This window comes from Perissodus microlepis, chromosome 10 (assembly GCF_051167445.1).
Source record: "Perissodus microlepis isolate ML-2025 ecotype Zambia chromosome 10, ASM5116744v1, whole genome shotgun sequence".
NCBI lineage: Eukaryota > Metazoa > Chordata > Actinopteri > Cichliformes > Cichlidae > Perissodus > Perissodus microlepis.
Window position 1 is genome coordinate 20,581,134 of NC_140470.1, and position 120,199 is coordinate 20,701,332.

Below are 120,199 nucleotides of genomic sequence, written 5' to 3' on the forward strand. Positions count from 1 at the left end.
TGGGCTCATTATCATGACAAACTGTTTTTCAGTTGCAGTCTAAAGTTATGTTTTGTTTCCGAATTGTAGGTGTTGCTTTGCTTTCAGTGTGTCAACATTAGCACACCAGACCAATTTAAAGTGGCACCATAATGAAAAACTAGATTTGGGACTTGTTTTGCAATTTATGTGTGTAAAACAAAGTTTTATTTGTTTTTAAACCATACTATTTTCACTTCTCCATTGTCTTCAGTATATGTGATTATACAAGAGGTTGTGAAAAAGTTTCAGGAACAAGAACATAAAAATAAAAAACCTTACACAAGAGCTTAACTTGGCTAATCCCCCAGTGAAAAGTTTCTTTTCAGGCATGCACAGATGGATTCAAAAGCAGGTGCTACTTTTGGTTTAGTCCCCTGGAAGTGTCACTTCAACCACTTGCACTGTGCCTTTGCAAATTTAACATGGGCCTCAAACTTGCACAGACCGCAAATATCTTTCAAATATGTGAAGGATCATCGATGCGAGTTGTGTCTCCAGCTATGACCATGCAGTTTTCAACAGTTCAAGGGGTTCTGCACCGTGAATTGGTCCCTCTGGGTGAGACTGCCAATGTCTAGTTCTAGTGTAACATGCTGAGGCGTCTGAGAGGAAACATTAAGTGGAAATGAACTGAACTGTGGTGTGTATCAGCTTGTGCCAGCACAGACTGCATTGAAAACAAAGAAGTTTTTAGTCATGTCCTCCCAGTGTTTGCTCACTACCTGGAACATTCACTGGATTTTGCTTCCTTGAAGCTTTGTCCAGTTGAAGTTCAAGTTGAAGGATCATCACTTTGTCATATGGGAAAAGATCCATCTTCACTGCAAAGACACAAGTGAAAGGGGATATATCACTGGAAATCGCACCAGTGTATGAAAATGATCTTGACTGGGAATCCAAATTTAAATCAGGTGATGTTTTTCATTTTTATTCGGCCATTCACAGAATTTTTGTTCACCCCTTCCAGATATTGATTTTTTCTAAAGCTTTGAATCCAATGTCCTTCTGCCTGCAGAGTTTAGAGGATGACACTTTTGTGAAGCAGAACTGGGGTTATGTACTGTAAACCGGCTTTTACGATTATTCACATCACTCTCTCGGTAAATGCTAACTGTCTATCCTGTGAGGGACAAGGCTAATCTGAACCTATCGGTCACACTAGCAAGAAATAATTTATGACATTGTTAACATAATATAAGGTCACTTCAGGTTAAATTAGCTCGGAACGGTAATTCCAGGTATTGCCGGTGGGCAATTATTGAATATGCATTGAAATGATTATAATTTGCGTTTTATGGGATTTGCACTGTATGTTACTACATTATATAGAACTCTTTGTATTGACCACTGGTAGAAATGGGGCACTGCTGTTCCTGCAGTTTGATTCTGACAGCTGGTCCTAGTGGCTGTAATAGACATATACCTTATCACACACACACACACACACACAGAGAGAGCGAGAGAGAGAGAGAGAGAGAGAGAGTAAATTGCACACATTATTAATCTAAAATTTTTAATTCCACCAAATAAACCATCTTATAGTGATGGGACATCAAACCCCTGGAGGCCTGACTGAGAGACTAAAAAAGGAATCATTACATAAAGAATATGAATGAGGGTGTTTGTTTGTTTATTTATTTATTTGTAGTTTTTGGTCTTCTTCTTGTTATTGTTCTGCATAGTTGTTTTGTATTTTTGCCTTGGCAACACTGAAGCAGGAAAACAATATTATCCAACAGACAACTTTAGCTTGTTGTTCTTCTGTTTTCTCTTTGTGTTAACCATTTTTTTCTTTGCAGCTTGATCTTAATCACACACTGAAGTCAACTGATCTTCTCTGTTCTGCTTTAACTGTCACGGTTCTGGGTCATGTTGACCCAGCTTTCTGTTTTTCATGCTTTGGTGTTTTTCTAGATTATGATTTATGATTTGATTAATCAGTGATACTGTTTTGATTATGATTATTATTTAGTAGGCTTTGGTCAGTGTCAAGTCTGTCTCTCTCTGTCTAGTCCGTGTCTTAGTAAAGTGTGTTTTGTTTCCTGTTTTACTTTGAAGGTTCTTGTTCCTGTCTGATGTCAGTGTTCCGGCTTTGCTCTCCCTGTCTCGTTAGGTCTTATTCCTCCCAGCTGTGTCCCCCTTCTGTCTCTAATTCCTTGATGACTCCCTCAGTGTATTTAAGCCCAGTGTGTCTTTGTGTCAGTGTCGCGTCATTAACGTCTGTTCACCCTCACTTGCTGTGTGTTCATGATTTCCAGTCCTCCTGCATCTCAGTTTAGAGTTTTGTTTGCTTTTGTGAGTTTTATTTTATGTTGAAGTTTTGTTCCAGCAATAAAGCTGCATTTTCAGTTGAAACCTCGTTTCCTAAGAGTCCTGCATTTTGGGTCCACCACTCCTGTCTGCCTGCCACACAGCCGACCATGACATTAACAACATTTTTGTTGTCACAAAAACCAAACTTTTCCACTCAAGGAACTCTTTAATCTTCACCTTCATTCAAAGACATCCATTCATTTTCTTTACCATTTTCATTACCTCTTAGTCAGCTTAGGTTTATTATTATGAAATCAAAGTTTGTGCCAAAAAAGCCATAAGCCTACAGTAGAAGCCTACAGTTATGAGTCTGAAAGCATGGCCTACCAAATTCAAGTACCTCTGCTTATTCGTTCTTACACTCTAATGTGTTTTTAAGTTCGTTTCCAAGTCAATAGAACATTTTTAATTATTATGACTTTTTTGGCGATAAGACTGCATTTAATTTTCAGTTTTCTGTTTCCCATTCTCTCTGTGCTTCTTATCCAATGTATCCACTTTCTCCACTCGTACACAAGCAAATAATCACTACACTGAAACCTACATACCAAAATCCCATGCTGTCATGCTGATCCACCCCCCACCGTTGCCCTGTTTCATTTTCTCTGTGCGGCAAAGACAGCAGAATAAACATTTATGCATTTTATGTGGATAGAACTGGGGGCAAAAGAATCCTCATCTCAGGGAAAATGAAAGTGAAATACTGTGAAATACCAATAAAGGCCAAGATTAATCTATTTTCCCTCTAAATAAGTTCTATTGCCTTTTTTGGCCATTTTAATTTTCAAAAGCAAGTTTTTACAATATATACTCCACATTTTTTATCCTTATGTCTCTAAGTGTGCATGCTTTGACTTTATCAGAGACAACCTAAGGTGAACCAAGTCCCTGGTGCACTTCCAACCACTCGTTAAAGCATGCACTGCTTTCTGAGTTTAAATATGTATGTTTTTTAGCACTGTATATAAGCACTTTGTGTTGATATATTTTCATGTGAATAATATGTATATTATGTATCTATGTAATGCATTTTCTGAAAAATAGGTTGGCTAAAATAGACTACATTAATGAAACTATGCACTATCCAAACATTTTGTCCCCTTTTTCGCCTTGACCTACTTCTTGCTTCTTAGTACCTAGCATAATTAAGGAGGTTATCCACCAAGAGGTAAAAGGTGACACATGACAAATTGAGCATACATACTTTTGCTTTAAATAGTTTCAAATGGAATACTGATAACATTACTGAATTCGCTTGGCGGGGACTTTCTGGATGGTTCGTGTTTCTCTCATCTGTTGTCTATGATATGGACCTGTACCATGTTGAAGTGCCTGGCAAATAGCCACCCAGTTTCTTGCATTTTCATTAGGCCTGGCTGACTGGGCACCAGCAGGACATCAGTGTGGTAATATCATTTGAGGTTGTCTGAAATTGGTTTCTTAGATTTGTTCTTGAACTGGGAATGAAGCAGATGAAGTCGAGAATGACACTGATGTGGCTTTGGAGCTTGGGGTTTTAGGAGAAGCTATTTCTTGTATAGATGAATGAAATGTACAGTTATAACATGCAAGTTAATTATTCTGAAGGATCCAGTATTTTCAGAGATGCTGTAAACATCAGTGTAAAACACAGACATAAGAACACAGGCACAGCAGAGAGAAGAAATGACATTTTCTCTCTTTCTTCCTTCTTTGGTATCATAAAGTCATTATGAACCTCTCTAGGCAGCCCCCTTCTTAACTTTTTCATATTTTTGCAAAACAGCAGGCTTCTATGTCTACAGACTGCAAACATTAATGAGCAAAATGTATTTGCACAAGAAAATCTGTTATAAAAATATTGATAGTATAGAGGAAATCTGACTAAAATGAAAAATATTTCCTCTTTTGCCGCTTCCATTTCTTTAAAGTAACACTCCTCACGCATCAATTTTAAGTTAGAACAGTCGATTGCAGGAGCAGTTTGAAGGACAGGGCTAAAATAAAATAGATCTAACCGTATTTCCAACTAGAGCAAGAGGCATGTGCCCTATTATAGTTAGGTCATTAGTGGCTCAAAGTAGAAATGACTGCAGGAGGGGGAGGAAAAATATCTGTCACAAATGCCATGCATAAATTCTTTGTGAATAAGTAAGAATAATTTAATGTGATTTCCTTAGACAGATGTTGTGCAGGAACAAAAACCATCTTGATTTGCCATTTCAAAAGGCCACTTTGACACCCAAGACAGAAAGGGCAGAAGCAACTTTCCACTCTGTCATCTTCCTTTGCATACTTCAGTGAAGAACTAGCTTCTCACACTTCCAAGCGTTATGAGCAGATGTCACACTTGAAGTTATATGTTAGACAAGAATATTAAGAGAGACCGAAAAGGTGAAGGAAGGTCAAAAAGGAGATAAGATAAAGGGGCATAATTAACATTTCAAAAGAAAGAAGCTATACTTTTCTGTGTGCGCATGAAGGCTGTATTTCCTGATGTGCAGACATTTACATGTACAGTTGTAGAATTGTTGATGTTTGTACCCGGGATGAGGTAAATATTTACAGCCTCTAATAGACGTTAGTTTCCAATTAGCTGATGTAAAATCTTCCCACTCCTGTTGCTTTGTGGGTGTATTCCAAAATCTTATCGAATTAAACCTGATGCAAATTTGCAGTAAAACGTATTTATTTTTCCTCTCATGCTGACACATCTGCAGTTGCTCAGTCTCCTCTGTAGATTTGTTGACGCTCAGCCAAACTGGGTGAACATTTACAAAAAGATAACCTAAGGCCATTGAGTGCTCTCCAATGACAACCAATGACAAGTCTGATCACCAGCCTGCTGTACTTGCATCTGAACAATTTCACTTTTTATGGAGCTATATGTCTAGGATCATAAGATGTGTGCAATATTATCTTTGTTGTAACATCACAAATTCCCCATTTGCTGGAAAACACAAAGTATGATGCACAGAATGCATTAGATGGGTGATGGACCATTTTCAGAGACTACATTGCTTTGGACTATTACTTTTGGACCCCATTTAGGGGTATTGGTCTTTTCAAAGAAGATATTTTGACATGTCTTACTGCAGTATAAACAATCATTTTTATGTTTGAATCCCATTTAGCTGCTTCAGTTACTGAGGAGTGAGCATGTGCAAGCTTGGTGTCTGTTAGAAATTCCTTCGAAACTTGCATACAAAAGAATGATTGTAAAAGGAGCATCAGCTGTCACAAAAATGAAATTCAAATTTGCTCCATCCCTAACTCATCAAGTCAATTGTTCCACTATATCTCCTCTAACACATCCACCAAACTCCTTGTGGAAAGGAGCCCTTTGTTAGATATTGTGCGAATGCATACATACATAAGCATACGTAGAGTTCCACAAGGTCATAACTCTAAATATGTTTTCCCCTCTGTCAAAGTTTGAAAAATGTGATTCTGTTTTTATTTTTGCTATTTCAGTCAGTTAGTCGATTTGACATTTGTTTCCATATTTGTGATACTTAATAGTATCATTACTGGACTCAAATGTTTCCAGTTTATTGGATATATTTCTTCATACAAAGACGTTTTGTTTTGGTTTTTGTTTTCCTTTTAAAAGAGACAGAAATGATCCGTGTGGTAAGGAATGAGAACGATGTCCTGCAAATTGTACTTCTTTTCTTTGGAGTAGATGTATTGGTGTATCTGTTAAAAGAAAAGAATGAAAGAGTCAAGATAGATAGCGTTAATCAGAGTGACTGTAGGGAAGGGTAAGAAATCTTACAGGAGGATAGAGATAGAGTCAGTCTAAGGACATCTAAGCAGGGCTATAATTTCCCAGAGGGACCCTGTAAGAATCTTGTGGTCCCTGGTACCACATTTTAGCTGAAGAGAATTCAATCTGACCAAATGAAACCAAATTAAAATCCCATGGTCAAAGATGAGCCAATTTAAGCTCAACCAGTACCCACTTGTCTCAGATAACTACTGACAGGTCGGACTTGTGTGAACCATACTGTTCAAAAGTTTGGGCTCACCTACAAAATTTCACAGTTCTCCAGAAAACTCTTGGAATACTTTTATTCATCAAATGAGTTGGAATAGAGTCAGTACACTGACAAGGCAAGAAATATTAATTTTGTCCTTCAAACTGTCAATTTGCAGCAATCACAGTCTAAGGGGCCTTTGTCATTCTAGCTGTCAGTTTAATCTGGAGGTGTTTCACCTCCTGCTTCCCAAACCTCCCACATATTAGACTGGTCAGATTGGTTTGTCTCTGTGCAAGATGATTGCTTTTTTCGCTGCATTGTTCTTGTGTATTTGAAGCTTTGCTCTGGATCACTGTCCTCTTGAAAGAGAAAATTATCTCAAAATAACCAGCATCTCTGATTACATTGTAAATGGAGTGACAGGCACCCTTGTTTAAGATCCTATTTTTCCTTTACAAAGCTGACATTTTAGCATCACAAAAGCACCTGCACACCATTTCTCCCATCTTGTTTGATTGATGGTTTCTAAAAATCCTTCTAGCACCTTGGAGATTGAGATTATTTGGAGCAAAATAAGAGCACATGACTAATTATTTGAAAAGTATATGTTTTTCTGTGTGTTTTGTGTCCTGTGTTGCATTCTTCTTCTTTTTACTTTTATGTGCCGCTCAAATATGGGCTCCTTTCTCCAAGTTTGCCTGGATGGCCAGGATCCAGGAAAACCCCTTCACTGATAATTAGTGGGAGGTTTTACAGGTAACATTTAAAATATGCTGCCACTTAAGAGCCTCTGAGACACTTATATGTTTTGGACTCTGTCTGTTGTGGTTTGAGTCAGATTGGGTGGTTTATGATTCCATTAAAATTTAATTTGCACCATTTTGGATCAATTTCACACTCCTCAGTAAACTGGAGAGACTGTCTAAGAGGCAGACACAGAACATATGAATTACCCCCAAAATATCCCTACCTCTTACTGTGATCCGTCATAAATTCATGATTTTTAACCATATGTGGTATATGTGTCAAAGCACCACTTTATTTCATCGGTGGAGTGAAGTTAAATGCATTTGTATCTATCCTATAATTGGCATCTGGATTTAAAATGATTTACCTTCACCTTGTGGAAAAACTTTAAGCTAACAACTCTTCTTTTTTTTCTTATCACTTTTACTCTATAGAAATCTCAGCACTCTCACAACCTGCTGGACTGGAACACTTTTTATTTCGATTTGTACCACCATGGGTACATGCACATGCGGGAACTGCACTCATCTCCTCTAAATCTAAGAGCTCTCATGGTTCAGTAGGCTTAAAGCTTTTAAAAGCAACTCTGATTATGGAGATGTGCTTGTATTTAAATATATTAAAAACACTGTAGATCTCTCAAAAATTGCTACTTTAAAAATGTAATAAAGTACTTTGAAGAAAAAACAATGGTGGCCCAAAAGCCAGAGAGCAGTCTGGGTAGTGAAGTCAAATGTGAAGGTCTAGATAAGGATGTATTCGGTTGAACATTTTCAGCATAATCAAGGAGGAAAAACATACTGGGCATTACATAGAATTTACATCAAAATGAAGATGATCACAGAGGTGAGGAAGCAAGAGGCCAAATTGTTGCTGTCTGTGAAGGAACTGCTCCTCTTTGCCAACAAAATGGGAGAGCGTGTCTTGTAAAGAGCTCCACTTTCTGGTTTTATGCTGTACTAATTCAAGACATTAACATCCACTGCCTAAATACACAACTGGCTTTCTCTACTTTTTTTATGCAAGCTAATTGTTCACACACGCAAATACACCGCATAATTACTAGCACACATCTGCTGGCCACGTTTCTGTAGCAGCGTTAGTCTTAATTAAAGAACACTGTACACTTGCTGAACTGACTAAACCGACAGACTGTGAGTGTCAGTATTCGGGCCTTAGCAGATGGTTTGCCGTGTAGCAGGAGACCATCTGATATTTTTCATCTTTCACATTCTTATATCGATTTTCACTCGCTATCCAAGGGCATTTAGCCTCCTTATGAGAGAAAATTCTTGGCACAGCATTTCGTTTGAGTCCTTGCTTATAATGTTTGTGAGATGTATGAAATGCAGCAGGAGGGAAGGGAACACTGTGATGACGATATCACTTTCCGTGATTCTATTTGACTCGAAACTGCAAACAAAGGCATCAGAGCGTGGCATTTTTGATACCTTGAGTACTCTGTGCTACTGGAAATAGCAACTTTGCAATGATAGCCACAGAGTGCAACCTGTCTATATTAGCAAAGTGGAGTGGTCTGTGCACTCAAAGTAATGGCAACCTTGACCCTAAAAACATCGGATGCAAAATCTCTGCACACCTGAAAAAGTGACAGGTGTGGCAGTGACACAAAAACTAAAGTAATACTGGCATTTTACTATAATGTATGAAATGTCTCTTTGTTAGTCTGTGAATTCCCCCTATCAGCTGAGCAACCACAACTGACACATACATACAGTAGCTACATCTTAAGCCCCTGAAGGCTCTTAACAACATCATATATTTGGATGTCAGTCACATAATAACAGGCTAAAAGGAAATGTTTTCAGCATTTAGGATCCTATAACACGATATAAAAGAATCATTCTATTTAATGACAATAACATCTTATTAATATCCACAAAAGTTGAAATATGCATGCTAATACACATGCTTCTTTTCTTACTTTTCTCAGTCTAATTGAGTTAGCTAACAGAACAAACAGGCAAAATGATACTGTGGCATGGGCATATACTACCATTCAAATTATAAGGCTTCAGTCCAGTTGAACTTTATCAAGTATTTAGGAATGTGGCCCATATACCTAATTTATTGAATGTTCTGCAGAAAACACAACTATGTATGGTTCTGTTTCATTGTTTATTATCTTCCTAGGTCTAAATATGTATGGAATATTCTCACAACTGCAGTGATGTGACTGTGACGTCTGCTCCAGAGTGTTCAATATAATTCCCAGTTAGGTTAAAATTGACTCAGACCTTTTTAGGCTGATAAAACAGATGTCATGCAACAACAGCAGCATCTCCTTGGGTCCTGGGCAGTTAACTGGATTAGCACCAGATTTGATACATTCATGCATCTGTGGTTTCGAGTAAAATGTCTTAACAATTATTGGAGACATTTCCTTGACATATGACGTAGACATTTGTGTGTACCGCAGCAAAATAAATAAACTGTAAACGTGATAAATGTAATTCGTGTTCCTATTGAATATGCAGCCTTTATTGAAAAACAATACTTTGCCCAAGTATTTCATCACAGAGCTACAGGCATGACTAAATGACACCCTCAGTTATAATCAGTCAATCATCATGGACTATTAAGACACCATGAGGAGAACATCATTAGCAGACTCATAGGGAAACCACTGAGTCACACTTAACATGTTTGTTTTTCAAGACATTGTTAGATACATCCATGAGACTGAATTTTATTTGCTAAACATATTCCTTTCTGTTCATTTTATGGTATTCGGAGAATATTTTTTATGGCTAAATATGGAGCCAAGAGGGCGAATGTCTATATATTGTTTTATATTGTGTCGAAACTGTTTCTGATGACTGATATCAATACTACTAAAATATGACAATTCGTCCAGAGAAGGACAAGATCGCCTTCATTAAATTTCATAGTAATCCATCCTATGAGCTTGGATGTGTTTGGTAAGTTTCAAGTTTACCAACTGACACCCACAGAGTAACGCTACATGCATAAGGAAATTGTAGCAATCAAGAGTTATGTGAAAAGATCAAATTTAAAGAGAGCATTGGTAAACATTTTAAGCATGTTAAATATGGATATATCTCTGATTGTCTGAAAGTAAGCTACAGAAAGACTTGTTGGCATTGCTGACTAGAAATTTTATAGACAGTATATACAGTATTAGGTTGCAGCCATGTACCTTATTCATAGCAATGTAATTAGTCTGAACTACATCACTGTCCCCAAAGGTATTTTTCTTTTTCTTTTTTGTATAAGAGAAAGAAGCCATGCCCTGAGAATCACTGGTGCAGCTGAAAGCTACTTAAGAGATAATGATCTTTCATTATCATTTTATTAGAGCATTTACAAACTTACAGATATGCATTAAATATTTTTTTTCAGTGACGTTTTACTGAAGTATATTTTAAATGTGACCACTTCAACTTATATAAATCACAGCGACTAAAATGTGATTTGTTTGATCTTGCTTAATTGCCCAATCCATTTTTAAAATATGTTGTAAGATACTCTGTTATAGTAGGGTATTGAAATTACGATGCAAAGCACCTTGAGGGAGTTGTTGTAATTTGGTGCTATTTAAGAAAACTGTATTGAACTGAATTTAATATTTCCAGGAAAGAACACAATCCTTGCAAAAGACAATTAGATCCAGGTCATCCAGTCCAGTTTGCTACCATATCAACTTAGAAGTTATTTTTTATTTATTATTTCATTAACCTCCTAGGACCTAGCGTCCACATATGTGGACATCACATTTTGGGTTATTTAGACCAAAATACAGAATTTTGCTCAACAAGGGCCTGATATCCACTTATGAGGACATTATACTGCTACTGTTCTATCACAATTTTAAATGAATATCCTCATATGTGGCTCTTATTTTTCTTAAAAGCAAAAATAAGGCAAAAAAAAAAAATCTGGTAATTCTTTGTTTTTACATTTATCGGGCCCCAGTGTGACCAAATATCAAAGAGAAATTAAAAATGCATGCCGTGGAAGAGTTTGGGTCTCAGGAGGTTAAGTGGTTGGCAACTTCACAAGAAATAACTAAATAAATACAAAAATAAAACTTCACTAGGCATACCCCTGTAGTGAGAGCTTAGGAATATTCATGGGCAGTGCATATGTCCAAGTAGGTTAAACATGGTATGTGTTCACCACATATTACCATACTAAAAATTCATATATTAAAATACTTACATTTGCATTAACCTCATTGGGAAGCTCATACAAATAAATTTATTATGCTTACAAGTTATTTCAGTCTACTCCTTGTGCTCGTCACTGGCATGCAAAAGATTGTTATTGCTATTATAAATTCGTGTTTCATATACATACAAACAAAGTAACAGGAAACCCAGAGGGTGATGAACGATTGCTGAAATATATATTTTTTAATATCAAACAGCATAAAAAATAAAGGTTAACTGCAACTACTAATGATGCATTGTGCTGATAAATGGGGCAAAAAGTAAATGAGACAAACAACATTAAGATGAATGATAATGGATCCAGGAGCACTATGTTTTATGTTTAGAAGTTTGCAAATGCCAATACGACCAATTAATTTGACATTATTAACAACAACAATGTAACTCATCAAAACACTTCCACTTGATCTTCTAAACAAAATAGATAACTTTTCAATTCTGAGCCATTCCAGCAGCATCAGCAGCAGCAGCACATACACAGCCCTTGAAGTATCAGTTAAACTATTTGAGCTTCTTTAATGATGCAGCAATGGAAGGAAATGTAATTAAACTGGATCTTTACTGTTGGATAATCTGACACAGTTCACGAAATTAGGGAGTGAATCAGGCACAGCAAGAGCACCATTGCCCATCCAATCACCCCTGCCCAGACTCCCTACAGACTCATCAATCAGAATTAATCAACTCCACTTAAATATGACCCCCTGTTGTCTTCATGCATGGCAGCTCTACAAAGCCTGAAACAAAAGATGATGATTCATCATTATGAGGAACATGATAATTCTTAAAATTAATGTATTTATTTTGACATCTGTTGGGCTTAGCTACAAAAATGATAGATTATCTATAGTTTGGGAATGACCAGGCTAAAGGGAAGCAAGTCACAAGTAATTGAAGGTGGGTTTTTAGTATGCAGAGACAAAAATATCCTCTTTAATGAGGAGGATATGCTTCTCATTAACAAACCAGGACAAAGCAAAAACTCAGTTAGACAACGAGTCAACCAGAAGTTTATAAACTTATATTAATCAATAAGAAAGAAAAGGTACGCTGAAGTTACATGTTTAGTGGCAGAAACATGATATTTTAGTTTTATAGGGTAGCAAAAAAAATGTTTGAAACAGAGGATAAGAAACCATTATTGACCACTGATAAAGAGACAAATTTGCTAAGAGATTTTGTGCTTTTCTAAGTGTCAGGTGAAAAAATGTGCAAAAGTTTGTGGGATACATGAACCACATGATATAACTCCAAATTAAAGAAAGTATACATTATAGGTGCTTTGTCAATACATTCGACAATGACATAAAAATATTTTCTTCTCTAACTCCTCTATAGGAAGTATGTAAGTACGGTTTACTTATAAAGTGCTTTACAATACAGAAATAGGTATAAAATAATTAAAGCATAAAGAGATAAATCTAAATGAAAGCATGCCTGCACAGGTTGGTCTTAAGTTCCTTTTTAAAGAATCAACAGTGTCCAATGCAAACAATGTCCACAATTTGGGACCCACAACCTTGAAAGCACAGTCACCTTTTGTCTTTAACTTGGACTGAGGTAAAGTCAACAAGCACTGATCAACAGACCTCAGATGTGTGGTTGTAGTAGTTCACTGATATATGGAGGCATCTAAAAGTGATCACCAAAATTTTGGGGAGCCAGCGTAAGGAAAACAAAGTTGGTGTCACGTGGAACATTTAAGAGGACTGGTGGTGAGTAGCCTCGCAGCAGCATTCTGAACCATTTGTAAGCTATCCGAGGATGATTGGATCTACTTGAATGAAGTATTTGGGTTAAAAGAAAAATCATGAAACTTATGATCTACCTGGACCATTGTTGTCAAGGTAATGGAAAGACTGCAGCCAGCCATTAAAAAAACCCGACTCTGACTGTTGCTTGGAGACAGGCCATGAAAATCCAACTTTTTGTTAACACATCCATCTGAAATTGCCCTTTGGTTCATAGGGAACGTTTCACCCCTGAAAGGGTTTTTGAGTTGAACTCAAACATACGGTACAGTGAAATAACAATGCTTTGCTGAACCAGGAGAAAGCTTCACTAATAGAAGTACTGTATCTCCTTAGAGGAGACTCCTGTAACATTTTGCTGACATTAGATATTCTTGGGGGAAACGGTAGATGTTTGACGTTTGTCAAATCTTTTTCTTCTCATCTCGACCCACAAAAGTTTTAGCTTGCTGCGATCCTCAGGCCTGCTCTTTGTTCTCTGCCTGTTCTCCTCATAAACACTAACACAGAAGAACTAAAGCTTATTAAATAAATCAGACAAATGCACAAATATCAAATAGTGGTTTTGTAAAATATATCCTCATATTGGCATTGTATTGTCTCTACAGCTTAAAATGAGAAGTGGAACATTTGCTAATCAATACTCCCCAACAGCATTTTTTTTTGCTTTTAATGTAGAAAACAGCAATCTAAAATATCATCCCTCACACATCTTCATGTACTTTTATGTTGCTTATGTTTTAAGAAATACCTCAATGATTTTTTCTTTCACTCTGGTAATTTGGTATATTTGTTTAGCCAGTCTCTTAGCCAGGCTACTTTAAAGAAGCCATAGGAGGAAACTGAGATCCTGTTACCATTCCTGGATCCGCACCAACTGCTGAGGTTATGACAGGCAAATCTCTTTTTTCTCTACGTTTTTCACAAATGAAATAATTAGACTTACAATATGGATGACTAGATTTCATTTTTGTTTCCTAGTTGCTGTTTAGAGCTTCTGTACAGCCTCCATATAACAACTAATGAATTTAAACTTCTGATTAATATGCTACACAAGACAGACTGACTTTTGATTTAGTAGCATAAAATAAAAGCTGCAGAGTTTTTGCCATGAATGAACAATGCTTGTGTGGATCACATAGTGGGAGAGTCGCTACGCAACATTCAAAAAGTCAACATCATGTAAGGTTTAAAACACACAACAGTAGGCAGAAAAGACAAAAAACGCTCGAAACAGTTCTCTTGTGTGTAATTTCTTTTTCTGGTCTGCGTCCTTAAACACTTTCTCCTCTTTATCACTAACAGTTACCTGGTGGTAACACCTCCAAAATTGGCCATTCAACTTCAACCTCACATACACAGACAGAAACAGAAATAAAGAAAAACAGAGAAATGGTCATAGAGAGAAAAATAAAAATGCTGTATAAAAGAGACAAGTCCAAAAGGACAGGGGCTGATACATGTAACAAACATGATTTTAGTCACTGGGATATTTCCTTTATCTACCCTTTTTAAGAGTCATGTCTTCTACTGATTAGCGTTCAACATTTTTTGGAGAGGAGGTATTGTTTTTTGCATAGTCTCAGGAGACAGTACCCTAACTTAACTTAGCAAGAAAGCTCAGCAAGAACATTCTCTCAGACTTTATGTCAAATGTAAAAATTATACCATTTATAGTTGAAACATAGCCATGGTTGATAATATTTACCCTAATTCAATATTTAATACTTATCCATCCTCTAGCTTGTTTACCACAAATCCATATTATCAGTTGTAAAGATACCACTTGGTCTCTCACAGTGGATAATGATGTCACTGATGACTTTTTGTTTCAGACGTCTGGCACAGCTATTGTCAACGGATTAGAGCAGGCCGTGGGTGCCATTCTTTGTGTTGGCACAGTTGGCTTTCCATTAAGTCTGCACTGCCAACATCTTTGCAGCTGGCTGTTGAGCTACTAACTCTATCCCACAATAAAGTTGATAGAGGACTGATGTATTGGCTCATGTTACAGGTCCAAGCAATAGAACAGGAAAATCCAAAGAATCTTAAGATCTACATGAAAGAGTCTATAGAGGGGTTTACAGGAGTTAGGAGTTCATTCTATTTGCGTCAATATCAGTATAAAAACATAAAATCACATAAAATAATCCCATATATCATTTATATTGGCAAAAACTGAATTTGTAAAATTCTAATAAGCTTGAAAATCAATATTCAATATATCCCCCACACTTATTAGTGTTGCTATTCTTAGTGAGGATTTATTTGAGTTTCTTTCTAGTTTTCCGTTTCTTCTGTAATTCCTGATTTATAAGTCTGTTCTTGTATTCTGTGTCAATATGTCATATGTTTCTTGCCTGAGTGTTTAATGTTGTCAAGTTTGTGTGTCATGTCTACGTCTCTCAATGTTTCCTGTTTTATTTTGAAGAGTGTCTCCTTCCGTGTCTGCAATTGGGTCCACTATTCTCACTCCCACGCAGCTTTCTAGCAATTTCTTTAAGAAGTGCTCAGAAATAGTTTTCCAGACTTTTTGAGGGATGTCCCATGTGTGGATGTTTTATACAGGATATATATAGCATCCATTCCATAGGATAAAAAAAACATCGACATCCAAGCTTTGGGGAGGCCAATACATGAAATTCCACTAATTTTGTCAGAGCTTCTACTGTGTTTGACAGAGGGCTGCAGACACTAACTGTTCGAGCTCTCTTCTAACCTTCTCTGTACATCTTAATGACAATTTTAACCACATTAATCACTTCATAAAAGCTTTTGCTACTGATTTGCATTCCAGTTCTTGAGTAATTCAGCAGCCTTAGCTCCCACTTCCCTTCAATAAGAACAAGTTCTTAACAGCCACCCTTCCACTGAGACCACTTGTGATAAGCTTCAGTGAACACTAAACGAATCAACTAAAGGGCCACATGGGGATTTTGCAAATTGCTTTCATACTATCTGCCTAGTTAGCAAGACGACCTAATATGGTGCTTTACTAAACAAAGCTAAAAGTGTTGCTCTCATATTAAATTAGTTTAGTGAAGCTGATAGTTTAAGTACTCTTGAATTCATAGTAAAATTCACTGATAAATTTTCATTAAGGTTTTCAGTTTCATTTGCATCTAAAAGACAATTAGGCTGTTGTGAGCATGTTATTAATTTATTAAGAGCAGGTCTATTAATATAGTTAACAACTGCCACTAGAAATTATGATGGCATCTCTGTTCATTTTCACACAGAGGAAACAAAGGAACCATGGCTTTGGGAAAGCTGCCTTACCAATATACAGTGCTGAAAGCTCACAAATATAGGTCATTCCCTCTGCAGAAAATATAGGTCTCTGAGATAATAAATCATCAAGCAAAAAAAAAAAGGTGCTCTGACAGCAATGGTGAGAACATATTTGTCTGTGCATCTAAGCGCAAAATGTACAGGATGTCCTAGGTTACCTTGTTTTTTGTGTGGCCACATTCAGTGTTCCTTCTGAAAACTTACAATCTCCTGGGAGTCTTTGTAAAAAATAGTGTGAATAACATTTATTAAAGCCACCTACTGAGGGCTGTGGTAGAGGAAAAAATGAATACAAATCATAATTAAAGTACTCTTAGACAGTACCTAGAACTCTCACTCGGACCCCTGAGTTTAGGATAGAGTTTAATATGTGTACAAAGGTAACACACTCTTCAGTCTATTTTATTTATTCGGGTAAGAGTTACGTTCCTCATCTTGGAAAACACTGTGATAAGAGCACATAAATATATATATATATGTGTGTGTATGTGTGTATGTGTGTATATATACATGTATATATACATATACATATATATACATATACATACATATACATACATATACATATACATACATATATACATACATATACATATATATATACATATATATATACATATACATATATATACATATATATGCATATATATACATATATACATATATATATATTCATTATTATTAATGGGTGTTTTTTGCGAGGACTGTAGTACTTAGACATGCATAGACATGCATGATAATATATGATTTTATTCTATTTATCACCATAATATCATTGTATATAGCCGTATAATGTGTTCATGAATGGTGTTACAAATATTAACACAATATAATAGTGTCCATAAACACCAAACAAATTAATATAATGAATATATTACATGAATAATTACATTTAAATACATTTTTGTTGTTCTTATTCACAAGCTACATATTCATTGTATGAGACTTTGTAATCAGTTACAGGCGCTATTAAAATCATTGTTTGATTAACACTAATTTACTATTACATAACATTGAATATTTACCATTGCACTAAAAAATTAGCAAAGTGTATTTACAAATAACAACTTAATGTACACGTGATGTACGTGTAATATTGGTGATATTTATAATATAGCGACTTATTTTGATAGGTTTTGCCTAAATTTGTGGTCAGATATATACTGTAACTGAATTTTCTCAGTGCATTTGGAGAAAATGGCATTTTTAACCCTCTTACTTGGTTTAGTCACCCATACATCTTTTTAGACAGAAAATATATTTTGTGATTGTCTTGGTTTTTATGATTGATTGAATTTTATAGATCTGGAAAGAAGTGTGTCTATAATAAATAGACACACTTCAGGAAATGACAGATATAAAAAATGGATTTACCCCTTTAGGAGGGTTGAACAGACCATCTGGAGTAGAGGGAGTTTTCCCTACTGGCCACTAGACCCCGTGGGTCAGTATTTAGTCTTACAAATCAATATAACAAGATTAGAAAGAAACATAATTTCATCAGCTTACCCTGTTATTGCGTGACCTGAGGTAGCATTGATGAGTTCACCCATAAACCGAATATTAAGATATTTCTTCTTTAGCAGTTTATAATCACAAGGACCTAAAGTTTCATTTGTGTACTATATGCCAATTGTAAATACTAGAATTAATGTCAAAATACAAACTCTCAAACAGGTTCACACAAAACACACATTCAGACTTACAACATAACTTTAAGATTAACTAAGCAATGGAGGAGAATGCAGAGGAGCCGGGCTAGCAGCAAGAGAACTAAAGCTATGCCGTGGTAGCTGGGAACCTAAGGGCAAGGGAAAGAGAAGCCAGGCAGAAAGGGATCCAGGAAGCAAGGAGCTGAGCTGAGCCAATAAAGGGATCAGATGATGCAGGAGTTTGGGGAGCAAAGCAGAGATACCTGTGGGAATGTGCAAGCAGGCTTTGTTCAGGCTGCCTCTGAGATAATGTATAGCAATCCAAGTAGTCTAATCGTTAGCTCCAAGAAAGATGGAATTTGTATGTTCAGCAAAGTGAAAAAGGTAGTGAGAGTGATTTCATAGCATTTTTATTAGGTCATAATCAATGCTGACCCATCCTTCCATCCATTCTCTTCCATTTATCCAGTTTAGGGTCGAGGGGGTGCTGGAGCCTATTCCAGCTGTCTTAGGGCAATAGGCAGGGTACACCCTGGACAGGTCGCCAGTCTTTCACAGAGCTAACACATAGAGACAGACAACCATTTGCACTCACATCCATACCTATGGGCAATTTAGAATTACCAATTAACTGGTGATTCTAACTAACTGCATGTCTGTGGACTGTGGGAGGAAGCTGGAGTACCTGGAGAGAACTCACAGAAACACAGGGAGAACATGCAAGCTCCACACAGAACTCACTTTTCACACTGTCAGCACACTATAGTCCATGGTTAATTAATTCAACAAATGAGCTAAGCAACGATAACAAAGATGTGTGGTATTTATACCAGATCACTGATCAGCCACATATGGTAGTGGTAGTCTTTTGGTGGTAGCTGTTCTTCACAAACCCAGTCATTAAGCCACGCCAATGGATAAAGTAAAGTAGTGTGCAAGTCTCGAGTCACTGCTCACTTCTTTGTAGTTTGCTAGGAAAACGGGAACTAATTAGAGCAATTTACTGAAATATCTGCAAACATAAATGTAAATATAGTATAAAAGGCAAAATTAGAATTTATACAAGTCTAAGCTTGAAAGTCAATATTTGGTAGAACCATCTTTGTTCAACAACAAAGCCTGATTTCTTTTATAAGCCTCAGTCACATTAGAGTCAAAATAAGACAACCTCCACACCATGACGGATAAAAATGTGATTGGAGATTGTTTACATTGCGTTTTGTGTTACCTGGAATTATCTGCAAATAGTTGCACCCAGAAGTTCTTTGAGCAACACCTCCAATCTCTGGATTACAATTTTTGGTCATAAATTGATTGCAACAGTTTTCTGTTTGGAGGTAACCTGTCTCAGTCTAACACAGACTGACTGCAAGTGTAGAGTGGTTTCCAGCATGCTGCAAAGTCAGACTGTGCTAATGAGGGCAACTTCTTTGCGCTATCAAAAAATAAAGTAACACAAACATGCATTACTACAGTTTGTGGCAGACAATTTACTGTAAATTGTATTAAATTAAACACTAAAATTGCCTTGTTTTGAGCCCAATTTGTGTTCAATGGTTTCTGCCAGAGTTTATTTTTTTGAATGAAGTGTCTAATTGGCACTGGTGCATGCCTCGAATCTTTGAGTGCACTATGCTGTCTCCTCTGCACTCAGTCGTTATGCTGAGTGTGCTCTGTAATAGTACTGGCATTATATTGAAACAAAGCAGAAATGAACTTAGCTGAGCTTCAAAGGATGGAGAAGAATCACAATCCAAGATGCATCTTGGTTTTCTTTTTACAGTGAGCAGAGTAGGTTCCAGTATTTCAGGACTTTAGTCACATTTCTACACAGAGATTAGTGCACAATGAAAACACCTCTGCATGTCTTTTCTCGGCAGTTGCAAAAACAGAGCAACTTTTGTGTTTTGTTCATTTTTTTTTCTTTCCATAATAGGCGCCATTATAACATATGCCTGTCAAAATGCACCAATTAATGGAACTGTGTTTAGTATTAATTATAAGTGTTAAAATATGTTAAAGTCAAATTAAGAGATGCAATATTCACAGTCTCATGCTTTCCTCTTTAGATAGTGCAAGTAAAGTAGCAATGCAAACGGTTTAACTTGCCACTATTAAGTCCCCTGCCCACTTAGTGCAATTTGACTAGCTCTGTCACTTTCCTTAAATATTTAATAAGAAATCATTTCAAGATGCATCTCCACAAAATGCTGTTAAAGAAATAATTAATAAGTATTGCACTACAAATCTGCTTTGACAATGATTTTCTGCCCTTTTTTTGTAAATCCTCATACTGGGAACACTGGATCCTACTGGATCCTACTTCTATTTACTGAGATCAACAGGAGTGTTTCAGAGTTTGAGAGTTATTAAATATGTGAAAATAATTTGGTTTTACAAGGTGTTTTATAGCATCATAGACCAAATTTGCAAGTTATAACTGTGAATGATGCAGTGAGTAACATTCAGGTTAGGATTGATCTTTTCACTAAGGAGTGAGGTTGCTCCTCTCCATAAACCCATCACAGCAGCCAGACTGACAGTTGCAAAGCCAACACACCCCCACCCCATGCATATAACATTTCGTCAGAGAAATGTAGCAAGGCTTTCCTAACTGCAAAATTTGAGACAGCTGCCCTGATGCATCACTCCAGTTCAGTTTCACGCACTTCAGAAAAACCCAGAGCAATGTGTATATTTAGTTACAACAGCTTCATGAACACAGGTCAAGATCTGATTTCAGGTTTATATGGAAGGACATCCTGTCTCTTTAGAAATAAAGAAATGATGAGTGCCTCAGGACGACTCCACAGCACTGTATATGTAAAGGTGTTCATTGTGTTTTTTCTACCTCTTGTGTGTGCTTCATCCTTCCAAGTACAGTTCTAATAAAATGGTGATTTCATTGGTAGCAATCCACTGCCCATCAAAAACTAAATCATCTTGCTCTGCCTATCTCCCCAGTTCACAATCAGACTGACTGACTGGGACTTGTATTCATGACAGCTGGCTATACTGTATATCCCTGCAAGGAGAGTTAAGATATGTAAAGCCACATCAGTTAGCTCAGAGTGAGACAGACTTCATCTTTAATTCAACTAGAAGGCACTTCATCACAGATGAATATGAGATCTTGAGATTCTTACAGAGCACTCGGCAGGAGGCCGTCTAGCAGCCCTGAGCCCTCTGGTAAAGGATGTAATGTAAGCAGTGGCAGTGAGTGCCACTACAGTGAGCAAAATGACAAATAATGCCAGTTTATCATTGAAAGGACGCGAATTTCAAAATCCCCAACTGTGAAGTGGAAAAAAACACTGATATCTTGTTAGCTAGATTGTGAGATGCATCAGCTAAGATGAAAAAAGTAGAGTCTGTTCCAGCTGGCAAACTTGGCAGTTGGATAAGACTAGGAACTGTAAAAAGTTGCCTCTCATCAAAATTGTGAAACCTGCAGAAACAGATTGTAAAAGCAACACTGATATTTTTTCAGTGATTCTTGTAGATTCTAATTCTTATGAAGTGAATAGCGAAACAGTTCATTTTGGCATTCTCAGAAATTCAAGTCCACCTTCTTTTAGTATTTGTCTTCACAAACTCCTGACGGCCTGCAGGAGATATCGAGTGAAATGGACAACTACACACCAGTCGTGCCTGTCTGCAGTTTGGTGTTTCACAGATAACATGCAGTGGAGTTTTTAAAGCTTTATCACTGAAAACAGCAGCTTGCTTCAAACATGAACAACACTGATGAGAGCAGTGAGAGTAAACTAGAAAGGGTAAGATAGGACCGTGAAATACAAACGCCAAGCTGGATGAATGAAGATGAATGCAGTTGATAAGAATTGTGCTGGCTGGTGATTCTCCAAGGGAGCCCTTTCACATTGCTGTAGCCATTTGTGTGATTATGTTTGTTCATATAAAAATATTCACAGCAATACATTTAGATGGTAAAATTTAATGTTTAAAAGTGATTTTACCTGTTTAGCCAAGAACCCAAAACAAAAGTTTTGGCTGAAAATAAAGTAAAAGCTATTGAATTACAATAACAGATAGTTCTTGCTGCACAAGTTCTACAGATTTAGTTTTTTGATACTCATATTTTTTGGGAAGTCTGAAATGATTGTGTGCCTCTCCTTACTTCTCAGGTACACAGCGGCAGGCATCAGTCATGCTGACTATTGCAAAACTGTTAGCAGAGAGAAACTGGACAGAAACTGATATCAACAAAATGACAGTGCAAAGTCAAAGCTGCTGAAAAATTGTGTTGATCAGGCCCAAGAGTTATCACTATTTACTCACACATACTTTACTAGATATGCCTGAGAAATGTAATGCAATCCAAGACAATAGTTTATTTATATACTTAGTGATTAAGATTACAGTCTGAACTTGGGGTGAATTTGATTTCTTTGGGATGATTAACAACAGTTAAAAAAAAAGCTGTGAACGTTTTCCACTTGTGAATAATTTCTCACTGTGGATTGACTTGAAATTGCTTGGAAATGTCAATACAACCTTTCTCAAAATGACAGGGTGATGACGATGTCTTTGCTCAATGGAATTCTATTAAATCACACCTTAATGCTCAAAAAAATGTCTGCTTTTATAGGGGTGCCCACACAGGTGGACCTGATAAGGTCCAGAGTATTTTATTATGTTTTGGCAAAAACCTTAGAGTAGAAAGAGGGTGTGCTGTCTTTTTCATCATGACTGTACATTAACATAGATGAGAAAGAAAAACTGTAATCTATGACAAAACTGTTGTGTTGGACTGCATTAGATTCCACTGGTGTAACAAAATGACCAGTTGATGTAACTTTAAAACAGTATACAACACAAAACATAGCTTCATACACTTGCTCTTAGACCCAACAAAATAAAGGGTTTATTGGAGTTAAGAGTGCAAATAGCTTGAAAGACCTTATTAGCATAAGACAATATGATAATGACAAGAAGAAAAAGTGCATGAGCTCGCATGCATAGAAGACTCAAACTGAGGGTACAACCTAGAGGAACATATAAGAAATTTTTCATGAATAAAACATCGTTTCTTAACACTAGAACAAAACAATGCTGCAGAGGTTACTGAGGGAACTTACCTCTCTAAGGTTTCCATGGCTCCCAAAGTTTGTTTTCTTTTGAAGGAACTGATGGTATATTCTCAGTAATAATGGAAAAAGTCACTCTGATAAATTTTTATGCTTGTTATATATATAGAGAGAGAGAGATTTATTCAAATGCTTAGAAATTTCCACACTGCGATGACCCTAAGTCTTTATGTTGCATCAATGGTTCTGCAATGCAACACCAATGCTGCTCACCAGCCCCAGGCTAACATTTTGTTTGGGCAACATGACAAGATGCATGGCTTGATCCATTTCTTGATGAGATAAAGCACTTCACAGCTAAAGGAGGGTGAGTCATAAAGCAGATGTAAAGGAAAGTCAAGGGGAAGGTGTGCTGTATGAATGCAAAGAGAAGAAGAGAGTTAAAAGGGGAATAAAGTAGAATCAAGGTTCAGTTGGTTTTAAAGCATGAAACATGGGCAGGAAGAGACACATTACAATGTAGGATATAAATGTGATGGCTTGTTTGATGATGATGATGGATGATTGTGTCTAAAACGTTTTAATCACATTAAAGGGGATGCTATTTCACAGTTTTTTTTTTTAACCTGAGGGTTGCATTGTTTGTTTACCATGACAATTTCCTTTTACTTCTTTCATTACAGCTTTTCTGACAGACTTTGCCTTTATTACAAATGCTGTTAAAGATGCTCAAAAATGAGCAAAAGAACAGTTTTGCAAGCTGGGCACGAATCCATCTCAATCCAATGAGAGATAACGTGTTTCTTTTCTGTTTTTTCCGTTTAAATTTGTATTTCTAAATTTGAAGCACACATTTAAAAATCAACAGGCAACCTACAAACAAGAAACATAACAACAAAAAAGAAAAAGAAAACCACAGAAAAATTCAATGAAGAAGACAAGCTGAAGGTTCTGTATGAGACACTACACAACAAAAGACTTCAAATCAGCTATCACAGCCAAACATTGACTGATAGGTCGCCTCAAGCAGTGACAGATGGGGTCATTCTGTCAGCTGTGATGATCAATAATATTGAAAGAAAGGTCATAGTGATTCCTTAAAGTAAGGTCAGTGTCACTCTTTGATCCTCTGAGAATTTATTTTTGAATGTGACAACATTTACAGCATTGAAATGAAGCAATGAAACCGCCACGCTTCTGTTTTTTTTGTTGATCAAGGGAGTAGAAGAGTCAAGCAGATACTATATAGGTGATCACATTCCCCAGCTTCTTAGTGCTGAAACAGAGGCACTTGAGTAATGACGGAAGTAACCGTCAAAAAAGCCTCTGAAATTTCAAGCAGAGACCCGGGTAAAGATAGAGTTCAAGGACAACTAACATGAATAAAACAAAACCCAAGTCCCATGGGCAGGTAGTGTACCATAAGGTTGGCACAAATATTATCCATCTTTAGCATACTCAGAAACATCAGACCAGAAAGACCATTAAAGGTTTCTTGGAGATAACATGCAAGAAAAACACCTCAAGGTCCACCATCTGGAGGAAATGCCATCTGCCTACAGATGTGAAGTGTTTAAAGTTCAGGTTGCCTACAACATTTAGTAGATAACATCATTTCCTGGAGAAACCTGTTTGATGCTCTAGTAATGTGTGTGTTTGGCACAGAGAGATAACACCGGTGATGTTGCTGGGTAAGAGTGAATTTATTAACCACCATCTGTTAAAATACAGACCAAAAATACTACAGCAAATCTCTGTTGTGTATTTTATTCGCAACAGAATTTATGGACTTGATGGCAGCAACAGATCTCAGGAAAATTGGTCAGGGTCAATGGAAATCTGGAAATGTAAGTGGTGCTAAAGAGAAAGCTGTAGAAACAGCAACTAATGGGTTAATTAGTCATTAACATAAAGCATCTAAAAATGAGCATCTTAGACATGCAGAAGCATCTACAAAATGTGTGAACAATGTTCTGTGAAAAGAATGTTTTGTGAGAACTTTGAATATATCATTATCAACAGTATATAATATCACTGAAAGATTTGAAAAATCTGGAGAAATCTCTGTGCGCAAGGGACAAGTGTGGAAATTTATACTGGATGCCTTTGATTTTTGGACAGTGAATTCAAAGCTGATATAATTCTGACATGGGAATCACTGCACGAGTTCAGGAAATATCATTGTATCTGAACACAGTTTGCTATGCCATGCACACATAAAAAGCTATCGTGCCAAGAAGAAACTATATGTGAACATGATCCACAAACACTGCAGTCTTATCTCTGCCAAAGCTTATTTAAAATAGACTGTGACAAAGTGTAAAACGTTTCTGTGTTGAGATGGATCGTGTTCGCTAGACTAAAGAAAAGAGGGAACATTTAGCTTGTTAACAGCCCTTAGTTCAAAAGTTGCATTTATGGTGCAATATGGTGGTGGATTAGTGCCGATGGAATTGCAGACTGGCATATATGAAAAAGCCACATCAGTGCTGAAAGGTATATGCAGGATTTAGAGCAAAATATTCCCCCATCCAGACATCATCTTTTGCAGGGATGTTCTTGCATATTTATCAAAACAATACTAAACCACATACTGCAACTATTACAGCAGCACGGCTTCATAAGTAGAAAAGTCCAGGTGCTCAACTGACCTGCCTTCAGTCCAGACCTTTGACCGACTGAAAACATTTGGAGCCATCAAATTCTAAATTACCATATTTTTACTTAAAATGGTACATTTACTCACTTTAAACATTTCATATATTTTCTACCTTCTATTGCGAATAAAATGTGTGTTTATGAGATTTGCAAATCAGTGCATTCATTGCATTGGTATTACCTTTTTGCACATCATCCCAACAGATTTAACTCATCAAATTACTCTGACTCTTATGATATAGTATGAGAAATTACCCACAAAGCCTGTTATACCAATTTTCTACATATGCTATAAAACTGTCAAAGAGCAACCAAACACTTTTATGTGAAAATTACAGTTAATGAGTTAAAGCTAAAAGTTAAACTTTTAATTATGACAGCAACTTTCTATTTCATAAACATCAACTACAGACCAAAATCAAACTGGATTGACCCTGATTACCTCCATAGATGCATGCAGTGCACTGTATGTGTGCACCTTTAGACACCAAAAGCAGTCCAGCAATGAATATTGGAGAAATTCTGAAATAACTCCAGAAGTGCATCAAAATTATATGAGCATGAGAGTGCCAAGGGGAAACAGGTAAATTGAATGGCATGTTTCTAATCCTCTGGGTGCCCTCCCTTGACAAAAGGTGTTACTTTTGCAAATAAAATGATTTCACTATTAATGCGAGGTGATTCATTTTGCAAATTGAAACTCAGAAGTAATCATTTGAAGCAGGGAACAGGGTAATTCACTCGTGAAGGCATGTTAAATATTTCAATTTTGACATTTTGATACATCTTTAATGGAAATAACATAACATCCAATATGACAGATTGATTATTTTAGACTTTCGTTTAACCTCTACCAAATTTACCAGCAAATCTGGATGGAAATGCTCTTTCTTTTAAGTTGTGAACCTGAATGAGCATTGCTGCAGTTACATAACCATCCTGTAGCGTTGTGCATGCATGCACCCGCTCATTGCATTTTGCTGCCTGCAGTCAATCATTAACCTTAACTGTATTTCCACTGTGACCCCACCACGCCTCTCACTCCCTCTCAGAATAGGTTAAATATCAATACAAAGGCTGATATGGGAGTTGCCAATGTGTCAGAAGTGGTGAAATTTAAAGCTAAGGTTCACCTTTTTATATTCTCTCTCTTCCTTTTTAAAATATCTTACAAATGTGTTATATCCAATCATTTCTGTGTGCAATGCAGCATAAGCTGATGGGTTTAGCTCTCAGAAATGTACCACTCTGCTGCAGCCTCTCACTGGGCACACTTCAGAAGGAAAATGGTTAAGCCTTCAAATGCTATGTTAAATCTTCTTTTCAAGTATAATAAAGCATGTCTCTATATGTTCTATCAAATCAAGCGAGTACAAAGCTTGTTTTGCATTTCAGTTTTCTACCAAATTTGTATCTCTTTATCTTTATCTCCACCTGAGGTTGTGCAAAGGCAAGGCACTTAAACAATGCATTACAACCACATTTAAAGAATATTTGGTGCTTCTTCTTTTCAGAAGGAGATTTAGCTTGGTGATTAGACGTTAAGCCATTTATCTATGCACTTATATTTAATATCTTCAAAGGTTTTCACGTTTTCTGCAAATAAACCGAATTTCTTTTTTAAATCTACACACAAAAACTCACAATGACAAAGCAAAAGCAGGAAATGTTTTATAAAGTGATTACAAATTTCTTTAACGTCAGAAGGTCTGAGAAATGCTGAATAAAAAAAAGTAAAACAAGCCATGAAAACAGATTTAGATAGAACTTTAGAAAGAGTTTCAAAACAAGTCATCATCAGCAGAGCATGGTAGCGTCTAATAATCTCAAATGGCAAAATGTCTCAACCACCAACTGTCTGTTTAGATCTGTCTACCCACACTAAGAGTAATCGGGTCCTCAGTCAAAAAGGTAACAAAAAAGAAAATGAATGAGATCCACAGTTTGTTGGTAGTATGGACAGAACTGACTAAGCCATCCTGGAGGCTGCTTTCATTGCCCAGACAAAAGCCATTCCTCACTGAGTATGTCTTCATAACACCAGGAGAAGCAAAACCCTTTTAAAAAAAATACAAAATAATGATCATTTTCAGTTGTGATGGTAACTGACAGGAGGGTTTGGGGCAGTTCCTTTTAATCTCACCTGTGTTTTCCATCCCAACTCGCTCTCTCACAGCAGCGTCTTATCTTCAATAACTGTTTCTTCCTGATTGCCTCTTGCTGCATCCACTCCCACATTAGCTCTAATTTACTTACTAACCTGATTCTGTCCAGGAGTTTCTTTTTAGTGTTGGATCTCTCGTATTAATGGAAAGCAATTTACTTTTTCCATGCTACTCTGTTATTGGTCCAAAAAAAAAAAATGCTCCACCAGAGGATATCTAATCAATTAACAACCTGAACAGAATGTGCATGTCTATGATAGGCTCCTAATGTCATGATCAATTCTCCAAAAAATATGAATCAGAAAATCAGAAGTAATAAATTGGAAAAGAAATTTTGAAGCTATCAATTTTAACTCTAAGTGACATCACATGTGGGCAAAATTACATTGAGTTTTTTTCCCCTTCCTACTGATTTAGTTTCCCTTTTCCTAACTGTTAAGGGAACCGTTAAATGATTGATTCGGTTCATCGTTGCAGCCATCTGGGCTGAATCTACATCGGGATTACGTTAGAGTGAGGTCGCCCAGCATGCTACTTAACTCTACTCACCTGGATCTAGGTGCTGCATCATCCTCGGTTGGGCTTACAGGTTTCTAGTAACACATTATGCAGTAGCTGTCGTAGTTTTTTTTTTTAAGAAATCTTGCATACGTCTCACTTAATTTGTTTACTGAACACGGAGATAAGTGCCTAACTATAAATCAATCCATCCATTATCTATAAGTAAGGAATAATATGTTGTGGTTTAGTTTTGTGTTACTGATGGCTTTTAAGTCCCCAGCAGTTTAGACTTCTTCTTCTCCTTAAGAAGTAATGATAACAACTGTTAATTACAAATGTATAATCTTTTGCTTTATATTTGCTCCTAAGGCTAAAAGCTGACAAACCAAGTTACAGCCAAGCGAGCTGAAATTAAACTATTGATTATCAAACCTATTCTCCACAGGCACAAAGATAAACAGGGTAGGCCCTCACAGGAGGCCACACTTTGATTAGTTTTAAAAACTAAACAAAATCATTAAAGCATTTTACTCTGTTACAAGTGTATTTTAACTATCAGCAAAGATGCAATAAAAAAAATGTGTATTTTTCATCTCATTGTAGTCGGCTCAGCAGTATGTTACCGTATATCTGCGCCTGCAAGGGTTTCCACCCACATTGAAGTTAACAAATGAGGCAGGGGTGAGAGTGGAGGAAGAGGACATGTCAACTGTCAAGTGGCTGTCAGGTTATGTAAAGGCAGGGCGAAGGCAGGAGCAGCGAGGACACCACGCTCAGGGAGCTGGAAAAAAATATGCGTCACAATCAATCTGCATTGATCCTCTGCAGTGGCATGATCTTCCGATATCCACCGAGTGTCAGAGGTACATGACCACTCACACCCGTGCATCTCTTCAAAGTCAAAAAATTAGAAAAAAAAGGAGAGAGAAGTCACTGAACACCTATGAAAAAAAAACATGTTTATTTTACAAGAAGGGCACGTTTTCTGTACAAACTGTAAACTAAATACTGTAATTATTCAGAGGGTTATAATCTTTGACATCACTTTCATGAATGAACACCAGAACCATGTAAATAAATAAATATATAAATAGCCAGTGACTGTTGCATCCTACTGTAAATTATATTCCCACACTGGAAAAAACGTACAGCATGTAAGCTTGCTACACACATTAAGGATTTTTTTTTTTTCAAGATAAAAAGCACTTGTGTTCATCACGACTACATTTTGAACATCATTGTACAATACTCAATCCCTGCAAGCCCCTATCCAAAATACTGCCACTGAATTATTTTTTTTTTACATGAAGCTCTGTCACTGAATCAAGGCTGAGGTAGGGACTCCATCATTACTCTAGACAGTTAAATAAGCTGAGACATCATTGTTGAAATGGCTCCACATTCCCAGGGCTGGGGAGTGTTGTTCAGCCCTGCGTCTGTTGCATCGCTTGGCCAGTCATTGGAGGAGATGGAGGAGGAGCGGGACGAGGATGAGGGATTGTGTACTGTCAGATTTGCTTAAGTTGTCATACATCATGTAACTACACTGATTGAGAGACCGTGTACTGTCACTAAAGCTCCCCAAAGCAACTTGTAAGGCAGCCTAGAGGAAATGCTCCAGATCAAACAAAACATTTTGCTTGTGGGACTCTTGCCTGACATCGCCCTTCTCCAAAATCAAAGCAGTGGCAGCTGAAAAGATGAGTCACTGAGTTTACAAGGTGAAGGCTCAGGGGGCGGTTTACATGGAGCCATCATCTGAACTCTCAGCTGGAGGTATGTTTTCTATAAATGTCTACATACAGCATATACAAAAACATCTGGTAGAATGTGCGAATCCAATCATGTGGCATGAAATGGCAGATTAATCCCAGTCCCATTCAAGAGTACCCGTACCCACCCTGAATTTCAGCTTATAAAACACTGTTTAGATCACAGCTTACGTTACAGTACAACCACATTCAGCCAGAAATAAGAATTTTGGCAAAAAAATAAAATATTAATAATAATAATAACAATAATAATAATAATAATAATAATAAAGTCAGCAGGTGGGAGTTTAATTCAGCGCTTTGACTTAGATTAGAGGCAGGAAACAGTACGCGCACTCTATTTAATAATAAATTCAATCAGTGTTAACATGAGGGGGGGACTCACGAAGTTGACAGAGCCAGCCGAGAGACAAGAGAAAGAGATGGAGAAAAAAGAGGTGAGTGTGTAAAGGGGAAGGGGTGGGAGGGGCAATCTTCCCCAAGGCAGTTTACTTCCATGTCCAATCCTGACAGATTATATGCACTTCATGTTTTATTGCATGTTTGAGTTGGCTTCTGTTTGACTAAGGGAGTGAATTTAGAGGAGCTGCTGCAAAGTGCTAAGCTGATATGGCTAATAATCTACAAAAGGCAAGGGCTGAGTATAATTGGGGCGAGTTACAGCACATTGTGGCACTTGAAATAGCTTGAGCACTTGTAAAATTGAGTTAATTCATTCCGAAAGATACCTAATCTAAACTGCACTTAATGAAAAGAAAAATCTCATTTTTTTAATAGATGGAGCAACACGTGGGAGGTAACAGGGAAGCAGAGAGGACAATGGGTTGCTTTTGTGTCACAAGCCAAGCCACATATTGAACTAAAAGCTTTCCCCCTTTGTTGCCATCTAGATACTATTGGATTTTCCAGAGCAGGAAAATCAAATGCTTCGTTCAAGACCTACTGCTTTCTATTGGATCGGTTCTCCCCTTCCCTGATGTGCGACAGTTTCATGCCTTCATGGACACAAACTGCATGCGATGGACACTCAAAGTGCAAAGTGCCTGAAAGCGTGCTGCTGAGCACTATTTCCCAAGGAATGCAGAGCAGAAAAAGACTATATCTATATTTGCCTCTGACAGTCATGTTTGCCTAAATACTAGATTTATTTTAAATACTACATGAAACTGAAATATGTTTCTAGTGTATAGGCAGTGATCCCTATAAATAGATATCTGCATAACTTCCTAAACTCAGCTTATTCCTTTATGCCCTCTGTAGTGGACACACAAATCTCAAAAAAAGTTCCCTTCAGTTCTCAGGAAGATATGAATCTGCAGATATCTATTTATGGTAGACCCTAACAGATATCTATACAGAAAAGGCTACGTGAACCTTTCTGGTTTCTTGTTTGTCGTCCTGCTCTGTAGCACTGTTGACCAAACACGTGTGAACAGCTTGCAGTTGCATGTAGGTGGACACTCCACACGAAGAGCTGTCATCTTTTGATGATTTAGTTTTATATTAGCTTCTTAAAATGAAACTGTATTGGCAAATGTAAGGCCACTAAAAAAAAAAATCACCTTTTGTCTCCTAGGTTAAGGTAGCAGACTAGTCGATTGGTTCTGTGTCAGTCAAGCCAATGAATAGGCTTTAATCCTTCTCTCCCTATAGTTTCCCTATAGTTTCAGTTGTATGCTTGAAATACATAATTTCTTACTTTTTGTTTGCTTAGTTTTGCTACTACACTCTTAAGTGATCGTTGGCATTGGCATGCACTGGTATAATCAATACTATCTTTTAATGTAGCTAAGGCTAACTAAGATATTAGCAAAGTTCAGACTGATTTAGTGCTAAATTGGACCTTATGGAGTCAGTCTAACTGGTGCAAAAAGCAGAGCTGTTCAAAAACATGACAACAGGAAATGGATGGCAGCACATCAGAAGCACTCACTAATGAAAACTGTCTTATAAGATTTTGGCCTACTTCCACAGTCCTGCATAAATTATAATTAATGTTTAGTTTTCAAATTTAGCTGCGTTCAGACTTGACTCTGCACAGAGAGATACTGTCAAGCTGCAGAACGAGCAGTTTACAAAATCATATATCTGCAAGCAGTAAAAGTCACTAAAGTAAAAGTCAGTAAAAGTCACTTGCATTACGGCTGAGTCGACTTAGTGGCTGCTGCTTTACCCTCTCTGTCCAAGTGCAGTTTTTAGTTTTACACATTTACAATCTTTTTTTAATTATGGGCTGACGGCATTTGCCAAAAATAGCATCACAAGCACCACTTTAAATGGATGGTGGTGGCGGGGGGAGGGGGTTAAAATGGAGGGCTGCCAAAGACAATGGTGCAGACAAAATGAAATTAAAAACAAGATTTGGTGCAGGTGTGAAGGACTAAACTAACAGGGAGAAGAGTGGAGGAAGGAGAGAGGCGCTTGGCATTACTCAAGAAATAAGGGCAGCGTGAAAGGGGGAAGGGGATGAGAGGAAACTCCGAAGAGGTTTCACTGAAGAATGGCTGACGGGAGACAAAGCCAATGAAAACAGGGAGTAAGGAGTAGAAATGGAAGAAACTTCAGGTCAGTCCCAGCTGGCTGAAGAAAGATCAGCATACAAAAAAACCCCGAAAAGGCAGGAACTTTCTCCATTTCCTCATCTCTTTCTCTCTCAAGTACACCTCATTTGGACAACAGTGGGTGGTGCGGAGGTGGGAGGATGGGTTAAGAATAAAATTTTTGACAATTTGGCTTACGGCATCAAACTCTGTTGTTGGTTTTAGTTGTAATCAGAACAGTGTTACTTTGGTATCAGTATTTTTTTATTCTTACTTCAAATAAACTGCCACTGGAATTTAGCGATTTTGCTTTCGCTGTCATTAGAAATGTGCTAAAGAAAAAAAACTGCAATAGCTGACTAACAATACTGTAGCAAAACCAATTTACCCACTTTGTTTGCTTTTTCATGAAACACATACAAAGCACCTACCTACAAGATATTTTACTAATACTATATTTTCTCCCACTGTATATACTGTGTTTGAATCCCTCCAGAATAGTGTCATCACTGTACAGTATACACATGCAGATGTATACATTTTTGCAAAAACTAAAAAAAATGTATACATGTGCCCATAGGTAGTATTCTGCTGTTAATATTCACATTATCAACATTTATCATCAAATGTGTCAATGTCATCAATAAATGCTGAATATATTTTGCAGATAGTTATATCCAGGATAAAGTGCCTGTACTTTAAAACATTCTGTAGGTTTTCCATGTAGGGTTTTTTTGACAGTCTTAAGGACTTGTATAACACACTCACTGGTTTCTTGTTCCTATAGACATGTGTCTCTGCCGTTTGTTTTTGCTGTCCTCCTGTGTAATCATTTCTTGCCTTTGTGCATACGTGCATGCCTCACTGAATTTCAATGCACCTTTGCCTTTTCTCAACATGTCACGGCTTTGTGCTGTCCGTTCTGTGTTATGGGGTTGATCTTTTCCAGGGTGACTTCAGCATCGCTGTCTAAATTCCCAGAGATGGCCGGTGAGTGTTTCTCAAGGGTGTTGTTTGCCACGCCCACCTCGACCTCCCCTCCACTTCCGTCTTTCTTCTGTAATTCCTCCTCCTGACACAGGATGCTGTGAGGAATCACATAGTTTGCTGAGCTGTTGCCCTCCTTTGGGATGTGGCTCTTGGGCTCATACTGACAGTTGGGGTTCGAGGTAGGAGCACCCATATTGTTGTTAATACTGACGATCTCAATGGCGTTGCTCCCCGGGCACAGCCGATGGCAACCCAGGAGGATGGAGAAGGCCTTGCGGAAGTCGGCATTGAAGGCATAGATGATTGGGTTGAGCGAAGAGTTTGCCCAGCCAAACCACACAAACACATCAAAGGTGGTGGAGCTGATGCAGGGGAATTCAGTGGATCCATCTGGCATGTGTGTTTCACAGAATGGAACCATGCAGTTTAGGATGAAGAAGGGCAACCAGCAGCACACAAACACACCCATAATGACAGAGAGCGTCTTTAAGACTTTGGTTTCTCTTTTGAATGACATTTTAAATGAGCTCTCACTGTCCATGTTTGAACTGTTTCCCATGCTGCTGTGTCGGTTTTTGGCACTCTCTGCTGCTCGCTCCAAAGCAGATATTCTCCTTATCTGTGTCTGGGCGATGCGGTAGATCCGGGTGTAGGTGACGATCATAATTGCCACGGGGATGTAGAAGCTGATAAGGGAGGAGGAGATGGCGTAGGTCCTGTTAAGACTGAAGTCACAGTTGTCAGGGGGCAAATCATCAGGGTAGGTTCCATTTAGCTCGACATAGCTGGTGGTCTGAGCTTTGTGCCAGTTAAGCTGAACAGGAATGAAGGAGATGAGGACAGACAAGGTCCATGCCACACTGATCATCAGACAGGCTACTTTAGGGGTCATCTTGCGTTCATAGCGGAATGGGCTTGAAATGGCCCAGTAACGATCGACACTAATCACACACAAGTTCAAGATGGAGGCAGTGGAGCACATTATGTCAAATGCCACCCACACGTTGCAGAATGCACCAAATGGCCAAAACCCCACAATCTCTGTCGCTGCCTTCCATGGCATTACCAAAATAGCTACCAGGAGGTCAGAGATGGCCAGCGAGATGACAAAGAAATTGGTGACCTTCGACCTCAGGTGTCGGAACTTGGTGACGGCAGCGCACACCAGGGTGTTGCCTAGCAGCGTGGTGAAGATGAGCAGGGAGAGAAAGCATCCTGTCAGGACACGTTTCGAGGAGTCTCTCTCTGGCGTAAGCTGCTTTCCATCTCGAACCGTTGAGAAATTCTGATCCATTGTTTATGTTACAGTTTTAATAAAGAGAGAGAGGGGATGGGTGAGGGGGATGTCAGCAGTCACCCCATCACATCCCCAGCCTGCAGCAGCTGTGCTCCTCCAAGGACGACTCTCAGACGGAGAGCGTAGCTGGTGGAGAGGTAAATTGTCTTGGCACCAGCTCTCTCACTGACTGGGTCATCAATAGGTTCCTTGTCACAACCACCATTCTTGCACAAGGGATGCTATAAATATTTCAAAATTCTCTCCTCAGGAATGTTTCCCTTAAAAATCTCTGGTTCATAAATTCCTGCAGCAGCAGCACAGAAGGCAGACATTCTAGTTTGCAGAGGAAGAAGAATATTCCAGCAATTTACAATTGTTTTCTTTTTTTCAATCGCAAATTGAGTCCTAAAAAATGAGTAAAGCAGCAATAAAAATGAGTTTTAAAGACAAGTTCTTGGTCCTTTTTCTCCTGGCATTGTATGCCTCAGCTGTCAAGCCCTCAGCGAAAAGTTTCACAACATACTGTTGCTAAGCTTTTGAGTAAACAGAGGCTCAGCCAATCATTAGCCTTATATACCACCTCATCAATAACTTCTATTGATGGTTTTCGCACCGCGTTTATCTGATTTGTTTAATGATCTGCGAGGCGTGTCCCTGTGATTGTCCCAGTATCGACGCTGATCCAACCGACTACTGGGTAATGTCCTCTGTGTTATTCTTTTTAATTTCTCTTTAAACGTTCCTCTCTCCTAGTAAATGGCACTGTCCCCAGCTAAACATAACACCTGAGTGTTGAGGAAAAATAATAAATAAATAAAATAAAAATGCATTCAAAAGTCTTAACGATGCGTTTTGAAAGAAGAAAGATACAGATTAAACCAGAAAACCAGAAAAAAACGCATCACTCTCGCAGCGCTTTATATTCTGACACGATGCTTCAATTCAAACGCGTTTAGTTTCCTTTTGGCTGAATTTTGTGGCAATTTACCAAAAGCCTTTCATCCTTTAAAATGCAGAGTTTTCATCCGGACATCAGCCCAAATCCCTGGATTTGAAATAAAGGCTCACTTCATTTATTTATTTTATTAAAATTATTATTATTATTATCGATTTTTGTAGACAGCGTTTGCTTCGCTCTTTGGATGTGGATAGCTCCGGGCAAGTTTTAAGCGTCTTGGGTTAGCTTTGAAAACAACTGAATCCAAAACGAACCAATCAAATCATCCGTTAATTTTTAACTAATAAAAAAAAAGTTCCGTTCCGAATCCACATTTCTTCGGTATACATCCAACTTGTATCTTGGTAGTGAAGGAGAAGGAGCTCACCCTCTCTGCGCGCTCCTCTATGCCAAGAAAGTCACGCTCTCCCTTTTTGCGGCGTTTCCTTGGGTGTTTAAATCAGTCTTTATGCTTTTCTTTTTGGGGGCCATCCTTTGTGATGCAACATTCAGATACACTGCGACGTGTCTTCGGTGTGACTGGCAAGCGGAGAGAGATAGGAATGACTCTGGTCTCTCCAAGAGCGTGTTCCTACGCGCTCCTCTCTCTCCGCTCAGCTGCTGCTGCTGCCTGCTGCTGCGCACCACGGTCCCTGCCACAACTGCTCCATCTATTCAAGCAGGATCAGAAGGGTAAAGCTGCACAAATTCACCCTATACTGCACACCGTTTGCTTCTGAAAGTGTTTAACCCAATAATTTACGGCAACCTTTATGACTGGGAATTTATAAGTGCCCGACACATGCAAGGCTCATTCTGAAAAAAGTGAGAGAAGGAGTGCGGGTATTCTCTGCTCTCCAAATTACGCGGATTTCTGTCTTTGAAATTACGCATTTGAATTTTGGTGACTCTTGTCTTACAGTTTTTATAAGTACCTGAATTACTATTTTACACTAGGCTACCATTAACCGTGGCACTTTCAGCTTCTTCTTCGTCTGTTTTATCGCTTGCACTTCACCTACACAGACCTATAAAAAGCCATCACTACCATAAAGTCGCGAAAAGACAAGATGAGCTATAAACGAATCTACCGCGATATCCTGGGATGAACTTGTAGCCAGCAGACACACAGAGGCACAATGAGGCCATCTACAGGATACAAGACTGCAGGAGGCTATGTGAGAGTGGGAGCCGACAGACTGAGCCGCAGCGTTGCATTAACGTCACCTCAGTAAACATGACTGACCAACTTTGAATTAAATTAGGTTCCCAGGAGCCGTGCTGCAGCATGAAGAGCCATAAATTAAGAGAGGTACAGTGTTGATCTGTGTGTGTGTGTGTGTGTGTGTGTGTGTGTGTGTACTTGTGTTTACTATGGGGACACAATCTGTTTATACTGTCAGCTGTTGTGAACCCCCCCCTCCCCGCCCCACCCCCCATTTGGGGACAAAAAGCAAGTTCCCATAAAGTAAAACATTAAACCGAAAAGGTTTAGATTAAGTTTTAAGTTCAAGAAATAAATATAAGCCAAAGTAATGTCCTCTGAAGTGATGTTTGTGTGTGAGTCAGTGACTGAGAGAGAGCGAGATAGAGATGTGTACTACTCAAGCTATGCTATCATGCCACTGGCTGCCTGACAGGCTTGGCCAATTTGAATATTAACTATTTAGCAAGATGAAATCCTCAATGGACGCTCTCTCACTGTGTGTGTGTGTGTGTGTGTGTGTGTGTGTGCGTGTGTATGTCTATGTGCAAGTATGACTGTGCACATCTGTGTGGGGGTTTGCAGATGTGCATGTGTGTGTATGCGTGTGTGAAGTGAGTGAGTAATGCATGTAGACAAGCCAAGTGTAAGAGGCCTAGCAGACACAACGCCCACATTTCCCCGTAGCACAGAGCCAGGGTGTGCGTGCAGCCGAAAAAGTTCAAACCAAGACCATGTCACACACAAACAGAAACAGAAACACACACATACAGTCTCACTCATTCACTCACACAAGACCAACCATGCAATGGAATTTACGTCTGCTCCAAAAAGCAAATAGAATAGAATAGCATAGAATAGAATATGGTTTTCAAAATTAAATTCCAGTGGTCAATTTTTCTCACACGCAAACAGGAAATGTAAATAATATGGTGCTGTTTAAATGAATATGATGATTCACTTTATGGCTTGTTTGTAATCTCTGCACATACAACAGCACACAGTTCAGTTGTTATCGTCAAAAATCAATTTAAAATCAGTCTTGCTTTTCAAAGTCAGCAGCAAAAGTCCCATGAGGTCAACCGTTTCAAAAGATATGAGTACTATAAGTACTGTGTTTTCTAATGAACTAGCGTTGCAAAACTTTGCATGACTTTAAATGACACCACAGTGAAAATTTGCCATTGTGCTGGCCCTCAGTTATTCCTAGAGGCAATGATTTGGAGGAGATGATCTAAAAACTGTCCAAAAAGCTTCTCATCATGACTCCACGGTCCATGCTAATATCTGTTGGGGGCTTTCCAAGCCCCATTTAAAAACATTACCACAATGCATGGATTCACCCATTCAAACCAGGAAATATCAAGCAATTCAAGTTGTCAGGAGGAGTAGGGGCAAAAGCGATGAGGGAAAACTCAAAGACTAAATTTTTAACGCTCATTGCAAAACATTTGACTACTGAATAAGATTCACAAAGCAGTATCTTACACATGCGTTAACATCTGTATGCGTTGCTGTCATGAAAAACTAGCATCAGGACGTACATGATGCCAAGCTGCATAATAAAATTAGCCTTTGGACGCTAAACAGGAAGTTCCTATAGCTTCATTAAAATATAGCTTTTTTTTACATGACTACTTATATAAGAGACTGTCTGGTGCCTGGTTTCCTTTCTCTAAAATAGAGAAACTAGTAATTACTGTGCATAGCCTTTAAATGCTATAATCATCTGTCAAGTGTGTGCAAAAGCTCTGTTCTTCATTGCAATCTATTCAGCCTTCTACACAAAACAAAGTCTTTTTGAATCTGGGAAAAAGCTGTCAGTTGATACTGATTGCATGTTTCATTTAGTTTTGAATAGTTTAGCATTTAAAATTATTAGGGGCATCCGGTACCCATCTGTAACTTAGAGTCCAGCAAGCAAAAGTACAAAAACAGGTAACATGCATCTCTCAAAAATGTGGTCTTAAAAAGAGCAACAACATTTATTCCTCTTGGCCCAGCCAAACCACCGACGTTTGCTGTCGGAAACGATTGCATTTTAAAAGCACATTGTTTTCCTTTGTGGTTCGAGAAATTCACTTTAAACACTGATAATGAAATATGAGTAATGAAAAAAAGAAAATGATGACACTTGCGTCAAGTTGATGCTTGCATTATGACACAGTTTTTCAAGCCTGTCAACAGCATTAGATGATTCTCTGTGAAATGTCCAACTGCAAATAGAATTTAAAAACAAGACCTGTCAGGCATTTCTGATTCATGCTTTTCCCATTCTTAACCGACATACAAGGCATGGAGGAGCTTGTATGCGTTTCTGTGTGTTTTCATATGTGTAAGGTGACAGGAGACAGAAAGTGAGATAAATGAATATAACACTATAAGACTGACCCTGTCTTTGTCACACACATTTTCACTCTTTCTTCCTCTCTGCCCTGCTCTAAATCCTCCGTGTCGGTGTGACATCCATCAGGTCCCACAATGTGCTTGTGAAGCCTTTAACTTCCCAGACGCCCAGCTTGAGCAAAATGTTGTGCACTAATCCCACCACTGAGATTTACCATCTTACACGCATATAAAAGCTGGTGTTACACTCGACTATAACTGCATAATTATCCTCACTGTGGAAATCTGAGGTCTGTCTAATCTGTCTAATCAACCTATACTGTTTTTGCATCTGTGCATTATAAGTTTATGACATCTTTTCACGCATCAGGAAACTGAAAAGATCTCTAAATGACCTCACTGAGCCATTAGGCCCTTAATTACTGCTTTAAATGATTTCCCTCAGAGCTAAAAGGGTACTTATTTACACCAAATATGATAATGAGGACAGAGGTGAAAGCAAAAAGATGGTATTCTTGCATGATCAAAAAAAACCCAGAAATTATTATTAGCTGATAGGCTTCAAAAGTCTAATTTATAAAATGTAAATTTAAAAACAAAATTCACATTTAAAACATTTATATGCCACATCTTATTTACAATTGTATTTACTTTGGTGGAACAACTTCAGTGGATACCATTATAATCAGGCAATTCTTACTATCAAATGTATAATGCAACCTGTTGAGATTTTCTGTCCCTTTCTTCTTCTCAGTCTCTTTTGTCTCTTCCTTTATACCCCAGGATAAAAGAATCACTGCATCAGGACCATCTGTCTGCACTTTCATTTGCTAGAGTAGGTTTATAAAGAAGGGGAAGCATCAGTCATGCAAAAGGTTAATCTCTAAGCATTCTGCAAACACATTTAGATTACTATTTTGATATAATGCAATGCTAAGCCCTTTACTCTAACATTAAGCGTCACAACTTAATGCCTCACTCCAATTTTTTACCTTATCCCCAAAACCAAGTGTTACGCTTATTGTCTCTGACTCAATCTCATGAAGCCTTTATGGCTGTGTCATGGTACCGGGTCTATGACTCAGTGTTTCTATGTTTCTTATGTTCTTATTTGGTATTGTTTAGTTCCTTGTTCTTCCTAGTTTATTCATTTGTATTTCTAGTTCTGAGTTTCTTGTTCATGTAGGTTATTCCATTTGTTCCTGCCTGCGTAGTCAGTCATGTCTGTCATGTATGTTAAGTTCTATCTCCATGTTTAGTCATCTGTTTCCCAGTCATGTCTCTCGTGCCCTCTGTTCCCTCTATTCACTCAGTCCGTGTCTCAGTGTGTTTCTTGTGTTTCCTGTTTTATTTTGATAGTCCCTTGTCCTGTGTTCACTGTGTTCAGTTTTGCTTCCTCCCTGTTTCATTGTGTCTGATTAGGTGCAGCTGTTTTCCCTTGTGTTTCCCATCCTGTCATTAGTCGTTAGTCGTCTGTCTTCCTCTGTCTGTGGTCATGTTGTCCCACATTGCTGTGTATGTTTCTCTGTGGTCCTCGTTTAGCTCACAGCTCCTAGTTCTTGTTCCTAGTTTAGTTCACCCCTTTGTGTTTTGAGTTCTGCATTTGGGTCCTACCAATGCCTGCCACGCAGCTACATCATGTGAATCTGACAAAGGATTTCAGAAAATGCTGATCTACTGAGATTTTCCAGTACACTTATCTCTTGGGTTTACAGAGAATGGTCTGAAAAAGGACAAAGTATCTAGTGAGTGGCAGTTCTCTGGGTGTGTGCTGGAGTTTGATTAGTGGTTAGAGTAACAGGTTTCACATGTTAGCACATTTAAAGTGAGAGAATTAATTCAATTTAAATTCAAAAATGGAGTAAAAAATGCAAAAACAACTTCACTTTCATTACATTTTGCTTGTTGCACTTAAATTTGTTTGTTGCACTCTGTCAACCAGTGATATGACTTTTACAGAAAGGTAAGCACATCTCAGAAACACAGGGTTATCTCTTGATTTAAAGAAAGTTTATTATATCACATGTTTACCAAGGTAGTTAGCAGGAGGAAACTCATCTGGTACAAAGATAAATAACTGAAGCTCCTTTACTTGCCATTGCTAGCTGTGTTTGTTTACGATAAGCAGATCATAACTGATCTCAGGGCAGTGAAAGCTAGAACAATGGCAGCTTTTCTTGCATATCTCCCTTCGTCTCCCATCAATTTATCCACAATGTTTATCCACAATGTGCAAGCGCAAAACACCAGAAAAAAGATTACTGGCCTCTGCACCTGCCCAGCTCAATTATTGTTAAAGGGAGCAGACACGACCATGACATGCAGACATCTACAGTTTCGTATGTACATGAAACAAGTGGAGCTTTCACACACATTCATGTGATGAAAAAAAAAAAATCAAGCAAGCAGGCAGACAGGTGACTGTAGACTTTCCTTACTGAACTTATAGTAAGCTTCATTAGTGAAACAATTCAGCAGGAGAAAGACCCAAACATAGAAAACATACAAAAATTCAAGTCTGAAATCCAAATTTTTCATCCAAAAACAGGTAACGGTCATACATCGTGCAGCAGTCAGTAAGACAACTACTCCAGAAGAGGAGCAGTTAAAAGTCTAATAAACAGTTGAGAAGTTCGTACACAAGAAAACAAGAAAAACTAGGAACTCTAGAAAACTAGAAGAAATAATAGCTAGAAATCTTGAGTAAGGAATCAAAATGTTCCTGCAAACGAAAGAACAACTGCAGGTATAATGACTAATTACTGGTTGAACACAGGTGGCAAAGAAAGTGGGGGAAACAGAACAAAGACTGAGGAATAAGACAGAAATTTCAGGAAAAAAAATACGTGACTAACACAAACTGAGTAAACGCAGTAAAAACTAAAGTAAGTAGACCAAAAAATGATCTCCTGCCTCCTTTAACCGATCACTTTTCTTTGACTTCAATGAGAAATGTCAGGAGGTCACCGAAAGGCGTGACGGAGAATTTATAAGGATTTTACTCATGAACGCTCATTTTGCTATGAACTGTGAGACAAAATTAGCCCACCTCCTTTCATAATGGAAAGTTCATTGCTTAAGGAAGCAATAAAAGAAGCACTGAACCATCTTAGTATTTAGAGGGTTTACATAGTAATTAGAATGTCTGTCACACGAATACTTCCAGGTCACTTCACTCAGAAGTCTTTCTAAGTGAAATTGACTATTTGACTGCATCCTAACACAAGGATGGAAAACTGACAGCAATATGCAATGAATAAGAAGCTAAGCAGGACATATCTAAACAGTAAACTCCACATAATGACAGTCTCTCTTTTGGCAGCTTGTGAAATGTCAAACAGTATCAACAGAAGCCTCACTTCTTGATGCATTCTCAATCATCCAGGTAAGTAAATCTCCAAAAAGTTGCTTCTCTTTATCTGAATGTAGCGTTTTCACTACATCCAGTGAGACGCAGTGAGACCACACTTGTGACAACAGGTCTCACCAAAAATCTCAGCTGCACAACTTTTTGACACACTTGTGGTTACGGTAACTAGTAACACTGAAAATCTTACTAGTTAACTCCAACAGTCAAAACACTGAACTTAAACTCTAATTAACTAGTAAAGAACAAAATGCAGGGATGTTCTGGGTTAGGCAGTAAATTGTTGTAGTATCACTAGTAAAGGAGGGAAGCATGAACTAGTCTGAAATAAGGAATTACACTGAAGATGATGTTGTTGAATGAAGCATCTCAAGATACAATTTTGATTATTAATATTAACATATGTATATGCATAAGTATTAACATATGTATATGAAGTCAGTAGGGCTGCCACGATTAGTCGACTAGTCACGATTATGTCGACTATTAAAATCGTCGACGACTGATTTAATAGTCGACGCTTCGTTTGAAGCTTTGTAAGATCCCAAAAGACGCAGGAATAAGTAATAGGATTTAAGGGTGTAATAACGGACTGAAACAGAAGATGGCAGCACTGCATGTACAAGGATGCCAGCTGCTGTTAAACCCCGAAGAAGAAGAAGCTGTGTCCCAGAATTCATAGCACGGCCCAGCACAGTTGTCAACAATGGCGGCAGCTAGTTAGTTTTAATATTACTCTTATTATTCTTTCTGGGTCACAAAATAAACGTTTAACATATTTTCAGGCGAGAATATAACTGTGTAAACCTGAAATATCTGCTCAGTTTATCAAGACACCACATATTTTCAAAAGCGCTCCGACGTTTTCGGAGACGTCTGTTACCCACCAGCTCGATAGCTAGCTGGGGGCAAGGCTCACTAGAGCCCGTGAGAACACCGGACACCCGGCTAATCGTTTTCAAACCCACCGGCGTCTTTCGCTACTCAGGTTAAACATGATATATAAGTCACTTAGATAACTTCAAAATGTTATTGTTTGGCTTTTTTTAGTATTTTATTTGTTCCTGAGTAAATCGGTTTGGCTGAGATTAAAGTTATAGTTTTTACACAGCTGAATAAATGTCAAGCAGACAACTGATCAGAAGTGTGAGATGCTCGAGAATATACTCCGGTGTCCCGTTATATTTTAGATAGCAAGGAGTTTATTAAACTTCACCGAAACAATCTGCAAATTTCATTAAAATTTAATAAACTATCATTTTGTATTTATTTTTAGTTAGCACATACCTTAAACACTTAAAGCTGTAAGCTAAGGATAGTTATATGAGAGCAGATGCGTGCTGGTGCAATAAGCTGTACGTTTTACGTCCAATGGATTTGATTAGTCGACTAATCACAAAAATAATCGGTGACTAGTCGACTATCAAAATAATCGTTTGTGGCAGCCCTAGAAGTCAGTGCTTCTCAGCTAGGGCAGCTAGGGAGCAGTGTTGGTCAAGTTACTTGAAAAAAGTAATCAGTAACTAATTACTGATTACTTCCCCAAAAAAGTAATCCAGTTACTTTACTGATTACTTATTTTCAAAAGTAATTAATTACTTAGTTACTTAGTTACTTTTTAAAAACACGATTTACAACCTGAATAGGTGATGAAGCGATAGGTCTTTCAGCCCAATTCTACTTTTTCTGCATAATCCATCATACAAAATGTAATCAAATGGAAAAGTCTCTTTTTTTTAAACTTGTTTTATCAGTTTTAATCTTTTAACTTTATGCATCAAGCAAAAATTAAATTATATGCAACATTCTCTGACTTGAAGAAATTAGTTTAACATTTAAACCTATTTTCTGCACATTCCAGCACATAAAATAAAATATTTTTTGTGTTTACACTCAGTCTTTCAAATAGATGCAAGTAAAACACAGCAGAAAATAAATCAAATCAAAGACTAGCGGTCCTGTTGCTCTATTTTCACCTGTTAAGCAGGAGTGGTGTAGGCGGAGGTGTGCTCTGGTGCAGGTGTGCTGCAGCAGTCAGTTGAAGAATCCGCGAGTTTCTCTGTGAATTTCCCATTATGTCGTTGCGCACTCGGTGCTTGTTTAGGGGGTTTTTTTTTCGCTGTAAAAAGAAGTTTTCTTCCCACGCACAATGGACGCTAATGTTTTTGTCACTTTTTATGGAATCAAACTCAAAGTAAGGTCAGTACTTCCACACTTTAAACGCTCCATGCTCATACTCTCTCCTGCACTCGATATATTATCCATTGTTAATCTGTGCACAGCTGTTGTCCCGAACGTCGCACTTGCTTACGTCATTGTCATGAGACATTCTCGTAAAAAAATCACGGTTTTAGTAACGCAGTAACGCAGCGTTCCTATGGGAAAGTAACGGTAATCTAATTACCGTTTTTGCAATAGTAATCCCTTACTTTACTCGTTACTTGAAAAAAGTAATCAGACTACGGTAACGCGTTACAAGTAACGCGTTACTGCCCATCTCTGCTAGGGAGGAGGAATGTAATCAGCAGAGATGAATGGAAACAGAAAAGCCAACACTGGGCAGGATATTTGATGGAAAATGCAAAATTTGAAATGGTACTGAGTGAAAATAATGTTTCCAGAGATGATCAAGCTTACAATAATGGTTTATTACAGCAGCAAAATTGATGATTTGTTCCATTAGTAGTCCATTAGGATATCAGATAGCGCATTTGCAGGGTTACTGTGCACATCTGCATATTGTTTTCACACAGGTCAAACACATAGTGATATGCTGAGGTAGACTTATACAGAAGAACAAGGTGGACAAAAACATACAGACACATACCAGTCACACATGTGCAAGCATGTTAAAAAAAACATCTTTTCACGAATTGCACGATTTTGCACTAATTTATCCTGCACGTGTTTTAAAAGTACTATACATGCTTTCCAAAAAGTTACAAATTTAGACAAGTCAGCCAAGAAGGATTCAGTGACATAAATATAGACAAGCATGAATAAACATTGTTATTATACAGTGTTTAATAAGGTAAGATTAACATTACCGAGAATTAAGGAAGCAAAATGTAGAAAATACTTCCATTTAGCAATTTGAATGATGTTATATGAATTAGTTACTGCTGTGACTTGACAATTTCACAGGGGTATTGTTGTTTCTTATTTATTTTGAATTGTCTCAAAAAAAAGGGAGGGAAGCCAACTGGGCTTCGAGGATCGAAACATCCATGGGGAAAAAAACAACAATTTAGATGTTTTCATCCACTGCCATGAAAGCGCTGTTGTCACTCTGATACCGGCTGTCACAGGATGCTGTGGAGTCCTTAATAAACCTTCAGAAGAACTGTCAACACCTGAATGCTCGGTGAAATTGATTTTTGCAGCAAAGTCAAAGTATCTGTGAAATGTCAGATGCAATCATGTCCATGAATCATATTAGATGTTAGCATCACAAATTGATATATTCAAACTTTCCAATAATTAGTGTGTTAATTTCATTAGTACAGTTTCTTTAAATTGAAAAAAAAAATGTCAGGCTTTACACAAAAGAGAAATGCCACCATATAGTGATAAATACACAGACGAGGAAAAACAGAAAATAAACAGTTATTGGGGTAAATTAATGTAAATGAATGTGTGTAGTACCCCATGCTTAGTGATAGTCTCCAGTAGGAAAACATATACTAAAACAAATTTCATTAATATGTCTTATATTGTTTTATTATACTTAATCTAGACAACTACAATTGACCGTTACATTTTAGTATTAAATGAAAGGTAATGGTTAATATCTTTGACAATATATAGTCAACAAACACATAATATGATAAACATGAACTACAAAAATGATTTGCCATTGTAACGATTCATCATAGACTTGTCTCTCTATTTCTTTTTTCCCCTTATCAAACACCATTATTATTATATTTCTAAATACAGCAGATGGTACATCAGTAACACCTGAAATATTTAACTCAATTCATTGTCAATTAAACACAAAACCTCAGAGTATTAATATCATATTTTAATGGCAAGTAAACCATCAGTATGTACATCCATATATTGCTTTCTGTGACCTTCTCCTCCTTGTCCCCATATAAAGTGCATTAACCACACTGCCATATGTCAGTTGACTATTTTCTTCACTCCCATTGGTATTTATTTCAGTTGCCTCCGTCAAATTTGTAACCCGCTACCTCATTTGCATTCATAGTCTCTCATGAGTGCTTCATGTGGTTTTAATGAGATAAGGTTACATTTTATGCCATATACTTCCTCCTCAAGCTTGTATCTTGTATCTGAACAGAAACCACATTTCCTATAGAAAGTTGCAGTTGTGAGAAATGTGGAAAGGGGAAAGAGATACACTAGCCACATTATTAGGCATATAAGTTCAACTTCTTGTTAACACAAATATCTAAACAGTCACATGGCAGCAGCTCAATGCATGTAGACATTGTCAAGGCAATCTGCTGAATGCAAACCAAGCATCAGCATGGGGAAGGGTACAGGTAGTACCAACAAAGCTTTATGCGTCCAGGCTGACCTGAGTATCGTAGCAGACCATAGCCATTCTTTTTTGATCACAGTGTACTCATCTTCCACTACCTTGGGTCCACAATCACTGTTGGGATGTACAGCCAACAACCCTGTAGGAACTGTGTGAAACTGTGATGCTCTCCCAAAAGGTTGATTCTGTTCATCTGGATGAAGCATTTTTCAGTGGGAGAAATGTTTCGTCACTCATCCAAGTGACTTCTTCAGTCTCAGGTGACTGCAGGTTTTCCCAACCTTATAAACAGTACGTTGCACAATGACTGAAACTAGCACCATTGAATGAATAATGGACTGGGAGGTCAATATGGACCAAAATGGAAATGTTCAAGAAATGTTTCTAGCAGCTTGTTGAATCTATGTCTCAAATTATTAAGGCTTTTCTAAAGGGCAAATGAGGGTCCAACACAGCACTAGCAAGCTGTACCTAATGAAGTGGCCGGTGATTGTAGAGAGGAATGGAAGAAAGCAGAACTGTCCATGTAGCAAGTGTCCAGGGCAACCAGGAATTGAGCTAGGGACTATTTCCTTGAAGAGATTTGTGCTTATATAGTATGTGCACCACAACTCAGCTTTAAGTTTGATCAGGTTTCTTTTTTTTTTTACCTCTATTCACGCTCCTTCTTCCTAAAGTCACTGTCAGTTGAGATCGTCACATCTATCACAAGTACTTTCCCTGCATCTTGTCAGCCACCAAGACTGTCTGGTTAGTCTGTCTGGAGCTTGAAGTCCCAAAGGACTTTAAGTCTGCTATTCTTACCCACTTTTGGTGGTGTGTTTCATTGGGATTTGGGGACTTCCAACCCGCAGATGTTCCTTTTCACTGTCCCAGCTACTTTGTAGCTGTAGACAGCAAACACCTGTCAGTGTTTGCTGTCCCAGTACACAGCCTGGAACTCATGTCCTGTCTACTCCTGTCTCCATGTACTGAGGGCCTGTTTTTGTTCTGCCATGATCAGAACCTAAGAGCTGTTCATCAAGCAGCCTTTTTTATCCACGGGCAGTTTAAAATAATAATAATAATAAAATAATTTAATAAGAAGAAAAGCAGAGACAGCTCACTACAGATAAACTAAGAGACATGAGCACACAAAGCATTGCTTTGTTCTGCACTAGTAATGAGCAATTTTAAAACAACAAAATCATCAGTAATATTTACAACACCTGAGTGTTTCCTATGATAAAAAATCACAAATGGACACTAATACGTATAAAAAACAGTGTACTGTTAAAATACAGTACACTTTTATTCTTGTTTCTACAAATACTCAATTTTGTAATAGGATATAATGATCTTCTTTTATCGTTCTACCAAGTACTTGGCTTTTTCTAAGCTCCTTGGCTATAACAAGAAAAGAATGAAGTTGATCCTTTCATCCAAGATGCTTTATCAACTTCCCCTTTATCATCAGATGAGCAAGTGCTTCTTTACTGATTATTGAAGCCTCTTCTATCCTGTCCAGCTTGCCATTTAATATCAGACTTTATAAATCAAAAGCAAACCTTCTGAGAAAAGATTTGAATTGATAATTTTGTCAGTTTATATAGATTTTTGTGTCATATTTCGTTTTACAAACTAAATATGTTATGTTGCTTGGTGAGTCTGGATTTTGGGCATCTCAATAACTGCCTCAAGACAGACCTTCTGACAATGTCAAGTGTCTCCCAGATATGAACCGTTGCCTAAACGTATTTCATAACACTAAGTTTCTAAAACAATGATAGGTTCATACAGCATAAAATGACTGATGCCAAATGTTATGTGGCTAACTGCTTTGATAAAGGGCCATATTCAAAACCCTTCTGTATGAGCACAGAATTGCTTGGATAGACCTTTTACATGAAAGTGTCTCTGTGGGATAAACGCAGCTGCAGCTATGATAAATAACAGTTCTGTCTGATACAGGTGTGCCAGTGTGCAAGCACTGAATAGTCAATTGTATTGTGAAGCAAATGTCGATAATTAGCCCACCTAAATGAAGCATGCAGGTTTATCAGATGCAGCTGCTCATTATATGTCCTTAAGTGTATTTTTAGGTTTTGCTTCATTGTTTTAATGTACAAAGTAATTTCTAGGGAATGGAAAAAAAGATATCTGACTGGACATGAGCCTGCAGACATACAGGAAGGACACTCGGTGACCTCATTACTGTTACTCACCCACACCCATTTTCATTATTCCCATCCTCTTTACTAATTTCACTTGTTTATAGCCACCAATCTTTCTCCGTTCTCATAATTACTTGGTTCAAAATCGATGCACTCCTCTTGCCCTAATGATTAGAACGTCACCAGGAGTGGTAACACACCCAAGGGCCTAAAAGCAAGCATGCAGATAAGCAGTTGCTTAGTAAGAAGCGTGTAATTGCTATGCAGACCAAAACAAATGGTCCAGCAAGGCCTATTTATTCTTCAGTTATGGATTTGACTTATTGGGATGCAAAGGACATCTCTGAAATACAGAGATGAAATTAAAGTGTGCAAATATGTTGAGTGGGTAGAAACTGATAGCATGTATTGCATCAGTAAACAGCACAAGCCACTTACAGTTTATCGTAGAAACCTACAGAAGTGCTGTAAAAGAACTTTAAATGAACTCTTCACAAACACCTTTGAATTTTCTCCTTTTCATTTCTTATTGGACTCGATCCTTTTCTTCTGGTATTGCACTCTGTCTCTTCTGAGATGATTTTTTTTGCTTAAATAGTTCACTCTTCATTCCCAGTTTGTTTTTCTTTTTAATGAACATAATTTTTAAAGGTTTTTGCTGTTTCCATCAATTGGATATTGTGTATTTGTTCCTAAGCTTGGCTTTAAACAAATAAACAAATATTAGACAAGTAGAGAAAAAAAATCAATATAGATTCACATTATTTCAAGTCTGCCTTAAAAAATGCTTTGATCCCCATATAGACATTGATTATAACATTATGGTGCTGCAGCTGGGTTACAGGAGTGATGCAGGACCCCTTTTTCTTTGACAATGTAGTGTTCAGGTTTGCAAAAACAGAAATCCCTGAAGTAAAATACGATGAGCAATTAATTTGTCTACCATTTATTCATTTGCATTTGAAAAGCAGAACTGGGCCATGAGAATGACAAAGACATATAGAGTTAAAATGCGACACTATGGTGAAGAATGCTCTTTATGTTTTCACTTTCCCCAATTTTGTCAGCTGAAGCACTTTCAGAAGTGCTTCAGCTGACAAAATCCCACAAATAAGTGTAGCTGTCACCCACACCAAGTGCAGAGCTATAAAGTTGTGTAGAGCCTGCACAATAACCACAAGCAAGCGACTGTAAGTAGTGGCCCTGATAACTATGCTGACTAATTTGTGTGTATCACTACACAGTGCCACTCTCTGTCTATGTGTCTTCACATACAGCACTTTGCTGCCCTTTCTTTGGAGCTTTGGACTCAACATTCAGGTGTTGCTATTTGGAGCCGGTATAAAAGTTAAGAAGCTATGAAAAACAGTTCAAAAATCACCCTTGAACTCTGTCTGTTTTTGTTAGAAAAGGTATGTTCAGCTGGGGACAGCCTAGCCGTTTCCTCTTTTTACCTTACATAATATTTAATCCTGTCATCAGTCATGTCCTTTCCTGCCTTTTTGACCCAAACTGAGTGGATAAATGTGTAGCCATCCATGAAGACAAAGGGCAGAGTCTTTACTGAAGAACAACAAAAAAGAAAAAAAAAGAAGGAAAACGTCAGACTACGTCAAGGGAGTATTTCTGTTTGTGTTAGCCAAAATTAGCAAAGTGAAGTTCAAAAAGTGTACTGTGAATGGAGAGATGAAAGACAAAACCCTTTAATGTTATCCTTAAAATGTTATGAGGCCTTACCAATAGAAAAGGTCAAAGAGATCGATTGATTGTTACTTTTTAATGCAAAAACATAAATATTTTTGCTCTTTTTCTATTTTTATTTCTTCCCCTTACCTGAAACCCATCAAGTGATTTTTATAGACAGACTCCTCCAGTGAAACTAAAAGTCGTTTTGACAAATCCTGACTGTGTGGGAGGTGCTGTGATGGATATGCACAAACACCGGGATTTTGAAATCATAAATAAGAAAAAAAAAAGTGTTTGCATGCCAGGGCTCATGTTATAAATCCCTCAGCATGTCATGAGAAGTAAAACAGTCAAAAATGTCACTCTGACACTGTCACAGTCTGACAAAGAGACTGAAATGTACTGTAGATATCAAGCTGGGAGACGATTAACTGTGTATTTGAAAATGTAACACATGGACCACAGAGGTACGATTTAAATGAGGTGATTTTTTTCCCCCCTTGGTTTTGAAAGGGGTTTCTGTCTACACTGTAAGTTAAAAATACATGTAGAAAGAAACAGTAGAAAAAGTGAGGCTGAGGGTGGCAAGAAGAGGACAAGTCACTATTCACTGGATGCTGGTAAGATGATGGGAAAATGTTGCTTTTTCAGAATGTGTTCCTATTTTCGTCTCAGAACACTCTTAAGGCCACTGACCAAAATGGTCCATCCTCAGAGCACTCAGTAAGGTCGAAACAAGTGTAAAGATCACAGAGGAAGATTCTTTTTGAAAATGTCTAATGTATATATTACTTAATGTTAATGTATATTTTCTCCTTTTTTTTTTGACACTTGACGCCTCACCGATTCTAGGAGCTTTTCTGCTTTTTGTCTTTCTCTATTTCAAGAAGCTTTCCAGTGAGTGGGCAGCACCAAGTCCCCGAGGATTTAATGAAATTTCTTTTTTTGTGAGACAATTTTTAAAATGTCAAAAACAGACAGTTCAGGGAAAGGCAGGTCTGTCAGTCTGGCTTGTGAAATGGCGACTGATGTTGACCGTCATATCAAAATGTTTTATTTATTGATTTTATTTATTTATTTATTGAGCAGAAAAATGTAGCTGCTGCTTTTATTATATCAGTTCATTTACTTTCTTCCTCTCTACAACCTCTTCTCCAAGTGTTTTTTTTGTGCTTTTCCATCATATCTCAGTAAGTTAGGGTGCTATAATAGGATATAGGATTAGGTAAGATAAGGCTTTTCACACCATATATATATATATATATATATATATATATATATATATATAGATAGATAGATAGATAGATAGATAGATAGATAGATAGATAGATAGATAGACCTCCAGTGGTTCAGTGCAAGGCACAAGGTCACGGCATTTTATGTCAGGACAGGATGAAAATAGAAAGAAGGCCAGGAGCTGGACAGATTGAGGCACAATGAGTCAGTCTGATAACACAGACGGACTGAATCAGTGGGCTGAAAGCAGAAGGCAGTTCGTGGAAGTAAGTGTGTGTCTGTGTGTGTGTGTGTCTGCTGCAGTTTTTCAGAGGGGAGGGAAATGAGAGGACATCAGAGAGATGATGTTCTTGGGTTTTAGGGGTTAGCTGCAGGTGGGGAACACCAGTCCTGCAGGTCCCTGCGGATGTCTTCAAACTGTTCTTCAACCCCAAACACATGCTGAAAATAACTCCTCTCCCTTTATTCCAATTAGATTCATTCTCTCCCTCTTTTTCTGAAGCCATCTGTTTTCTGTCCAGTTTTACTTCCCGACTACAATATGGAAAAATGTGTCTTTTAGCTTTTACATTACATTACAGCTGATTTTAATTTGTGATGTTAAATGTAGAAATGTTAGCATGTTAGAAATAAACACCATCGGCATCCTAACTGATCAAACTGGCTGGGATACTAGTGACCAACCTACTCACTGCAAATTTATCTTACGTTTGTCTTATGTTTTATCTTGTCACAGGAATACTGAAAGAAATGGTTGCCAAGCTGTGACGAGGGGAGAAGGAGAAGAGAGAACCTTGGGCAGCACTTAAATTTCCGCAACTTAACACTGCCCTCCTGTGGTATATCTAGTGAAGAAGAACAGATCGAGCTTAGTCACAGGGAATAGTAAGTATTACACTGAATCGGTCCAGGATTTTTCAATAATATAATATAATTATATTATATTTTTTTCTAAAAATTTATATATTGTTATTGATTACATGCAAAAACTTGTTTTAATTAAAATTTTTAACACTATGTACTACAAAGCGACAACCAACAAATTAAGTAGCTACTTACATCATATTTTAAGGCATGTTTACTTAAACATGTTGCTGAATATACAAGCACAGGATAATCAGTTATAACCACAAAATGACAAATATCACATCTAAGCTTTTTTTTAATTGTTTGCTTGATTTTTTTTTAATTATTTTTAAGAGTGAACATTGTTCCGTCCCTTGATAACATCACCACAATGGGGCCAGGAGAAACGCTGCTCGCAACATATTGTGACAAAACGTATACATTCACATGACTGGAGCTACTCATTCTGAATCTGAGGGCGACGTGTGGGAATGGGGTTACAGCTGCAGAAAAGTTTCCATGCAGGTGTAAAATGTATTCAACATTCAAACAGATACTAGATGGTAGATAACACAAACACTGAAAGTGACACAGAAAAGGCTGGCATTTTGTCATTTTGTCATTTTGTTTAAATAATTGGGGTCAACCATCCAAAAGCAACAGACCGTGCACAAGAGAGGTGAAGAAGAGAGTGCAGGGTGGAGTGTGTGGAGATTAGTGTCAGGGGTGATTTCTGACAGAAGGACAACAGCAAGAGTGAAAGGAATGTTTTACAAGATAGCAGTGAGGCCCGCTGTGATATATGGTTTGAAGATGGTAACACCTACAAAAAAAAGAAGGCAGAGCTGCTAATATGCTAAGATTTTTAATGGGAGTGACCAAAATGGACATGAGTACATCAGAGGGAAAGCTCAGGTTGAGCTGTTTGGAGACAAAGTTAGAGAGGCAAGGCTGAGATGGTCTGGACATGTGCACTGGAGTGAAAGCAGATGTAATGGAAAACATGTAGCAGCCAGGTTTATGGATGTAAATGTGAAGGAGGGTTAGTTTGAAAGTGGAGGATGCTAAAGAAAAGGTGAGATGGAGGCAGATGGTCTGCTGTGGCGATCCCTAAAGCGAGCAGCTGAAAGAAGAAGAGAAAGTTATGTCCTGTGTGGAGAAAGGATGAACTCATTCAGTGTATAGCAATGTTTTTATATTCCGAGTAATCAAATAAAACTAGTTAACTGAAAACAAACACGGTTTGGAAAAGTAACTAAAACTACACTGCGCAGATATAAAACAAACGTTTAAAAAAGAGTTTTCAGCCTTGTTCTAGGTCGTGGATATTGAACTCATTTTACATGATGGGCCACATGCAGCCCATTTTAATCTTAAGAGGACCAGAAAAGTGAAACTTTCCTTTCTGTCACTGTATAGAAATTTCATTGCATATTTAATCTTAGAGATATCTTAGTTAAAGAAAAGCAAGTGCAACTGCTACAGCAGCTTGTTTTTCTACACAATGAAGAAATGTTGACGTACAAAATGAAAGAAATCTGTCAGCAAAACCCGTTGGGCTTAAATTAAGAAATAAATATGTACAATTACATTTTTCTTTTTACTGTGGACACATTGAAAAAAAGTCTATATTATATAGTGAAAAAATTGATTTTCTGTAATGTAATTTTTGATCTATTACTTAATTACTTTAGTGTAGTATGGCTGTGGGAGAGAGAGTCTTTTCTTTGGCCGATTCTGGCCCTTGGGCCTTATGTTTGACACCCCTGTTCCAGATATTACATCCATTCCAGATATTAGAATCTAACAAATACCCCCATGTTGTGATAAAACGAGTAAAAAAAGTTATTACTTAAATGATAATTAAAAACTACAAAAAAATACAATGAAATTAAACATTTGCACAATAAAAAAATAACTGCAACAGGGAAACTACTTTAAAAAAGGGTGAAACGTTTGCAAAAGAAACAAACATATTCTAACTAATGAAACTAATAACTAACTTTAAGAACTTTGGTCCATACTGTAACTTGCAGAATAAAACACAAACACGGGCTACAGATGGACAGATCTATGGTAAGCTTGCTGCTCTATGTTCATATGCTATATTGACGTTCCTCCTCCCGGAAGTCAGCCTCTGCCTCCCACGCTGCCTCCTTCCCAAGCAGAGCGAAAACCGTAGTTACACGTCCGAGTTGCACGGGGGTAAAAATTGTCTGTTGTGAGTTGAATTCACGTCGTATCTGTGGCTGCACACTACTGTTGCGAGTGAAATTAAGCCCTGTGTCACGCTGCTGTGGGTCAGTGTGGCGCTAGCTGCTAAAAACACTGCGACGTAGCATGAAAGCTAGCCTCCTGAGTTAACCAACACTTAGTAAGTACTTTGTTCTACCAGTTTTCCAGATATACCCAATATACTGAACGTCGGGTACATGTTACTAAGATAGCTACTTTATTTAAATGTATCCTAAAATAATATTTATTGCAGTTTATTGAACGCTGAAGCACCTTTGAAATAATTAATCACCGCTAACTCTGTAGTTAAGCTTTATTATAGTCTATTGTTGAAGAAATTAATTAGCATAACAGGTAGAGATTCCAGTTTTCAGCTCAGGTCTTTTTAAGTCATCAAATATTATAGCGGAAGGTTTGTTTTGCTGAAAGACTTGTCAGTGTAGATTAGTGGTTACACAGCACAAACTGATAACAGTTGAAAACAACAAACGCTGCAGCGAGCACGTAATCTGATGTTAGTTATTCTTTTGATAAGACCTGTTTGTTAATGTGGCTACTGCCAATAAGAAACCAATAATCTGTCACTCCTACTATATTTCGTTGACTCACAGGGAAGAGAATCCCTGTGTGTCTTATTTTCATCACCTCTCCTTCTTTTCTTTTTCAGAAAGCAAAAATGTCAAAGATCGACAAGATGAGCATCCTGGGGGTGAGGAGCTTTGGGATTGAGGATAAAGACAAACAAGTCATCTCTTTCTTCACTCCTCTGACTGTTCTGGTTGGACCCAATGGAGCGGGGAAAACAGTACGAAAGCATTTCTGACAAAAGCAATACTTGACTTATTGAAACATGACAGTGAACACAAGGGTCGACATAGCACTTTTTGTATTTTCCAAAGGCTTACAGGAAAAGTTGAAGAATAATATTCCAGAATGATAAATGCTGCTGTCATGTATTCATTTCTTTTTGATGCTTTCAGACTATTATTGAATGCCTAAAGTATGCAACATCTGGAGAACTTCCCCCTGGATCTAAAGGAGGTGCATTTGTTCATGATCCAAAGGTTTGTTTGTGTTGAACTAAAAGTACATTTCTCTATTTCTGATTGTAGTGGTACGCTTAAGACTCATAATGTGTGGCATGCATCTGAAATTACTTTTTGCAACAGATTTGTTTGTGTATTTGTAATATTTTGTATGTTTTAAATGCAAATTTAATACTAGAAAACATAAGACAGGGATGAAGTGTGTGAAAAAGCCTGATTTAAGTCACTTGTGAAAATGACAATAAAACTCCTAACTGCTTGGTGTTAAATATCTTTATCAGGTTTAGTTTGTCTTCATACCTTAAGAATTGCTATGATTTCTCAAATTTAGCATTTTCTGAACATGTTAAAATTCAGTCTTAGCCTTTACATCTTCTTCAGGTCCTTGTTGGATGATTTTTACACCTTTATTCACGTATAGCGATGTTCATATGATTCCAGGATGCCCATGAGACAGATGTGCGTGCTCAAATTCGCCTCTTATTCTCAGATGTCAATGGAGAGAAAGTGACCATCCAACGTTCTATGTCATGCACTCAGAAGGCAAAAAGCTACACATTTAAAAGCTTAGAGCAGGTCATTACCAGATGGAAGTAAGCCAAAATCTTATGTTTCTTATGTAAAGTTTTGTTTAAAGCTAAAAAAAAAAGAGAAATATTTGTGGATTGTATACTAAGGTTTCCTGACCTTTTTCTTATGCGACTGTCTATTATAATTCATCCAGAGATGGTGAGAAAGTCAGCTTGTCTTCTAAGTGTGGTGAGCTGGACCGGGAGATGATTTCTGCATTGGGTGTGTCGAAGCCTGTCCTAAATCATGTCATCTTCTGCCACCAAGAAGAGTCTAACTGGCCCCTTAGTGAGGGAAAAGCACTCAAAGACAAATTTGACTCCATTTTTGCTGCAACCAAGTAAATGGACTACACAAGTGTTGCATTACCCAGTTTTAGTCTAAAAGGAATTTCTGTTAATGTCAATTTCTCTCTCCTGATCAGGTATATCAAAGCTCTAGAGACAATGCGTCAGCTGCGTCTCAAACAGAGTCAGACAGTCAAAGAGTGTCAGGTGGAGCTGCGCTACCTGAAGCAGAACAAGGAGAAGGCCCAGCAAATTCGAGAAACTGTGGACAGCAAGGAAGCCCAACTGATGGCCTCAAAAGACAGCGTCCAGCAGATAGAGAACCAGATTGAGCCGCTTGAGGTGGGCTGGTGTATGTGTGTTTTGTGTATTTATTTATTTGTTGGCTGCATATCCATGAGGCCAAGCTTCCATCCCATCACATCCCAAAGGTGCTCTGTTGGGTTGAGATCTGATGACGGTGGAGGCCATTTGACTGCACTGAACTCATTGCCATGTTCAGTAAGCCAGTTTGAGAAGATCTGAGCTTTGTGACAGTGTGTGTTATCCTGCTGGAAGCAGCCATCAGAAGATGGGCACGCTGTGGTCATAAAAGGATGGATATGATCAGCACTCGGAGAGGCGGTGGTGTTTAAACGATGCTCAATTGTTACAATGGAGTCCAAAATGTGCCAAGAAAATCTTGGCGAGTGGTTATTTAAGTTATTGTTGTCTGGAAGCAATCCAGTCATTCTCCTCTGTCCGCTTACATCAAAAGGCATTTTCAGCCAGAGAACTGCCAATCTCTGGATATTTTCTCTTTTTCAGACCATCATCATCACCTTTCTTCCCCATTCTGAAGCTCAGTTTAAATTTCACCAGGCTGTTTTGACTGTGTCTGCAATGAATGTGTCTAAGTCTAAATGCATTGCTGCTATGTGATTTGCTGGTTACATACTTGTGTCACTGAGCAGTGCAAGAGGTTTACCTAATGAAGTGTATGTATACATGCATACATATTGTGGTGCAAGCAGATTTCAAACCTTGCAAGTATTTCTTCTTGAGTGGAAGAAGTTGAGTTGAGTTTTTTTTTTAATCCTGTGTCAAAGCATATGGGTGCAATGAGCACCTTGGAAGGGGATAAAATATATAAAATAACTTAAATATCTTATTCTTATTAAATCAACTGACCAAATATATTTTTTATATTTCACTGCAAATACATCCCTGTAGGAGTCTGTTACAAGTTTATTGTATTTCACTGCAAATACATCCCTGTAGGAGTCTGTTACAAGTTTATTGTATTTCACTGCAAATGAACAACCAGTAATGCTTTAAGTAACTTCATTCACTGAATCGGCTGAATAAAGCTTATAGCGCAATAATATTTAAGGTATAATGGTAATCGTCCTTTTTTCTCTTTTTTTAATATTTCTTTTTCAGAATCAACTGATGGATATTGACCTTAAACTCGGGAAAGTGATGAAGCTAGATAATGAGATCAAGGCTTTAGACAGCAGGAAGAAACAGATGGAGGAGGACAATAAGGAGCTGGAGGAAACAATGGAGCAGGTAATTTGATAATATACGTAGTATATATATTTTTATTTTATTTTGTGATGAAAAACCTAAAGCAGAAGAACAATTAGGAATGACAACTTTTCGTAAAGGAGGAATACCGGGATGAAAAAGACTGAAAAATTAAGTATGAGATAAATAATAAAATGCATGATCAAAGTTAATGAGGTTGTATTATTAATGTTTTTCTCCCTTATAATAGGCTTAATTATATTTATGTATTCATGTAAATATGCCAGACTTGGCCACACAGGCTAATTTTCTTCTGCAGGAAAAGCTTAGCAGTTGCCTCATTGTACTCTAGAGTCCACTTTGTATGATGTGTCATTATCTTCAGTGAGGAACTAATAAAAAACAAAGCTACAGAGGGTGAATGAGATTGTTTAACTTAACAATGAGCCAGTTAATCTTTGGCTAGCATGACTACTCTATCTTTTCACTTCTCTGTTTGTTGGGTGATGGGATCTATTCCTATAGTTAACAGTATCAGGACTTTGAACTATATGGAACCAGAGCAATTGGGGCAGATTTATGACTGTGAAAGACCAAATTTATTACCACTATATACTGTTTTTATTTTAAAGCATTTATAAAAGCAGGTCCAAATGTCTATATTAATTGCACTCGGTGAGCCACTCTGAAACCAGTTTACTGTGTGTGGCAGGTGTTTCAGGGTTCAGATGAGGAGCTGCAGGAGATTTACCAGAACCACCAGGGGACAGTGAGGGAGAAGGAGCGAAGGCTGACCGAGTGCCAGAAGGAGCTGGAGAGAGCTGGCAGAGAGTGTCAGAGACTCAACAGAATCAAAGCTGAACTTCTGGGTGAACAAGGTACCCACAGCTGTACACCTGGTGCTACCAGGGTAGCTAAACATCTGTATCTGAATGTGAAAGCACACGCACGATTGAATATATTCCAGCATTCTGGCAGAATATCACACTCAATGCTAAATAAATGATTAAGCTGAAAATATTCGTATTATTAAGGCTATTTTTTTCAGCATAAACTTTATTTTTCTTTAGTACAAGACTAGCTTCTTACACCTATTTTGCTTTTGTTTTTCCTTCTTCCCAGGTCGTCTACAGTCGGAAGCTGACCACCATACACAAAACATCAGGAAACGTGACACTCAGGTAATGGGGGCACAGTCGCAGTTGTTCTAATGGAGGCTTTAAATGAATATAATCGAGTGACAGAGACTAGGAAAATTTCATCACAGCAGTGTCAAGCAAATGTTAGGTTGTTCCTTGAACAAATCACACATGTTGGTATATTTTTCCTCCCCTTTCCCACACAGGTTCGCTCTCTGTCAACCTATCTGGAGATGGAGGGCTATGACCGACCACCCTTCACTGCTCTTCAGCTTGAGAGCTTTCATCGTCACGTAACGCAGAGACTGGAGCAGGAAAAAGGGACACTTAGCCAAGTTATGGTAAGAAATTCTCAGTTGAAATAAAAAACCAAGAGTTTTCCTGAATTCATGTTATTTACAAACAGAGTTAAAAAACAAAATGGACAAGAATTCTTTTAAATATTTTCATTTTTTCATTTCTGTTTAATGCTGTTAAGCAGTGCTATTGTTTTCTCTCTGTCTGATCATCTGCAAAGACTCTTCAGGGCTCGCAAAATTTCAAAATCCCTGGTAGCCCTTCGGGCAGGGACTCTTCAGTTTTTGGTAGCCCAAAATAAATTTAAGTAGCCCGAATAAAAAAGAGAGCAATTTTTTGATTGATGTTTTGTTTCCGTTACAATATTATACATTAAAGTATAATATTGTAATGGAAACAAAACATTAATCAAAAAATTGTTTAAACACAAATTACAACATTGTATAAAAATTACAATCATCAACTCAAATACTTGGTTCTAATTGAACAGAAATTTCTATGAACTTGTAAGAACTGTGTAGGACATGAATCAGTCTGTGTCAGATCCTGAATTTGAAATTTCCACTGAAGTCACGGGAAAGAGGCAAGTGGAACCAAGATCGAGGCCATTTGCTTTTTGAAGTTTGCAAAGACTGCTAAATTGTGCCAGTGGTAGTTCACTCTTTGCAACATAGTACGCTATTCTAAACTGATTTTCAGGTTTATTTTTAGTATGTTATTTGCAATTGGTGTTTGTTCTGGGAAAGATATTGCAGACTGAGCAATAATGCATTTCTTGCATTTCTCATGGGTTCTAATGGGGGCCTTTCTTAAAATGACTGGTCCCAGTAACAAAGGCGCTTGTCGACTCAGAAATCGAGGGAAAAGCAACAACACACCCGGCAGAACATTATGTTATTTACACGGGTGCACATAAGTGGTGCGCATTCGCTGTCAAAATAAAAGACGCGCACCAGATAAGAAGTTGCAACGCGCGTTTGCGTCCATATAAAAGGCACTGTTTTTGTCCGCTAGAGTGGGATTTTCACGGCACATTCTGCACCACATCTCTGTGCGTTCATCATTTGTTTGAAGCCAGCTCACCTCCTGCAACCACTTTTCCGAGAATACGTGCTTCTTTTGTGGTTCGGACTCCTTCTGACATTTCTTTGGATGTGGAGGAACACCAAAGTAATTGCTTAAAGGAGCTTGCTTCTTCGACATCTTTAAGAGTTCTAAACAAATGTCTGTCCTCCTCCAGAAAATCTTATGTACGCAAACACGCGTTGCAACTTCTTATCTTGTGCGCGTTTTTTATTTTGACAGCGAATGCGCACCTGCGGACCACTTATGTGCAGCCCTGGTTATATAGCTCATCATATCGCAGCCACAGAAATTCTTTTGTCCATGAAACCATAAAGCTGCACTTTCTTTTTGCCTTATAGTCTGATTTGTCATAACTTTTCCGTTTTGTGGTAAGCTTTTCTTTGGCTGTCACTTCTTCACGCTGACCTGTCTTATTTGGCTCAGCAGAACTAAAATATATATCCTGCTGCTTTTACACACGCACTCACATAACGCTCAGTGATTCTCTGCGCGATCAACCTCTCACATGTTTAAGCTTGCTGCGGGAGATTTCACTTGTCATGTTTGCATAGTAAGCTAACGATTGATAAGACGATGTCAGAGGAATTGGTGCGCAAATTATCATCACTCACCAATCAGTGCTGTCGCTCTCTATAAAACAGTTCGCGCGATTGCAAAGTGAAAGCAAAAAACAAGCGCAAATTCAAACACGATTTCAATATGTCACATATTGACAGTGGCTCACCGATGCCAATGACATAATTACCCAGCTACATTTCCGAAAGAATGCAAAAGCATTGAAATATATTTTCCTATGATAGCCCGACAGGCAGGGCAGAGACAGATTTTGGTAGCCCGACTGGAAAAATCGCTAGCCCCGGGACGTCGGGCTAGCGATTTTGCGAGCCCTGCTCTTAATACATAAATATATCTTTATTATTCACTAGTGTCTTAGAAGGTTTTTCCATAAAACATTCAGTAATATAGACAGAAACTGTTAAGACGATGTTGGCATTTCATGTGCAGTTTTCTCTTTTGTGAAAGATTTTAACTACTGAACACAAGAAGCCACTGAAAATTCCACTCTTACTATATTCACAGAAGTTTTTACATCACTTGTGAATTTTGGACTGTGCAATTAAAAATAAATATGCAGGTCATGTTCATGGTGCCTTATTCCTACGTGTGCTTTTGTGTCATAAGGTCGATCTGCAGGAAAAGGAGCAGCAGAAGCAGCAGTCTATTGATGAAATGAGGGATAAGAAAACTGGCCTGGAGAGAACAGTGGAGCTGAAGAGAGACATGCAGGGAAAGAAGCAGCAAGAACTGAGGAGTGTCAGAGCAGAGCTGCAGAGGCTGGAGGGTTCGTCTACTCGACTGCAGGATCTGGAAAATGAATTGGCTAAAGTGGTGAGAGTATTTTGTTTTGCTGTGAATTTTAACAGGTGGTTGTTTTTTTGTTTTTTGGTTAATTTGCAGAATTCCATATTAAGGATTACACTTTGTTTGGGACACACAGAGCATGTGAACCTACACACAGTTATTCTGGAAAAAGATGTTGGTGCCCTCCCTACACATTCCCTCAAAAAATGTTTTTAATTTGTAGCATGTTAGACTCTTTATTCACACCAGACAAAGAAGTAGCAATGCTCAGGTTGTAACTTGATGTTTTGTCAGTAATGGTGATAACACTCGAATAGGGCTGGGCCATATCATACCGTTCATGGTAATACCGGTATAATGTTGGGCAACGATAAGAAAATGAAATATCGCGATAGAATATGGGTAAAACGTGCATGGGCAGTGCCTTTGTTTACATACGCACATGGCGGAAAAAGCATTTTGGCAACGGAGAATGAGAAGGGCGAAAGCGGATTGTTGAATGAAACAGATGAACCAGAACTGGTTTGTAAAAATGCTGCAACTTCAGTGGTATGGAACTGGTTTGGTTTTCATCCGTCAGATACACAACAAAGCACTATTTTTGGTAGAGCATGCTGCGGGCCGTCATTATTACCGTGTTTTTTGGAAAATACGGCACACTTAAAATCAATCCTTTGATTTTTCTGAAAATCGATAGTGCCCCTTATAATCCCGTGTGCCTTATGTATGACTTCTGGTTGTGTTTACTGACCTGGAAACGATTTTATGTGGTACACGGCACTCGAAAATCTGTCAAATGTTTTAGTACGACTTTGCTAAGCTACGAACCCACACCGCTTGATGGATTGTCGGAGCATTACGGCTATCGTAGGCAGGAGCCTGGCGGAGTGATACATACTGTGTTTCAACATAATATTACCGTATTGTGTGTGTATAACCTCTTTTTAAGTTTTGTGGATATTCTACATGGTTATGCTGAGGATATGTTGGCCAGTTTCCACTGGAAATGCCTTTTGGTTAAACTGTCAGCAATGAATTTGCATTTGCACTGTAAAATTTTTATATAACTTTAATGCACATAAAAAACAGCTGCTTGTTTAAGTAAAAATATATTGATGTTTTTTTTTTTTTTGCACTAATAAAGTTGTGGAGTCGTAAAGTATTTTGTCTAGTGTCAATTATATCGTCAGTTATATCGTTATCGCAAATTTTCAAATGTATATAGTGATAAATATTTTTGGTCATATCACCCTCCTCTAGACTCGAATAACAGATAACAGAGAGGACACACAGAAAGGGAGTAAGACAGAGAGATATACATTTCCTGAGCTTTCTCGAAGAGATTGTTTGCATAATGTTCAGAAATTTTTTTTGTCAAACAGTTGTGCATTGTTCCTACGATTTGTTATTATCATTTTTGTGAATGAAGTTTTAAAATTTTTGCCATAGAAAGTTTAGCTGGAACTATACTGCTGACACACTGTGTTCTTTTGTTGTATAATTGATGCCATTTTTTCAATGTTTGTTTTCCCGTTCAGGAGTGTGAGCTGCAGAGTGCAATCCAGAACTCCAACGTGGAAGAGCTGAAGGCTGAGGTTTCGGAGCTCCAGAAAGAAAAAGCTGAACTTGACCGCAAACAGAGACGGCTAGATAAAGAGATGGAGACGCTCAACACACACATGACTGCACGCACGGAGATGGACATGCTGAAAAAGAATAAGGTAATGTGTCATCTACAGTTAAAGAAAAAGAGTCAATGTTAGTTACTGCAGCCTTCCTTAGAGTTGACCCCCTCGAAGGTGATGCTAAAAAATGTTGCAGAAATTCACCCAACTTTACTGTAGTGGTAGTAAAACCAAGTAACCCTGCATGGTAATCTAACCTTCGTTCTCTGTGCTTTTCATCTTCCCTTCTTCGTCTTTCCCTTTTATGCCAGCTGCCCCATCATGTTTCCTTTCTCTGTAGACTCTCATTTCTCCGTTTGCTCTTTTAATCTTCTAGGGCGAAAAGGAGGAGCAGGTACGCAAGATCAAGTCCCGTCACAGTGAGGATCTGGTGTCCTTACTGGGCCACTTTCCCAACAAGAGAGAGCTGGAGGACTGGATCTATTCCAAGTCCAAGGAAATTAACAGCACCAGGGACAGACTTGCAAAACTCAAGTTAGCAAAATGCATTTACGTTGAAGCACACACACGATGAAAGAAAATGCTTTTAAAAAGACGTTTTTCAGAGGGACTGATTGGTGTTATATTGCTGTTTTTTCCTACATTTCAGTAAGGACTTGGCTTCAAGTGAGCAGAACAAAAGCCACATTTCTGCTGAGCTGCGTAAGAAGGAGCAGCAGTTAACCAGTGACGAAGAGAAGTTCTTCAATGTGTGTGGTAGTCAAGATCTAGACCAGGACCTGAGCAAACTGCAAGAAGATCTGGAGAAGATATCCAAACAAAGAGGTTAATGGCCTAAAAAATTAACTAGAATTGGCACCTTGGAGTTGACAAGATCCTTAATTGCAGTGTGGACCTTAACTGTAAACTATAAAAATGCCTCTTTTTCACTAGTGTGCTCTGGCTGCAAAAAGTCCAGTTGTATAGAACTTACTTTGTCATAATTACTTTCCCAATAAGTTGCTAGTTGTTATTCCTGTTTTATATAGTGGTGTTCATTGTAATAACACAATGTAGTGTAAAAATGAGGATAAAGCAGAGTAGCTACTTATTGATTAGTCCTTGATCATCATGTCTTGTCTAAAAAAACTAAAAAAAAACCCAAGATGGCCACAGCCAAAGTGCCAGACTTATTCTTTAAAACTTGGCAGATCAACAGGTGATGAACATGTCCATCATTAATATACATTTTATCTTTTATGTAGATAAGATGTTGCAGAGGTTGATGAGGTTCATTCTAAAGAAATACAGAATCCTTTGTGTTGCTGGGTGGATTTAACAGGTTCAGTGTGTCGCTCTTTAAATGCCTCTTCTGTGCGTTTGACTACATTATAAATTAATGTAACAACATCTTTCCATCTGCGCTATAACCTCGAAGAGTGAATCAACTTTGTTAAAATTGGTTGACATATTCAAAAGCATCACACAATCAAGAAAAGTATTTCCTATTGAATATAACTATATATGTATTCTCTGGGTATGCAGTAAGTTAACCAAGGAAGTGATTACTTGACTTTAGTATGCATGCCCATTTTAACTAAAAGCCTAATGTATAGTGTGGTTGGTTGGTGTCTTTTCTAGTAATTGTCAAAGCAATTCAAATATTACACAATGATTAATAAATTTTCTCTTTCTGCACCTGTCCTGGTATAGCCATGCTAGCTGGAGCCACAGCAGTGTACACCCAATTCATCAGTCAGCTGACAGAGGACAGGGAGCCCTGCTGCCCAGTGTGCCAGCGGACGTTCCCCTCTGAGTCTGATCTGCAGGAGGTTATCAACGACATGCAGTCGAAGTTACGCCTGGTGCCGGACAAACTTAAAAATACAGAGCAGGACCTGAAGAGGAAGGAGAGGAAGAAAGATGAGATGATGGCTCTCAAACCTGTGAGGTACTGAACCAGAGGGGTCTCTGATCTGAGTTTGATTGTTTTTTTTCTGCTTCTAAACTCGAGTAAAAACAAATGTCAGGTGATACCCTCAACAAAATTAGAACTAGAAAAAAAATTGAAAAAATAAAGAGTAATAAAAAATAGAAGACCAGAACTGTTGTTGTTTAGCATCATAGTAATTTAAAACTCTACCATAAAACAGTGCAAAGAACAAATCCCTGATGTCTTTTCTGTAGTCACCCAGTTGTAATAAGCAGCAGGCATTTAAGCAGCACTGCATATAGACTGATAAACACCAGTCTATAGGACTGTGTAGCATAAGGTTCCAATACTGAGTTTGATTTTTTTAAATAAATAAATGACCATAAAAGTAAATATCTTTAATTGATTTTTCCAAAATTTACAGAGTTAACATTTTTCTTCCTAACAAGGAAATAAATTAGCCTGTGGACAGTCTCTTGTTCTCTTTCCTTTCCAGTAGATGGAGCTAGAGTGTCATAGTTCTAAATTCTGGACACACACACACACACACACACACACACACACACACACACACACTGTATGTTAAATCTCTGAGATGAACATAGTTTAGTAAGCCGACAGACACTTTTTTGTTGTTCTTGTCAGGACAACCTTTCATGTTAACTTTTATAATGAGTGTGATGATAGTCAGAGAAACATGTATACAAAAAACTAAAACATTTCAGTGTCATATTTACAAATATTCTTATGTAAATAGTCACGTACTTAAATTGTTCGAGGGTTTTCAGCCCCACCTTGTGGCTGCCTGTGTATTAGGTTTGCTTCTTTTTATTAATGGAGATGGAAAAACTTTTATCAGCTGCCATCTTTCAAAGGGTGTGAATATTCTGCTACAGGGCTGTGTGACAATGTTTCCAATGAGTTCATATGAGCTGATTTTATGCGTGCATACTTAATTAATTCACCTTATATAGCTGTGATCTCTACAACCAGAGTCTGAGTTGAGCCTCTGAGTCATCTGATATGCCATTACTTTTTCTTTTGATTGTATTATCATATGAGGCACAGCCCGTCTTCAGTGACCCTGCAATGCACCAAATGTCTTGGCTGCCTGTGGTTCAAATTCAGGACATTGAAGTAGGCCAAGTGTCTCTCAAAAGGGATGTTTGTTTTTATTAGGTCTCTTTAACTTGGAAGCAATAAGATGATTAAATGCTCAGCTAAATGTAGCTAAACTCATTAGTAGGTGCAGCTTTACAGTGGAAACACTAGATAAAGTTAAATTAGTTAACTCTGACGAGTGTTTCCACTTAAGTTAGTTAAGTAGAAACACTAGTTTAAGAGGTGTCCCCTTTCAGCACATATAGTATGGCCACTGTGTGTCGTGGGACAGGATATCTTATATTATATGTGTGTTATCTCTCTCCTCTCCTCTCCTTCAGAAAACAGACATTATAGACACAACAGTTTGCTTTCAAGAGTTTCACGGAGTTATCAGCAGTTTGTTTTCCTAATGTTTTCAGGTGGGCTATTCCACAGTTTGGGACATAAAAGTCAAAAACTGTAGTAGCAAAGTTCTGAAAATCTATTTGTGAAGATAAAATGCAGTAATCCTTTTGTTAATGTCAGTTAAATGTATGGCCAGATAGTTCAGTACATCATTGTCTTGGTAACAAATGTTATGCTGTCTGATAAGGGTGGTAAATAGCAACATGTACAGTAATGTGAGAAATGTAACTACTGTCAACTTCAATGACAACTGCCGTGTAGAACATCACAGAGTGATACTCAATCTCCGCCAAAGATGAAGAATTTCCTGTCAGTGATACGTGATTTGAGCCATTCAGGAACGTTATCTGAAAAATCTACCCAGCGATTGCACAGTCTCTCAAAAGCTGCCTTTATTCAAGTGAAATGAGGTTAGCAACCTTATCAGAATTGTTAGTCTGAGAACACTTACCTTTTTGTGGGATGTAGTACACCTTTTTAAAGCGTTTTTGTTTTTACATGAATTCAACTTTGTCAGATAACAAAAGGTTGACTATTGGTTTATAAATTAGTATATTAACAGCCATTTCTATGACAGAGACTGATGAAAAGGTGGTTTTTCACAAGATGAATCGTGAGAACTGTGGGGGTTTAAGAGTTTTCTTTTTTCCCCGCACCCCCACCATCCGCTCAAATGCCCTTAAGGTTTATTTCGGTTTGGTTTGATTTGTTTTTTGGGGGGTGGAGATTGACGTCTTTTAACTATTAATAATGTTGAATAATAATTCTGTTATGTTTTGCAGTTGTATATTATAATAACTCGAGTGTACGTACGACATGACTCCAAAACTCTTCTTTCATAGTTATGTGACAGATATTTGAAAATGTGCCTCCAAATATGCTTGTAGACTTTAATAACAAGGTGTCAAAAGGAGACATTGTTGTACATACAGGTTTTTAATAAGTGTCACACTTTCAAAGTATATTTACTTTTCATTGTCATGTCTCTCAGACAGTCCATTGTACAGCTTCAGGAAAAGGAGCTACCGGAGTTGAAAAACCATCTACAGACTGTGAATAGAGAAATTGAGAGGTTGAAGGGTGACGTGGAGGAGCAGGAGACTCTGCTTGGCACACTGATGTCTGAGGAAGAAACTGCCAAGGCCTGCTTGCAGGACATTTCTCTCATGGACAGATATCTGGTATTAACCTCCTGCCTGTCGTTCTGGACTTGCACTTATATCTTTCCTGATCTCTCTTTACCCAGCTTAAACCTTTGTGGGCCTTCATTTTCTCACCTTTCTTCATTCTCTTCTTTGTTTTCCTGATATTTAATTGGCTATAAATTATTCTTGTTGATTGATGTTGTTATTAGAGTTCCATTTAAGCAATGTCCTTTTTTGGATTTTCTTTTGCTTTTCAGATGGAGCTTAAGGAAGTGGAGAGGAAAATCGCTCAGCATGCAGCAAAACTCCAAGGAGTAGACCTGACCAGAACCACACAACAAGTCAGTCAGGAGAAACAAGAAACTCAGCACAAGTTAGACACCAGTAAGATGACACAAAGCAAGCACATCCATTCATGGGGAAATTGTGTCTCTTACATTCTTAATTTTCTAACTTTGGCACTCAAAATCTTTTCTTTCTTTCTTTTTTTTTTTTTTTATTTAAAAATTTGGCTCAATTATCATGCTCTGAGGACCTACATAAGGAGTGTGACTGGGAGGGGGGTATGAAGATATAGAAGCAGTTATTCGAGAAGGGCTGTTTTATTGATTTCGCTCAAACACTAGATTACTTTTTTCACTGAAACAGCTTAAACAGTTTTACTGCTTTGATTCTTTGCTCATACCGAGGCTGCTAGCCATTTGTTAGCTTCTTTAAGATGTCCTCGTTCAGCCTGTTGATGATGATCTAATTGTCTGATTGGATTTATTGTTACAAACATTTTTGTTCCACCTGCGATTTACTCTCATATAACTGTTCGCTTGCACCGCTGTATGCATGTTGTTCATGAATAAAATGGTATGCATTGACCCTGCCGGTCATCAGTGACCAAAGATGCTGGAAATCGTGTGATATGGGTCCCTGGCTGGTTTGTTGATGTGTCTCTAGTTGCTAGTTGTTTTTTCTTTCTCTTTACCTCTTTGTATATTTTCAGCTTCCAGCAAGATGGAGTTGAAACGTAAGCTGATCCAGGACCAGCAGGAACAGATACAGATGCTTAGAAGTGCAGTGAATGAGACACGAGCAGAAAAGCTCCAGCTGAGCAGTGACATGCAGAAACAGCAGCAGCTGGAGGAGCAGTGTGCCGAGTTCACCACTGAGATCCAATCCTTGACCAGAGACATCAGGGTATTTTTTTTTCTTTTTTTGTTGTGCTTACATATTTTATATTCACATGAAGATTAAAATGTTTCACACTTTATTCTCATACTCATAATACAAAATAACAGAAATGTACCATAATCATACAATCAAGTCTTATATATTCATTATATATGGCTACCAGATGTTTGGTGAACGTTGTTTATTTTTAGTTGCATGGTTTAAAAAAAATTCTATAAATTTTCTATGTTGTCCCTTTTTTGTGTGTGGGTTTTTTTTCCTGTTCCACTTTGTGGTTTACCAGGAGGCAAAGGAACAGCTGTCCCCTCTGTCTGCCGCTCTGGAGAAGCTACAGCAGGAGAAACAAGAGTTGCTGGAGCGCAAGAGGCAGAAGCAGGAAGAAGGGCAGGAGAAGGTGGACACAGTCTCACTTTTGTCTCTTTTGGAACGTGCTTTCTCTATAATGAAAAAACAGCACAGAACTTTACATTTACGGAGCAATTACTTGTTATCGTTTTCATTTAAAGTTTCTTTTCCATTTAATTTGCTGTGCATGTCATGTCATAGTTTTTTGTATTTTGCACACACACACACACACACACACACACACACACACACACACACACACACACACACACACAAATTAATAGATAATGACAGAGAATTATGTTTTTGTAAGACCTTTGTTCTGCCACAAATAAACTGTGAATATCTGTTTATCTAAGTCTGAATTCTGACTGTTTCTGACAGATCAGCTCCATTAAAGAGAGATTAAAGGCGATCACCACTTTGGAAAAAGACATCACTAAATATGTCGATGAGGGCAAAGATGAATACAAAGAGGTAACATGTTTGGCACTGTTGTACAAGATGCATCACAACCCCCACCCCCAGTGATTTATTCTGTGACATATATTGAATTGTAGCCTCGGAGTAAAAGGTACGCATATATTTTATATAACTTTGAAACACCAACTTTTTGATTTTAACACTTTAGCATTGTTTCTTGTGAGATTAGCTGTAGAAGCTTGACTGTAAATGTGTTGATTTTATTATTTCTGAATGTGTTTAACCCTTTCATGGACCCTATCATTGCAGCAAAAAGAGTCTGAGCTCCATGAAACTAACACTCAGCTCCATGAAGCTGAGAAGCATAAGGAGAAAATTAATAAGGAAATGGGAAACATCCGTCAGGACATAGACACTCAAAAGGTACAGGACAACAGAGCAAACGCTGTTTCATGTTTTGTAACTTTAAAACGAAGTTAAGAAACTTTATTTTAGATTCGCCTAACTCTAGCTACATGAGTACGGCAAGCACTTTTTTAAAAGTTTAAACCTTCTTAATGAATCTTAGGTCCAGGAGCGCTGGTTACATGACAACTTGACATTGAGAAAACGTGTTGAGGAGTTGAAAGAAGTTGTGGGTAAACGTGAGGCTCTTATGAGGGACATGGGCAACATGCAAGTCATGCAGCTACGCAAGTAAGAGCACCACACCCATCATCAATTTTCCACGATTGGTGAAGCAACCAAGCAATTAAAACAGTTTCAGTCTCCGTCACATCAGAAATGCCACACTTGACACTTGTAAATGTTACAGAGCTGTTTGTAGTATTTTAAATTCCTTCCCTTCATCTCTTTCTGTGGTTTTCCAGAGAACGGCGTGAAGCAGAGCGCAAGCTGGAGGATTTGAAAAGAAACCGCAGTATTGCATTGGGCCGACAGAAAGGCTTTGAGGAGGAGATACTGCATTATAGGTGAAACATGCAGATATGCGGCACTTACACATACAGAGCTTACTCTATACACATATGGTCATGCAGAAAATGAGGAAATAATACAAATAAGAAAACTGATTGGAAAATTGTGGAAAAACATGATATCCCAAAAGCAGCTGTCCATTCAGGTTCTGTGTAAAACAAATGAGGATGACAAGAAGTGAATCTCCAATAGATCTTCCTTCCCGACAGACGTTGAGCTAATTCAGTAGAAATAAATGTTATCATATAATAAAAACACAGCATGATTAACCATTATTGTTGATGTTTTTCGCAGCAATAACACCTCTGCTATATCTGTATATATTCTGGATTAGACTGCTGTGAATTAGAACTTTATTTGCTTTCATTTATAAATACTGTGTATTGTTCAGATCCCTGTCAGAATATTAATACCAATACTTATGTGTACCATAGAGTGTACAGCCGAGTGTGTGAAGTCATCCTATTATGATACACCTCTGTCTGTTTGTCCAAGAGTTTCTCCTCTATGATCAGGTGTTCAGTAACCAAGGCACACAGGTACATCTTAGGACCCCAGAGGTTCTTAGCCACCAACCCTTTTTACCATTTCTGAGCCTGCAACATGTCATTTTCCACAATTGTAACGTCGGATTATAAGGTGCACTGTCGATTTTTGAGAAAATTAAAGGCTTTTAAGAGTGCCTTATAGTCCGAAAAATACGGTAATAACGACGGCCCGCTTGCATGTTCTACAAAAAAATGTGCTTTGGAGCTATCTGATGGACAAAAATCAAACCAGTTCCACATCACTGAAGTTGCACCATTTTTACAAACCAATTCAACAATCTGTTTTAGCCTTTCTCATTCTCCGTATGTGTGTATGAATACAAAGGCACTGCGCATGCGCGTTTTACCCACATTCTATTGTGAATTTTCATTTTCTTGTCATTGCCTAACATTACAGCGGTATTACCTTCAACAGTATAATATGGCCCAGCCCTACTGGGAATGATCTGGCATTTGACTATAATGACATGAATGTGGTGGAGCATAACTGGACTAATATTTTGCTGTATTTAAGGGCTGTAAACATGAAATAATTGTAAAAATGTACTCAAAGGCAATGGGATGTTAAGCTATGTGAATTAGTCCAGCTTACAAAATCAACTTTTCAAGCATGTAATTTGACATGTGTAGGTAAACCATAAAGCAGCGGTCCCCAATCCCTGGGCCTCGGACCGGTACCGGTCCGTGAGTCGTTTGGTACCGGGCCGCGAGAGTTGAGGCTCAGGTGTGAAATGTATGGTTTTCAGGGTTTTTATCGGTTTTCAGCGTTATTTTGTTATCGTTTTTATCGTTAACTCGGTTTTCCTGGGTCTTTTCACGTGTGTTATGAATAAACCTTTTTTTCGGTACCGGTACTAGTTTTATTTTGTTGTATTTATCTGCGACACCTTAAAGGCCGGTCCGTGAAAATATTGTCGGGCATAAACCGGTCCGTGGCGCAAAAAAGGTTGGGGACCGCTGCCATAAGGCACATAAATATGCAAACATAAAATAAGAGGTAAGTTAAGATCATCTTTTATTGTCTCGGTGTATATTTGAACAAAATCTTGCATACCAATTTTTCATTTTACACTTTTACACTGTCTGAGTGTAGTAGTGCACTTGTATGTTAGACATTAGACCAGCGGTCCCCAACCTTTTTTGCGATATGGACCGCTTTAATGTCAGACAATATTTTCACGGACCGGCCTTTAAGGTGTCGCAGTTAAATACAACAAAATAAAATGATATGACCAAGACAAAAGCTGTGGTATCTTGTAAATCTAATAATAATCTCAAAGCAGCATCTTCCTGAAATGCACCAACAACATTGAGAGTAACATCCTCCTCTCTGCCCCTTAATGCTCTCTGGTCGCTATGGTAACAGTTAAATATTTCTTTCAAAATAAGACACACAACTACAAAACAAATATAAAGTACTTGAAAATATATAATTCGCCATAATGCTAAATCAATGAGAGCCCTGTTTCTCTGCAACGAGACGATCCCACCTGGGCGTAATGGGGGACAGTGACACCCGAAGTGTGTTGCTTATGCTTAGTCTGCTCCGCGATTTTGTTTTGGTAGCTGTAACTGCAGAAAACCCCGCTTCACACAGATGTTGGAAATGGAAACATAGTTTTTAGTGCTGTTGTGGCAATCTTGGGGTATTCTGCCACAACTTTTATCCAGAATACCGGCAAAGTTGATGTCTTGAACATACTTTTAAGGCCTGTTGTGATCTCTAACAGTTGATCTTCTTCTTGCACAGACATGCTGGATTCACCCGGTTTATTGACAAATGGGTTGCAGATCCATTCCGTGTCAGTTCGTGGGTCTTTTGTGATTAGGAAGTAGCACTCGAACTCTTTTAAAGGCAAAGACAGGTGATCGTGCACTAGGAAGTTATTTATTTTTTCTGTGTGGCCAGTACCAAAAAAAGAAAATTTATCCATAACACACGATAAAAACCCTGAAAACCACAAATTTCACCCCTGCGCCTCAACTCTCGCGGCCCGGTACTAAACGACCAGGGGTTGGGGACCGCTGCGTTAGACGACTGACATCTAATGCACTAATACTGTAGTACTGACGTGTCCTAGTGTACTAAAAGTGGTTTAAGTTAAAAAAAATGCAGTTATCAAAGCCCTGGGTAGTGTTGAGAAACAGTAACAGAAAACCATGTCATTCTCTATTATTCAACGATTTATCATTAAACTAAAAGTGCAATTTGAAATTATTGCTTACAGGAAAGAGCTGCGAGAGGATCAGTATGACAAAGCTGATGAGCGCTACAGAAACAAGATGATTACAATGAGGACCACAGAACTGGTCATCAAGGACCTGGATCTCTACTACAAGGCTCTTGATCAGTAAGTTTTGTCTTAACATATGCATATATACAGCTTGTGGTTATTAACAAAAAATAGTTCTCCATACATAACATCTGATTTATGGTCTTTTAAAATTCTGTAAATAGTTTTCATTTGACAGCTTTGTTGAATAAAGAAAGATTTCTACCATATTTTGTGATACTTTGCAATGTCAACAGGAAATGACAGTGTCAACTGATGCAAATTATCGCAGTTCTATCTTGTGCAGATTTTTGTGCTTTTCCCTCACGTATAAGAGGGTGTCACTTGCAGAAACATGGCTAAGCAGTTTAGTCAGCTACTTACTCAGCTTGGGAAAATGGAAGTGTATGGTGACACATACTGAAACAGATGAGATTGATTAGTTTCAGGGTAAAACCACAGATAAATAACATGAAATGCATAGTGAAATGTGTGTCAGGAGTTCAGAGTTTTTGACACATTCCCTTGTATTAGAGCAGTAACTTGTTAATGTGAGACTTGTGAGTCTTCATCAGAGATCAAGAAGTGCTATACATGCTACACAAAATCTACATAATACATATCTATGAGTGAGTCTACAATAAATATAAACAGATATACGCAATAAAAACCATAAACCTCAATTTAAAAAAACAAAAATCATTAAATAAAAAAAATTATAGAAGTAAACGTGTCTGTGTTTGCACAATAAAAAGCAAGGATAAAGCAAGTAAAAATAAATAGGTTTTTACAGCGTTTTCAAAATGACTGAGAGATTGGGCAGCTTTAATGTGAGAAAGCAGATTGTTTCACAGATAAACAGGCCCTATCACCTCTGCTTATTAGCCTCTCTCTAGGAATGTCCAAGAGCTGTTGGTTTGTAGACATCAGGGCTCTGGTAGGACTATAGGGCTGTAAAAGTTGAGTTAAGCAGGGTGTTGTAAACTTCAGACATTACATGGAACCTTTCTTTCTGAGTTGATGTACTGTTTGCATTGTTGCAGTTTGAACAGTACTAGTAGGTCTTGTGTCAGAACTTCATTAACTAGTTAGGCCTTAATTGGACGTCTATGCATATCTGAGGGAAAAAATTCACTTGCTTCAATTTCAAACTTCGCTTAGAGAGAGGTTCATTTCCACATCAAAGTACAGTTTTATTAATATCTGCTGAGATGTGTTCTTCTTCAGTCACACTTAACATCTACACTAAAAATTTCATTTTATAAAATGTTGGATTCATGGCTGCTGGTTAGAAAGTGCAAACCAACTTTCCACGTCTATTAATTTTTTTTATGTCACAAGATGGTTTAAATGAAAGAGGGGGGGTAAAAACCTCAATGTGACCTAGTAACATACACGACCAGTCAAAAGTTTGGACACACTTTCTCATTTAATGGATTTTCTGTAAGTTAATTACTTTCTACATTGTAGATACATACTGAAGACACTAAATATATGAAGCAAGATATGGAGTCGTGTAGCAAAAAAAAGCTCTAAATAGGTTTTATTTTTTAGTTTCCTCAAAGTAGCCACTCCTTGGTTTGTTGACAGCCTTGGCCTTCTGTCAGTGAGCTTCATGATGTAGTCACCTGAAATGGTTTCACTTCACAGGTGAGCCTTGTCAGGGTTCATTATTGGAATTTCTTGCCTTCTTAATGGGGTTGGGAGCATCAGTTGTGTTGTGCAGAAGTCAGGTTGGTACACAACTAATAGCCCTATTTGACAATTGTTAGAATTCATCCCAAAAGGTTGATTCTTTTCATCTGGATGTAGCATTTTCAGTGGGAGAAATGTTTTGTCATTGTGGTTGTTGATCAGTGGTCTTGACAATTTGCAAACTAATGATCAAGGAACTGACCTCACAGCCATTTGTCCATTCAGTTTCAGTCATTGTATAAATGTACTGTTTATAAGGTTGGGGAAACCTGCAGTCAGCTGAGACTGAAGAAGTCACTTGGATGAGTGACGGAATGTTTCTCCGAATGAAAACGTTCCATCCAGACAAACAGAAGCAACCTCTTGACATTTACTTATCTGGATGATTGAGCATGTGTTAAGGCATGTTAGAATTCGTATTATGGCAAGAACCAATCAGCTAAGTAAAAAGACTGCCCATCATTACTTTTAAAAACTGAAGGTCAGTCAGTCCAGGGAATTGCTAAAACTTTGAATGTGTCCCCAAGTGTAGTCACAAAAACCATCAAATGCTACGACAAAACTAGTTCACGCGAGGACCAGCCCAGGAAAGGAAGACCAAGAGTTACCTCTGCTGCTGAGGATAAATAGAGTCCTAGTAGCAGTCTCCTCTAAACATCAAATGTGCAGAGGAGACTGCGCAAATCCAGCCTTTATAGTCAAATAGCTGCTAATAAACCACTACTAAGGAAAAGCAACAAGCAAAAGAGATTTGCTTGGACCAAGAAAAACAAGGAATGGACATTAGACCAGTGGAAATCCGTGCTTTGGTCTGATGAGTCCACATTTGAGATCTTTTTGTTCCACCCCCGATGTCTTTGTGCGACTCAGAAAAGGTGAACCGGTGGTCACGGATGGTGCATGGTTCCTACCGTGAAGCATGGAGGTGTGATGGTTGGGGGTGCTTTGCTGGTGACACTGTTGGGAATTTGTTCAAAATTGAAGGCACACTGAATCAGCATGGCTACAAAAGCATCCTGCAACATTCCACAGTCACCTGTGGCAAATTCAGATGGTTTGGGATGAGATGGACTGCAGAGTGAAGGCAAAAGGGTCAACAAGTGCTCAGCATGTCTAGGAACTCCTTAAAGACTGTTGGAAAACCATTTCAGGTGACTACCTCATGAAAGTCATGGAGAGAATCCTAAGAGTGTGCAAAGCAGCAATCAAAGGGTGGCTGTTTTGAAGAATCTAAAATATTGAGCATGTTTTGAGTTATTTCACACTTTTTGTTTACTTCATAATTCTATGTGTTCATTCGTAGTTTTGATGCCTTCAGTGAGAATCTACAATGTAAATAGTCATGAAAATAAGAAAAAAAAAACGATAAAATGACATGTGTCCAAACTTTTGACTGGTAGTATAAGTTGGTATCTGACAAATGTAGAGCAGGTCATCCAGATTAAATTAAAACATGTCACGATTTCATCTAAGGGCGTGCAAAGTCAATCTTACCAATCCTAGTTGATGTAATCACAAATTTATATATACTATTCTGATTTATATTTTTACACAGCTCAAAAAATGTATACATATGTAAATATTACCACTTTCCTGCCTACATGAAGAAATATTGGTACGTTTTATGCACGTCTTCTGTCTTAAAAAGCTTTTGTAGTTTTACTGTAATGACACCACTTGTGCTTGTCTTCCTGATGAGGCTCTTTGAATTTAGGTCACCAGAACTACCGCAGAGTTTTTAGCTTCATAGCTGGAACGTCAGCAGCATTGACAGGGTGGGAAGTGATGTCAGTGTCTTCCAGTACTTTGAGTTGGTGGCCAAGTGCAGGCTGAAATCTGATACAGTTTAACTGGTATTGCATAGTGACGTTTTTATTAACTTTATCTTTTTTTTACTGTTTTTGAAAAATCTTTATCTAAGTATTCCTTATTAACCTAAATTCATCAAAAGTTTTGGAAGAAAAATGTTTTAAAAGAATTCTAACTAAATTAAATCAACAGGGCATTGCTTACACTTTTACATTGTGTTGCATTCCTGTTAATTAATCTTTGCAGTCAAATAAGGTGTTTATTTTGTTTTCCTTTCCTAGAAGCAAGCTTTAAAGTTTGCTTTATGATGGATGTGAATAAAACTTGTAGCAAAGCTACAACTGAGAGATCCTTCTCTTTTTCATCTGCCTTGTTTTGCATACATGACAGCTATTGGGACTTTGGAAAAATAATGACATTATTTTTTGTCCATGGGGTTGATCATTTCTGTGAGGTCTGAAGGTACTTCTTTTGCTTAGTGGACAGCATGCCAAATGGAATGCACTTGTGTTGGTGATTTCAGTGCGTCTTTGTGGGCTCAATAGATGTGCAGATATGCAGGTCTGTTATTTGTAGTATATCACTTCAGTCAAGTGCATTCAGGAAGCATCATGTCTCGCAGGCCAGCAAACAGCTGTGATTGGCACGCCATCAAGCGGTGATTTGAAGAGCGCTTGAGTGCTTTTGCTTTGCGCTTTGTTGGTATAGCACACATTTGAAATATTATTTGATCGTGTTCATTTAATTGTGGGAAGCAAAATGTCTAATTGTACAGCCTACTAATAACAAGCAGGGCTCGCTTTACCCCAGAGGATGGTGCTTCCAAGAATTTCAACTAGATCACAGGGCAGTTTTCCACTTGATGTGTTACATCACATCAGCTTGTCCAGATAACCTCTGTTTATTGACGTTGACTGAACGTATTGCCTCCTGTGGTGGTCTTGTTGACGCCTCAGTGAAGGAAAAAAAAAACGATTACTCAGCCACCACTGCAGTGACTTCACAGTCTTGCACGAAGTAGGTGGCCTTTAGTCATTCTATAAATAAAATAATTTGAAAATGAGTCATGTCTTTCATGTGAAGTACCAGGCTCTTGAGTAACTAAACAGATTCTATGGATTCCAAAAAGCAGATTAGTTTTAAATTAATATATTAAAAAAGCTAGTTTTGCTGCTCAACTTCTTCGTCTTTTTTTATAGTTGCCTTTATAATGCTGTTAATTTATCTTGGGAAAACTTTTTTCAAGACTCTATGTGACTGCGTTCATAAACTACAGCTAGCTAATCATTTGCACATTTTATTTTAAACTTTCATAATGTTTCATCAGTTTCAATGAAAGGTCATTGGTTTTTAGTTCTGACACTTTGCTACTTTATGCTTTTTGTCTTTAGAAAGATATATATTGACCTGCCTAATAATGCTAAATTACACCTATAATTACAATTTGCAGACTAATTAGCAGCCTGATTTACATAATGCAACACTTGCATAAGTTAAGTTTTCGGAATTATCTGGCTCTTGACCTATATGTTCTGCTTGCATATACTCATCCCCCACTACATTTCATGGCAACAAACTTTGTCTAACTTAGAGTTAGGTATGAAACAGTACACTTTGTTGTGTGCAAAGAGTTCAACTATTCAGTGCAGTCAGCAGTTTGAAAGCATGTTTGCGTGTGCAGAGTGCAGATGCGAGCACTTGTTTTGAGTTCAGGTCGCTAAAGCCTTTCATAAATAGAAACCAATACAGGCTTTTGACTTTTAATTGTAGGCCCATAGATTATTACAGATATAGGTAGTTTACGTTAGGGTGCTAAGATGATATATTATCTTTCTGTGTTATCTTCAGTTATGTGTTATTCTATGTTATCTTCATTTACACGGCTAACCTTAAGTAAGCTCCCATAACAAATTGTATCTGATACCCCAGACCTGGCATATTGTGAACTTTCACAATACACTTACTTACTTTCTCACCTTTCCAGTTTACTGTATCCTAATGGATTGTAAGATTGATTAAAAAAAACAGAATTTAAATCCATAGTTAATCGTTTGACTAACTTTTCAGGAACAAATGCTAAACAATTGCAGAGCCTGTTTTTTCCGAGTGTTTTGAAAAGCAACTCGACTTAATGCTGAGTTTTTCTTCCATTTTTTTCTCATGCGTCATTGTGTAAAGACTTTCCAGCAAAGATGACTATAAAACTCAAAAGCAACCCCCCACAGAAACTGTTACAGTATAAAAACGATTAGATCAAACCCCCACAGCAAGAGTTAAAGCTGTACCAGAATAAATGTGGCAGGTCACAACAGAGTTGTTAACTGTGTAGCTTTGTACCTGATGTGCGTCTACCACTACCAGGGCAGGGTTTTTTCTGGATTAATAGAACTGATTTTGATTTACTTCCAAAGAGCACTCACCACTATTTATGCTTTTCGAAATGACCGCCTAAATTCCTAAAACATAATGTTAGGTTTACTATCTCAAGCCGGGTAATGCTGCAGGACAGTGAATGTAAACATCAAAGGAAAGACACAGCAGAATCCATCTTTCAGAGTGGCCCAGCCAGAGTCTAGTAGGAATACTGTTGAGATACAAGGGTTGACTTATTTTTCTCAGAGTGCACAAAATATTTAACATGTGTATTATTTTTGTGTTAAGCACAGTTCAATACCTGTGACTTGAGTAATGGCGAAGTAAGATCTTATCAAGAATTAATGCAAAAAACAAAGATTGTACATGTCTGTTTTAGTGCTGCATACTAACCAGTTAATGGTTAGTAGATGAATCACTAGTATTATCTGCTAATCCATTTACTTTGAAGGTTCAAAAGAAGTCTTATCTAATGATGACGTTTTTTTCCAACAGGTTTTTAAATGACCTAAAAAAATACTTAGACTTACTTACTTAAACTTACTTATTAGATTAACCTAAATTTGCTATTGTGGTGAAAAATATCCTGCTCGAAATGCAAGCCTTCCGAGCACAGAAAAAAAAACATCTCATAGAGCAGAGAGTTCACTTCCTATTTTGTATCACCGCATAACTATCAATGCCATCATTTTTATGTGGCTTCAGCATTTGCAGTGCTGATTTTCATGATTGAAATGTGCAAATAATTGAAAATTTATCAGCAAGGTAGCAAAGCATGACATTGTACACAGTGAGGCCCTTGCCAAATGTCGTACAGATATGTCTGGGTTTTCTATTTAAATGCAACTGTGTTATAGCAAGTCAAAAGCACCTGAAGGTTACGTTTATTTGTCAATGTATCAGGCTTTTTTTTTTTTTTTTAAATTATCCTTTCTTTCTATTAAAAATATATTCATGTTTGCAAACTGTTTATTCTTGGAGATCAGGATACTCTGAGAGACACTTAATAAGGATAAAAGGCCTTGGTAAGGATGTGTGAGCTCACCATCACTGATACCATCTGAGTACGGTATCTGAAGAGAGCAGAAGCATCATTTACCCATAAGTGTGGGTTAGAAAAGGCATGACAGCCTGCAGTGTTATCAAGATTGCAAGCAAGGCATAGAGCCTTCCATCAGACATTACATCCAGGTCACAGTTTCTATTTGAATACAGAGAAAATGGTTTCTATGGTAAGATGTTTTGATTTGGACGCAAAAAAATGAATCAGTGTGCAAAAATTGTCTGTGCAGAACTGAGCAAAAGCTAGAAGTCACTGATAATGTGACTTTCAATAAAGTGAAGGTAGTTGAAAGTCAAAGTTAAAGAGTTTGTGTTTGCTAATTATCGAAGAGTCAGCATAGCTTTCATTGTATTCTGGTCAAAATAACAGTCTATATGTGTTGGCTCAGCGGTTCTTAAACATTTTCTTTCATGCCCTTCTTCAGAAGTCCATGAAAGTTCAAGCCTCACACTCTAACTTTTAGCAATCATTAAAAGCGAAAAGTTATCCAAGTATAATTTAAATTTGTAAATGTCGGTACAGGAGCGTGAGTCATTGTATAAGAAGGAAATCTGATTCCTTCAGACCTATCTCGCTTCATACTTTTCAACTTAGATCGTCAGTTTTGAATACATTGCAAGCAGTATTTAAACACATCTGGGAAAGCGAGGGCATCTCTAAGAGACACCAGGTTTACTGGGTCACAGATGTAGAGCGGGCTCTGTAGATTTGTGAATGTAAACGTTCGTTAACAAAGGAAATGACTTGCAGCTACCGTATAATGAGAGTCAGCAACTTCCAGTGAAAAGGGGTGAAGTAACCACTAATGATCTTTAACCCTTTTTGAAGTGATTACCAATGAGAGTGCAGAATGTCATTTTACATTACCAAAGCAAAGTCTCAGGAGATCTGAGTGACAACAATTACCTCTTCTGCTGCATCTATATGATACACAACAGTAATTTAGTGCGTGTGCAGAACTCATGGTACTCAGCCTGATTGAGACGGACATTAAACAGACGAGTCTATGCACGTCAGATTTTGGGAAGTACCCCTCACGTATCTCAAATTAAAATGAGGTCGTTCTTCAGCTTATGCAGCGAGTTTTAAATCATGGTCCTACTTCAAAATTGCAAAACTAATTGAATGTGTTGAGGATATTGTGGGCTCACAGTCACTATCACTGCATTATCATAGTGTGCAGGGAGTTGATTGGTCCACTTCTGGACTTGGAGAAAATGTCTCTCCTCTTTTTCTCCTGCAATCCAAGACAGATATTTTGGCACTTTTGATACATAGAAATTCATAGAATAATGGCTGCAGTCTTCTATGATTTTACTGTGTGTATATTGTTGTAAATATGCATAGCAAGGGTTTTTAGCAATGTGACTTGAGCTGAATGCCCCCCTGGTCAAAGTTGGTTGTCTGTCCAGTTTATGCTCTGCTGCCAACCCTGAAAACATGCCTGTATTGAAGCAATGTAATGGTAAATGGCCTGTATTTGTATAGCGCTTTACTTAGTCCCTAAGGACCCCAAAGCGCTTTACACGTTCAGTCATCCACCCATTCACACACACATTCAGACACTGGTGATGGCTAGCTACATTGTAGCCACAGCCGCCCTGGGGCGCACTGACAGTGGCGTAATGTAAAGCCTTTTCTTCATGTTTCTCTATGTGCAATAGGTTCTACAAAGAATACTTAATAACATTTTGTTGTAAAAGTCTTGATGCATGCTCAATCATCCAGGTAAGTAAATCCCAAAAGGTTGATTCTGTTCGTCTTAGACGTAGCGTTTTCAGTGGGAGAACTGATACTGATGATGTCACTTGGATGAATGACAAAACATTTCTCCCACTGAAATGTTTCGTCACTCAAGCGCCGGTGTCCTGCAGGTTTTAGATGTGTTCTCAAACCAACACAGCTGATTCAAATGGCTAAATTACCTCCTCAACATGTCTTATTGCCAGGCCTCTTATGTTCTCCAGAGGCCTGGCAATCTAGGTGAACAGAATCAATCTTTTGGGATTTTTTTCTGAACTGGAAGATCATCACAATACAACAGTTTTAGTATTTCTATAGCAAAGTTCATCAAGAAAATACTGAATTCTGCACTAAACATCCTGAACTTTTGAAACCTAATGTGATTAAGTCAGCCTACTAAAGTCAATGGATGATAGACAGTGCCCTGCCTTACTTCTGTTATATTCTAGGATATTAGTAGACATCTTGAGACTAAATGTTACCTAATGCTAATGCAGTATTTTCATATAAAGAAATGCTGTATTATTATATTACAAGATAATAAAACTCAAAATGGGATTACTTTTTAAAGGGACAAATATTACACCACCCTCACATAATGGAAGTCATTAGTCACACCTTCCTTTTGTTGCATGAGAAGTTCTGTAAAGAAGATGTAATAGGTTGGACAGGCGGATACTTGCCCTACTATCTCTATTTTTACTTCATGGTTTATTCACTATATATGGTCTACGGAAGACATACCGTTAGTTGTACTGTTATCGCTATTTTTTTTTTTTTGCAAACCACATTTCATGTTTCTAATCAGTTTTAGATTATAGACCAAAAGTTTCTTGGTATTCAGGAAAGTGAAAAAAAATCCAGCTGAGCTCGTATCTTATGTATGATTTCATATCCTGTCAATATTATAGATACATTTATTGAAAGATAAAAAAACATTGCTGTTGTTTTTCATTTTTTGTAATCAGTTGATCAGATGCTTATTTTTTGAATGTTTCAATTTTGTGCAAACGTTGTTTTTTTTCTTCGCATTTATCCACTGTCGAATAAATGATAAATATCTGGAGATGTGCAGACACGGGGATTGCTTAATAACTACCTCACACATAATGGTAGGATGTGACCTGTTAATATGTTCTTGAAGTTTTTATTTTAGAATTTAAGATTTAGTAATCACTATCATGGTTCTGTTATAACCTTTTTACCTGATTGCGAATAGGGAAATAGCACTTCAATAAACTTAGATGTCCCATGCAGCAATGTCTAGTAGAAGTGGCTTTTTGGTAGATAAACACATCTATCTTTAATTAGGTTTATCCTTTATATATTGCTCAAAAATTAAAAGAACACTTTTTAATCAGAGTATAGCATCGAGCCAAATAAACTTTGGGATATTGACCCGGACCCTACAGACATTGCACAGGTAGTCCAACTCCTCCAGGATGGCACGTCAGTAGTTGCCATTGCAAGAAGATTTCCTGTGTCTTCCAGGACAATATCTAAAGCATGAAGGTAATTCCAGGAGACAGGTAATTACTCCAGGACAGCTGGACAGGGCTGTTAGAGGTTCTTAACACATCAGTAGGATCATAATCTGCTAATTTTGTGCAAAGAGGAACCAGATGAGCACTGCCAGAATCCTACAAAATGAACTCTGGCAGGCCACTCGTGTGAGTGCCTCTGAACAAACAATCAGGGTGGCTTGAGGGCCCGGCATCTTTTAGTGGGCCTACTCTAGTGTGCTCTCTGCCGGGCACTGTTAGGCGTGAATGGCATTTGGCACAGAATATCAGAACTGATAGATCAACCACTGACACCCTGTGCTTTTCAAAATGAGAGCTGGTTCACCCTAAACACATTTGATAATGTGAAAAGGTCTGGAGAAGCCATGGAGAACATTATGGTCCCTGTCACACTGTTCAGTTTAGTGGTGGGTCAGTGATGATCTGTGGAGCCATATCCATGGAGGGATGCACTGACCTCTACAGGCTAGGCAACGGCCGCCTGACTGTCATGAGGCACTGGGATGAAATCCTTGTTTGCTCCTGGTACACAACAATGCCTGCCCTCATGTAGCCAGAGTATGTAGGGAGTTCCTGGAGAGTGAAACAATTGATACCACTGACTGGTCTCCACACTCGTCTAGGGCTGCCACAAACGATTATTTTGATAGTCGACTAGTCACCGATTATTTTTGCGATTAGTCGACTAATCAGATCATCATCCATTGGACGTAATGTACAGCTTATTGCACCAGCAGCATCTGCTCTTATATAACTATCATTATCTTACAGCTTTAAGTGTTTAAGGTATGTGCTAACTAAAAATAAAGACAAGATGATAGTTTATTAAAGTTTAATGAAATCTGCAGATTGTTTCTGTGAAATTTAATAAACTCCTTGCTATCTAAAATATAACGGGACAACGGAGTATATTCTCGAGCATCTCACACTTCTGATAATCAGCTGTCTGCTTGACGTTTATTCAGCTGTGTAAAAACTATAACTTTAATCTCAGCCAAACCGATTTACTCAGGAACAAATAAAATACTAAAAAAAAAGCCAAACGATAACATTTTTAAGTCATCTAAGTGACTTATATATGTTTAACCTGAGTAGCGAAAGACAGCGGTGAGTTTGAAAACGATTTGCCGGGAGTCCGGTGTTCTCACCGGACTCTAGTGAGCCTTGCCCCCGGCTAGCTATCGAGCTAGTGGGTAACAGACGTCTCCGAAAACGTCGGAGCGCTTTTGAAAACATGTGGTGTCTTGATAAACTGAGCAGATATTTGAGGTTTACACAGCTACATTCTCGCCTGAAAATATGTTAAACGTTTATTTTGTGACCCAGAAAGAATAATAAGAGTAATATTAAAACGAACTAGCTGCCGCCGTTGTTGGAAACTGAGCTGGGCTGCGCTATGAATTCTGGGACAGAGCTACTTCTTCTTCTTCGGGGTTTAACGGCAGCTGGCATCCTTGTACATGCAGTGCTGCCATCTTCTGTTTAAGTCCGTTATTACACTCTTAAATCCTACTACTTAGTCCTGCGTCTTTTGGGATATTACAAAGCTTCAAACGACGCGTCGACTATTAAATCAGTCGTCGACGATTCTGATAGTCGACGTAATCGTGACTAGTCGACTAATCGTGGCAGCCCTACACTCGTCTGACCTAAATCAGAAAAACACATCTGGGACATTGTGTTTCCAACCCCACCAGGTTGCATCTCATACTGTCCAGGAGCTCAGCGATGCCCTGGTCCAGATCTGGTCATCATCTATCCCCCAGGACATCATCTGTCATCTCATTAGGAGCCCTGACATTGTCAGGCAGGCATGTGGTGCCAATACTAACTACTCCCATAACGTCCATATCAGTAGATATATCCAGTATAATATTTCTTTCCCCGTTGTGATCCTTTCCTTTCATTTTTTGAGCAGTATATTAATTTTTAATTTTATTTGTTTTCCACAGAACCATCATGAAATTCCACAGTATGAAGATGGATGAAATCAATAAGATCATACGAGACCTATGGCGCAGCACCTACAGGGGTCAAGGTGTGTCTCACATTAACAAGAGAGCTATTATTAATTTGTGGTATTTTCAGAAATACTGTCCCCCCCCTTTACTGTCATTTATCTATTCTCTTCTCTCTCCAGATATTGAGTATGTGGAGATCAGATCTGATGTGGATGAGAATTCATCTGCTGGAGTGAGGCGGAGGGTTTACAACTACAGAGTAGTTATGGTGAAAGGAGACACAGCTCTGGATATGAGAGGACGCTGCAGCGCTGGCCAAAAGGTAAAAAAAAGATATTTTTTTTTCTGTTTTGTGGTTACATCGCATGAAACCTGCATGTGACATGCAGTAAAAAGGTCAAACTTCTCAGTGAATCAAACATGATGTGACCATTTTGTTGTCTTCCTCTTTAAAAATATGATTGTGTGTGTCTAGGTACTGGCATCGCTGATAATCCGTCTAGCTCTGGCAGAGACGTTCTGTCTGAACTGTGGGATCCTAGCTCTGGATGAGCCCACAACCAACCTGGACCGAGAGAACATCGAGTCACTGGCACATGCCCTTGTAGAGTGCGTATATACGGATTCAGTATTCTTACTGCTATACTAGTGAAAACCTCATTAATAGGATGCAACAGCTCCTAACATTAACTGACAGCTGTCTCTTTAGCCCCAAAACCAAATCCTTTAAACCGTTTAAGTAGCAAAGTGTCAAAGTACACACTTAGGGAATGTCTAATGTGCTTGGTCCCATTTATAAGCCGCCTCATCACATCTGGAACCTCATTTGGGCTTAAAAGCTGTCATTAAATCCAAGTTAACTTTGTACCAAAAAGGCCCCTTTGATGTAGATATATTGCTATAGATACTGAGGAGTAGATGGGCTTCAAACCAGGAAATAAAAAGAAGTACACAGCTGGTGATACTGAATTAAAAAGAACTGTTTAATTATTGTAGTAGTAAAAAACAGACTCCTCTGTTTTAACGTAGATTGGTACTATCCTTCAAGCCTCATACTGTGTCCCTACACAGTGCCCAGTGAAGTGTTACAGGATGTAAAGGTTGTCATTTGCCCATTCCTCTTTAAAAGTTGAACTATTTTGGCTTTACTGGAGCAGACCGTGTAATGTATCGGACAGAGAAACCAGCATCCGACCTGTCAAAACATTAAACACAGACTTCTAGTTGTATACCTTGGCAGCCACTGTCTTCCTTGCAGTGGGATGTAACTCTTTATCTCCTGCTGTTTTCTTCAGAATCATTAAGAGTCGCTCTCGCCAGCGCAACTTCCAGCTGCTGATCATCACTCACGACGAGGACTTTGTGGAGCTGCTCGGGCGATCCAGCTACATTGAACATTTCTATCGTATCCGTAAGAACCAGGACCAGAACTCTGAAATCAGAAAGTGCAGCATCAATTCCCTCTCATCCTATCTTCACTGAGCACTGAAGTGATTCGAAAAGCTGCTTTGGAAATGTAAACTAATGCTTATCTCTTTGCTTTGATTTTATTTGGGCAAAGACCACGTTCAGGTTTGCTTTTCAGGAGGCATGAAGAAAACTCATTCGCACATCATTTGTTTAATAACTGACTATAATTTAACTGATATACAAAGGCATGTTTGGTTGATAGTGTTTGTTTTTGAAGTCAGTTGTCAATAACCTTATATAAACGTATTATAACCGTTATAACCATAATTATCCTTAAGAAACTGTTGGAAGAAATGCTAAAACAAAAGCAATAGGCTTCTGTTAACATCAGAAATATTTAAGGACAAAAAGCTTGATTCTAATCCATGAAGAGTTTGCTTGTTGTGCTGGAATCCAGCGTGAGTAAAGGAGATGTTTGGGTTTGTTTTGTTTTTGTTTTGGGGGAAAAATAAAACTGCTTAAAACTGTTGAAACTTTTCTACATATTTATTGAAATACTGCTGTTATTCATAGTCTGACTAGTGGCCAGCAGCCATCAGATGGCATTTTCAGCAACAGGACATTCTTTGCTTAAAAAAATAAGGGGAAATGACACATTGAAATTCATATATAGCTAAAAAAAAAAAAAAAAAAAAGCCCCTAAAGAAAACATAAGTCACATATCAGATTGTGATGAATGGAATATTCAACTTGAAATTCTTAGCTGGTGTACATTTGTCATTAGCTGAGAATAAAATTATAGAACATTCAGTGGAAACCAAAGTTATTGACCTATTATCACACCACAAATCAAAGGTAAGATTATTTAAAGGATGGCAGGGGGGTTAATTGCTGTGGTTTTATTCTAGAGAAACACAGCGCCTTTATCTCAAAGTTGCTCATTGACCACAACTTAATCAAGAATTTTGTCACACAATCTGTACATTTTCTTTTCTTGCTATTGGCAAATGTGATAAGGCGTGGGCAAAGCAAGTATAAGTAATCTGTTATCTGCCAAGACTTCAGAACAAACTCGAATCTGACTACAGCAAAACAACCACTTCAAGGGCTTTGTTTGAGGACGCATCTTCTAAAGGTTTTCACTCTAAGTACAAGTATGGAGATGATGATGATGCTTGTGCTAGTGTCTGCTGCGCTGATGAGTCCATGTGCTGCAAATCCCGTCCGGAGTCTCAACCTAGACCATATCATTGACTTGGCTGACCAATACAATAAAACTATGTATGAGGTAAGGGCTCATCTCATAAGCACGAGTGTTTTCTTGACTCTTAGCTTGAACATTTTATAACGTTTTTGGTGCCTTGACTTGTTAAAAAACTTGAAAGTGTGTTAAAATTTTAAATGTTGACAAATATTTTTTCTATTTAATGTGGAAGAAGTTCTATGTTGAGGATGTGACTAATCTTGCTGCGGATGGATGTGGGGTGAGAGGATCCTTTTCCATCTCTTTGAAACTGTGTTCCCTGTAGAGCATTCAGTTTTATTGGATTACATTTTTAAATGTCATTCATTTTAAACACGTCTGAAGTGAATATGTTCTCGCTCCTGTTGCTTACAGAATAAGTTCTTCTGCAGAGTGCATGACATCCTGAAAAAGCATCACAGAAAGGAGGATGAGAAGATTGTGAGAAACCTGGATGTGTTTTTTAAAGAAGCAAATGTAAGATATCTTTTTGCCAAATGAAAATGTCCCATCTATGTTACAAATATGTAAGGATTATGTACTAACTGCATTTGCAATACAGTGAGCGAGATCATACTGAACCCAGGTGTTTTCTTATTTTTTAGGTGAACTGCACAGAAGAACTAATTAACGTGCCTCATGCAACAACTGAAAAGCCAATACCGTTTTTGCTGGAAAACCTTGCAAACTGCATTTGCCGGAGAAACTTCATGGGAATCTTAAAAACAAAAATGCCTGAATAGCTTCGTGATCCGTGAACTGTCTGACATGTGGTAATGTCTTCAAATGTTTTTCATAGTCACAGTTTGATACAGTTGAAGTACTGGATATTTATTTTCTGGTATAGTTTTCTCTTTTATGCAGTTTATTTGTTATTTAATAGCAACTACATTCAGTGCTTTCACAGGGACGTTTTTGGTTGAGTTATTTTTAAGCTGCATAAGTAAAAATGCATCCGTCGCTGGCATTAAACTTTACAACAGTTAAGGCAGCAACTGCACATTATTGTGAACTGCATATTTATATTTTATTTAAAACAAGTTCAGTTCACATTTTGATATGTTTGGATGTTTGTTGTAGTTCTTTCACTCCACATTGAAACAAGTGTTTGCAGAACAAGAATTCGTTTTTCTCACAAGTTGCATTTGTATGGAAATGCTTTGTACTTTATGTTAAGACAGTCAGCTTTAACAGACATTTTGATCCTGTTTTATTTTTATATTAAATTTTGATGACGCCTTACTTCTGACAAGCTGTCTCGTATTATTCAGTCCTTCAGTCCCTATTGTCTGAAAAGGGGACATACTTGTCAATATTTTCAGTTCAGTATCTTGACTTCTGTTATAATTACTTTGCATGATTGGTTCAATGCTACACTCCCTTTAAGCCAGCTGTCTTCTGATTGGTAGCTCCTCCTACATAGAAGGTTTAGGAGTAGCTGGTTGTACTCACAGCCACAACTGTGTACCTTAGATTCATGTACCGTATTTTTCGGACTATAAGGCACACTTAAAATCCTTCAAGTTTTCTCAAAAATCATATGTAGTGTGCTTACTGACCTCAAACCAATTTTATGTGGTACAAGGCGCTTAAAAATCTGTCAAAAAATGTTTCAGTACAACTTTGGCAAGCTACAAAGCCGCACCACTTGATGGATTGTTGGAGCATTACGGCTACTGTAGTCAGGAGCCTCATGGAATAATCTGGGTCCAAAACTCCGTCCGCTTTAGGTCCCAAAGTCAGACAAATACTGCAGCATCACTGAGAGTTAAAAACTGTCTAAATGTTTTCATCTTTAATAAAATGATGAGTGTTGCTGCTTCACCAGGTGTAACAATTAAGTTTAATATCCAGGCATCCATGAAAACAGAATTTATTACATTTAATGGAGTAGGAAGTTAGCAGGACGTTAGTTCACTAGTTTCTACCTAAACATGATATAGCATGTTCTGACTGAGAGATTGGCGGTCTGAAAAAATACGGTAAGCATATTCCTACGAGAAACCACTCTTGTGTATATACAACTACCAGCCATTTTGTTAGGTACACCTGTTCAGATACAGCATCATGTTGACCTTTGAATCAAACGGACTAGCAGCAGATTCTGCTTTTGACATCTAAGAACAGGAAACTCAGGCTACAGTCCATAGAGGCTCACCAAAAAGAAACAAGGAGACTGGGAATCGATTTTTTGGTCTGATAACATTGAGACGGTGTTGTGTGGCAGGTGTTTTGTTGCCAGACTTTTTAACGCTTGTGGGGTTACTTTCTCCATTTCCGTACCATTGATTCATTAATGTTGAATATGTATTCCAAATATGTATATATACAAGTGTGTGTATACATATGTATAAAATATACAATATACAAAGGTTAGCAGTGGATGCACTCGCACTGCATTCAGCATGATATGGTGCATTTCCAGCAGGATAATGCACCATATTACCTATAAATCTCTCCTTGGGCTGGTTCCCTCTTATTTATGTGTTTATATGTGTAAAAACCACAACCAGTACAGCCTTCATTTTCACAATACCTGTCCCAAAAATCAGAACAGAATTGGGGGAAAGGCGTTTAAATACGCTGCCTCTGCTTCCTGGAATAATCTGCAGAAGGAACTAAAATTATTAGAATTGGTTACCTTGGGGGTGTTTAAGTTCATCTTAAAGGAACGAGGGAATAACTCTTTTACTCAGTGTGATTGTTTTTAATGTCGCTCTTAATTTGATCTGTTATTGTATATTTTTCACATGTTCGTACGGGGATATTGTATTTGTTTTAAATGTTATATACTTATGAGGTACATGTATTTTTGACTTTTGTTGCCATGATGCCAGGTCTCTCTTTTTTTAATCTCAATGAGATTTTTACGTGGATAGATAAAGGACTAATAAAAAAAAAATAGTGATCATAAATCACGAAGCTCAAATCATCTCAGACTCGTTTCTTGGTAAGAAAATTAGGGCAAAACTGCAGATTACAGTTACTATTTGACCAAACGATTGTCGAAAAAATTTTACAGCCAAACTCTGTGTAATCTGTACAGTAGAAACAGATGAAATAGTAATCAGTCTAAACAAAAACCAGCACCTGTATGAGGGCGGGATTGAAAACCACACCAGAAATCAAACTTCAGACTAGTCAAGTCTTCTCAACTTTATGAGAATATTTTCAAGTAACCATTGTAAATAGATGTCTGTTGTTTTCTTCTTCTCCTTTTTTGTAATGCAGCCCACCGTATAGATTCATTTCAGAGAAACTGTTCTTCTTTCTCAAGCTGCGTATTGACCACAACTTAATCATGAGTCTTATCTCTCCATCGCTGCAGACTGCATTTGGGGTTTTTTTTGTAATTGACAATTGTGGTGAAGGCGTGGGCAAAGCAAGTATAAATAATCTGTTCATCAGCCAAGACCTCACAGCAACCTGCAAGCTGACAATTGAGCAGAAATACTTTAAAAGCTTTTCAGCCAACTAATAACAAGTATGGAAATGATGACGTTTGTGCTGGTGTCTACTGTGGCCCTGCTTATCAGTCCATGTGCTGCAAATCCCATCTACAATATGAACTTAAACAATATTATTGACCTTGTTCAAGAATACAGTAAAACTTTGAATGAGGTAAGACCATATCTTATACATTTAACTGCCTCTTAGCATTCATAGAGCTTTTTGTTGTTCTTGTTGTTAGTTTACTTTTATTTTTTCTGCTTTGTTCAAGTTTTTAAAACTTGATTGTGACAATTTGTCTCTCCAATGTTGCAGAGTTTCTATGTGGAGGATGTGACAGACTTGGTTGAATCTGGATGTGGGGTGAGAAGACTACTTTTCATGTCTTTGAAACAGTTTGCAAGCTTTCCATTCAGGTTTCTTTTTTGAGAGACTGCAATAAGCACAGTGATCTCTTTTTAACATTTTAATTGTGTTTATTTGTAACACTAATAGTTTCTTGTTTATGTTTCATACAGGATAACTTCATCTGCAAAGTGCATGAGATCCTGGAAAACCATGCCACAAAGCAGCAGAAATATAAAGAGAAGGAGATTGTGAGAAACTTGGAAGTGTTTATTAACGCCACAAATGTAAGATATCTTCTCTGACATATTTCCTATATAAGAACATCAAATCTGTGTTACGCACATTTAAAGATTATGTACTAAGTCTACTTGTGTCTTTGGTGAGACAAAGAATCTGCAAAACGATAAAACATATTGTACTGAACTCAGCTGATTTCTTGTCATTCAGGTGAACTGCACTGAAGTACTGAAGACTGTGCCGAAGGCAAGAACTGAAAAGCCAATACCGGCTTTGCTGGAAAACCTCGAGAAATGCATTCAGAAGAGAAACTTCAGTGGAAAATAAAAACACGCCTGGATACCTTCCAGATCTGTGGACTGTCTGTCATAATGCTTCCAAGTCATTTTCTTTGTTCTTTTTTTTTTTTTTTTTTGTAATTTATCACAATTCAAGCATTGGATATTTATTTCATTCTATAGTTTAAGACAGTATTTTTCTTCCTTTTTATGCAGTTGATGTTATTTAATAGTAGCTATATTCGGTACATTAGCAAAGACATATCTGACTGAGCTGTGTTTAACTGCATTTGTAAAAATGTATGTGTAGCTGTTGTCAAACAGCACAACAGATCAACTTGACATGTTATTGTACAACTGCGTATTTATTTTTTATTTAAGTTAAGGATTTTTTAATATATTTGTATTACATATTTATTGCAATTGTCTCACATTGCATTGAACCAAGTGTTTACAGAACAATAATAAATCACTTTTATCCACAAGTCCAGTTTGTATGAAAATGCTTTGGGCTTTATAGCAAGACAATTAACTTTTACACACATTTGGCTGTTAAGATCACATTTTGATGATGGCGTCATTTGTGGCTCAGTATTTTAGTTCTTGGCTTCTGTTAGCATAACTTTGCATGATTCATTTATACCGACCGAGCTGCAGACTCTCAGTCCATCCACTGTCTGAAATTAGCCTTTTGCTTGAAAACTACACTCCCTAAGCTACTTTTCTCATTGGTTGCTCATCCCTAACGGAAGGTTTAACCTGCAGGTGGGTGGAGCTGCTGTACTGACTGACAGGGCTGTGTACCTGAGATAACAATATTAAGGATACTACCACCTCTCACTCTAACATTGTGTGTATGCATATACACTTACTGGCCACTTTTGTATGTATATCTCTTCTACTGTTCATTAACAAAAATATCTAAGCAGTTAATCACATGGCGGAAAGCAAATATTTATACATGTAGCCATGGTAATGATGCCCTGCTAAAATTTAAACAGAGCATCAGAATCAGGACCACAAGTGATTTAAGTGACTTTGAGCGTGACGAGTTTCTTGGTGCCAGATGAGTATTTCAGTAACTGCTGATCTACTGGGATTTTCCCACACAACAATCTAAGGTTTACAGAGAATGAACCGAAAAAGTAAAATCCAATTATCTGTGTGAAAATACTTTCATGATAGCAGAGATCAGGGGAGAATGGCCAGACTGCTTTAAGCCAGGGGTGGGCAACTCCATGCCTCGAGGGCCTGTGTCCTGCAGGTTTTAGATCTCACCCTGGGTCAACACACCTGAATCAAATGATTAGTTCATTACCAGGCCTCTGGAGAACTACAAGACATGTTGAGGAGGTAATTTAGCCATTTGAATCAGCTGTGTTGGATCAAGAACACTTCTAAAACCTGCAGGACACCAGCCCTCGAGGCATGGAGTTGCCCACCCCTGCTTTAAGCTAATAGGAAGAACACTCTAAGTCAAATAGCCAATTGTTAGATTGATCGTATGCAGAAGAGCATCTCTGAATGCACAACACATCTTATACTGTAGCCCAATTGCGCTGAACTTCGACGCAGAAAGGGTACATCCTCAGAAGACACATAAAGTGCCACTCCTGTTTGCTAAGAATAAGATAGTGATGCTACAGTTTACAATTCTACAATAGAAACATTTAAATCATCACCAAGTATGTTGAGTCTCAATTTTTGCTGCAATATTTAGATGGTAGAACCAGAATTTAGTATAACAACATTAAAGTAAGAATCCATCCAAGGGATTAAGGAAACATTTAATTAATGTATCAGATTGTGAATGAAATACTCAAGTCAAAAATCTTCACTACCATTCACTGTAATTTGTACTGTAGGAAATGATGTAACAATTTTCAGTGGAAACCAAAATCATCAGCCCTTTGGCCAGATTTAAAATCGCACCGCAAATCGAAGTTAAGATTGTTTGAGTCTTCCCCCATTTTTTTCAGCAGTATACTTCCAAGAAATCACTTTGCGTGGATCACAGTCTGTAATGAAGTTTCTTTTGAAAGTACCATTTTTTTTTTCATCTTTTCTGTAATGCAACCAAGTCTGGTTATTCTGAGAAAATAGTTTCTTTTCTGCTCATTGACCACAAACTAATCATGGATCTTATCGCCAAGGCGCTGCAGACTGCTTTTTGGTTTTTTGTAATTGGCAAACGTAATGAAGGCATAGACAGAGCAGGTATAAATAATCTGCTCTCAGCCAGCGCTTCACAACAACTTCAAGGACTTCTGCTTTTCAGCAAACGAACAACAAGTATGGAGATGATGATGTTTGTGCTGGTGTCTGCTGTGGCCATGCTGATCAACCCATATGCTGCAAATCCTGTCCCTAACGACAACCTAAACCGTATCATTGACCTGACTGAAAAATACAACAGAGATCTGAATGAGGTAAGGGTTCATCGTATAAGCACAATTGTTTGAGTGATACTTAGCTTGAAATTTCTTTTGGTGCCTTATCTAGAAAAATGATTCAATATGTTAAAAGTGTTAGCTGACAAAGTAATTTTTTCTTGGATCTTACAGAGGTTCTTTGTGGAGGATGTGTCTTACCTGGCTGACAATGGATGTGGGGTGAGGAGACATTTTTCATGTCTTTCAAGCAATGTTCCTTTTAATTTATTCAGTTTTCTTGAATTGTTCTGCTGATTGGCAGTTTGAGTTGGTTATTTTTTTTTTTTGACAAACTGCAGAAAAAAATATTAGCCACCTTGTATAATTGTAAATGCATGTGTTTTTAAAAGCTTATAAATCCGTCCTTGTGTTCCGTACAGAATAACTTCTTCTGCAAAGTGAATGACATCCTACAAAAGCATGCCAAAAATGACAACGAGAAAGAAATTGTGAGAAACCTGGAAATATTCATTAAGAAATCACATGTAAGTTATCTTTTTTGACACATCTCCAACTTAAGAACAACAAATCTGTGTAGTCTGTGAAGGTTCTCAGTCATCCAGGTCATCATAGTCTAAGGAGCTCGGAAAGAAAAGCGTCAGTCTGTGTTGTAAATATTTAGAGACAATGTGCTAATCTCACTTTAGGTAGACAAATACATCTGCAAAACTGAGCATATATACTGAACACAGATTCTTGTCTTTCAGATGGACTGCAAAGAAGTACTAAAGAAAGTACAGCCGTCAGAAAAAGAACAGCCACTACCTGATTTGCTGGGAAACCTCACCAAATGTATTCAGAGAAGAAATTTCATGGGAAACGTAACACAAGCTGCCTGAATACCTTCAAGATCGTTGAACTAGCTAACGTGATAACTCTTTTAAGTGTATTTCAAAAGTCATGGGTTTTCATAATTCAAGCATTTTTTTCATATTTTAGTTTTTTTTATATCGTTTGGTAAGTTATTACTGATTTTTCTGTCTTTTTTTATGCAGTTTTTATTATTTATTAATACTAAATTCAGTACAGCTCAAAGATTTTGTTTGGTTGAACTATGTTTAAACTGCAAAAGCAGAAATATATCTGTAGCTGTCTTTGATCATTACAAAGTTTAAGAAAGCAACTTAATGTGTTTTTGTACAACTGCAAATTTGCTTCTTTTTTTAAGTAAAAGTAATTCTGGTTGTAATAATATATTTGTGTGATATTTTTATTGTAATTCTCTAACGCCACATTGTAACAAGTGTTTACAGAAGAATAAATCACATTTGCCCAGAAGTGGAATTTGTGTGGAAATGCTTTGTGTCAATCTACTGTAAGAAACATTTAATTTTCTTTATTTTAAACCTGAATTTTTATAAAACTGAACCTTTCGCAGACCATTTCATGTCATTCTGCCCTTTCAACATCTTAATAGGGAGATATTATATTCATTTGCAGCAGTTCTTGGTCTCTGTCAGAGTTCCCCATGCCATCCATGCTCTGGAGTGAACCTTTGGCTTCGATACTACATGCATTTCAAGTCAGCTTCCTTGTGATTGGCAGTCCAATCAAAAGAACCACAAGCTCCACCCAAAGCAGGTGGGTGGAGCTGCTAACTCAGAGCCACAGCTGTGACATCCCACAGCTCTGTAAATAGAATAGACCTTGCAAACTGAGCATTCATAGTGGTTTGAAGCTTTCAGTATCACGTATATATAAACTTTCCTCATAATTTGAAAATTTGGCTAGGTTTAATATGTAACAGTATTAATATTAATCAATCTATTTATTTTTAAGCACATTTAAAAACAACACAGGTTGACCAAAGTGCTGTACAAAGTAAAAAAGTAGAACAAACACTAGAGTTGGATGTCTCGAGACCACTTTTACGTGGGCTTGGTCTTGTCTTGGTCTCGACGGACTTTGGTCTTGGTCTTGTCTTGGTGTTGGATCCCTCGATCTTGTCTTGGACTCGCTGTTTCGGTCTTGCTGTCTCAGATTGACATAGTGGTCGGGAGATTTGGAGTCAACAGTATCCATGATACACAACGTTCGATAATGTGTCATGCGCAAAAGCATCAGCTCTAAATGCCGTGTTTAGAGAGTGCTTTATAGTGAATCAGAAGAGTCGACTCCCATTGAGCGAGAGCCGGCTCCTCACTTAATTTCCTTTCGCTGCTCAGCTCTTGCACAGTGGCTCAGCTATGCTCCAATCCCTCCATATTGTGGCCAATCACATGCGAGGATATAGGATTTTATCATTATGTGAAAAACAGAGAGGGTGAGATACGCGACAGTCAAGTGGAGCGTGCATCTGTCCTCTCAGTAAGTGAGTGAGACAGTAGACAGCGGTGAGAAGGGCTGTGCAGGTGCATCGCAAAAACACATAAATATGCCTGACACCCGTAAACGAAGCAGCATGTGGCTGCAGTTTAAAGACTTTTTTTTTGTCTCGGTCTCTGTCTCGTCTCGACTTTATCTTTGTCTTGACTCGGTCTGTCTTGGTCTTGGTCTTGTCTTGGTCTCGATGCCCTCTGGTCTTGGTATTGCCCTGGTCTTGGTTTAGGCGGTCTTGACTATAAGTCTAACAAACACACACAAAGAACAAAACAAAAACTCAGTCACAATTAAAAGCTAGTGAGTAAAAATGTGTTTTCAGACGGATCAGATCCTAATTTGAAGAGACACTGTTACAAAGTTTGGGAGCAGCAATTGCAAAGGCCTGGTCTCCACTGTTTTTTAGCCTGCTTCAAGGGACACCTAGAAGCAACTTATCAGCTGACCTATTTGGAATAGTTTTAGTTAAAAGAGCAGAGAGGTCTGATGGAGCTAATCCATTTAGAGACTTAAAAACAAACAGTAAAATCTTAAAATCAATTCTACTGTACTGTAATGTACTGGAAGCCACTGTAAATGAGCCAAGACTGGGGAAATATGGTCATGTTTACGAGTGCCTGTCAAGTGTCGGGCTGTAGCATTCTGAACAAGCTGAAAACGAGAGAGCAGAGCCTGGCTGCTACCAAAATAAAGACTATTACAGGAGTCAAGCCTGGATGAAATGAATGCATGAATCACTTTCTCGAAGTCAGCAGATGACAAAATGTTCTTAATTTTTGCAAGGGCTGGAAGAAGCTGGCTTTTACAACAGAATTTATTTGTTTCTCAAATCAAAAATTGCTATTAAAGAACACTACCAGATTTTTTGCAATGGGAGTTCTAGACTTTTCCAGAGGCCCAAGGTCACCCTTATATGGTGGCCCTGAGAAACCCAAAACATGGGAGGTGTGTTTTATCATGATTCATATAATACTGATGACGGATTTTTAGGCTAATAGTTAGGCTAATAAACTTACCTCTCACCTTTTCTTTCCTCACAAAACTGATAGATCCTCCACTTCTTTTAAGTGTCTCCCAGCGCAATTCTTAGCATATTTTGGTTCCTGCAACTGGTCCGACGGGTTATTGTCTCCACAGAAACACTTTCCTTGTGCTTTTGGAAATCTGTTTTTTCCTATTTCTGTTTTCATTTGTCCTATTTCTGTTTTCATTTGTCCTATTTCTGTTTTCGTTTTTCCTAGTTCCGTTGTCATTTTTCCTATTTCTGTTTAGTTTTTTCCTATTTCCATTGTCGTTTTTCCTATTTCTGTTGCGTTTTGTGTGCTTTTGCAGCGTTTTTCTTATTGCTGGTGTTTTCTTAAATTGCAGTCCGTTTGGTCTTTCAGGGCCACTGTACCCTTAAAAGAAAAACAAGGGTCAGAAGGTCCAAATAGTACAATCTCAGTTTTTTGATCGTTTATATTCAAAAAATTGAAAGCAAACCATGAATTAATGTCATCAAAGAAGTCTAGCAAAACTTTTAGAGAGTCTGTAGAATTCTTTTAAGAGGAAAGTAGATTTGAGGATCATCGGCAGTGAGATGAGATTCCATCTTTCCTGAAAATAGAGCCCAATGGGAGCATGTAAAGAGAGGACTGGGCCAAGGATAGATCCTTGAGGGACCCCACATGTAAGGGGTGTAGATGTGGATGAAAAGCCACCGAACCTGACAGAAAAACGTCTATCAGTTATATATATATATAATCACCAGCCATTTTGTCAGGTACACAACTGCAACAAGATGTTGAACCTTGAATCAAATTGGGTACAGTAGCAGAAGACTGCACCAGGTCACACTCCTGACATCTCGGAACACGAAACTGAAGCTGCAGATCACGCAGGCTCACCAAAGTTGGGAAATAGAGGATGTGAAAAATGTGGCTTGGTCTGATGATTTAGTTTCTGCTGTGACATTCAGACAGTAGCTTCAGAATTTGGTGTAAATGACATTAAAGCATGGATCCATGCTGCAGTGTATGAACGCTCTAGGCTGCTGGCGGTGTGGATGCAATGTGAGTGATATTTTCTTGGCACACTTTGTACTAGTGGTGGGCGGTTCGATCCAAATATCGATTGTATCGATACCAAGTCGGCATCGATATCGGATCAATACTAGCCTGGTGAGATTGATTCTTTACTTTAAGTTCCGGTCTTGTTTGCAGTGCTGTGGTTTCGTTAAAGACGAAACAGCCAGGTCGCCGGACTCGCCGCTCCTGTGTCAGCACAGAGCAGGCACACTTTACTCCCCCTCTTGTGTTTAGATGTTGCGCCATCATGTGACGTGACTCAGATGCTTTGGGGGTTGTTAAATTGTTTACATATTATTTATATTTTCACCAGTTGTTTTTTTGTTGAGAATTTTAGATGTAATTTTTGTGTTACAGTTTCTCAACAGTACTTGTTTGTTTTAATTTGTTTACTGGTTTGCGTGCACTTTTTATTTTAGGTTTTGTCAAAAAAAAATTGATAATATTGATTTTCTATAAGTATTTTCTATTTAATTATAAACTTTGTCCTAATTATGTCCTAGGTTTTAACTATTTCATACTAAAAAAGGAAACATCATAAAAAAAACTTAAGGTCATGAAAATTAATTGAGATTTAGCAATTCAATGGTGCATCCACCTTATTTATTGAAAAGTATCAGTATCGGCGATACTGGCCCGTATTTACTTGGTATCGAATCGATACCAAAATATGCAATGTCGCACACCACTACTTTGTACTAACTGAGCATCATTAAATCATAAAAGCCTGATTGAGTATTGTTGCTGTTCATGTCCATTCCTCCCTGTAGGATCACAGTGTACCCATCTTCTGATGTCTGCCTCCAGCAGGACAAGGGAACATGTCTCACAGCTCAAATCATCTCAGACTGGTTTCTTGAACATGAAAGTGAGGCAAAATTGCCAGTTACACTCAATATATGCTCACAAAGTTAAAAACAAACAAACAATTCAAACATCTGATTTTGCTGAATGAAATATTCTTGTTGGAAATCTTTAGTGCCATATTCTGCGTAATTTGTTGAGTAAAAAATGACGTGACAACAGTCAGTGGAAACCAAAAAAATCAGCCCATTAATTCAAACATAAGATTGTTCAAGTCTTCCCTTAATTTCTTTGAACAGTACATTTCCAGGTAACCACTTCGAGTGGATGACAATCTGTTAATAAGTTGCTTTTTCATTTTTTAAATTCAGAGAAACGCTTGCTTTTCTGCTTACTGGCCATAACATCATCATGTCTATCATCTAGGCTGTTTTTTGTAACCAACAATTAGGGCGAAGGCATGGGCAAAGCAAGTATAAATAATCTGTTCTCATCTAAGACCTCACAACAACCTGCCAGTTGACATCTGAGCAACAGAAACACTTTAAGGGCTTCTGCTTGAAGACACGTCTTCTAGAGGTTTTCAGCCAACAAACAACAAGTGTGGAGATGACGATGCTCATGCTGGTGTCTGCTGTGGCCATGCTGATCAGTGCATGTGCTGCAAATCCTGTCCGTAATCTTACTCTCAGCGATAGTCTTAACAGTATCATTGACCTTGTTGAACAATACAGTGAAAATCTCACTAAGGTAGGAGCTCATCTTATAAGCACAACTGTTTTCTGGACTCTTAACACTCATAGAGCTTTTTGTTGTTGTTGTTAGTTAACTCGTGTTTTTTCTGCTTTGTTCAAGTTTTTGGTGCATAAAACTTGTTTGTGACAATTTGTCTCCAATGTTGCAGAGTTTCTATGTGGAGGATGTGACACATTTGGTTGAATCTGGATGTGGGGTGAGAAAACTTCTTGTCTTTGAAACAGTTTGCAAGTTTTCCATTCAGGTTTCTTTTTTTGAGAGACTGCAATAAGAACAGTGATCTCTTTTTAACATTTTATTTATGTTTATTTGTAAAGCTTAGTTTACTTGTTTATGTTTCATACAGGATAACTTCTTCTGCAAAGTGCATGACATCCTACAAAAGCATCCCAAAAATGACGAAGAGAAAGATATTTTGAGAAACCTGGAAATATTCATTAAGAAATCACATGTAAGTTTTTGGTTTTTTTGACACATCTCCAACTTAAGAACAACAAATCTGTGCAGTCTGTGAAGGTTCTCAGTCATCCGGTTCATCATAGTCTAAGGAGCTTAGAAAGAAATGCGTCAGTCTGTGTGGTAAATATTTAGAGACAATGTGCTAACCTCACTTTAGGTAGACAAATACATCTGCAAAACAGTGAGAGATATACTGAACACAGATTTTTGTCTTTCAGATAAACTGCAAAGAAGTACTAAAGAAAGTACGGCCGTCAGAAAAAGAACAGCCACTACCTGATTTGCTGGGAAACCTCACCAAATGTATTCAGAGAAGAAATTTCATGGGAAACGTAACACAAGCTGCCTGAATACCTTCAAGATCGTTGAACTGGCTAACACGTGATAACTCTTTTAAGTGTATTTCAAAAGTCATGGGTTTTCATAATTTAAGAATTTTTTCATATTCTAGTTGTTTGTTTGTTTTTATTGGTTTAGTAAGTTATTACTGATTTTTCTCTTTCTTTTTTATGCAGTTTTTATTATTTATTAATACTAAATTCAGTATAAGACAAAGATTTATTTTGGTTGAACTAAGTTTTAACTGCAAAAGCAAAAATATATCTGTAGCTGTCTTTGATCATTACAAAGTTTAAGAAAACAACTTGATGTGTTATTGTACAACTGCAAATTTGCTTCTTTTTTAAGTGAAAGTCATAAATTCTGGTTGTTGTAATATATTTGTGTGATATTTTTATTGTAACTCTCTCACGCCGCATTGTAACAAGTGTTTACAGAACAATAAATCACATTTGCTAATTTCTTTGAACAGTATATTTCCAGGTAACCACTTTGAGTGGATGGCAGTCTGTTAATAACTTGCTTTTTTTCATTTTTTGAAATGTGAACGGTCATGTAGACCCTTTCAGAGTCAAAGTCTCAAGTCAATAATCTTTACTACCATTCACTGTAATTTGTAGAGTAGGAAGTGATGTAACAATTTTCAGTGGAAACCAAAATCATTGGCCCTTTGGCCAGATTTTTTTGTGATTAATATTCTATTGTATTTTTAAAACACTACGGTCCACTGTAGATACAGATTACGTCACATAAAAAAAGCATCAGCAGAACAGTAGAGAATACAAACCCAAAATGAAGGGGGACAAACAAAACAAGAGATAAACAAACAAGCAAAAAACAAAGCAAACAAACAAACAAAAACACAGCCATCCTTTGACTACATGGGTCTTATTCTGAACAGATATGGATCCCACTTCAGGTGGAAGCTTTCCACTTTATTCAGAAGCCTGTATGAGAGTTGTTCTAGTGCAGCAAGTCTCCCTAGTTGAACATGCTATACAGAGACAGGTGGGGTGGAAGGGGCCTTCCACTGGGAGATAATGAGTTTACGCCCCAGCATCAATGCAGTCTGTACCCACTCAGCAGCCTTAGGCAGAGCATGTTTAAGGAGTGATGGGTCCCCCAAAACGAGTAGTCTTGGTGAAAAAGGAATATCCCATCGTATGGTTGATTTGCTAAAGTCATGTATCTCAGTCCAAAAGATTTGTGTTTTAGGACAGCTCCAAATCATATGGGTCAATGTGCCCACCCCAGTCTGACATCTCCAGCATTCAGGGGACTGTATGGGGTTTGCCCTGTACAGTCTGTGTGGCGACTAGTAAATCTGGTGTAGTAATTTGAATTGGATTAGTCTCGTTCTAAGTTCCCTGGACACCTTTTTACTATTCTGCAAAATTGTAGTCCATTCCTGATCTATAAAAACCACACCAAGGTCAGCTTCCCAAGCTAATCGGAGGGCAGGTAGCCCTTTACTCGTGCCCTTAACAAGCATTGAGTAATATTTAGAGACTTCACGACTTCCCCCAAAGATTTTTTTGATGTAGCTGAGATATTCAATAATTGGAGGTGGTGAGGAGGAAGAACCAAAAGTTTTGAGCAATAAGTGCCGGAGCTGCAAGTATCTCCAAAACTGACTCTGTGGCAACTGAAACTGTGCATTAATGGGGAGATATTATGTTCATTCGCAACAGTTCTTTGCACCACTCCCCCATCCACCCATTCTCTGAAATGAGCCTTTTGCTTTGAGGCTGGTTGCATGATTTTTAAGTCAGCTTCCTTGTGATTGTCAGTCCAATCAAAACAATACTAAGCCCCACAGAGAGCATGTGGGTGGAGCTGCTACACTATCACACAGCTCTGTAAATAGAAAAAACTTGCAAACTGAGCATTCATAGTGGTTTGAAGCTTTTAGTATCACGTGTATATAAACCTTCCTCATTTGAAAATTTGGCTAGGTTAAATATAAGAATCCACCATTATCACATTACGTATATACACTTGCCGGCTATTTCATTAGGTGCACAACTGCAACAAGATGTTAAACCTTGAATCAGACGAGCTAGAGCCACAGAAGACTCCACCAGGTCACACTCCTGGTAGCCAAGAATAGTAAACCGAGGCTACAATCACACAGGGTCACCAATATTGGACAATAGAGGATATGAAAAATGCAGTTTGGTCTGGTGACTCCATTTCTGCTGTGATGTTCAGACAGTAGGTTCAGAATTTGGCATAAATGACATGAAAGTATGGATCCATCCTGTCTTGAATCAACACTCTAGGCTGCTGGTAGTGGTGAAATGTGAGTGATATTTTCTTGACACACATTGGCCTCCTTTGTACTGCCTGAGCAACATTAAACCATAGCCTCATTGACTGTTGTTGCTGATCATGTATGTTCCTCACTGTAGGACCACAATGTATTGTTTTAGTTTTTTTTATGGGATATATACTCTAAAATTAATTTTAAAAATGATAAAAGATTCCCCTCTCACCCCTGCGGGCGGTCAATCCTTCAAGCTCGGGTCCTCTACCAGAGGCCTGGGAGCTTGAGGGTCCTGCGCAGTATCTTAGCTAATCCAAGTCCTCACCTCGCTTGGGAGTCACTGCACCTAGTGGTCCGATTACCACTGTTACCTTCACCATCCACATCTTCTCCAGTTCTTCTCTGAGCCCTTGGTAGTTCTCCATCTTCTCGTGTTCCTTTTTCCCTGATGTTTCTGTCAATCGGTATCGCTACTTCTATCACTACGTCCGTATTCTTCTGTTTGTCTACCACCACTGTGTCCGGTTGGTTAGCCATCACTATTTTGTCCGTCTGTATCTGGAAGTCCCACAAGATCTTAGCTTGGTCATTCTTGACCACCCTAGGGGCTGCCTATCATTTTGACCTTGGGACTGCAAGGCCATACTCGGCACAGATGTTTCTGCATACTACGCCGGTGTTCTGGGAATCCATTCTACCTCACAAACCATCCTACCCGTTGTTTCTGCACACAAATTTACTTCATTTTTTTAACCCATTGTGAATATTTGTTATGGTTAGGTTTAGGTTTAGTCAGAACTCACTGTCAAATTATAATACGGTAGGACGATTTGCCAAAGTAGGCTGGTTTCTCAGAACACTGGCCACTTGATTATGGCGTTCCATGTATGCCCTGCCTGCTAGCATCTTGCACCCTGCTGTTATGTGCTGGATTGTCTCAGGGGCATCTTTACACAGCCTGCACCTTGGGTCTTGTCTAGTGTGATAGACCCCAGTCTCTATGGATCTTATGCTCAGAGCTTGTTCCTGTGCTGCCATGATTAGTGCCTTTGTGCTGTTTTTACAGCTAAACACACACAAACACATATATGTGTGTGTATATACACACACACACACATATATATATATATATATATAGAGAGAGAGAGAGAGCGATATTGTCTGTTAGATTTGTGTTCTCATGAGTAAATATATTAATTGATCTTATGTTGTGAAAGACGTTTTCTGATTGTCATTTTATTTTGAAAAGGATTTTATTTTAGTGATTATAGATTACTTCACTTCCTGTTCCTTGTGTTCCGAAGCGCGAACTGCTGAAGTAATGTATGGTTTTCCCTCCTGTGTTGCTAACAATAAAAGAAACGGGAAAAGTAATCAACCAACCAAGTGTGTGCATTATTAAGAGAACATGGCCGAAGAAGAAGAAAACTCTTCGAGCTCAACAGGTTATGGGCCCAGGCGTGACACAACAGGAGGAAGATGGCAGAGGTTAGTTTTCAACGGAGACGAAAACAGTTACGAACTTTGGGAGGCAAAGTTTCTCGGCCACATGCGGATCATTGGCCTAAAGGACACTATATTATCAGCCACTAACCCAGATGCAGAGAAGAATGCTGAATGCTATGCTGAACTGATACAGTTTCTTGATGATAAAAGCCTTTCACTGGTAATGAGAGATGCGACTGACGACGGAAGAAAAGCTTTAAAAATACTACGTGACCACTACGATAGTAAAGGCAAGCCCAGAATCATCGCACTCTACACAGAGCTGACGTCTTTACAGAAGAAACCAGATGAGACAGTGACAGATTATATTATCCGAGCTGAAAAAGCAGTGACCTCCCTAAGAAATGCAAAAGAAGTCATCAGTGATGGACTTATTATCGCTATGATTTTAAAGGGGCTTCCTGAAGCTTACAAGCCATTTGCTATTCACACAACTCAAAGCAGTGAAGATTTAACATTCACACAGTTCAAAAGCAACCTACGAAGTTTCGAGGAAACAGAGAAATTTGATAACAAAGTAAAAGTGGATAATGTGATGAAGGTTGATTTAACATCAATCACCTGTCATGGATGCGGAAACCGAGGACATTTTGTAAAAGATTGTCGCCAAAAGGGAACACCTAAGTGGTGTAGCTACCATAGAAGCTCGACACACAGTGATGAGACATGTAGAAGAAAAACCAAGTACAGAGATGATGCGAAACTAACTGTAGTAAAACAAGAGGACAAGAAAGAAGAGCAGACTTTTGTATTCAAAGTTAGTCAAAGACTTCTGCCTACTGACATAATAAGAGAAGGACTAATGGTGGACTGTGGTGCTACCTCACACATCATTACGGAGAAGAACAAGTTCATAAAGTTTGATGAGACTTTTGATCCTGAGAAACACTACATGGAGCTCGCTGATGGATCCAGGACAAACAACGTCGCACTCAAGAAGGGAGATGCCAACGTCTCTCTACGGGACATACAAGGACACTGTACCACCATCACACTGAGAGATGCTCTGTTCATCCCATCCTACCCTCAGAGCATATTTTCGGTGAAGGCAATGGAGAACTCTCTTTGAAATGGGAAGGTGTCTTTTACTAGAAAAAGAGCTGCCAAAAGAATTATGGCCTTATGCCATTCAAAATGCAGCGCACACCCGCAACAGATGCTACAGTAACAGGACTAAAAGTACACCATATCAGATGTTAACAGGGAAAAGACCAGATCTCTCAAAACTGTGGATATTTGGGTCAGATTGTTATGCATACATACATGATCACAAGAAACTTGATCCCAGATGTGAAAAAGGAATATTTGTGGGTTATAGTAAAAATAGCCCAGCATACCTGGTTTATAACCCTCACACAGGAAAAGTGTCAAAACACAGACTTGTGAGATTTATCAAGAAGAACACTGTTGAACAACAAACACAGACTGATGAATATGACACAGAAATTCAGACTTATGAGCATGTAGTGCCTTCAAAAGAAAGTACAGAACAACAAAATGAAAATGCAGCAGAGAACAGACCTCCTAGAGAAGAGGAAACCAACACAAATGAACCAAACCCTGACATAGAAAGAAATGAGGGTGATGAGCAAAACCAAACTGAGCGCTATCCTAACAGAGAAAGGAAACCTCCTAAATATTTAGAGGATTACACATCTAACTGCAAAGATTTAGCAAATGTAACTTCTGTAAGTGTTGATTATTGTTACAGAGCAACCTGTGGAATCCCCCAAACCTATAAAGAGGCGCTGATGTCACCAGAGGCACCAAGGTGGAAACAGGCAATGACAGAAGAAATCAACTCTCTGAAAGAGAATGACACATTTGAACTGACTACTTTACCTACTGGTAGAAATACCATTGGAGGAAAATGGGTCTATGCCCTCAAAGAAAATGAACAAGGACAAATATTCAAAGCCAGGTTTGTAGCAAAAGGTTACAACCAGACACAAGGAATAGACTACCAAGAGACATTTGCACCAACAGCAAACATGACATCTGTGCGAACCCTAATGCAAATAGCAGTCCAGAATGATCTTATTATCCACCAAATGGATGTTAAAACTGCATATTTGCATGCTCCCATTGAGGAAGAAATATACATGGACCAACCAGAAGGTTTTGAGCAAACAGAGTCAGGAGAAAACTTGGTGTACAAATTAAAGAAATCCCTTTACGGGTTAAAACAATCAGGTAGAAACTGGTACAAACTCTTGAATGACTACCTTGAACAAAATGACTTTGAAAGAAACCTTTCTGATCACTGTGTATACAGGAAGGACATTGAACATGAAACTCTACTGGTTATCATCTGGGTAGATGACTTAATCATTGCGGCTAGCAATACTAACTTGTTAAACACATTCAAAGAAACAATGAGGTCAAAGTTTAACATGAAAGATCTGGGGAAAATATCCAGTTTTCTTGGGATACAGTTTATACAAAAAGAGAGTGAAATCAGGATGAATCAGAAGAGGTACATTCAAAGAATGTTGGAACGCTTTGGGATGTCTGAATGCAAACCCAGATCCACACCGTGTGAACTAAAAATGGACACTACTACATGCGGAGGAAGTGATGCAAATGAGACTGTTAACTCAAGAGAGTACAGAGAAATAGTGGGCAGTTTGATATATGCCATGACGTGTACGAGACCAGATATAAGCTGGGTTGTTAGCAGACTATCTCAAACACTAGCTCAACCCATGAGAGAGGACTTAGTAACGGCAAAACAAGTCCTCAGATACCTAAAAGGCACAAATGACTTTGAACTGATCTTTAAGAAAAGCAGTGAGGATCTAGATCTAATTGCTTACAGTGACTCTGACTGGGCATCCTCTGTAAAAGACAGACGCAGTACAACAGGCTACTGTTTTGCACTTACTAAAGAGGGACCAGTAATATCTTGGAAAACAAAGAAACAGCCTACAGTGGCACTCTCAACATGTGAAGCTGAATACATTGGTCTTGCAACCACTACTCAGGAAAGCATGTACTTAATCCAACTGTTAAACGGCATGGACAGAAAAAGGTACACATGTACTAAACTGTTTGGGGACAACCAAGGGGCCATTGCTTTGAGTAAAAACCCAGTGAACAGACAGAGGTCAAAGCATATTGATGTGAAATATCACTTCATTCGTGAAGCGGTAAATGAAGGGAAAATCCGCATTGAACACTGTCCATCAGAAGAAATGGCTGCAGACATACTAACAAAACCAGTTACAAGAGTGAGACTCAGAAAGTTTCAAAAATGGTTCTTTGGAAATGCATAAGATGCTATGGGTTAACAGCATGAGAACAAGGGGGGGTGTTAGATTTGTGTTCTCATGAGTAAATATATTAATTGATCTTATGTTGTGAAAGACGTTTTCTGATTGTCATTTTATTTTGAAAAGGATTTTATTTTGGTGATTATAGATTACTTCACTTCCTGTTCCTTGTGTTCCGAAGCGCGAACTGCTGAAGTAATGTATGGTTTTCCCTCCTGTGTTGCTAACAATAAAAGAAACGGGAAAAGTAATCAACCAACCAAGTGTGTGCATTATTAAGAGAACATGGCCGAAGAAGAAGAAAACTCTTCGAGCTCAACATTGTCATTAAAAAGTTGAGCAGTTAAATCATATATTCAAATTGTTTATGATCCACATACTTAGGTCAATTCTAATACCTATTAATGTGAAACTTATTTAGAGATCTAATAATGGGTAACTTTGACAGTTTTGTGTTCTATTTTGACAGGTTTGTGACATATGGTGGGTAGAAAATTGGTTATTTTTGAAGTATGGGTCGCTTTGACAGCACAAACAGTCCAATGTTGTAGAATTCCATAATTGGTGAAATTTATAGCCTATATTTGCCAGTACAACCTGGTTTACAGTTATAGAAATGCTAACCTGACCCATATACCTCTCAAACTAACTGTAAAAATGATGGATATAAGGTCTGGGAAGAATTGCCCTGAAGGTAATGCAATACAAGTTTTGAATATCATAGAGAGGTCACAATTGTGTAAACTGACACATTGATTCAAGTAAGACATGAATAAATTAGGGCTGTCAACGTTAACGCATATCAATCCATCATCACGATTAACACGATTAAAGCAATTAACCCATCTGGAGCGCAGAATAAGATAAGATACCTTTATCAGTCCCACGAGTGGAAAATTTCATGTTAAGGCTGCCGACCTATTGCACGCAATGGCGGCGCCACTTTTTTTTTTTTTTTTTAAAGATAAGAATGACTCAAAATCCCTGAATTGTCTCAAGTAAAGCTCAAGTAATCTCAACGTGGTTTATTCAACATGATAATGAGGGGAGGGGGGGGGGGGGATGTAATGCAAACAAACAGATACGTTCATTTCAGAGAAACAGTTCCTTTTCTGATTATTGACCGTAACTTCATCATGAGCCTTATCTCACAGTCACCTCAAATTTTTGTAATCGACAAACATGCCAAAGACGTAGGCAAAGCAAGTATAAGTAATCTGATCTGAACCAACATCTCACAACAACCTGCCAACTGAGCAAAACAACCACTTTAAGGGCTTCTGCTTGAAGAGATGTTCTGCGTAGTATATTACTACTTTGTGGATTACGTGTCTGTTATTAACTTTCTTCTGAAAGTACCACTTTTTTTTCTTCTCTACTGTCTATAGGTTGTTCTTTGGAGAAACATTGATTCTATTCATTGATCACAAATTAATTACACATTTCATCTTACTGTCTGCATTTGGATTTTTGTTTAACTGGTGAATGTGATGAAGGTATGGGCAAAGCAAGTACAAATAATCTGCTCTTAGCCAAGACATTGCAACAACTTACAAGCTGAGGAACACAACAGAAACAAGGTCTTCAAGGCCAGTTTCTTGAAATTGTTTTTGAGATGATGATGTTTATGCTGGTGTCTGCTGTGGCCGTGGCAATCCGTCCTTGTACTGGAAATCCTGTCTGACAATCTAAACATATCTTTGAACAATACAATGAAACTCTCACTAAAGTAAGGGCTCATCTTATAAGCACAAATGTTTTCTTGACTGTTAACTATTAACATTAATACACACAGTTTTTGGGGGGTTTGTTTTATATACTTTGTTCAAGCCTTCATTTTCAGTTCATATCTGTACTCCCTTTAAGCCAACATTCTTCTGATTGGCTGCCCATCCCTAAAAGAAGGTTTGAACTGCAGGTGGGTGGAAGTGCAATACTGGCAGTCAGAGCTGTGTACTTGAGATAACCATGACATCACACAGCAGCAAAAGTAAACATAAATAAATAAATAAAAATGGCAAACTGAGCATAATTTATATGTGATTTTTGCTGATAGTAAATGATGCTTAATACTTACCAGAATATAATCAAATATTTTAAAAAAAATAAGTACATTTAAGTTTAACCAATATAACAAATATGGAAGAAATGCAATGACGTGAGTTTGCAATTTAAGCTTAAATCCTATATTAAATCATGTATGTGGAAAGGTCTGATGGATAGAGAGAGGATGTTGAGGTGTGGCTGGATATTTGGTGATTAGATATTAATAATGTGATTGGATGTCTCTATGGGTGAGGACAGATATAATTTCAGAAGATGTGTGAAAAGAGAGTGTGTTGAGAAGATCTAGTTGCCATTTAAGCACGCTGTGATTATACTGCCTTTCAGCAGAGATTCAAGTAATGGTTAAGAGGACAGCAAGCATATCAGTGAGTTGAAGGACAGGCTGAAAGCGTGATAGTGTCACTATTTTTTTTTTTCCCCTTTCCTCTTGCCATTTTTTTCTTCCCTGGTTGATTTTAAATTAAAGGCCGTATTTTAAACAGCATTCTGTTCTTTTACTGGGTTTGTCTATATGTCAACTGGGACAGGTGCAATATTATAGTCTGGCAATGTGCAGTCCCCAAGGCTTAAAGTAGGTGACAGGAAGGGAGTTCAGACAAGAAGTTCACTTAAATATAAACTAATTTATTAAACATGATCTAACCAAGACATTATCAGTGGAGGCAGTGAAGATGTCTAGACTTTGAGGTAGTTACAGCTGGGCATGTCCCCTCACTTATCAGGCTTCATCAGCTTTGCACTGCCTACTGGGTAAGATCAATAGGATCAGATGTTAAAATTTTTTTTAGCAGAAGGCCAATCCAGGCTTCCTGTGTTGGGGTGCTGTTCCCTGACGATTGACAAGCAGCAGACCACACCAGGTCGCACTCCTGACACCCAAGGAAAGGAAACTGAGGCTACAAGTCACACAGTGTCACCAAAGTTAGAGACTGGAAAGTTTCAAAAATGTTGTGTGGTCTGATGACTTTATTTCTGCTACAACATTCACACGGACAGGTTCAGAATTTGACATAAATAACATAAAAGCATGGACCCATCCTTCATTGTATCAGCAGTCTAAGCTAGTGGTGGTGGTGGTGATGGCACAATGATAATTGATATCTTCTTGGCACACTTTGGGTTCCTTTGTACCTACTGAGCATCATTAAACTGTAAAAGCCTTAGTACTGTTGCTGATCATGTCTATCCTTCTGATGAACTCAGTGTACCCATTTTCTGATGGCTTCTGGTTGTATTTTCATAATGCTGAACTTTTGGCATGCCATCTTTTCTCATTCTGTCCTTTTAAGGGAACATATTAATTTCATTTTCAGCTGTTCTTGGTTTTGGTCTAATTCTTGTTCTCTATCGGAGTAACTTTGCAGGATTCCCTCATACCAGAACATGGTGCAGACCCTGAGGTCATCCACTGTCTGAAATGGCTCCCTTTAAGCAGACTTTCTTCTGATTGGCTGCCCCTCCCAAAGCCTCCCAAAGCTGCCGAACTCACAGTCACAGCAGTGTACCTAAAAAGTCTAGGGGTGCTAATTCAAAATAAGACCAAGACAACTTTCAACTGCACTTTAAAATGTGAAACTACATTTTTTAATTATTTACTTTTTTTAATAGGAGGAACTATAATGAGTCTACATGTCATTTATTTGTGTGCACTAGCCGTGATGGGTCTTGAAGAAGCGTTGCAGAAGCGTTTAGAAGTTAAAATGATTGCTCAAATATTAATGATTCTGTAAATCATTCAGCCCACAGAACTTCTAAAGAACCCTCTTTTTTAGTAGAATGCACTCAACTAATCGGGGCACCCCAGAAATACATTTGTGCAAATGCTGGTACCCTCTCTGAAAGAAACACGTTTCACCACTCTTTTCCCTCTTGCCTTACACAATTACCCATCACTCAGTGACTTGATGCAATGTGAGAGCTATGGGGAGGCTTGCCGTTGGTGGTGGTTGGGTCTCTTTGTGGCTTTCAGCTGTGTGTATGTGCGCTACTGAACCATGGCTCCCTCATTACTTAATTATAAAGAGACTCTTCTTTTCCACAGTGCTTTTTATAGAACTGTTGAAATATTCCCAAAACTATGTGTAACCCATTTTTTCTTGAAGGACAGATCAGCTCTAATATTCATTTAACATTGTGTAAAGAGAATAAACAGATGCAATACACTGCGTGATAACTTTCTTATAAGATATAAACTAACCCAACTAACCTTTAGTGGAATAAATACCATTTTTGATTAAGTAAAAGACGCATAAGCACAAGTCCAGCAATCGCCGTGTTACATAAATAACAAAAAAAGTTTGACAAAGTGCTGTGAGAAACCAGTTAAATTACTGCTTTCCATTATAAAGCAAAAAACAAGAAAAACTAGTATTTTAGTAGAAACAGAAAATGCTGCCAAGAATGCAATCCTTTCTACAGTATTTTACCATTTTAATGCGACACAGTATGTTGGGGTCAGAAGTTGACTTTTTTTTTATCTCTTACTATTATATACTTAAAATTACTAAATTTTGAAAACATTATATTATTTAAATATTATTTCATGTTTTTGCAGGTCAAGAGGAGCCCAGTTTAAGTATTTATGTAAAGTAAGAAAAGACTAAATTCACTCCACTGCATTCTGGACAATTCTGTTGGTGATTTATTCTCTTTTATGTTAAATGTTTTTGTAAAGTAGTGGATTTTTTTATATCGAGACTGCCCCTGGACCAAAAGGTAAAGTTTCAAATCCATGTGAGATGCAGAACTTGAGTAGGAAATTAGTAAATTTTATCCACTGTAAACAACAGATCCATATTCAAGAGGTGTTGAATCGCAAGTATTAAATAACCAGGATTTGCTTTACGAGTTATATAATTGTCTTTAAAAATCCATGTATACGTTGTTTAATATTAGGGCTATTTTTTAAAACATTTGTATGTACATGTATGTATATATGTTAGAGCAAGCTTTAAAAATATTTTTGAATGTGTTTGATTTCATTTGCATTAATTCCCTTCAACATTCATTGTGTAATGTGTTCTATATTTTATGTTAGATTTGGATACTACAAACAAACTAACCAAATAAACTTCAAACATATGTAGCCACAGAGCTGAGGTTTGTATGTGGCCATTAGTTGTATGGTTTGTTTTTTAAGTTTATTTTTTATTTCATATTATCTCATGAAAAATGCCTTAAATTGCAAAAATGAATTAAATGTCTAGATATTTCTCTCTTTTTTTCCAATATATTGCCTTTTTCTAACCAACTCTGGTTATTAGTCTTAAGACTATTCATCTTTATTAATGGCTTATCTATTTACTTACTCTCTCTCCAGATTTATCATGTTTCTGTAGAAGCTTTACATAAATCTTTATTACAATATTTCATACTGTAAAAAAATCACAATAAAAAAGGTTCGGAAATATTGGAAAATCCATATTTTTAAGCAATCTGTGATACTGCTATTATATCGTCATCAAAGGATAAAATAAGATTTTTAAGCCTATTGACTATTATTAGTTTGGGTTAAAGAAAACATTATCAGGACTACAAATTAAAAACTCCACGTGGGAATCATTGCAGGCATGCAAATAAGCTTGATTTAGCCTAAGGCAACATAACCTGTTATTCTGCTACGATACAAACCAGCTTTTTTCCTGGCAGATCTGATGGGATGTAGGAGATACCGTCCTGTCATTCAAAGAATCCTCTCTGTTTCATAGCGAACAATAGGACTTCTTTGTTCATTGACCAGGCTCGTGTAAACATAAAACTCTTTAAGTGTGCGACAACCGTGCTGATTCTGGATCATTACTTGTCTTTAGAGGGGCTTGATGGATGTCGTTTTATGTTCTTCCCCTTCATCTGTACACACACAGACATACATGCTCAGCACTGCCTGCCTCTGCTGCTTCTTTATTGTGTTCCTGGTCGATTAGCCTCGGGGCTGTCTTCAGGGCCTGAGGCCGGTGGGAGCAGACAGGGGGAGGGCGGGTGGCTGCATCTGCTAGGGGACCTCCTTCAGGGGCCCCGCAGTGGCCTGGCTCAGTTTTCATGTCTGTCTTCAAAGGCACAGCCCTGTGGTGAGAAACAGAGAGAAGACAGTACATCGGCAGTGGCACTGCCATTGTTAGTTTCCCATGTGCCCTCTGTTAATACACAATATGTGAATGAGGGAGCATGTCAACTCTGAGCTGCTTTTCACTTCTCTATCTATCTATGGCATGTATACTTTAATTGTGGCATGATTATTATTCATACACTGCAAATGATTCATTTTGGTTTCACAGTTATCAACTTTAAAACACACTTTTGCAGCATTTGAGAGGTTGTACATCTGAGGAATATTAATTAGCTGCATCATTAATCAAATAAATAGATAATATAGCATGCTTCTACTCATTACTTCTTTTTTATAGCTCTAGGTCAGTCACATACTATAGCTTCCCCCTAGCTTTATTTTTGCATTTACAGTACTCTGCTGGCTGGTATACGCTCCTCATGCCCCGCCTCCCGTCCTCCTGTTCATAGTGGACCCTCTTGGTGCTCCTGCTGTCACAGGTGTTTAGTGTCAAACTGTCCGTGGCCGGCAGGGACGCGCTTACCTTGACGTGATCAACCTTGAAATGAAAAGAACTAAATCCAGACAGTCAGGGTAACAGACATGTCAGCCATTAGGGATTTTTTCCTTCCTTCTCTCATATTTTTGCTCGTTCCTGACTTTTCACTCTTGCTCTTCCTCACTTTCGCTTTACATTATTTCTCTTTACATTCCTTTTTCATTTGCACATTGCCCACCTTCCTTTACTCTCTCTGCTGATTCCATTTTTTTCTTTTTACCTTATTTTCCTCTTACCGTTCATTTTATCCTAATTTCATTTTCTCTGAGTATGTTCTGTCTTTTGTTCCTCTTCTCTTTCCTTATTCTGTTTCTTAACTTATGCCTCCCACAAGTCCTTTTCTCCCGTTTCCTTTCCTTTGTCTTACCACACTACAGCCACATGTGAGTGGAGTTATGGAGTTTGATTATGTTCAGAAGACCTTATTGTGATTATGCGTTCTTACACTCTAATCTGGGTTTGTGTGTAGCTCATCTTCTGACCAGCTAAGTGCTTTGTAGAGAAAAAAAAATCACGCCACAGTGAATTATTTCTGGCTGGGTTAGTTTTATTTCTCTGGGCACTTTGATAATGGAGAGGATTTGAATAATGAATGGGGTATATAATACTGTTCTTCAGACCCGCTGAATGAATTAAGCAAGTGCATATAAGTGAGTTTCTGTGAGTGCCTCTAATATACACCCCTACTTCAGCCTTTCAATTTCACATTTCTATTTATATTTTTGGAGCTGGAACATGAATGTGCTCTTCTGTGAAAGAAATGAAATTGCTAGAAATGTTTTTTCATTTTTGCTATTTCTTTTTTTTTTTTAATTGCTTCTCATCTGTCATCAGGAAGGAAGGATCTCTCGCCTGCAGCCTCCAGTGCTGCCATTTCTACACAGACTATTCAGACATGTTTCCACAACTGAATCGTATCTGCATACGATTGGCCTCAAGCACAGGGTGTTAGAGTCTAAATGTTTTTTCTATCCTACATTTCTAATTTTCTCTGTGGAAGCAATGACAGTTTACTGATGCTTCAGAATATTTGTATTTTAAAGTCAAATTACTGATTTGAGTTCCTTTGGAGCAAGAAACTACTATAATTACAGGAAGTGCTATAAGCAAGTTCCTTTTAGTTTCAGCCTACCCTCTATAACTTTGTCTCCATTAATATTATTATTCCATTATTTTGGAAACCTGTCAGCCATTCTCACAAACTGCCTGAGCAGCAGTACAAAACATTCTCAAAAAAGAGAAAATAAAGGCAGCACTCTCACATCAGGCAGTGGAATTAAAAGATTATCCCCATAATTAATTATTTATTTTCTGTTTATTTATCTATTACTTTTATATGAAGTACAGTAAACACACACACAACATGACTGCCACATGTCTGTGGATTTACATCACTTCAGTGTCTTGTCTCTTTATGTGATTTCAGACTGATTCCATAATGTTGAGATAAGGTCTCTGTGGAGGACATTACATCTGTTGCAGGACTCTTATTGTTGTTGCTAAAAATACTGCAGTAATACATGACTGTCAGTTGTGTCCCTAATGGAATGAATAAGAATCTAAATCTGAAGTGCCAAAAAACCTTTGCACAGTACTGCAGAAATGCAAATACTTTAATTTGCTTTATAACAATAAAGGGACTTTAGTATATTATACTATAAAATCTGTAGATCTTTCTTACCCTCTAAATAAACAATTAATTACAAAAGGACTTCAGAACTGCACTAATGCAACGAGTTATTTGAAAGAATGTAGCATTAGCGAAACAGAAAGAATGTGGATTCACACATCCAACCATGGAAAAAGCAACAGAAACTGCAGAGAGCATCTCCTGCTGTACCTTTAAAAGACATTCATCCATCATCTTGGCTTCAAGTTTCTAGAACGTAACACAATCTCATTGTGTGCCTGTGAGCATGTGTATCCAGGTCTGTGCTGCACACAGGTGTGTGTATATTTGTGTGTGTGTAACAGCAGTTTGGCTTCTGATGATAATAGAAGGTGACTAATAGAGAGCCCAGAGGTAGCTGTCTTCCCTCGCTCTGGTCACATTCTCATTTGTTGCTACTGGCATGGGATGAATTATTGAGTTTGGGGTGTCTTGGCTTTACCCTCCCTTCACATTCCCTTAGTGTGCTCCCACGGATGACAGCCACCCTGTGAGAGTGCGTATTTTAAAGCAAACTGAGAGACAAAGAGAGAGGGGATACATATATGTGCACCTATTCTTGAGCAATTAAACAGAGCTTTCATCCTCATTCTGTCAAAAATAGTCAGACAGTTTGTACTTAAGTAGAAGTACATATACTAATGTTAAAAAATACTCAGGAAAAAGTTGAAGTTTCTACCACCTGTTTTTGTGCAAAGCTAACTGAACCTATTTATATTATATTAATGTAATAATTAATTTATATTAGTAGATGGAATTACAAACTTTATTTGAGTCTAAATTTGGATTCTCGTAAATATACTCACTTAAACAATACAAACAAACAATAAAAACAATAATATATATATATATAAATATATATATATAAATATATATATATATATATAAATATATATATATATATATATATATATATATATATATATATATATATATATATATATATGTTCTGTTCAGTTTGGGGAAAAGAATCACAGCTCATAATCATTTCTATTTTCTTAGTGTACAGGCTGTGATCACCTGACCTGCTGCTCTTTGTGGATTTACACAGCTGAATTCAACCAGATGTCATACAGATGTTTCATGAATTGCCCTGGCTGAGTTCCATCCTCTACACTGACAGTAAACTGTACTATATGCTGTCTTTATATTAGACAGTATACAGTTGGTATGAAGGTGGAATTCAGTCAGTGAATCTAATCATCAACTTCAAACTCATCTCTGAGGCACTTAGAGTAACATTTCTCTGAGCATTAACCCACAGCAGCTGTGCACCAGTCACACGCTGTTCTTTACTTTAAATTCATCACAGTACAGCAAACTAACCTGTTTACCCTGCACTAACCTGCAGCGGATTTCCATGCAATCTGCCTCAATTTGTTTTACAGCACGTTTCACAATATGAAAAAACATAACGTCATGTACATCGGATTTAAAATCATGAGGACTTAATGTACGCTTTAAATGTGCAGCCTTACCTTTGAATCTAACCTCTCTTCCTCTCCTGTCCTGTCTTTCTTATCTTTCTCCATCTCTGAGTGAAGTTAGCTCTTTTTCTTTTCCCTCCCTGTAAAATACAGCAGCTGGACCTTTAGCTAGCAACACACTGTAAGACAAACTACTAATGTTTGTTAAGCTGATAGAAACGTTGGATTTGAAATGACCTGCCGCTTAAAAAATGTTTGTATGTTTATGCAGGCTCCTCTTCCTAGGGCTGAAGTGCTGAAGATGCTGAAGTATCGCGATAATGCAACTTATGTACACTTGCAGTTCTTCCGGTGCCAAAAAACAAAACGAAAACAAACTTTGACCCCTTTAACTGGCACACGCACACGGCCTTGCACCTTTCA

General features: G+C 37.9%; 4 protein-coding genes across 5 annotated transcripts; 3 read left to right on the forward strand and 1 right to left on the reverse strand.

Moving 5' to 3' along the window:
* Positions 1–29,267: 29,267 nt before the first annotated feature.
* Positions 29,268–36,910, reverse strand: drd1b (dopamine receptor D1b). The gene has a single exon (XM_084940626.1). The coding sequence runs from the start codon at positions 34,917–34,919 to the stop codon at positions 33,528–33,530; it is 1,392 nt and encodes a 463-aa protein (XP_084796752.1). The 5' UTR covers positions 34,920–36,910; the 3' UTR covers positions 29,268–33,527.
* Positions 36,911–55,308: 18,398 nt separating this feature from the next.
* Positions 55,309–88,767, forward strand: rad50 (RAD50 homolog, double strand break repair protein). Of its 2 annotated transcripts, XM_084940627.1 has the most exons (28): positions 55,309–55,563; positions 56,092–56,229; positions 56,405–56,488; positions 56,912–57,063; positions 57,195–57,380; positions 57,465–57,669; positions 58,750–58,878; positions 59,549–59,714; positions 59,959–60,017; positions 60,182–60,316; positions 62,541–62,747; positions 64,259–64,441; positions 64,722–64,879; positions 64,995–65,170; positions 66,038–66,275; positions 68,758–68,947; positions 69,169–69,295; positions 69,906–70,099; positions 70,377–70,487; positions 70,823–70,915; positions 71,171–71,284; positions 71,430–71,557; positions 71,731–71,832; positions 74,613–74,735; positions 86,816–86,901; positions 87,004–87,146; positions 87,300–87,433; positions 88,120–88,767. In XM_084940627.1, the coding sequence occupies exons 2-28, from the start codon at positions 56,101–56,103 to the stop codon at positions 88,304–88,306; spliced, it is 3,939 nt and encodes a 1,312-aa protein (XP_084796753.1). In that variant the 5' UTR covers positions 55,309–55,563; positions 56,092–56,100; the 3' UTR covers positions 88,307–88,767. The 2 variants fall into 2 exon arrangements, with proteins under 2 accessions (XP_084796753.1, XP_084796755.1); XM_084940629.1 differs by lacking the exons at positions 55,309–55,563; positions 56,092–56,229 and having other exon boundaries at positions 56,961–57,063.
* Positions 88,768–88,866: 99 nt separating this feature from the next.
* On the forward strand, positions 88,867–94,241 carry LOC146379393 (uncharacterized). Its single transcript, XM_084940630.1, has 6 exons — positions 88,867–89,522; positions 89,671–89,718; positions 89,853–89,954; positions 90,083–93,290; positions 93,446–93,559; positions 93,723–94,241. The coding sequence occupies exons 1-4, from the start codon at positions 89,391–89,393 to the stop codon at positions 90,218–90,220; spliced, it is 420 nt and encodes a 139-aa protein (XP_084796756.1). The 5' UTR covers positions 88,867–89,390; the 3' UTR covers positions 90,221–93,290; positions 93,446–93,559; positions 93,723–94,241.
* Positions 94,242–95,819: 1,578 nt separating this feature from the next.
* Positions 95,820–97,489, forward strand: LOC146379394 (uncharacterized). The gene is made up of 4 exons (XM_084941471.1): positions 95,820–96,219; positions 96,355–96,402; positions 96,603–96,707; positions 96,930–97,489. Exons 1-4 carry the CDS (start codon positions 95,926–95,928, stop codon positions 97,059–97,061), a joined length of 579 nt encoding a protein of 192 aa, XP_084797597.1. The 5' UTR covers positions 95,820–95,925; the 3' UTR covers positions 97,062–97,489.
* Positions 97,490–120,199: the final 22,710 nt, after the last annotated feature.

Bases quoted from the DNA above. Each gene is read 5' to 3' on its own strand.
- LOC146379394 (XM_084941471.1), top strand. From the start codon at position 95,926: ATGGATCTTATCGCCAAGGCGCTGCAGACTGCTTTTTGGTTTTTTGTA. The intron at 96,220-96,354 runs GTAAGGGTTCAT...TGGATCTTACAG, and splicing joins ACAACAGAGATCTGAATGAG to AGGTTCTTTGTGGAGGATGT. The intron at 96,708-96,929 runs GTAAGTTATCTT...CTTGTCTTTCAG, and splicing joins TATTCATTAAGAAATCACAT to ATGGACTGCAAAGAAGTACT.
- rad50 (XM_084940627.1), top strand. From the start codon at position 56,101: ATGTCAAAGATCGACAAGATGAGCATCCTGGGGGTGAGGAGCTTTGGG. The intron at 70,100-70,376 runs GTATTTTTTTTT...GTGGTTTACCAG, and splicing joins CCTTGACCAGAGACATCAGG to GAGGCAAAGGAACAGCTGTC. The intron at 70,488-70,822 runs GTGGACACAGTC...TGTTTCTGACAG, and splicing joins AGGAAGAAGGGCAGGAGAAG to ATCAGCTCCATTAAAGAGAG.
- LOC146379393 (XM_084940630.1), top strand. From the start codon at position 89,391: ATGGAGATGATGATGATGCTTGTGCTAGTGTCTGCTGCGCTGATGAGT. The intron at 89,523-89,670 runs GTAAGGGCTCAT...TTAATGTGGAAG, and splicing joins ACAATAAAACTATGTATGAG to AAGTTCTATGTTGAGGATGT. The intron at 89,719-89,852 runs GTGAGAGGATCC...TGTTGCTTACAG, and splicing joins TTGCTGCGGATGGATGTGGG to AATAAGTTCTTCTGCAGAGT.
- drd1b (XM_084940626.1), bottom strand. From the start codon at position 34,919: ATGGATCAGAATTTCTCAACGGTTCGAGATGGAAAGCAGCTTACGCCA.